The 144,179-nt window shown below is 34.9% G+C and overlaps 2 protein-coding genes across 2 annotated transcripts; one reads left to right on the forward strand and one right to left on the reverse strand.

Annotated features, from left to right (window-relative positions):
* The first annotated feature begins 2,467 nt into the window (after positions 1-2,467).
* On the forward strand, positions 2,468-97,729 carry LOC150104265 (acyl-CoA desaturase 1-like). Its single transcript, XM_090396444.1, has 5 exons — positions 2,468-2,501; positions 10,186-10,446; positions 11,582-11,712; positions 87,529-87,734; positions 97,300-97,729. The coding sequence occupies exons 1-5, from the start codon at positions 2,468-2,470 to the stop codon at positions 97,727-97,729; spliced, it is 1,062 nt and encodes a 353-aa protein (XP_090252570.1).
* On the reverse strand, positions 22,628-36,274 carry LOC150104266 (stearoyl-CoA desaturase 2-like). The gene is made up of 4 exons (XM_090397041.1): positions 36,109-36,274; positions 33,307-33,437; positions 28,377-28,582; positions 22,628-23,039 (listed from the first exon to the last, which is right to left on the reverse strand). Exons 1-4 carry the CDS (start codon positions 36,272-36,274, stop codon positions 22,628-22,630), a joined length of 915 nt encoding a protein of 304 aa, XP_090253167.1.
* Positions 97,730-144,179: the final 46,450 nt, after the last annotated feature.

Genomic DNA, 144,179 nt, shown 5'->3' on the forward strand with positions numbered 1-144,179 from the left:
CTGTCTCCAACTACAATGAACTGCAACTTCACCACCACAATCTACCACCCACCACCATCACTAGTATTTTCACAGACAATCCCAATCATCCATGCCCAGGGTGGGATTCGAACCCACAGCTTTTTGGCTGGAAAGCAGATATTCTAACCACTTGGCCAACCAAGCCTGCAAGTTCTAATGTTCGACCATCCTGCACAGCATCAGCAGCGGTATGTGATGTTTTTCTTGGTTTCTTCTCGTAACTCTGTTTGTAATGCCAAGATCATCGAACCGAGAAGTATCTAATAATTTTGGACAACAATACTTCCAACTTTGTGGGGTTTGACCATTGTATTTTTCAGCAATATAAGTCACTATGTTATATGGCTGCTGCTGCTGCTGAAATTGTGGTTTGTGAACATGAACGTTACCACAGTTGACCATCTCCACTGATGTCAACCCTAAAGAACTGAACATCTTTGTGATAGTCACACAGTACTCTAGGATGTTTAAATCTGGTACCTGGTCTGCAAAGTATTCTTTTTATTTGAGTAAGAATGGTGAAAGGAATTTCACAATGTGAAATTTCTTTCCCCAAACTTTCGATGTTAAATTAATAGCCAGAATTTTTAGTGGAGAAGGTTTAACATGAAAAGTATCAGACCTAATGTTCAGTTGAAACAATAATAACAATAATAAATAATTACTTTATTTGTGTTGGAAAAAATACTTCACATAATAAGGATAAATAATATAGAAAACGATTTGAGCAACAGATAATCTTTTTTCCGCGATGTGACAAAGTAAGATAACATTGTATTCACCAGCATGTGCAAAACATGTCCATTAGTCAAATGTGCAAATGTTGCATTTTTGAAGAAATGGTCAGATTAAAACAGTACTATAAGGAAACACAAACGAGTCCAGTGTCTTTTCCCTTACTGCAATCGTTCATCCAGTGCAGCTATCGTATTGTGTTGTGGTGTTTTGTGTCTGGTAAAGTAAATAATTGGTGAGTGACAAAAGTCTTTGAAATTTTCTTTCTTCAGGAAAATAGCATGAGACAAAACTCTTCACATAGCTCTAAAAGGATGGAAACATATTATTATTTTAGAAGATATGTATATATTAATGTGATTATCCAAGACCACTTGGGAAAAGTTACTCAGGAAGTGGTCTGATGCCCTCGCCTACTTTCAAAGAAGAGTTGACTACGAAATGGACGGTGGTGACTGTTATATTCTAAAATGCCAAGATGGGGAAGTAATGCTTGATGATACAGGAGCTGGAGGAAGTAAAGTTTTCTCTATTAGTTGTGAAGAAGCTGAGAGATTTTCACCAAAAATGTACGACATTGATAATCATTTACTAAATTTGGAAATTGAATTACCATCTATTCGTATCACGGGAAAAAGTATTGCTAACCATCTAAATTCATCACTGGTAAAATTAGACTTTCAAGATTTTATTCAATTCGATAAAGATTCTTTATTTTGTGACATTTATGAACATCATGTGAAAACTGCTTGTGTATATCTTGTGACAAAAGAATACATGACACGAAACTTTTAGGGAGACATAGCGTCATTTCCAGACTAACGCCATATGAAATGTATGGAGATGTGCTTCCTATGGTGTCCGATCTTAAGAGTCTTTTGCATGACCAGCTATTTTGATGTAATGTAACCAAGAAATAGTGAGTAATGAACATTTTCTTTATTGAACTCAATGGAAAATGTTAAGAATGTTAACTACATATTGTGAAATATTTTTAGGTAATTACATGTTTCAAATTTTTCTCTGTGAATATACTTGTAAATAATATTTTAGCAAAATAAAATATGCATTTGTAAACTTAACAAATTAAAACACTTAAAAAAACTGAAAAAAGACGTGTGTTGTTGTTATGTTTTCCACAGTAAAAAGTTTACTCATTTATTCTGTTTAGAAGTTGATATATAAATCCATAACTTTATACAGCAATCCCTCGATTAATGCACCCCAATTAGTGCATTTTCGATTAGTGGATTATTTTATTTCGATACCCAAATTCGATTAGTGGACCTATATGCATCTTAAAAATAAATGTCGCAGATTTTGAAAATTTTTAATCTATACATTTTTTATGGCTAACTATTTTAAAAAGTTGCTCACCAGGATGTTATGTTACCAGTTTGAAACATTTTACAAAGTTAATTTTTAATGGCATGCTACACTATTTCCTTTTACACTATGTTCCAAATTTACTGCCAAAATTTATACCGTCTGCTTTACATAGCATTTTGCTGATCATATCTCTTGCAATTATTTTCCTTACTTTTTTATTTTAAATTATTTTTCTAACCTTTAATCATGAGTAAAATAATTATCGAGCAAAAATAGAAGTGTGAAAATGATTCGAAAAGTAATCTGATTGGAAGAAAAACTTGAAATAATAAAGAAAATGAACAAGGTGATTCCAGAGCAAAGATAGGACAAGAACATAAAAATGGGTCAATCAACTACTGAATACAAAGAGAAAGGTAAGGCTGCTTCAAGTTTATGAGACATGCACTCGAAATCAAAGTATTATAATGATTGAATTAGAGAGACTTCTTTTTACATTGATCGAAGATTGTAATCAAAAACGGATCCAGCTAAACACTAGCCTGATTAAATCAAAAGTCTCTTTGTAACCTGGAAAGAAAAGGCTATCAATGATGGAAAAGAAGAAGAATTACACGTTAGTCATGGGCGATCTGAGCGTTTCAAAAAGAGAAATAGCCTACATAATGTTCTAATCACATGCGAAGCTGCAAGTGCAGATAACGAGATATCCAGAGATTTTGAATAAAATTGTGTAAGAAGGGGACTATTGTGATCAACAAATATTTAAAGTTGATGAAACCGGACTTTTTTTTGGAAGCGAATGCCTTCCAAGACTTTTCTAGCCAAATCAGAGAAATCTCAGACTGGTTATAAAGTTGCAAAGTTGAACGAAATTACTGCTAGCAATATGAGAGGCATTTGGAAGAACATTCTTCCACATTGTACAAATAATTTTAGTCTTTTCAAATGAAGCTAGGTTAATTAAATCTCATTCTGAAAAGTTGAATGATTCCAACCTGCTAAATTTTAGATGCACAGCAGGAAGATCCTGAAGAATATGAAGAAACTTTGATCACTGAGAAACTCAAAGCTGTTTCACAGAAACTATGTCAGTGTGTGTGCATGTGTGTGTGTGTGTGTGTGTGTGTGTGTGTGTGTGCGTCAGTGTGTGTGCATGTGTGTGTGTGTGTGTGTGTGTGTGTGTGTGTGTGTGTGTGTGTGTGTGTGTGTGTGTGTGTGTGCGTCAGTGTGTGTGCATGTGTGTGTGTGTGTGTGTGTGTGTGTGTGTGTGTGTGTGTGTGTGTGTGTGTGTGTGTGTGTGTGTGTGTGTGTGTGTGTGTGTGTGTTATGCTGTACAGTGATCATAAATATTTATGATCACTGTATCCCATAAAGTAAAAAAAACTCATTTCACTTGTCAGAATTCCATACTGTAACCATCACCCAGAATTCCAAACATAGAAACTCACATATACCCATGACAAAAACGCGTTTCCAATTCAACTCTGTGATGTCACTTTGAAAAGATACCTATAAGTAAGAATAATCGAGTGCATTTTCAGTTGTTCGTTCTTTCACCCTGCAAGTCATCTTCTGTGTGTGTTATGCAGTGAATATATGGTTATAATTCAACTATTGTGGACTATCTATTTGCATTCAGAAGTTCGTTAGTTCCAAGAAGAGCCATTCTGGAGAGACAGTAAGTTAATGTTTCTTTTGTGTAGCTTAAACATAGCAATGGTCATTTGAAAATATTAACATCAGTTGAGATTTTTTTTATCATATACACCCAAAACAGACAATATTTGTTGAGTGCAGTTATTTTATATATTATATTTGTAATTTCAAATGATCATTGCTTGTATTATTTTGGTAAGCGCAATTCTAATTCTAATGCTGAATAGTTTTTCACAAAATTAATCATAGGGTAGATGCATTAGAGAATTTCAGCATGGGCTACATTAGCGAATTTTCATGTCTAAGTTACTAATAAATGGTTATAAGGTGGTTTTGCAATGACAAAAGAAAAAAAAAGTGCATCTCCTTGAGTGAGGGGGGGGGTTAGGGGACACCAACGATAGCCTGTAAGTAATTGTTAATAATATGTGTAAATGCTGAAGCCATCTCTTGCCTCTAAACTAAAAATTCCTTTAGTCAATAATAGGAACGAAATACCACACAGATATATTGGAAAATTCGTGCTGCCACCCATAGACAAATATTTCCAAACACCTCCACAATCAAACCGAAGACCCCAACTCTTGAACAAATATCCACTAGAATTCCATACTCTAAACATCATTCAAACCAAAGACAAAACGTGATGTCACTGATACATATGTCCCCAAGCAAAATTCGAAACATTCCATACTCTATCTTTTCTCTAACCATCACTCATAATTCAATACGCAAACCATTACCCAGAATACCATACGCAAATCAAAACACACTACGTGACGTCAAGGACAGATGTGTTCCCCAGCGAAATTTCAAATATTCCATACTTTATCTTATCTTTAACCATCACCCACGATGCTATACGCAAACCATTACCCATAAGCCACCACTAAAAACAAACAAAAACAAGACACTCATACATATCTGCCACCCACGTAACACAGGAAGTCACACCTCCCCACTACTATAACTTCCTTTTCCACTTCAACTCAATGACGGCACGAATCCTTATCTCTAACGATCACCCACAATTCCATACGCAAACCAAAACACAAGACGTGACGTCAATGACACATGTTCCCTCAGGGAAATTTCAAACATTCCACACTCATGACGTCACGCACAGAATCACACACAATGACGTCAATGATCTTATCAGCCAATCACGTCACGAATCCGTATCTTATCTCTTGATCTTCATCTGGTTCAGAGTGCCCGGTATACTAATCCATTTAACTCACCTTTATTTGAAAAGCCTTTATATGGATTATTCTCGCCATGGGTGTTATATATAAGAGATGGTAGAAGAATCTCGCCCATCTCTAAAAACAGTATTCTGATAATCGTTGTATTCACTCACTTTCATCTGATTTGAAAAGTGTTCATCATGATTCACCACGTATCACAATTTCCAACTTTCGATTCTTCACAGAGAATTCTGCACCACCAAGTTTAGTATGATGCTTGGCTTATAAGAAACAGCTCCTCCAAGTAAACAAAACTACAGTGTTCAGTATTCTAAAACGATAGTTTATAGATGTGCGGAGGCACTGTGCCTTATATGTGTAAATCTACTGATGAATGACAGTAACAAAATGAAACCGTTTTAATACTCTACTGTTCTTTGCGTACATTTTATATGATGATCTATTACATTACTATACATTTATCGATCTCGGTTACGAGCAGTGCTGTAGCCATACGAACTGATTAATGACTATATAGCAGATCTTGATAAGACATCGCTGGGAGTCAGCTAATATAATCACAATCCTCATTTCCGGTGTTCCTATAACTTCAATCATTTCCTTTGAATTTTGTTGTCGCTATATCTTTTTTTGCGATACAGTTGGCAATTAGTGAAAAAAAATGGGATGTTCAGATTACACGAACTTGTGTATATTTTAACTTATCGGGTAAAGGGAATCAGCATTTTGATTCAACAATTGCCGGCTTGCCTTTTTTTCATTGACTCGTGTAATCTTTTGTTAATACCGCATCAATCATATGCTTAGAGATGGATGCAACCAGTCGAGTTAGCAGAAAACCATTCCAGAGACCGGAAGTAGCGATAGCGAATAGGAGAGTCTTGGTAAGTCATAACCCATCTTCAATTTTTTAAATCATAGTGATCTTATGATAAAAGCACAATCAATAATGATACTGTTCGTGTTAATTTAATTGCAGAAGCATTGTCGCGCAAGATTCAAATATATCGTTTGATGAAGGTGAGCGTAAATAAAGTTGATAATTAAAATTTAAATGCATTCATTTTATAAATAATGTGAGCAATTTTAACTTATATTGAATACTGAGCTTTAGGTTTAAATATAAACGTTTAGGTTTAGGTTTAAATATAAACGTTTAGGTTTAGGTTTAAATATAAACGTTTAGGTTTAGGTTTAAATATAAACGTTTAGGTTGAAATATAAACGCCCATTTCATTTTTTCCTGAAAACCTTAGTTCCCGAAAATCCTTGAATATATGGAGGGAGGAGTGTTATTGATGATAGCTGATGAATTGCAGTCAAAGAGAATAGACGTTCAACTTCAGGATAGTGAAAATAGCATATTTGAGGCTATCTGGTGTGAGATTGAGGTCAGCAGAACAAAAGCAAAGTTGGGTAGAGCAACAGTGAATGCACATGATGTCAAAATTTTGCAGAATGATTTGGATAGATTGACAGTCTGGGCTAATGAGAATGGATATCAGTTTAATGTAGCAAAGTGTAAGGTTATGCATTTTGGAGGGAAAAAATTAGCAGCGATATATCAAACTGGTCGAACTGTACTCCAGGAGTTTGATGAAGCCAGAGATTTTGGTGTGTTGGTGGATAGGGAGTTGAAGTTTAGGGGGCACCTAGAAAAAAGTGGCTAGATCAGCTTATCAGATCACTTGGTTACTGAAGAATACTTTGACAAGCAGAGATAAGCAAGTTATTGTTCCTCTTTATCGAGCCTTAATAAGACCCCATCTAGACTACTGGGCCCCACGGTTTCTTTTTGATGGGGAAGAGGTAGAGAGGATCCGGAGGCGGTTGACCACGATGATAGCTGGTCTATGGAATGAACCTTACGAGAACAGGTTGAAGATTTGTAGGTTACAGAAATTGATTGAGAGACGGAGGGATGATATGATTGAGACATTCAAATTAGTGAAGGGTTTTTACAAGATTAATTGAGAGGAAAATTTTCAGAACAGGTCTGGTGATGTGAGAACTAGGGCCCATCAATTGAAACTGAGCAAGAATGTAGTTAGCAAGGGTATTAGAACTAGGTTTTTACTTGGAGTGTGGTGAATGAGTGGAATAAGCTGCCAGAGTTTTTTGTGGGTGCCATGACTGTGAATGATTCAAAGCAAAGTATGATATATACTATGCGAATGCCCAATAGTTGTTCTTGATTTGATGTTTATGGCCTCCCTCGATGAGTCTAACAACTCCTTGGAGTTGCCCGTAATAATAATGATAATAATAATTTTACACCACGATTTTTTAACTTTAATTTTGTGGAAAAAAGTGCGAAATATATTCGAGTAAATACGATTTCGAATAAAATTGTACACTATTCACATCAGCGTAAAAAGTAACTGTCGTAGTATGTGTTGATAATTTACTATTATCGGATATGTTTATTTAGCTCAGGGACAAATTATTCTGGTCTTTTAATTCAAACGCAGTTGTTGTTTATTTTAATTTTTACGCAATGTGTCCGCTCGATTTAGTAAGGGCCAGCTATTTTTGTTCGATATTTGTTATAATAATAATTTATTATTAGTATAATGTAGGCTACTAAGGTTTTTATCTGTGCTTTGTTATCTATTATTTGATTATTTAATGATGATTGCAGCGCTAATTTGAGGCTATAATTATTTTGTTAGAAACCTGTTTCATATTTATCTGAGTTGCTTCATTTAGTCAATGTCGAACCAAAGAATGCTACACTATACGTTGGTATAAACTCACGAAGAGACTTTGGGGATATTTGTTCTACTAATGGTTCACAGGTAATATGTGTTGCAGGTAATGAATCTTTAAAAGTAACGAGAGAAATCCTTTTGGTTATTAATGTAATTTTTCTTTTTCGTGTGTTCACTTTATAGAAGAATTGGAATTTTAATTTCTGGATTTGTGCATAAGTATTTCACTGTTATATTGCTTCCGATAATATATAGAATTACATTTGTTTTCTTTTAATCGATGCTTTATCTTTAAAGCGAATTTGTGGGTCATACTTTCGTGTAATTTTGAATATTCTGGCACACACAAATTTAGTGATTTGATCGCTCTCTAAAACTGCAGTTGTTTGATATCTATTAGTGAAGACTTAAATTTGGTGCGAATTCTTTTGTTTGTTGGAGTGTGATGAAGAGTCGCCTTAAACACCGTGAAACAAGCATTCGTCTTGATAATGAAACTGCATGAGTTATATTTTGGATGAAAATGGACGTTCGGGACTCTCCGCACTGCTTTCTCCACATAACACTATATAGGTGTGTGTACATTTTTAAGATAATGGTTAAGAAGTATCCATTCGTCAATTCTATTTACTGTTTTTAAAATATGAAGAAGTAACCTATAGATTACGGTAGTAATTGCATGATATCCACGTTCTCTCTTTAACAGATTTTAACAGAATATTTTCTCTAAGGTATAAGATAATAATGTTGGTGGTTCTGTTTAGGATTTACGAAAGACAGATATTCCAAAAAAGTAAATAAAAATAAAAAAATAAATAAAATAAGTGCTACGAACTTAAAAGAAGGAATTATAAAAGCTTCACTAGCTTGTACACCTGGAAAAGAAGTTCTCATGTACAGATCTTAAATGATACTAAAGAAACAGCACGAAAGGTTTTTAAATGTGTAAATTTTTAGAATGTCTCGAAACAGGCTACTACGGGGTTCTTGTCGAACACATTATTCAGTTCTGTAAGCAATCGGATGCACCATGTAATTAAAAAGTCATTTTCTGCATCCAGAATTAAAATTATTTCATCTCAATTAGGATGGTTTCTGTGTTAAAAATGGGGAAACATTGCAGCAGGGAGTTTCTTGTAACGAACATCAAATGCGTTTATTTTAGCTCCAAGGCAACACACAAAACCTGATTTTTTTTTTTGTTAAGAGTGTCATTTTTATGAGCAGCAGCAGCAGCATGTTCGTTTTTGCTTTTTATATAGGATATTTAACCAAACGAATAGTTTGTTGAGAAATCTCAAGCCACTGAAGTTTTTATTTGATATTCCTAAACTTAATGACGCGGATAACCAATAGGCTTCTGTGTCTTCTAATGTAAGAAATAAGTTACAATAGCTGTAATTTGTGTTAGATTGCAACATTTTAATGTAATTTGAATATAATATAGACCTGAAAGGTGAATAAAATATAATTATTACAGCGTAAATCTAATTCTTGGAACGTAAGAATACTGGCTTGGCCAATAATAGTGCCTAGTTTCTTCAGAGAGATAGAACATGAGCCTGGACGTCATCATTATTCAAAAAAAAAAAATAGTAATTAGAGAAAAATGTGGCGAGAAAGAATTATAGTGCACTAGTAGCATTGAGAAACTAGCAATAAGGCACTTGAACTTGAAAGTGGCTAGTTATCATCGTTCAAAGGAAAGTAAGTAATGATTGTAATAGTATCAAGGCACTACAATGATTTCATGTTTTCTTTTACAAAAGCTGACATTTATACATTTGTCTCCTGATGTATTATAAAATTTTATATGGCGAGTCCCCTATCTGATTACGTCATTTGCCATAGAATTAGAATTTTAGAACATCATCTATAATTTATCACATCTGATTTCTATGTGTGTATGTGTGTGTGTGCGCGCGAATACGACTTTGATAAATAAATATGAGTACGAATATGACTTCTCTGAGAATTTTGCAGTTCTCACAAAAGTCAAAATGAGAGATAGAAATATGTCATTTTCATGTTTTTTCACTGCTAAGCATTTTTTTAGAATGTATGGGTAATAGCAAGTTGAAACTGGTTATTAGTTTATTCAAATAGTTTTCAAAAAATAAACTTTGAAGGTAATAAAAAAGGGATAATGGGCACTTTTAATGAAATTGTACATCATGTAAGTTTGGAAATGCGTAAGCCAGTTGTTAGCAAGCCTACTCAAAATATGAAACATCTGCTTTGAAAATTAATCGATTGAAATCCACATTCATTAGAAATGTACTAAATATTCAATCCAATTCTCAATATCCATTGAGAAGTCGATCATTGTGTGAAACATATCTCTGCTCGAATATCGGTTTATTGATTTAATTTTAATCGTCAATATGTTGCATTGGTTAAACAGAACTTATTTTTAATTAACAGTCATTTTCCTCTTTTTTCAGTTTGAAAAGAAACTTAAACTAATGCTAAGTTAAATTACTTTTTAAATGATCTGTATAATGCATATTTCATTTTCATAGGCATGTCAATACGTACATCCCCAACGACCACCGAGATTACACAAAGAAATGCACAAAGGGAAATATTACAAAAGGCGTCTGAGAACGGACACCCTCCAAAAGATCAGATGTCGTCTGAAACTGGGAATATACAGAAAGTGCGGAATTATTCTGAAACAGTATGGTTTCCAAATGTCGCAATCTTCGTTTTACTTCATCTGTCAGCTGTCTATGGGGTTTATTTAGCAGTGACTACAGCAATGTGGAAAACAGTAATTTTTGGTAAGTTTATAAAACAAAAGTTAATTTGTGTTTATCATTTAAACAACGAAAGACTTCAAATATCACATTCAGATAATTTTCTTCCGATAACAACAGAAATAGTAGCTAAGAAATAAAACTGATATTTTTTTCTGATAGCGAGATACAAGTTTTATCCAATTCTTCCATAGGCATTTCTAATGCATAAACGAACTCTATGTGAAAAAAAAAAATCCTAGCATATTTTGTATCTTTTATTCTTCCGTTGACACACCATTCCATGGTACTTGGTTTAACCGATTACAACTATATTTATGGTTTAGTCGTCTCTTACATTCCTTAGTTTATCCCGAGACATATCTGACCAGAACGGAGAGATACTAAATCAGAGGACAGAAAACGATACTGCAACAGTTACTTCTTACCTTCTTAATTTATAAGTCGTCTAGCAGTCATTTAGGTAGTGTTACGATTATAATTGCTAATAAGGCAAATTTTCCTGAATTTTCGGGAAAACGATAACAGAATCAACAATATTGCTACAAATTAAATACTAATGAAAAATATACAATATATATAACTAAACTCTATTTTCTGAGTGTCTCTTGTTAATTTAAAAATAAGTCTTCTAAGCTAATAGCACTCCGCAATATGCATAGTATAACATTCATATCATTTTAATTTAATTGATTGTACTTAGAAATATCATGAGGTTTTTATAGACAGGAAGACTGTTTGTAGAATATAATACAATACATCGAACGTACATCGAGTACATAATACATTGCATGTTATCGGTACTTGAGAGTATTATCACAATTTACGTAAATTTCAATGTAAACTGTATTAAAATTCAAACTACATTCTAATGTAACCTGTATTAAAATTTAAAGTAAATTCAAATTTAATTACAATTATTATATATTTCTGCAAACATTTTAAGTGTGCAGAAAGGTTTTAAGTCTGTACTGAATGCTAACCAATTATAAGATATAAACTGTCATAATTTCGACATATCCACTATTACTTACAATACATGTATATTCTTTTTTCTAGATGCACTTTATTAATTAAATCCTTTATCAGATGTTATGCTTGAATGAAGATTTTGTTAATGCAAAAGTAATAACGTACGATTTTTTTTTTTTTACTTCAGAATTCCTTTACGGTTATACTGGAGCAATTGGAATAACAAGAGGTGCTCATCGTCTTTGGACACATCGATCATATAAAGGAACACTGCCTCTTAGAGTTCTGTTAATGATTTTCAATTGTGTTGCTGGCCAGGTAAGAGTTTATTGATACATTTTAATACTATATAATCTATTACACTCTCTCTAGTTATAGAGTTTTGATTGATATGACTATTTGAAATTAAGGAGAAGCATCTGAAGCCATGAAGCACATTCATTATGCCAAATAACTGTGTGTGTGTGTGTGTGTGTGTTTCCTCGGGTGTGTCTGGTTTGAAATATCCATGTATGAATTGATAACATATATTCACTTGGAAAACCGTCATAAATAATTCTGACGTTCTAGACTGGTGCAAATCTGGGCCTTTCCAATTATAGGATTCTTGTCTGTCTCAATTTGTAAGATATATTAGAGCTTATTATTACTCAGCCTTTAACTCTATTTATCATAAGTGTGTTTCTGGTAAATTTTATTATCTGCTTTTTTAAAAAAAAAATCTCTAAATTTTATTTTATGTTTGGATCACATGTGTCAAGGGAAAGGTAAACATCAGAACCGAAACACTGCTCGAGTGTTTATGATAAGATAAATTAGATATTTTTTAAAATTTTATAAAATACCTTTAGTTTCATTAATAATCTGTAGAAAAGTGGAGGTGTTTATGAAATTCACGTGTAATGAATAGGTACATACCTCATTATCGAAATAAGTTTAAATATTATTCTTTCTCCTGTTCCATATGTTTAACATTTAACTAGAACCAACATCAGTTAAGGCGATAAAAATCCCTTATTGTTTTTCAGCCAGTAAGCGAAACTAAGATCGAAAACTACGATCTGAACGTTTCATGCCGACGAACTGTCAGCGTATCCAAGCGTAAGTGACCACTTGGTAGTGCCACACCACGGCAACTCGTTGCAAAGGTGGAGCAAGATCCCTCACTGTTCTTGATATTTTCTCATTATGTAAAACACACAGCTCTTAGGAGATGTAGTGCTGTTTTACATTATGAGGAGAGGTTACTACCCAGACCGGTTTCAACCTTTTTTTAGGTCTCATCAGTGAGTTTCGCTTACTACCTGAAAAACAATAAGGGATTTTTATCCCCTTAACTGATCAACCTCGCCAGAAAAAAATAGCCGTTCGGCTTTTCATCTTAGAACCAACATGTCAAAAAGAATGCCATGGATAATAATGATAAGAGAAGATATCAGATTTCTCATTGAATACATGCTAAAATTGGGTGAAAGATTCTTCCAAAGTCATTGAAATATCATATTCGTTTTCTTGAAATTTTGAGGGAAGAGTTAAACAGAATAGTGAAATGTTACCGTTAGAATTTTTTGCAATAAAATAAAACCCTATTGCAAATTAGAAGAAGCATCTCTAAATCAAAATGTATCTAAATAGCACTGTCATCCATTCTAAACCCGTGGAAAAATTCACTTTTTTAAATATCGCTCTTGAAATGACTGCTAAACGCGTTCCTCTAATCTAAAACAATGTATTGCGATTTCGCACTCCGCACCTAGTTTTTCCAACGGTCCATTCTCCAATCACTCAAATCACTTAATGTATACTTTGTGGTAAAATTTTTATGGAGACCTTTGGAACATTGTATCATTTGGAACATTTAGAATATTGAATTTAGGTCCTTCTTCGGGTGGCTTAGCGGTAGGGATGAAACGGCATTTTCACAGTACTGTTGGCTTCTGTGATAGTTCTGCTTTTATTAGGGTCGGCATCTGGAGTATAGGGAAACAAATGTCGGGAGGTGAGATATGCTTATTTGTTTCTTTGGATTAGGTTTGTGCGTTAAGATTATCATAATTTTTGTTTTTACTGAGTTTATCTATATACCGCTATCGGCATGCAGATAAACCAGATAAACTGGATACAGGTGATCCAGTTGTTAAAATTGTTAAAAGACTCCTATTAATGCACGATGGGTAGGAATCTTCTTGGATTTTGTTTTGTTTTCTGTTGTTGATAGGCCTAAAGAGCAAATTTTCATGTTTACTGATCCCCAAAGAGGGATCAGTAAACAGTGAGAGCTATTGTGTTTTGCTGGGAATAGAATTACCTACACAGCATAACCCTATGCTGTGTCGGAAATCCAAGGAAAGTCCTGTGTAGGACATTCATTATTGAATATCATGACTTGATATTAAATAATGAAAGTCTACGTTTTACGATTCTTGTAAAATAATCACAAAACGTCGGGGAAGAAAAGAGAAAGACTAGAGATTTTTTTTTCTACCAGTTCTCAAACTAGTCACAGAATAGCTATTCTGTGACTAACTTGAGAACTGGTAGAAAACAATAATATATGGCGTTGGTGTTAGCGACCACAAAATAAGAGCAATTATCTGCCATAGCTTTTTCCCCAGTTATCAATTAAAATCACTGCAATAGTGCTGGAATAGCTATTCTGTGGTAGTTTTTGCAAACTATTGGGCAGGTAGCCTCCACACTAAGGTGGAGGCTAGCTACCCACTAGGTGGATATAATAACATTAATTTTATCATATCCACTTAAATAAGCCTATTTTAAAAATGAACAAATACTCTGTAGTTATATATACGTACACCATTCAACAAGAGTTGCGGGCTAAATTGCAAATAAAAAAAAACAAACGTATTTTTTGAAAGAAATTAATAACCTGTTGTACCACTTTTGAGTGCAATAACTGTTTCATACCTTTGTGAATGACTTCTTACTAATTTAGTTTGGAAAGCTGGCAGTATTTTACCTTCTTTCCTTCTTCAAAACTTTATTTAATGGAACTGTCCGTGACCTAATTTTGCACTCCAATTCAACCTATAGGCCTTTTGATGGTTTTAAACTAGGGTTACGTGTAGTAGACTGCAACGTTTCGATGTTATCTTTTTCTTTTTTTTTTTTTTTCACATTCTGTGATTTTAGTCATTGTATTATGAGAGAAGTGCGTTATAACTTGAGGATTTTTCTAAAGGGCAGTATCATGATCATGAAGTGATGACAACAGAAGATAATCTAATATCGACCAAGCTAGCAGTCATGATTTTATATGGTTCGATGAATACCAGGAGAAGTAGCCCTGCATCGTTATTTTGCTGCTTTCAGACGCCATCACTGAGACAACATTCAAGTAAATTAAAAAAAAAAAAAGCATTCTCAAGGCATCCTTCAAAGAGCATGCGTAGATGCGTTGGTTTAGACGATTTCTTAGAGAAAACTCGAGTCGATCCATTCTTACTTAAGGAACCGTTATCAAGTCAATGTAATCAAAGAAATGCGAGAATGTCGCATCACTTTTATAAAAGCACCTATCATTATTGTCTCCTTTTCTACTGAAATAATTCTTTGAAATTAAAATATTCTTATTCAATTAATTTATCTAATGAAATTAGATAGAAATTAGAAATTAGTAATGTCGCTATTACCAAAGATTCTGAACGAAAATGTGTACTTCCACAATACACAACCTTGAGATATTGTTTCCAAATGTTTTATTCTTCATCACACATCATCTAACAATTCTCTGTTTTGTCTACTTAATGGCGATTTCTTTTAACACAGCAAACATTTGCATTTAAAATGCTGACATTTGAATTGAAATGTTTAAATGTCGACATTTGAATTGAAATGTTTAAAATGTTAAATGCAAATTTAAAATTACACAATATTTAGGTAAAAAGCATTGTCTAGGCATCTTTTATATCTAAAACATGCATTAGATCGAAGAAAACATCGTAAAATTAATGACATTCCAGCTCCATTCCCTTCCTATAAAAATGCCTCGATGCTTCCGCTTAAACCCACAAAAACCGTCAGTTTGCATGACAAGTTCAATGTTGGACTAGCGACAGCAAAAAAAAAAAAAAAAAAAAAACAAGCGCTGCATTATCCTACCGGATGAACAGCACCATGCTATTAAAAGGAAAGAAAAACAAATGTGAGCTGCTAGAAGTGGTCATCACTTTAAATATCCAGTATGAACATTAAAATGTCATAAACATTCAAGACAAGTTTTAACACTGCGCATCCACGTGGAATTAAGCTTGTAAGCAGCTTCATAAAAGGTCGGAAAAGATTTTAATCCATCCAGTGAAATTCACTAATCATCCTAATAAAGTATTTAACTTCAACTCCATTCTACTAAACAAAAATAGCAAACGTTAAAAAAGAAAACGTCTGCTAGTTTCTGTGAATCAGGGATGAATATATTGTAAATGACATCGAGTGTAAGCCGAATAAAAATAATCGTTTGATATTAAATAAAAAAAAAACGAACGAAGATAAACCTCAGACAAAATGAAAATGAAATCAGGAAGATCCGATTTATTTTTAACGACCACTAAAGAAAAGTCGAAACGTAATAGCATATATTACTTCATGGTATTAATGGGCATTAATAAATGCTGTAGTTTTTAAATAATGCAGATTCATTAAAGTCCCTTAATAATTCAGGTTGATTACTTCCTCATCTAAACGTTACTGTATTCTCGAGTCGCTAACCGCAAGACACCAATCCAGAAGTGAATGATAGGAATGACCAATCTACTGTGCAAACATCAGAAGCATTGAAACACAACGGCTGACTTTACAAACTTATCTCGGTGATGATAGTAATAATATAAGTATACTATACTGATGAATTTATATATATCATTTAGCACTAACTTCAGTTTCTCCTTCTTTAGCCTCTTTCCCTTCACTTCTGGATATAGGCATCCTGCTGAACCTTCAAGTCCTTTCTCTCAAAAGCAAATATCCAGGATTTCATGTCAAAACGTTGTATATCATCCCTATACCGCCTGTGGGCTTTGATTTTCACGAGTGAAAAAATAAAACGACAATCGATAATCGATAATCGATTATCGATTAATCGATTGTCGACTAATCGATAATCTCGATGTTGGTAACTTTATTTGGTGCTTTTACATTGCTATATACCTACGTGTTTTTCAAATATTAGATGTCTCAAAGAAGCGTTCTTACACTGTTTTGTTCAAACGCGCATTCTCCTGGAGCTCACGGGTAACGTGAGCACGTGATTAGTGCTCAATTATTGTTGTTCGTTTGTTCAGCTTTCGAGGTTGAGTCGTGCTGCTCACCAAATTACTAGATACGCGTTGTGATGCGGCCCTCGGATAATTTTTTCTAATGTGGCCCTCGGATTACCTAAGGTTGGACAACCCTGATTTAAGATGTAAATGATAAAAGAATGAAAACAAACTAAAGCAAACCAGGAATCTGACCGATGAGGTGCTGGATTTCCCTCACAAAGCTACCCCCGACACCATAAAACACAAAATACATTTTCATGAATGTGTCTTCATCTCTAAAATAATTAGTACATGGTATGGTTTCAACCAGTTCCTTGGATGCTTCAGGGGACTGGAGTGCAAATCAGATACCGAGATTCCAAAAAATAATTATAAAGAGGAGGTCTTTTTTCATAATGCATTAAATCAAAATCAACATAATCTAACTTATAGACATTAAATTGCATTCAGTTATCATGAATTCGTGTCTTGTTAAATTAATACATAAATATACATAAATTATTTGAAAGCATATAGACATCATACATATAAAAAAACTCAAAATAATCATGCCTGCTTAAAAATAAGGAATAATACCACAATACTTGTACCACAATAGTTATTTATGTTATGCGTGTGTGACATAAATTCTGAATAATATTGAACTTAATACATCGTTAATTAAGCAGATAAATTTCACATTGTCACAAAAAGCACTGTGTGCCCTTTCACTCCCCCAAAGAACAGCATTGCACCTTACTAAAGATCTTACTGAAATAAAGTTTGCTTTTTTATCTAAGGCACTATTGATTAAAACACAACGTTATACAAAAAAAAAGGTATTAGTTACTTTTTGACTCCAAAATCATTCAATAATCTCATCCGTAAAACAGTAATATTGGATTAATATATATTGGATAGATAGACGTCTGCTTTCAAAATATTCAAGCAACCTCCCTACTTAACAGAGCGCTTGGGACGTTACGACCAATTTGAATAGGCACATTACTTTAAGCTACTTGTAAGCTACTTGTAGAGCCATTACTTGTACAGCTATGTATAATTTTTCTGCCCAACTTTAACGGGCAGAAATTTTGTGCTAATTAGTTTCGGTTAACTTTATATATATATAGTCTAATAATAAAATTTTAAATAAAATGAAATTCAGAAACCCACTAAAATATGTTTAATAATCGGTCTTCGTTCTTCTGCACGTATGTTACAAAACTACAAAGTTCACGTACAGTTACACGAATCATCGGCAAAACATACTGCTGATACTAATGAGAGTATTATATGGATTAAAACACGAAGGTATTCATGAAGAGTAAATTCATTCTGCGGTGACTATAAGCTCAAGAGATGAATATCACAAGATTGCAAGAACAAAATGGATCTTCCTGGATTAAACAGATTCAATATCTTTCGTATACGGCAACAACGATAGAACACAATATAAGATGAAACCAAGTTTTAAACAATTTGCGGGCGAAAATTAATTCTATGCAGTCATCTAGCATGATAACTATTTCTGATCAATATGTGTTTAATGTAATGAAATGCTTGTTGTTTATTCTTTTGGTCACATAAAGGTATATGCTCTCTCTTTCTCTCTCTCTCTCTCTCTGATATTGTACAAGATGATGCTCTGCTTTTGCATGTGAAGGGATCAGTTTTCTTGTATACTGCAGACCATCCATCATCCATTCATAAATAGTAACCTATTTATTATTATTATTATTATTATTATTATTATTGTTGTTCCGGGCAACTCCAAGGAGTCGACAGACTCATCGAGGGAGGCCCTAACATCATGTCAAGAACAATTATTCGACATTGACACAGTATCTATCATACCTTGCCTCTGGAAGCTTATTCCACTCATTCACTACTCTCCAAGTAAAAAAACCTAGCTCTAACACCCTTGTCAACCACGCTCTTGCCCAGCACCCATTCATGGCCCCTAGTCCTCCCACCACCAGTCATATTTTCAAAAATATCTTCTGGATCAATCTTATAGAAACCCTTCAGTAATTTGAATGTCTCAATCATATCACCCCTCCTTCGCCTATCGTCCAATTTCTGCAACCCACAAATCTTCAACCTATTCTCATAAGGTTCATTCCACAGACTTGCTATCATCTTGGTCACTCGTCTCTAGATCCTCTCCACTTCCTCCCCATCACGAAGAAACCCTGGTGCCCATAACTGGGCATAGTAGTCCAGATGGGATCTTATCAAGGATCGATACAGAGGAACAACAACCTGTTTATCTCTGCATGTTAAAGTATTTTTCAGAAGCCAAGTGATTTGGTGAGCTGTTCTAGTCACTTTTGCATGTGCCCACTAAACTTCAATTCCCTATCCACCAACACTCCAAAATCCCTGGCCTCATCAATCTCCTGCAGTACGGTTCTACCAATGCGATATACTGCTGCTATTCGTTCACCCCAAAGTGCATTTCACCCTTATACTTTGGCACCTTAAATTGATATGCATTTTTCCTAGCCCAGTCCTCCAAACTATCCAATTCATTCTGTAATATTTTGACATCCTGTGCACTCATAATTGCTCTACCCAACTTTGCATCATCAGCAAACAAGTGAACACTTCTCAAATCCTTTCCTATATCATTGATGAACAAATTGAAAAGCAGTGGTCCAAGAACAGAGCCCTGTGGCACTCCACTAGTTACAAGCCGTCTTTTAGACTCCACTCCTGAATAAATCACTCTCTGGTATCTCTCCTTCAACCACCCTCCTATTCATCTCACCAACCCTATATCTATCCCCATCTGCTCCAGTTTACTGATTAGGGTTCTATGTGGTATCCTATCATAAGCCTTGGCAAGGTCCAGTACTATTACTGTAAACCCATTACCCCTATCCAGTTCAGCTGTCACTGTGTTATAAAACGTGAGCAAGTTACTGAGGCATGATCTACCCTTCAGAAAACCGTGTTGTTCCCCATACAATATCCCATTTTCATCTATCCAATCCTGTATTCTTTTCTTGAGTAATTTTAAGACCTTGACAATGATTCCTGATATGCTAATCGGTCGGTAATTTACAACTGCAGTCTTGGAACCACCTTTATGCAGTGGAACTATTTTCCCCTCTTTCCACCCCCCTCGGGACTAACTCAGACCCAAGACTCAAATTAAACAAAATGGTCAAGGGTACTGACAATTCTTTAGCTGCTTCTCGTACAACACGAGCTGGTATACCATCCAATCCCACAGATGTATTGACATTGAGGTTATGCAATAGACTACTCACCTCCACTTCATTCACCACAATTCCCGTATAATCTACTGGTACATTCGTTTCTGCAATGTCACCACCTGGATGATATATTCTTGCTAAGTGCTCACTCAGTAACTCAACTATATCATCTGATTCATTTACCTCCCAACCATCGGCATTCTTTAAAATCATTCTGCCATGTACATTTTCCCTTTTACTTGCTACATATCTAAAAAACTGTTTAGGATTCTCTTTAGCCTGCATGGCAAATGTTCTTTCGTAATCCTTATTTGCTTTTCTTACCACACTCGTTACCCTTCTGGCCTGCGCTTTATACCGTTCTTGTGCCTACCGGTCAACTTTCTCCTTAAATTCCCTCCATAGTTGTTTCTTTTTTTGCAGCTCAAGCTTAATGGTGTTATTCATCCATTTAACCCCTAGTTGATTTATTATTTGGACTCTAGGTACACAGTCAACCATTGCTTCATGCAAACAGTTCTTAACTACCTCCAATGCACTATCGACTTCTAGTCCTTGCAATTGTACATGCCATGGCACTGAACCAATCAAACTCCTAAGCTTGTCATACTTTCCAGCCCGATAATTCCACATGTACCCTCTCTTAATTGAAAATTCTATACCTTTAGCCACCTCCCAAGTCAAGACCCTATGATCACTCTCACCGATTGGTGGTAATGTGGTCATATTTGTTACAGCCAAATCCTCAGATGTAATTACTAGGTCAAGCACTCTCTGACCTAGTATTTTCCATTACATGCTATCGCAGATAGTTATCCCTTAATAACCGCATAAAATCCAATTCCTTCCTCCCGTGTGTCCTCTCCTCACTCCAATCAATGCGACCATAGTTGAAATCTCCCATAATAATCACTCTCCTTCCACTCATTTCTTCTATTTGCTTGTGCATACTGTCACCACCATCTTTTCCATCACCTGGTCTATAGCAGCACCCAATTGTATATTTTAGTTCTGCTAGCCACGATCTCACACCAAATGGCCTCAAATGTGCTCTTTTCTCTATCCTGCAATTCAACTTCTATTCTCCTTGGCTGCAGCTCATCAGCTATCATCAACAATACTCCTCCCCCCATTTTATTCTCCCTGTCATTCCTGAACACACTATACCCATCACATTCAATCCCACTAGCTATAAACCTATTGGCTTAAGGCTCCCTTTTAACTTAATCCTGGATTAAATACTCTAAAATATGCAGTTCGTAGTATGCTCCTCATCAAACTATATAAATATTCTCTACATACCTGAGTTATTTTTGGTTAATGTAATATTCACTGTTGTTCAAAGGACCACATAGAAATTGGCAATCTATCGGAAAGATGGCTTAATCCACAGCTACATCTTACTTCTATTTATCATTGATCACTAGTCTGGGTTGGTCGTTCTCTTTATAAACGTACTAAGAGAAGTACTTTAGAAACGTACTAGCCACTCCACTGGCTAGCCAGAAGGCTCTAGTTTGAATCCCACTGTATATTGTGACCGTGTTTATAGCAGATGGCCAGGGTGAGACCATCTCCGTGATTGCTTGAAGGCTGAAGTGGCATGAGATTCTTGAAACCACTCGTCTATCACCAGGAGCATTTTCCGGATTGTCTAACTTGAGCCAATTCACACCAATATACGTGTATGTCAGATAAAGTTATCATGTTTTATAGTCGGATTGCTATAAAATATGACGGGGAGAGTAAGGATTAATAATGAGTTCCACGACCTTATTTTCGCCTACCAGTCTCTACGTGACGTGAACTTATGGAGAGAAAAAAAGCACTAACTACCAGTTAGGATTGAAATAAAATCTAATTTGTTTAAGTAATCCAGGGATCAAACAAAATTTTGACTTCATATGCAGTGCACATTATTTAAACGAATATTATTTAAAAATCGCATATGTTAACACTATCTTCACATTTGTCTATTCAAATGTACCGCTTTAATAACTGAGGCAAATACGGATTACTAATATGATGTGGACATTTTTTAATAATAATGGAAATCGATTAACGTTTGATACCGAAAATAAATTATGAAATGAAATCGTCGATAAATGATATCATGCTAATAATGATTAAAGTGATAACGTAGGATATGGATAAGTTTTGATATTGATAAGTTATTGATAGGATTCCATTGGTTGTTATAAATGGTTTTTGCTAATATTGTAACATTGTTATCACAAGGTATTGATAGATAAAACATTAATTAAATAGATTTCGTACATATAATCTATTGATGAAGTTTTTACATTGATAAGCACTGATAAATGATCACAATTAAATCCGAACTTATCTAAATTTATCATTATTCTTAACAATACTGTTTTTTCTATTAACACAGTTTTCTTTCTAACTTTTATTTCCTGAGTATTCATAAATAACCCAGTGCAACGTAATCTTTTAAAATCAAATTTTATTTCCAGAAAAAGAACAAGAGTAATTCTCAGTCTTAAAAGAAACACTAGATTTCAGATTAGAAATATAAATTTTCAAATTAAAAATGGATATTTCGTTCCACCCGTTTTAAAATAAAAATTGAAACACCAGATCTATCAAAAATTCATTGAATTCGATCTTACGTTTATATACTAAGGAAAAAAAACCAAACTCAATCATCCAAAAAGCAATGACACACTTTCTAGAGAAAGTGTGTCATTGCTTCTCTTATTCAAATCATGTAATTTAATAGAATTAGAGTAATCACACTTTTTTCCATTTAGTTTTCTCTACAATAGTACGTGAAGCTATTTTTCGGTCGTATGCAATCCCGAAAATAGACATAACGTCAATAAACATTGTTGTTAAATTGAATATCCATCCTAGTTCGCTAGTAGAATAGTCCCAGGGAAAGGTATGATGATAGTTGTGAAATCCCTCTCCCAATCCTAACAAAGAGACGATCAGGTTTTCTCTCGCTTCAATATTCCTGTCATAGGGCCGATAGCCATAATAATGAGCTGCGCTGTTTACAAGCCAAGTGCTGTTCAGAGTTACACAATAGCGTACCAAGCCTGCTATTATGAAGCTGTTCCAATAAGTCTCCTCCCACATCCAAGTAGGCAGCGTAGATGGTAAGCAAATACACAATAGCAGAAAGAGTTCATAATAATATCTGAAAACAAATATCATAAACATTAGAATACGAATGGCTGTAAATAATAAAAATTAATATTAATAAAATCTCTATTTTATCAATTTGTATACTTTGAATTTAGAATTACCAAATTAATTAGTATATTTCCTGTGCTTCGAATCCCACTTCTATTCTAGACTTCATTAGAAAAAAATTCAGCAATATGTTTTTTTAAGTGTTTAATTGATCGTTTTCAAGGTGGCCAACAGATTTTGGCAACAGAAAAATTTCCTTCCTACAGAAACTACGTTTCATGGAAAGAGCATTTGTATCAAGTTGTAATTAAACGTGCATGTAAAGAAGCAAAATAAATTTATGGTATAAGTGACGAGGTTTATTAGCTGGGTTTATTAGTGGACAGGATTATTGGAATGATGGAGCTTCATTTTATAAATGGGAAAAAATCTTGCTACTGATGTCTCTTTATTCTTTCATAGGAGAGATTAGTAAAACAATTAAGCACGCTGTAATCATTAGTAAAACAGTTTTAACATGTGCATAGAGCAGTGTTAAGCATGTACCTGTGATAGAAGAAATTAAGATTTCTGCGATGGGTTTCAAGATGCCTTCAAGAAGAGATTATATAAAGATATTCACCTCCAGGTTTATGATTAAGATTTAAATTTGTACATTTTTGAAAAGAAGAGGTGTATTTACGAATATTTGTAAGCATTACGTTTTGTATGTTGTCAGAACATACCGTCCGTTACAAATTAAAAGTACACCTATCGTTCACAAATGCATGCAAAGGGGAAAATCTTATGGAAAAAATAGATTAATTCATAGTAGAACTATAAAGAATTTATTATTTAATTTCGAATAAGAAAATAAGTTTGATGATCTTTGTGATAGTAAACGAATAAGCAACAGTAACCGGAATCAAATTTGTCTGGCGCTTCATAAAGCAATTGTAGCCACTTCAGAATGATATTTTTGTGGATTTGTTTCGAGGATTAACGTTTTATAGGAGTTAAAACTAACTTTAATCCTCACAAGCATAATTTGTTTATTGACGTCGATAGAGTATTGGAGTTGTCAATAAATAAATGCGTTCAAATGCAGTTATGAATACGGTGATTATAGCAAAAATATGTAATACCATCTTCATATTAAATAAATCGTATTAAATGTTAAAAAATTACGGATGAAGCCGAAAATGTTTTGTTATGTCATCTCTTATAGAAAAACACACACAGTAGCTTTCGACTGTACCTCATATCTTGCATAAGAGTAACTACGGATTAAGGAAAATGAGCATAAAAATGTAATAGCTGTATTCATGTTGAAGTTATTTTATGAGAGTTTAATCGTTTGAGTTGTTAGGCCCTACAAATACCATATTGTTTGCAAGAAATGCATGACTTCCTTTGAAACAAAAGAATGGGAACTGGTACCAGATAATGTGAGTTAAATTAAGATTAAGTAAATGTGTTTGTATATCTGAGATAATTCAATTTTATGAATTGTTTCAAAATAGGAAGCGTATTTAGAGAGATACTATTGACTGATAGCAGATGTTACAGTCGAGCTCGCCCGTGTGTGTGTGTGTGTGTGTGTGCATTCTACTCAAAATAATTATTAGCACACATAGCAATACGGATTGTTTACTCTTTTGTTGGGGTTTCCCTGATATTATTCTCTCTCTCTCTCTCTCTCTCTCTCTCTCTCAACCTACGTTTAGTAACTAAATCGTAAACAGATGAATCTCACAAAATAAAGATTTATCCAGTACAGAGACAAGTACTAGCTTACAGATGCTCATTGATGAGAAAAATAAAATGTAAATTTGAAAATGAACCGGAAGCAAATTGGTTTGAAGCAAATAGGTTTGAAGTTAAAAATTAACAAAGATCTGCAGGAAGACGGAATAGGGTGTGTGGGGGGGTACTTTTCAAATTGCCTCAACAAGGAAATAGGTATTTCGATCATTCAGTCATACAGGTGTGTGCAGCGTTGAGATGAAGTATTCAATGGGTGTGGTGAACACATATTAGTAAGAGAAAGCGACGGATTTCAAAACGTCCTCAATTGATCATATATAAGAAAGTGGAAATTCCTTGAGCACGTTTACTACCTACGCTTCGATCCAGGTTAAGATTGTTTCTATATTAGGTTATATATGTTGAGATGTATGCAGGTTATTAGACACGTCAGTTTTGGAGATAAAAACATGGCAAATGACGCAGAATAACATGCGATTGCTAATACTGACTTGATTTTCATGTTTATATTTCTTCATACTTTTTTTAGATATAATTTGGAATAGGTAAAATTTGAGCCTTTTGAAGCATCTTGAATCGCAAATAATTCTTGTATTTTATGCAAGAAACTTTGAATAACTTTATCGACACTTTGAAGAACAAATACCTTCAAGCGCCTTCAAGAAGTAATATATCACTTCTTGAAGGCGCTTGAAAATTACTCATCCACCAACCGCTAAAGTCAAGTTTTGTTTGTTAATCGAGGGTGCATTTTCTGGATTTGCTTCTATACAGAATGAAAAACCTGAATATCTTGATGAAAAAAAATTAAAACGTAAGAATTACTAAATCAACTCCCATTGAAAAAAGCCTATATTAAGATTTCTTTCGTTCCGATGGTCTTTTTCTGTTGAATGGCTCATTATCCCATCGTTTTTCCAACCGTGATGGGGAGGTCCATGAATTTTGTGATATGTGTACTATTTATTATGATTGTATTTTTAATAGCCCAATGATATTTTACTGGCAATAAAATATTTTTATCTAACTTTGAACGAGATTAGAAAACTGGATTTATTTTGGTTTTATTTACATATTTCTACAAAGTTCTACCAATAATATCAAGCTGCATAATATACTGTTCAGGCTAACTCAAAAATATCTCTTCACAAAGAAATCAAATCCAGCTTCATACAACCTATTAGCATGGTATAAGGTATTCAACAGGCATTTGATATAAATAAAGCATTAACTTATTCATATAATAATAATAATAATAATAATAATAATAATAATAATAATAATAATAATAATAATTTTTCATTATTGCGTTCCACTCCTTTGTTCTCTGAGGGACCATCAATCTTTCTAAATGGATAACATGTTATGGATGCTAACAGAATATTGAGGATTAGTAAGTGAATAGGAGTTTCATTCGATGTAAACATTTAGTTTGTTAAAAGAAACACTCGTATCAATAAAAATGGAGATTGAGAAGCAATGAGCGAAATGAAACATGTTGGGTGTTCGTGTCGCTTTCGAAATAGGCAATTTTCGGGAAAAAGCTCGGAGTCATTTTCTAGACACAGTTATTTGTTTTTCGAAGACTCGTTGATTTACCACTCATGTGAGGTGAACAAACCCAAATTTGTAAGTTGAATATTTCTGGAATTGAAACTTCCTTCTCTTTCTAAAGCGGTTGGAGTTGAAAATATTTCTAATTAAATACATCTGGAAACTTTGATTTTGCTGTTAGTTTGACATCCAGATATTCAAAATGCTCAGTTTGAAAATAGTGCAATATTTGTTTTCTTCTTCTTCTTCTGAACCTTCCATGGAGTCATCAAGGGAGGCTATACATTACTCAGACCAGTTGTCATATCTTTCCGCAAACTCATTCTCATGAGATGCACTCATTATTTCAAGTAGCAATCAGTTCCGCGCAACTCACTCTGTGGGTGAAAAATCTAGCTTTTGCCACTTTCTTAACCACAAACAAACTTAGCTTTCACGGATTTCCCCTGGTCCTATTCCAACCCTCCACATCACGAAAGGTTTCATCATGCGATATCGTATATAAACTATTCAAATATTTAAGATCTCTGTGATATATCAACTCCTTTTTCCTATTAACCGGAGTCAGTCTGTAGTCGTCCACATACAGTCAATCTGTACTCATAATCTGCACATTATAATCCGGATATAATCTTTCTTACTTTTCTTTGTAGCCTTTCCACAGCTTATCTTCCTTATCCTTACTTGCAAAGATTGGCTTCAACAGTGCAATTATTCTCTATATTGTATTTTAAAGTTTTTCATTGTGATCCTTGATTTTCAACTTCTTATTAACCATATTCTTATTAATCATAACGCCAAGATAGTTAGCCTGATCAGTTTCTTCTGGTATAATTCCGCTAATATAATATGCCGTTGGAAATCTCATAAAGCCAAGTGCATAACTTTACATTTATGAGAAAGTCTTCATTACAATTTATCCTCATCAAAATAATTTGAATCAAGTTTGATCCATGAAGACGAGTTTATCTGAATTTTATAACGAAAGCGTTTGAAATCAATTGTCTTGAAAGGATTTCTGTCTCTCTCTAGTGTCAATATCTTTAAGTCAAATTAAGCTTACTTATTACGGTGACATTGGTTGGCTGCATAAATTACCCAAAGCAACTCAGCTCATGAGGTGCGTATACGACAGCTATAAGTTACGAGTATACAATGCCTGTAAGTTACGATAAGTCCAATATGTCTATAAGATGCGATAAGTTTATATGTCTGTAATAGGCAATAAGCCTATAAGTTGCAAAAAAGCCTGACGGTTCTGTGAGATGTGGGGGAAGAAAGTTTCTCTTTACAGACGAAGGTCATTTTTAGTAGAAAAGCATTTATTACTGTTCATCGTGTCCTATACAAACCCATATCTTTATTTCCAAGGGTAGATGGTACTGGTTTCTCTTATTTTGGCTATTTAAAATTACATGAAGTTTCATAACAGAAGAGGTAAACATGAAAATGAAAATGTCATGGTGCTGGAAAAATTTGATGTTAGGTAGAAGGTAAGCTAATATAGTAAATTCTGTCCCTTCTTAGAAATCGTATAACATTTAGACTTGTACTTCAACAATGGAGAGAAGAACTGCAGAATTGAACAATATAGTTCAAATATATTGTTCGACAATGGAAAGTAGGACTAGAGAGTTGACTATATACTTCAAATACATTGTCAATAATGGTGGGTAGAACTAGAGAGTGAACTATATAGTTCAAATTTATAGTTCAACAATGTGAACTTTCAACTCAAAATTAAGTAGATATTTATGTAAATCATAAATGATACACCAGTTAGTGTAATCATAAAACGTACGCTATTTATTTAGTTTGAGTAAAAACCCAAAATCATAAAGAATACGCTATTTGTTTAGTTTGTTTAAGTGTAAAAATCATCAAGTACTACTTTGTAAATAAAAGGGTAAAAACTGATAAATGGAATGACAATACTATATGTAAGCTAAGGATAATTTTTCAATATTTATTAGTTTATTAATTTTTATTTTTATTTAGAGACAAACATTTTTACTACTTTTCATTAATTATTCCTTATTACCTTTTTTGAAATCTTATAACCGGATCAGACCAAATATCGCTCATATTCACAGTTTTTCCCTTCTCTTTGACATCTGGATGTTTCTTTATCATCAGCCATCCTACATGAGCGAAAAAGAAACCTCTCTTCACATTATGGGGATCAGCATTTGTCTCTGTGAACTTATGATGAACCCGATGATCTCTACACCATTCATATATATCATTCTGCATAAAATAAAACACAATATTGCACATTATTGATACTTCTTCCTTTTGAAAACTTATATTATAATTTAATCCATCAAAAATCTATTCTTAAAACACTAAGATTTGAATCCTAAGAAAAGGGATTTAAAATTCCTGTTTCTTAACGTTTCTTAGAATTCAAACTCTTTTTTGATTATCAAAGGCAAACATTATATTTGAAAATTCTCTGTAACATATAACATGCTAATATCTTTATTTTAATTTTGATGCTAAAACAAGCCTTTTAGATTTTTAGGAAAGGAGTTCGATCAGACCATATTATCTTTCATGTTTGATACCCAGGAAACAAACCTCAAGAAATTAAGGAAAACTAAAATTTATTACACAGGTCATACTATTCTATCCTGTAATCAGTCATTAATGAGTTAAAGCGCAAATAATATTTGATGTACTTGATGATGACCAGCTTGTGAAGTGAAAGGCAAATTACTGCAACTGTTTATTACATTTGTTTCATTAGAAGCCGAGTTATAGTGCCAAGAGTGACAGTGGATTTTGACGAACAGTCGGAAAATGAGTTTCAAACAGAGCTGCGATTGACTTGTGTTAAACTTGGTAAACGTTTTACCGAAACGAATCAAATGCTTCCAAAAGCATACGGTGATGAATGCGTATCCCGGACTCAAGTTTACGAGTGGTTTCAGCGATTTCAAAGTGGTCGTGAGACGCTTGAGGACGATGAAAAGCCGGGCAGTCCAAAAACTGGGCGATGTTAACATCCAAACAGTGCCCTGATTTCATCAAAGAAAACCCGAAATCGTCCGTGAGATTGATTGAAGATGCAATGAGGATTCCAAAATCAACTGTGCACAACATTTTGACTGAGAGTTTGGCCATTCGTAAATTGAATTCGCGATTTTATTCCCCACAAGTTGACCGACGACCAAAAAATGTATCGAAATGAACACTGCAAGGACCTCATTAAAACCGCTATTAATGACTCACACTTCCTTGAAACGATCGTTACTGATGATCAAACTGGTGTTTTGAGTATAAGCCCGAAACAACGCGCCAGAGTGCTGAGTGGAGACAACCAGAAGAGAGGCATCCGAAAAAAACTCACTTGTAGAAGTCAAAAGTAAAGGCAACGCTGATTTATTTTTACGATTCCAAGGGCATTATCAACAAAGAATTCGTTCCGAGTGGCCAAACGGTCATTGGTAAGTTTTATTCTCGAAGTTTGAAGCGATTGATAGCGAGAATTCGTCGCGTAATGCATGAATATCGTGACGACCGACCGTTCGTCAAAACACACTATCATTCTTGGCACTATGAAACTCTTCTAATGAAACAAATATCATACACATAACACTAATGAAGGTTGCCGCTTTCTACAACAAAAAGATACAACAGGTGGCCCCATTAGTTTCTTCTGTTTTCGAAAAGTTCGGTTTCTCTTTGGGACAAAGGGTGTATGACACATCGTCAATTACAGAAAATACTCATTGAGAAAACGGATTTCTGTTGGAAATATACGTGCAGAACTAATAGAAACTGAGTAATGGAGAAAATGTTATTTCTCGGATTCTGAGGAAGCGGTGATAAACCGTTGACGCAAAGAAAAACTAGAAGTTAGAATCAGAAAATAATTCTTATTTTCATATCCAGATTTTCGTAGACGTTCTAGAAATTATGAAATTATTAATTTCTCGAACAAAAATTAGGTGGAGCTGGAAGCTGGAATGAAAATGAATAACTAACCAAATTAGTTACTTACACGCTGAATACAGATTCTGAAGGGGAAGAAGTTTGCTGAAAATTATTTTTTCCCTACACATACCAATGCTGTAAGGGATACTTTTGATTACAAACCTGGAGCCAAGCTGGGGCTCATTGTGGTTGTCATTAATTACCCTTCAATAAGCGTGCTGAATATTTAGCATCGAAACTGGTGAGGCATTCTTTAAGAAAACTCCATACACTTTAATTTAAACCCCTTAAAGCATTTACTTAGAGGAGAACGATCACTTCGTGTGCTTCGATGTGTCTTTTAAGTGACGTTGATAATGCTAGTTAGTAAATGATTTATTTTCATTCCATTTCGCATCATTGTTGTTCAGAAACGTCAACATGAACCAATGATTGATTCTTGTCACTTCTTGGATATAGAAAGATTATCTAAGGACATGAGTAAAATTGTAATTGAAAATGAATGTTTCCATACCAGTAAAGCATTCAGTACAAATGTTAGATCAGAAGACTGAAACCAATAACACAAATAATATGAAAAGTATATTCGGTATGGGCAGCCCATCCTAAATACGGACTAGCACAATATACCTTGGGACAAGACCATTTCTTCAAATGGAAGAAAGCTAAGCTTACACTTAAATCTCAATTTAATATACAGAAGTTGTTTCTGGAAACAGCTAGAGTTCTACATAGAACTTTACGTTACGATTGATACAACAGAAAACGAATGAGTCCCTCACATTTTCAGTCTATTGTAAACCCCAAAACAAGGGGATCCCTACATGCTACTTTACATTACCATCTTATCCAGAAACTTGGGATTTTCAATCCTTTAACAGATGCCAATATTTAATTTATTTCACCTTTATATTATTATATAGTATGATAGATTGTTATTTGACAGAGATATAAGTGAAGCAAAGGAAGAATAAGTAAAGAAAATATAGTAGTATAAAAGATAAATTCCTTTTATAAGTAATAAAGAAATCAGGATGTGGTCTTAAAAATTCTATCATGTACTTTCTATAAAATTCCTGATTAAGTTGTGATCATATACATTATATCGGCCTGAGTATCTCGCCTTAATTACTAAACTAATCAAATATTTGCTAAATATTTCAAAGTTTCATTATTAAAATTAAAATAATTACAAACTTCAGATTTCTCTATTTTAATATTTTTAATATCCATCATTTTAATAATATTTTGAATAGCAATCAGTTGAATAATTTTATCTTCATTGCATTTCTTTTGATTATCTTATTCTTCAAACTCACAGGATAATGTTTAAATAGAAATTGAAAAACATTAAATTGAATACTTCGACATACGAAGTCTAGCAGAAACGTAATGAGACAAAATCCATTAAAAAATCGTGTATTCAGTTATTCATCGTGGTTGCTTTGAAAGTAATTGGTTGCTCTTCTAACCCTGTTAAACCCTTCTCATACGGTATAACAGGATTAGAAGTGATCTTCTGTTAGATCTTTTATGGCTTTTCATAGCACTTTACATATTTTTGATAGTCGCAAAATGGGTGCCTTTTATCTTGTTCTTGGTGGGAAAAGAAAAAAGCTAAAGGAGACAAATCGGGTTATCAGTACAGTGGCTGTTCCAATACTGGATTACATTTTTTTTGGGGGGGGGGGGCTAAATACTCGTGAATTTTGCCCGTGAATCGCACAAAATGAGAAGGCACGTTGTCATGATGCAAGACGCAATCATTCGCAATCTCTGTACTAATCCCTAAGACGTGTTTTCGCAACCCATCAATGATATTATTATGATATGAGTATGTCCAGAACGAAAAAAGGTAACAATCAAGGTTTTCGTTTTGGACATACTCATGGTCACATTCTTTGTCCTTGGAGAATTTTTCGTGTGCCACCTCGAACTTTGGCATTTCGTTTCGGGATCGTACTAAAAAAACAGTTCTCATACTAATACTCGATATAAAAAATTGGATTCTATTTGAAGTCGGTTCAGCATTTCCACGGAAACATTGTGGCAACATCGTTTTGATCATCACGGAGATTTTGAAACACCACCTTCTTAGAGATCTTTCGTATTTCCAAGTCTGGAGTCAAAATCTTTTGAAAGGTGAAACCATTATGCAGTTCTTCTGAAATTGTTTAAGTGTTAAATGTCATTCTTCGTATATGCAGCGCTGTACTGTCTCATTGTTGTTGTTCGTTCTTGTTGAGAAAAGCCGTCGTTGTTCAAGATTTCCGTTCTCCATTTTGGTGAAGAACACACTAGAAATACACTTACTAAAAACATAAGTAGATACAAGTAGACACAAGTAGACAAATATTTGCTCAACCAACTGCCAGAATATGCAGGAATTGTTATAATATAATACATCATCGTCGGTTCGAAGGTGCAGTCATTTATTGAATTAAAAAATCGCATTAATTTTCTGCTAGACCTTGTATACGTGCAATGGTTAGCAATATCTGCCTACGATATCAACAGTGGAATCATTTCATCAAAAAGTATCCTTTTTATTTAGAATGCAGGTTCACTGTTTCATACAGTACAAGTGAACAAAATGATAAATAATTCAGTTATTATTACATGACACCTTCAAGGTGTTCAAGGAGGGCACTGCACTGGAGAGCACTCCACCATTTCTTTTCCAGTCGAAGTGACCTATGTCTGATCGTTGCTTTAATTCTGCTACAGAAGTGCTTAAAGGAATGTAGCAGGAACATCAAACCACCTTCCTCACCAATAAAAAAACCAGGACCATCGTTTTTATGTTTAAATGTGATGGGAGTTTGGTTCGATAAAAAAAGGAGAGGAAGGGATTCTCAAGTGCTCCTTGCATAAAATAAATTTAAGTTGTGAACGTTTACGACTTAAAATAAATTTAAGCTGCAAAGTTGAATAACATTATTCCTGTGGTACTGACGCAGGAATAATTGTATTGCATTTTATAATTATTAAATAATTGTATCAATATAATGAGTAACTTGAATTTAGCTTACCTGACCCGCTATGCAATTTAACAGCATAAGGAAAATTCTAAGTGGTAGTTTTGCTTTATATGACCGATGCGACCATAGGCGATGTGCTCCAGCTGTAATTCCAAGGCCCCCTAGTGCTCCATACAGTATAGCTGCGAGAAAGGCATTAGTGTACACACTTAGAATCTGAAACCCATATTCTTAACGATTATATTGGAAAATGCTAAAAGAAATCAATTAAAGTGAACCAGTTCGGATTTTTGTTACGAATTAATTATTAGGTCTTTAAATTATTTTCTTCAGTTTTGAAGAATTGCGATCTATACTTTTAAGGAATTTATGCCTATTAAGACATTTTAGGACTTGAGAAAGTATAGTTAAAAAACATTAGAAATATTTGTACTAAATGCCAGGAACACAACCCTAAATTTTTAAATTGGATAAAATAATACATTACAATACGGCAAAAAAAAACAATAATAACCCGATAGGCGCAAAACTATAGAGTTTTTCCCTATCGGGTAGTGTTTTGTGGAAAAAAGCTAAAATAAATAAATTTAATTGTTTATAAGTTCAATTTAATTTAATGAAATATCTGAATGATAATATCAAAAATAAAAATAAATTAAAAATAATTTTCTTTGCTTATTTCTATTTCACGTGTTTTGGTTAATGTCATCAAACACTGGTTATCGCCCGGATTTGCCCACCAGAAATAAAGAATGACCTCTTTGTGGTTCTGTGGTTCCGGTGTAATATTAATATTCTTTTTCAATTTTCCATGAATGTTTCCTAATTTTATGAACGAAAAAAAAAGTAAATGCAGCAGTTGCAGTAGGTCATTTTATGACATGGTTCATCATGAATAAAGCATGCGACATGAAAAATCTTGTGAGATGCTTGACAAAATAAAACTACATTGGAGAATAAACACGAGTTAGGTTTCATAAATTAAACTATCATCCACTGTTATCACACATTGAATGTTAGTTACTTCTTGGCTTATTCTAAATTTTTCAATTAGGCAAGTAAGTTCAAATATTCCAAAGCAACTAAGGCTATGAAAAGATATGTAAATTTAAAAATAATTGACTGTGCGAACATAAATGCTGCTCCCCCAATACAAAGATTTAATGAAAGATATCGACGTTACTATAGTAACACAAAATTTCACATTTTCTTACTAATTCTGATTTAAACTTTCCTATTAAAACTCTATGTGAGCAAGTTATTACTGATGATTAATAGTTTCAATCGTTAATTATCAATAATCCTCTTTCTAGTAAAAACTTATTAATGACCAAGGTAATTAATTGTTAGCAAATTTTTAAAGGAGTGTGATCATCAGTAATTCGCCTTTAGATGACTAAATGTGTTATTCGCGTATGTTTCTGTTTGAAATTGCTGAGAAAAGCAGTTCTTCATCCACTATTTTATGGCTGATTATGAGTGGTTAGAAATTTTTTAGATCTACTTTCTTGTATAAGAAAGTAGATCTAGTTTGATATATGAGCGCAGAGAGAGAGAGAGAGAGAGAGAGAGAGAGAGAGAAAGAGAGAGAGAAAAATGAAAAAGAAAACTCAAACTCAAACTCGTGTACGTCATTATGATTGTAAACTTTTTTAACAGCAACGACCATATCATTTCGATGCTTTCGGTGAAAATAAAATGAGAATTCAATGTACCAAAAACAAAAGTGAAAAAGATGCTTGCACCTAAATATTCCATGATATCAATTTGAGCCTGAGAATATGCAGCAAAATGAATTGCTTTTTAATAAAAAGTGTGTGGTTCAGTATTTTACAATTAAAATCGATCTAGTCCGTATAACTGAATACTTTTTACACGGAGAACGAAGTGATGCGCAGCTAATATATCCATCATACCCAATGGTATACGTAGTTATACCTAATATATTCTTAGGATCCTTCGACACGGATAACAGCTTCATCTCCGTGATATTGATTCTACTTGATGTGTAGTGACGTTGATGTGGATCTGTGGAAATGATGTCTGCCTCTGCAAGTCATCCAACATTCTCTAATTATTGGGGAGTGCAATGTCTATATATTTTGCATCACATTCCGAACATCCCAGATGTACTCCATTAGAATACGTTTGTCGTCCCATTCGAGATGGGTGATGTCCATGCATTCCTCGGACCAATTCCTTACTGCATGTGACAAAAAGAATTTGTCACATGCAAGAAGGAATTGGAATTATGGAAAAGGAATGATGGTAATAGTGAAAGCAGAGAAAAGTACGCTCTCTGTATATGTCCATAGAACGCACACGAATCATACGTTAGTTAGTCCGTATATTTTCTGTCCATTTCAGCAGTGTATTTGAAACGCGATTTTTGTCCTTCTATTTGAAAGAGAAGTATAAAAATTTTTTGCCCTTCTTATTTGAAATAGAAGGACACTGAGCTCGAGTGCTCACTGTCATGATGTTTCCAAATCGATAATATCGTTTCCATGATCGCAGTTTTATCACAATTCGTGAAACCATAAATTCTACTACAGTATTCTAGCAAATGGTGCTATACATACATAGACTTCTCTCGACTAAATTGTGGGATATATAATTTGCATGAAGGTCGTCATAATTCAATACTGTTCAGCAGCAAAGTTCTACCTAATGTCTGAACCACGTTAAATTTTTTATATAAATTTCAGTTAGTTAATTTTTCAGAAATAAAATATTCAAATTTTGTTTTTTATTTTGAAAAAAAAATGTTTCCGGTTTGTTAAATAAATCTAATTAGTAGCATTTTAATTTACTTTCACATATGCTTTAAATGTTTTTCATAAAGATACTTACCAAAAACTAATGTTTGCCACTTTGCTTTTGTTGCTGATAGATATAAACCATAAAGTAGTGTTACATGCAGTAAAAAGAAAACTAGGACATTCGGGAACCATACTATTTCCATTGGCACTTGCCAATTTTGAAGACTATCATCTTTCTTTATAGTCTGCTTATTCATGGTATTCTTTCAATGAAATAGTTTTTCTGCAAAATATGAAAGTGATACGTATGAAATAGTCCGTTATTCTTAGCTTTCTGTAATACTGATATATGATATTTCTATAATACTGATATATGAGTGATATTTTCTAATGTTAACATAAGAGGAGAGTTCACTACAGAGGTTGGGATTTACAATAGTTAGAATTACAATAGATGCAAAAGAGAGAATACAATCAAGAGAATCAATTGTATTCTATCTCTTGCAGAATGAAGCATTTAGGATTCTGCAAAGAATACTGACCCATAAGATAGGTTAACTCTCGTTTGGTTGAAAATTCTTTACAATTATTCTTCGAGTTCTGGAGGGACAAACCCATGTCTTTTATAACGTAAAGGAAAGTCTAATTGGGGAGTACGACACATAAGCTATCTTCATTAAAAAAAAAGAAGTCTGTCAGTAGTTTTAAAATTAACGCTATTACCACTTTTGGAAGAGTCCTGAATCTAGTTTATCACAACATCAAGATATCTAACACTATATCTTGATGTGTGATAACTTAGATTAAGCTAGTTAAGGTAATATTGTCGAAGTTTAACTTAATATAAGAAATTTTCAGTTTCAATTGATGTTTAAATCAACATATTATTATTTCATGTCCTCACAGAGGAATAAGGCTCATTGCAGATGGGTCATTCTAACTATTACAGAATCAGATGTAAACCCACCTCATTCAAGGGTGATGCATTTCACGAGTTTTATGGCGATTATATTTCTACATGTTATTAGGTATTACTTACTTTATATTAGACATGTTGTCATAAGAGGCATTCTGTCGTCATACGGAATTTCACAAGAATAAGGAATTAATTTTTTGCCAATAGTTTTCTATGACTGCTAATGCATATTCACTCATATCGATTTATATATTTAGACAGAAATGCCTATTCTTTCCATCAGTCAGTTTTTCCTCCTTTCAATTTTTTCTTGTGAAAAATTGAAAGGAGGAAAAACTGACTGATGGAAAGAGTAGGCATTTCTGTCTAAATATATAGCTGTCACTTATAAATTCTTTATGCGTGACAACTTGATGTGTGCACTTATAAGCTCGCACAACAACAACTAGAAACTCTTACAGTTTACTATAAGGAAAACCAACTGAAACCAAATCCCAGTAAAACCCAAATGTGTCTTTTCCATTTCGATAATAGGGAGGCGAGGAGAGAATTGAATATGGAATGGTGTGAAATTGGTCAATTATCCAAATCCAACTTACCTAGGTGTTACACTAGATAGGACCTTAAATTATAAGCGACACATAGAGAAGACAGCAGCTAAAACTCTAAAAACATAATAATATTCTGCGCCGATTAACATCATCTCGGTGGGGTCAAAGTCCACAAGTACTGCGCACCCATGCACTGGCGCTTTACTTTTCGATAGACGAGTATGCTAGCCCTGTTGTTGGGAAAGATCATCACATGTCAAAATTATTGACAAGGTTCTTAATGAAACATGTTACCACATTACCGGCTGCCTTAAGATAATAAAAATTGACCATCTATACTCACTGTCTAGTATTGAACCTCCTCACATCAGAAGGACTACACAGAGTAGATATGAGCGGAAACAACAACTAAATGATGAACGGCATCCTTCGTATGGACATGTTGCAGTACATAAGAGGCTAAGATCAATGAAACGTTTATTCACTCAGTGGAACCTTTGGTTGATTTCATAAAAGCTTGAAAGTCAGCAATGTGGCAAGAACAGTCTCCAGAGGCTCTGAACTTAAACGAATCTCTTCCTTCCGGCTGACATCTAGACTCACAAAGATGGAAGACATTGAATAGACTTCGTTCCGGAATGGGAAGATCAAAGCAAAATATGGCCAAATGGGGTTACATAGACAATGACAGCGGCTCATGTGGTGAAACACAAACTATGGGTCATGTTCTGCAATGCTGCGTAATAGACATTAATGCTAATATGTATCTGAGAAGATTTAATACAGTGTAATGAAACAGCTTTAAAGTATATTAATCACTGGATGAGTGAAATCTTATGTGAAATTTTATGTTTTTGCGTAATATTTTATGCAAGTGGCATTTTTGTCTTTTAACGTATGCTTTTAATGGCTTTTATAGCGTAAATGAAAGTTTCGTGTCAAATTTGGGACTACGACACATAAGTTATCTTCATTAAAGGAAATGAAGTCTGTCAGTAGGCAAAGATTTCTATTTTAATGTCTATTTCTTTAAATGTATGCTTTTAATCATTTATATGTATGCTCTTACACTTTCTGTAATTCGCACACGAAATAAATAAATAAGTGATTGACTTTTTCTATTGTTTCAATGAGGGAGTTTTCTAGATTCCAGAGGTAAGAATGTGCTTGAGTTTTCCTCATGAAAACTCAGGAGAAATTCAAGCACCTCATGAAACAATAGAAAACTCAAGCATTCATAAGTGACAACTCACGCAGTCCATGAGGCTGATGAGAAAATTCAAGTAACTCAGGTAATATTTTTACAAATTCCAAATGCTTAATAAATAAAATAATGCTGCTTACCTCTCGAATCGTTCTTTCTTTTCACATACATATCATTTAAGGTTTCAGACATATCCTGTTTATATAAAGACCTTCAAACTATTTCAAAAACAGAGAATTTGCTCTTTTGTTTTTGCTGTGGTTAACCAATAGGAGGATAATACAATTATAATAATAATTCTGCCCTTTGTTGAACTCAAGCAGGCTTCCCAAAATCATGTAGCCATGAAACTCGAACAACAATAAACGCTACTAATGAGCTCCTCTTCATGCATTAGTAAAAAATAGTCGTTCAGCTACATTGAAAACTATCGTATTCCAGCTGTGTATAGCGAAGGACGTTCACAGAAAACTCCCTTTAATAGCAAGATATTCTTCAGAAAAACAATAGGCCTCTAGAGAATTCATATATGCTGCATAATGCATTTAATCAAATAATTGAATATAATCGATCATTCTTTTAAATTATGCTATGACAAAACAAATATATTTGTCCCAATGAAGTGCAATTTTAATTCTATTTTCGAATGAAATGAATTTGCGCGAAATTGTTTCTGGTAGTATTGTTTTGTAATTACTCTACACAGGAGGTCATTAAAAAATAGAAGCACCTACAGTATTTGGAGAATTTTTTATTAATAAGCTGTAGACCAACCTCGGGTTATTATAACCCATGAATTCAACGTGGAATAGACTGATACAAGTTATGTACATAAGATAATGGAATTTTGGGGCCATTCGTCCGGCATATGTCCCAATATGTCATAATTGTGCTAGTGATGTTGCAGTCGGAAAATGTGATCGAATCCTAACCGACTGGAGACAACGCTTTGTCAATTTCCATATCTTGTCATTATCTTCGATAATGTGGCTCCTGATACCCCTACGATTTCTGCCGTTTTGGTTACGGCAGCTCCTGCAAGCCGCACTCCAATGATCATGCCTTTTTTGGAAGTCACTGAGGTCTGACATTTTGCACACTAACAGGTCATTTAACATCGGCTATGGCACTTCTACGTACCATATCACAATCATACTACGCCGTATTGGCCAGCCTTGTTGGCCGAGTGATTATCGTATTCGCTCTCCAGACAAAAGGTTGCGGGTTCGAATCCTGCCGTGGGCTTCGATAATAGACAACCATAAGAATGTTTGCGGTTGTGTATGAAAATACTAGTGGCGGTAGTGTGAGGTAGATGGCGTTGGTGTAGTTGGAAATGTTAGTTGTAGTTAGTTGTAGTTCGGTGATTAATTGGTGGAGACAGAGAGTTGTAGAGTAGGTACCCTCCCTCGATGAGTCTTTGGACTCCCTGGAGGTGTCATGTAATAATAAAAACACTACTACTACTACTAATAATAATAATATACCTCACATCGCGGATGGCGTTGCCTCTGTGATTTGCATACGGCTCATGGCATGCATCCTTTTTCTATCGGTGTTTCCATTATTTGTTATATATATATATATATATATATCATCGTAAATAATCTAAGTTAAGGGGATAATAAATCCCTCATTATTTTAAAGCCGGATACTTTCACTTAGTCTCTTGGCTCTTTATCACCGTAAATAATCTATTATGTGCAGAGTTAAAAAAAGCAGTTTAATCTCTGCCGGTAGGCAATCAGAGATAGTTGACTCAAGGCTTTCACTATTTATACATGCCATCTGGTGAAGAGAGGAGGAAGATATCATGAGCCGCCATTTATTGGTCCCTAATTTCAGACAGTAAATAAGTATATTTATTATCTGAAAATAGCGTGAATTCGCAATCGATTTTCTTGAGTTTACGGAACGAAAAACCAGAGTTTCTGGGATAAACAATCCGCTTGCCTGTGCCAGAGATCGACTAACTGGGGAACTAGTCGAAACAAGGCTTAGTAAAAGTTCCTCTAGTCGGCGACTGGAATTGAACTTACCGATGCTTTATCTTCCACTAACTAGAGGGTGTACGCACACGTCTCTTCCATTGAGCTACACAGGCGCTATACACAGAATAATTATTTAAAATACATAATATTCAAAATACGTATAAAATGTGTACATTGCAAAATCAAGGAAATTTAAATAGAACAGTATAATGCATATCGCTTGTGGCTATCACTGATATTTGTTCATCATTTAAATCCGACAATTATTCCGTTTATTTGAATAAAGTTATTCGTATGCTGGAAAATATCTGATGCATATTCTGGCTACCATATATTCTGTCAAGTCGTATACGTGTAGTGGCATGTGAAGGAGACCCATCGATGCAGCTTTATTCCAAAGAGACCTGCAACTATCTGTATGGGTGTCGCATCCAAGAGTCTGTCGTCACACCCCGCATATCTATACTCTTTTCCCTCACCTAACTTTATTCCAAATGACCCACAAGGGAGACATCTCTGCCTTTGTGAGATCGGACATTGTCTGCCAGAAAATGCTTAATTTGGAATTACTGCTTTAGATCTTGGTTTCATTGCCCATTCAGTAGCATTCATGTACTGATTCTCTCTCTCTCTCCAAATTCTGAAAACCACTCTAACCCCTTCACTTTTCTATTCACTATCCACCTTCTGCAATCCAGCTATTCAAACACTGAACTCATCAGTATACTAGGTGACCTCAATAACACAAATTCAACAGGTTCCCCATTTTCAACAACGCAAACTAAGTTGGACATGATGTGGAAGCTTTTGCCACGAACAGTGACCTAATACAAATTGTATATATCTGCCTACTCGGATTCCTGAAACACTCTTTCCACTCTCCAATACCCTTGATTTTAACTACTTCTCTGCAGATAACTGTCACAAAAATCTGGAAGGAGATACACCTACGATGTATCTCCTTCAAGGTCATCGTATAGGTTTATCTCGAAGGAGAACTAGTCATAAATAACCTAGTGTTATTTGGCACTATAAGGATGCCATTTGGAATGATTTCTAAAACTTCTGTTCTTCCTTTCTATGGTCATACTGATAACTTTGGGCAATATAAACCATCAAAGAACAAGCTCAAACCCAGTACACTGCCCATATCTCAATTAGTCACATGTCCGTTATTTCTTTCCTTTGCCTCTACTCTACTCTACTCTGCTAAAATGCTGTGCAACCTCGTCTCACATATAATTTCCGTTTCTTCATAAACATGCCCACTTTAAATGCCTCTTACCCTAGCGACTGTAATTTTCATGACTTAACACAATGTTTTGTCCACAAAGTTGCAACTTTTCCAAATGGTTACATTATTCTGTGTTTAAATGCAACCCATCAGATGAATATAATCACGTGAATACAATATTTGTCTGCAGCCAGGCAAACCGGCTAGAGAAACACACAACTGACTGTCATAAAAATCTGTACAAAGGATAGAGACATAGTCTTCATACTAGCCGTCATATTTCAATTCTATCTTTTTATGCATTCTACAATACTTCTTTTCTCTTCAGTTGTTCATCATCATAACGCAACATCACAGTGAAATCCCTCCTCCCTCCCTCACGCTCTTCTGACCGACAGTCACCGAAGGTCTCATGCAAATTGCCCCCGCTTTCCGTTTCCCACTTTTCTTAACGTTCTTTTTACTGACTGTTATCATCATCATCTCGTCCACATTTAGGGCATTTCCAACTCCTTTCGCACGTTCTTTTTTCCTCCAGGTAGTCACAATTCCTTAAATATTCGATGACACTTCCATTCATTCAACTGGTTTTATAAATTCAACTGTATACTTTTATAAATTTCAAGCAATATTGATGATCCAAAGATAAAAAAGAGGAATGAAATAAATAGTAGTTTTATTTAATTTTTTAAAAATTTATTAAGAAATTAAATTAAAATTTTATTTATTTATTTTGAATTAATTTTTTTATTTTAATTAATTTATTATTTTAATTAATTAATTTATTTTTAATTATTAGCATGTGCCATCCATTCTAATATGCCCTTACGATGGAAATTTGCACACTTCCACTTCAATTTAATACCTTCCAATTATTTATTTACCAAAATACACAGAAAACCTGTATTATAATAAATCGGTTGAGTTAGAATGGCAGATACCGGGAAGAATTTTGTATTAATGAAGTGCTGGAAGCAAAACACATGCATGTGGGGACTGAGGAAAAGTTATTTAATTTCGTAGCGATGGGGCAAATTTTTCTAATCAAAAAGTCAGTTCCCTTTAGTAAAAACAGAAAAACTCCTCTTAAAAGAAAACTTGTTGAACAGACAATAGATTTGGGTCATATCCTTAGTTATTATTCAAAGTGTAATAATAACACTTGCCAATTATTTTAGTTACTCTGTACAATAATCTTTAGAGTATTCCTATTTTCAAGCAATATACTTAAATTTAATAAATGTTGATGAAATTAATTTGAATATAATTATATTCTTTTTTTTTTTGTATTTTCGTATTTTTGTATATTCTGTTTTATCCATTATTTAACAGTTGTGAAGTTATAAAAAAACATCTAATATATATAATTAATCGTTAATATTATAAATACAATAGGCTTTTGTTGTGTAAACCTTTTATGTACCAATACCCCTGATGATGTAAGTCTTACGGCGCACGAAACTTGTCGGGTGTTCATTGTTCATTTTTAATAAACTCCTTGTATTACAATGTGGTCTCGATACCGAAAACTTTGTTTATTTGGAGATTCCAAAAAGTTTAATATGAAACTGTCCTGCATTTTAATCCAGAAGCAATTAAATCTTTAAGAAAATAATGGGATATCTTTGCATAAAATCATCAATATTTCTATTAACAATTTAGCGAAGAGGTGTGCTTTTCTGAAAAAAAATATGGTGATGATACATCAAAAATATCGCATTGTATATAAACAACATACAAAAAATATTATTGGAAGTATTAATTAAAGTTATTTAGTTAATATAATAATATACGTTGTTCTTTCCTTAAAATTAACAATTATGTATCACCAACATGTAAGCTTACCTACAAGAACATACAAAAAAGTAAAACAACATATAAACAACGTAATAACATGCAAACAAGGTACAACGTGAAAACAACGCACAAAATTCAAAAGACAACTTACGCATCTTCTAACCAGAAGAAAAGTAGCGGTGGCATCTTTAAGATTTGAATACTCCATACCTCATTAAGTTTACTTTATCATAATAAGTACAATGGTTTCTCTATCTAAGTAATAAGTTTTACTTTAAGATGTGATCTTTACCTGTTTTTTTTCATAAAACAAAGGCGATTACCAAATAGTATTGTATGAGAATATAAATAATTGCTCCTAAACGTGAGTCTATCTACCCGCAACCAGTTTTAAAGTAGTTAGAGGAAAGGCATGCTAACAATATGAGATTGAGAAATGCGGCAGTTGCAGAACTTTTGTTAACGGCATCGAAATTACAGCAGGCGGATCTTATATTATCATCGTTTTGTTATTTATCGTAATAAGCACTTATTTCTTAAGGAAAAAAAACTATCAAATTAATTAATTGTTGAATTGTTATTCAGTTCAATAATTCTTAGAAATTAGACAAATATATAAACAGCTATACTTCCTTGAAATAAGAGCTGTGAACTCTATACCTATACGATTAATACAATACTCAGAGATACATCCATATTGCACAGAACAGTGAGATTGTGAAAAAGGTTACACTAACCAGGAGTTTAGAATGATAAAACAATCTGTCCATAATATGCATCACTGAACAAAACATAAATAGTAATGATTACTCACATTCTCTTCATAAAAGCTTTTACTTCATAGAGAATGCGAATCCGTTTGTTTCTGCTCTTCTTTCCTTCATCTTCATATATGTGACGGAAGCTTGACAATATTTAACTACAACTGTTTAATGCTGTATCTGAACGCAACATTAAACACCCAGTTCGAAATAACACACTTAAAGCAATTAAAAAAACTGAAACCAACCCACGTCTCAAATCCGGTTGTAGAGTTTCTACGACGGACTTGAAACAAGTACTCAGCGTTTATCTGATTGCGATTGTGATAAAAACGATTATTTCGAGTGAACGGAACAAAAAGAGCGTTTACATCCGTGTTAAAATGCATAAATTATGATCTAAGAGCGAGCGAACATTTATCACTGGGTGCTCGCAGATCGCGACGTGTGCCGCGAAGTTAATTCCAGATGGAGTGAGTGATACTGGTAATTAGGGATAATGAAACTCCTATAAAACATGAAACAAAATTTTAACGTCCGTTTTCTGTAAACGTAGGGTCTTCGCTTGAAGGAGAATTAATCTGTTCAAGCGTTTTCAAAGATGGTGTGAATAGGAAAGCAGAATTAAAATTAATGAATATGACTCAATAATGGAGTAAAAGAAGGCTGGAAGACTGGAGAGATATTAAGAAACGTGTCTCTATACTAACCGACAGACAGCTATTTAAAGAATTCCATGTTTAAAACTAAACAACAAATATTGAATAAACAACGATGTCCTTTGGTTGGAAAGAAGAGTGTTCGAATCGTGTATAGGACGTGAAGAAACTGAAGATGAGTTTGCCAGTCTCATACGAAGGTCGCATGGTTTTTTTTCTTCCTTCAAAACAGGCAAACCGACCAGAAGAACACATGCCAATGACAGTCACAACCAGTATGCAGGTAGGATTAAACGCCATATCAAATCATTAATTAGATTTCAAATAAGTCAAATTACTTGTCTGAGGTAGGCCATTGTGCCTAAGAATGGATTAGAAAAAAGGGAAAACGAAAAAGGGGAAACGAAAATAATATGGATTAGAGATGCAAAATTAAGTGACAAAACTCACTTTTGTAGAAATAACATCTTCGGATACTATAACAGCCAGGTTAGTCGAATGGTTAATATTCACTCTCCGACCACTAGTCTGTGGTCTCAAGTCCCACCGTGGGCATGGATGTATGTGATTGTCTTTAGATGAACATCATCACCTGGTGTCAGACCACCATCCCGCTTACTGGAGACCTGAAGTGGCTTGAAAAAAAGGTCTGTTTGGAAAGGTGCCTGAAAACAGTAGCAAATGGGTAAAATAGTCCCACTACATAAAGAGGGTTCCAAGACAGACGTTGCAAATTATAAGCCAATTAGTATCTCAGGAGGAGTGGATAATGTATTGAAGAAGTTGCTAAAAGACAGAATTCAGTATTGGATTGACCGAATGTGGTTTATAAATGAAGGGCAAGTCTTGTAATAGTAATTGGCTTACTTTTTATAATTAAGTGACAATTCGATTCGATAAAGGAAATTGCTACTTCTGTGATACTGCTGGAGTTGCAAAGGCATTTGACAGGACTTCACGCGGAACTCTATAGCATAAATTGGAGCAAATTGGGATGGACATGCAGCTGTCGATTTGGATTAGCAGATGATTTATGGGAAATATCAGGTGATGAAGAGATCCTGCAATGTGACTTAAATAGACTAACACTATGGGCAAAGGTAAATGACTGCCCGTTTAACGCGGCCAAGTGTTAGGTGATGCACTATGGGAAGATGATGAGATCACAAGCTGTGTACTATTAATGGAACTAAACTGCAGGAATTGACGAGATAAGGGACATGGGGGGTGATTGTGGATAGGTAGAGTTAAAACTCAGAGGACATATTACAAGGTGGTCCAAGCAGCACACCAGATTACGTAGTTATTTGATAAGCGATTGAGGGAATTGTGTTCACAATCAAAGTGTTTTATCGTTTTAGAGGTGGTGGCATTATATGTATTATGTAGCATTTGGTTGGTCAGATGCCAGTTTTTGTTCACGTCTCATTGAACTGTTGTCAGTTTGTTTCTATAACAGTTTCAATTTGCAATTTTAATCTGTGCCACACGTTATTCCATTATTTATTTATTCATTTATTATTCAGCTGGTAATACTATTGTTAGGAGACTTCTTAAATCTCAGGTAATTCACTACATAAGACATAATATCGATTATGTTCGGGATGATGTGGAATTTTTCGATGCCATGTGGAGTTAGTGATATAAAATGAGATACATAATTTGATTGATTACCGAAAATGTGGACTTGGGTCTGTAGTTACTTATAATGCATTTGTTATCCATTGATTCTCTCTGGTTTCAGGACGTTTTTATTTTAGTTATTATCTTTTTTATATTTCATTAAAGGCAACTTTTAGATCAGTGTATATCAGTGTATAACAGAGATCATAAAACACATTGAGACTACAAAACAGGCAAAACAACAGGAAAAAAAAATAATATATATATATATATATATGGGGGGAGGGGGAGAGTTGATCGGTGTGGAGTAGAGGTGTTGTTTGGCCTGTTTTGTAGTCTCAATGTGTTTTATGATCTCTGTTTAATGTGAAGCTGTAGTGCAGTGACATAATGGTCTGGTAGTTTTACACGTTATGGCATCCGCAGTATAGCTGATTGGGAGAGCTGGTATGGGTATGTTGTCAGTACAGAAAGAAGTGATTATGTTTTCGATTATCGGTTCTCTTTTATACGACCCTATAGATGGGGTTAAATTATGTAATAATAATAAGTCTAGATAATGTGCTGTGTTGCTGTTATTTGTATTCATAATACTCATATTTATGTTACCAGGTATTATCTTTCATCTTTGATAGAAATTCATTTATTAATTCGTCAAGAGATTTCATGGTGTTTCAATTGGATCGTATCTTGATGATATTTAATATCGAATAGTTCTCTTGTTTGGTATTGTTTATTTCAATGCATATCTTTCCCGAACTGTAATTTATAATTTATTTCTTTTATCTCTAATTTTTCTTTGACGAATATTATTATTCAACCGCCTCGTTCAAGTTTGTCTACAGTGATTATGATGTTGATGTTGATATCTAGTATTTTATAACTGGTTGCTTCTTCGTTGTTGTTATGGATACTTATGTTAATACTAATATTCCTGTTCTCTATATCTTCCTTCAGATAAGCTTAGAGGGTAAGGCCACAATTTCTGAATGTTCCTGACTTGATATGGAGATGGTGGCATTTCTTTTCTTTAACCAGTCTGCTGTTTCCGCTCAGTTGTCAAGTTTAGAATGTGCAGCTGTTGTATTCAGGGGTTTGATTAGGTTTGCTTAGCGGTCTGTGTTCACGTAGATTGATACGTTAATCCCTTCTTTAAGATGCATTAGTGTTCCTTTTAATGTGGCGGCATATTCAGATGGTCGAAGGATTTTATTTCAATTGGCTTTCTTATTGTGTCTTTTTTTAGGAATATTTTGTTGTCTCTTACCCATATAAACGGTTATTTTTTATGATTATTTTATTTTATTTTTTATTAAAACATCAACTCACTCCTTTTTATTCCCGTTTTAGGGAGTAGCCGAGGCCGTTTTAGCCCTATCTAACTTTTGGAGACTGAGTGGGCAGTTCAATCTTCATTGGTAGCCAATCAGAGATAGCTGGCCCAAGGCTATCACTGATTAAGTAGCCTGCAGTGAAGATACGGCTCATGAAGTGCCGCCATCTCGTGGTCCCTGACCTTAACACAATATTTTTAATGTCTGAAATAGTGTGCGTTCGATGGTCGATTTTCTTTAGTTTACTGGACGAAAATTCTAGTTTCGGGGGGGGGGACCCGCTTGCCTGTGCCAGAGATCGACTAACTCGGGAGGGAACCGATCGAAAAAAGGCTTAGTAAAAGTTCCTCTAGTCGGCGACTAGACCTCAGCTCGAAGTCTATCTTCGGGCAGTTTAGCGCTGAGGAGTGCAAACCCCACCACTGAACTATACAAGCTCTAAAAAGTTCCTATAGCCGTCGATTAGAATCGAACTGGCGACGTTCTTGCTTCGGGCGGAAGAGGGCAAACACCACTTCCAATGAGCTATACACCTTATTTTTTCTATGCAATCTATGTAAAGGTCAAGATAATTTGCATGAGCTACGGGTGTATTTCGGGATACTGTGAGATATTTTTGTTGTTAATGCAGCAGTATATGTGACAGTTCGGAAATTTATAAGATCACCGAAAGATCCTCACCCATTCTACAAGTACTCTGGAGTATATAATATTCCTTGCTCATGTGGTATTAGTTACGTAGGTCAGACCTCTAGAAGCTTTGAAACGAGAAAGAAAGAACACATAGGATATGTCAGAAATAACAGACAAGAAATTTCAGGCCTTTCATGCCACTTTGCCTCTACTAACCATCATATTGAGTGGGATAAGAGCCTTATGTCATACATAGAAGATAACTACAATTCAAGAACCTTTAAAGAAGCAGCTAAAATCGCCCGTAAAACTGAAAACCTAAACAAGAATCAAGGTCTAATTTTACCAGAAATTTGGAAAACTTTTATCAGATCATTACACATCAAAAAATTAACTTTCATAACAATTACGTAATGAACCATAACGAATAAATCACGTTAACGAGACACGCACATTGTCAGGCACAATACCAATTTTTTGTATGAATTAGAATTATCAGTTATAACCTAGTCTGTAACCTTCATTTTAGCTTACTAGTTTGTATTCCCTGATGATGCCAATAGAAAAGGATTGGCGAAACATGTAGGAGGATAAAATAAAGCTACTTGACAAAGATTATAAAAAAAGTGTAATAGTCTTATTGTAATTTCTTATTGATTCATAAAGTATACAGTATAGGGTTATGCATGGAATAGCATATCGAGTAAATGGCCTCCACGGCTTTGCTGGCACATACGCACTCTTTTGTCGAAATTTTCCATGACCGTTTTGCATAAATGTGTCTGAATTTCGTTGATACAGCGCTCAATTTCCTCCTTCAATGCATGGGTGGTCGTGGGGTTGTTGGCATAAACCTTAGACTTCAAAAACCCTAAAGAAAAAAGTCCAATGGCGTTAAGTCACATGATCTGGGCGGCCAATTCTGATCACCAAAACGGGAAATTACACGACCAGGAAATGACTCATGCAGTAATTGAATTGTTTCTCGGGCTCTATGGCATGTGGCACCATCTTGTTGAAACCACATGTCGTCCACATCCGTATCTTGCAATTTAGACACAAAAAACTGGATTATCATATCGCGATAGCGAGCACCATTAACTGTTATTGCCTTACCAGCCGCATTTTCGAAGAAGAATGGACCGATGATGTCTCCGGCCCCAAATCCGCACCAAACAGTGACACGTTGTGGATGCATTTGTTTCTCAACAATCACTCGTGGATTTTCTGAACCCCAAATGCGACAATTTTGTCGATTAACGAAGCCATCAAGATGAAAATGAGCCTCATCGCTGAAGATGATTTTGTTCGAAAAATAAGCATCCACTTGTTGTTGTTCCATAATCCATTCAACGAACTCTCTTCGCTGTGTGCGGTCATTTTTAATAACCCTGAACTGTCAGCTGTCACGCTGTCTTTTTTTTTTCTCGTTGGCAACACTTTACCACACAAATGGCGCTAAATTTAAATCTTGCGTGAATTTTGGGATAAGGAAGATGTTAGACGTTTGTTCATGATTGATATTTTTAATAGTAACTGTTTCGCAAGTATTTCGAGATTATTCTTGTGCAATTTCTTGATGATCGTCTTGTGAATAAATATAGATTGAGAATCTGAGGGGCGTTTCGAAACATTAGCTGGAGTTCATGCGTCTGTGAATGGATTTCTGATTAACGTTTGTTAATCATGTGGGAACGTTGTTTTTCATTGTTTGTAAAACAGGCTTCTGATGTTTGTTTGCAATTTTAATTATTGTTAATGCTTTCGTGAGAAATATATTTTTTGATCCTGAGCACGACATCTTCGTGCTGATGTCGAAACATCAGCACGAAGACCAAACATGAATACATAAAATAGTATGAGTATCATTAATTTATTAAACAATACTAGAGGACTCACTTAAGATTACACTGAAGATGTAAAAGGTAGTTAACTAATAACAAGAAAAAAAAAGAAACTCAGGGATGGCAACATATTTGAACAAACACATGAATCGTCTATCATACTTGCTGGGTTTAGTCCTATGTTTCGTATTGAATCGTGGGTGATTTGCCAGTGTAAAATATGATGTAATACATGACAGTATAAAATGACTGCCAAGGTTTATGCATAAGGAGGCATTTTTCTTTCAGACAGTGGCATTAGATTATAACGGTAGTAAATTCTTTTAAAAGTTGGGATAAGAGGTTATTATCAAAATAAGTCACGGAGGTTGATACATTTTCTCACGATGACGCAATCGACTTTCGACAAAAAAAAAAATAGTGCCAATTATGTAAAACAAAACTCTGTCAAAAAAGTTATTTAACTTAGATCGATTTTGTGGAATTACACCGTAACAGAAACATAATTATCCTAGAGGCAAATAAGTGAAGGGATGCGTCGAGCATCTTGGGCCACCATGAAAAAAAGAAATGTTCTCCTAATTTATTCAGAAATTTACAGTGATTACTCGGTAATCTCGTAAGATGACAGATAATCTATAATCGAAACAGTTTTGAGTATATGAATATTTAAAGACACAACTGTCAGCACCCTTTACATCTAGATTAAGTAGTTTACCAAAATTTCATAAATCTGGCACATTCCTTTGGCAGATGGCAGATAATGGCAGATAATGGATGGCAGTAGTAGGGGTGGCACTCTGAACAACATCAAGATAAGATAAGGAATCGTGACGTCATGAGTACGGAATGTTTGGAATTTCCCTGGGGGAACATCTGTCAGTGACGTTATGTGTTTTGGTTCACGTATAGCATTCTGGGTATTGTGAGTGATGGTTAGAGATAAGATTCAGTATGGAATCCTTGGAATTTTCCCAGGATATATGTGTGTTTGGTTTGAGTGTAGACTTATGGGTAATAGTCTGTGGTGGAATTCTAGGATGTAGCTGTGTTTGTCATTGACATGAGATGAGCTTTCTGTTTGTGTGCAGCATTATGGGTAATGATAAGAGATTGGAATTATGGAGGATATTTGGACAAGTGTTGGGGTCTTTGGCTCGATTGTGAAACTATTGGAAATATTTGTCAATATACCAGTAGATATTTTCTAAAATAATTTGTTACTGGATATCACTGGTGTCCTCCTCACCCCCCTCAAACACACAAACACATTTTGTTCCTTTCATGTTTATATTTTCTAAAATAATTAACTACTGGATATCAGTAGTGTTCCCCCTCAAACATACACACAAAAACACATATTTTTTTCGTTCAAGTTTACATTTTCTAAATTACTTACTGGATATCACTGGTGTTCCCCCCCACACACAATTTTTTTTCTTTCATATTCACATTTCTAAAACTAATTAAATGTTACCTTTATAAAAGTTCTAAGCAGAATAAATTTTCTTAAATATGGAAAACACATCGACGATACCTCAATGGTTCATTTAAGTTTACAAGTAGACATTTATTTGACTGAAATATTATTTACAAGTATATTCACAATGAAAAATTAAAACATATAAATTACCTAGAAATATTTCACAAGATTTGTTTCTCTTGATATTTACCTGAAAAAAGAAAAATTCCAAAGGGTTTTGTTTGCTCATTTTTTTATTTTACAGGATACACAAAACAGTACAGTACAACACAACACAACACACACGAGACAATCTGCAGCCTGAAAGAATGAATTGCAGTAAATAAACTGAAAATGTACTCGATTATTGTTCCTGTATGTTTTTGTCCAATGTGACGTCAATGAGTTGAAGTGGAAATGGATGTTATTGTCATGGGTGTGACTTACTGTGTGTAGAATTCTGGGTGATGGTTACAGTATGGAATCCTAGGTAATGGTTAGAGTGTGGAATTCTGACAGTGAGATGAGTTTTTCTTTTTGTTTGTTTGTTTTTTGTTCGCGTGTAGCATTATGGTTTTTTTTCCCGTTCCTGTCATTAATTTCAAAGCAGTGATTTTTTTAAACTCATTATTATGTTACGTATTTTTTCCAACACAAATACATAACTATTTATTCTTATTTCGGCTGAATATTAGGTCTGTACTATAATTTTCAAATTAATTCCTCTGTTACAACTTCCAAAGATTATATTTTAGACTTCCGTATTTTTCTTTTGCTTTAGTAAGTGTTGACTGAAACGAAACGAGACAAACAGGGATTGGAAGTGAAGTAAAGTCACCGTTATCCTCTTCTGTTAATTTTTACACAGTAGTGTGACAGATTGCACTAAGACTTGGTAATTTACAATAGTAATTTTTTTTCGCATTCATAACTAAATAGAAATTAAGACTTTAAACTTAACAAGTGTCTGAATGTATCATATTTCTTGAAAACAATATGCAACATAAATGCCGACCATAAAAAAAATTAAATAACATTCGGAAGGGAAAAAATAGCATTAGATGGTGGAGGGTGACAGCAATCCTCCCGACAATGACCTCATTCCTCATCCTCCCTCCAGAAGATGTCCGCTCATTACGCTGCAAACGGTGACCTCCCCATTTGCAGATATCTGATAGTGATGTCACTTACCCCAAACCTTTTCATCAGTTTTATCAGTTTTTTATCAGTTTGGAGTAAGTAATCCCCTCCCAACAATTTTGGACATATGAATGACAGAACTAGTCACTTGCTCTTACATCAAACACGCTGTTTGATAAAGTAATATTAGTAACTCTCGATAGAGTTTTCAAAAATAAAGAGAAGGTACATTTTCTTTTCTTTTCACACAGTTGTACATGATAAAAGTTTAAATCATGTGACTGACAGTCGAAACTTATTTCAAAACTTTACGACCCTACTATTCTACACGTAGAACAAAAGAGGTAGAGCTAGCAAATAACGTAATTGTGGATTTTTAATGGATAAAGTACAAAATAAATAAAATAGTGACAATTTTGTTACTATATTAGATGTATTGTTACATCCTGAATGAAGAACTCTTAAAAGGAAACAATTCATTCAGGATTTAACAAGTCAGAAAAATCAGCTGAGAGAATAAACTTGTACTCGAGCAGAAGAAATAAAATACTATCTGTAAATAGAAATAGAATTACCTCCTTTTAGTAGAATTGTAATACCATGTAAAGAACTTTGTGTATGAATTAGTATTATATGAATGCAACATGTATACAATGAATGGGTAAATTAGATGTAAACAATAGTCCAAAGGTCACGGGAGGGCTTGAGGCATTGGCAATCGCTAAAAAAAGTAACGGGCAGGAAAAGATCGCAGAAAGTAAGAGGGCACTATTGCAGCTAGTAACAGGGTGCTAAAAAAAGGGGGGGGGGGAAGTGAAGGGAGAATAAAAAGGGTTTGCACTCCTTTCTCATGGTTTTTTTCGCCTACTTTGCTGGATGATGATTCGACTTCTCCCATGGACCGGTAGTTGCTGATGGTGTTTCTTGGCGATAGTACGATATCGGACAGTGCGCCTTTCCATTCGATGTCTGAATTTCTGCCGGTACTAAAGCGTGAGATGTCGGCATATGCTGTCTTCGCTCCTTCGCTGAAAGTTCCGAAGGAATAATATCGCGGATGTTTCCTATGAACCGGTAGTAGAAACGAGGATGGCCCGAAACAGATCGAGAATAGACGAAGGAAAAACGCCAGGTGCAGAGCATAGTTTAATCTGATGACCATAGTGACCCACGTGGACGCAGGCTTATTGAAGTATCGAGAGATAATTCAAACAAAGAAGGACATTTCAGACGGACCTGGAGATTCTGCCCAAGAAATGGTAAGGTACAGATTTTGTTGTATAATTACCCAGTCAGTAAAAGAGAAACATCATTGTAGTGTAATAATCGAGAATGGACAGTATTTAAGAACTTTAAGTGATTATTTAGTTAGTGGCTAATGTCCATAAGACAAATTGTCTGGAATGATTATAGATGATTATGACTAGTTGAATGTGCAAGTCTAACATAGAAAGAATATTGATTAGAAGTGTATAACGTGTATATTATGTGTATTTAATGTCTAACTTAAAAGAAGGATTTATTGTTCATGCACTAGAGTATTAATCAGTTTGATACAGTTTGATTTAGCATGTCATTGAACTAATTGAAAGTGAGATTGGTCTAAGTGTATATGTCTTTAGATTCCAATAAATGTGTTTTTTCTTCTATACCTGAGTTTTGCCTGTGATGCGATTCAAAACTACCACTCATTAATTTGAACCATAGCAGGGGGAATTGAAAGAAGGGTATAACATGTTATTATAGAGGTTATGACTGCAAACCAGAATTTACTTAGACACAGCAAAAACAAAAACAGAACAAAGCGTTTAATTTATGAGTTTAAGCACTACATTTATTCACCTATGTGCACCAAAAGTCTGGAAGAGTCTCCCTGAATAAGAGTCCCCTATATTCTAAGATATTCGCTGGTGCAGTTTTAAAAAATAAATTTGGCAATACCTTAAGAGGAGATGGCCCCAGAAAGAAATTAGAGGATTCGTTTCTTTTAGCAAGGAATAACTTTTAACAGTTACGGTAGGCACGTGAGTAAAATTAGGAATCGGCTAGAGATATAGAATTTGCGTTCCCTATAGAATGAACACGTAAGACGTGATACAGATATTAGAGTCAGGGAACTTTTGTGAGTCTTGTAGTCATTGTAGAGAGGTAAATTCATAAAGAAAGTAAATTATTACAGGAAAAGTGACGACACAACAGTACCCAACAGATTAGAATAGAAAAAACGAAAGAAATTTGTGAGTTTGCAGACAAATCTTGTTAAATGTCTTGCCACAAAGTAATCACAGACTTTTATGAAAATCCACTCAGTGAATTATTAGTCTTATTTGTTCATGCCAACTTTCAAATATTTCAAGAAACTATGTCAAATTTTTTGAAAAACAAAATTCAGCTACAGAAGTAGCTTGGAAGCACAAGGAATCGGATGTTAATTTAACAGCCAGAATTTTTAGTGGAGATGATTTAACATGAAAAGTATAGTATCAGACCTAATGTTCAGTTGAAGCAATAATAACAATAATAAATAATTACTTAATTTGTGTTGGAAAAAAATACTTAATATAATATGGATAAATAATATAGAAAACCATTCGAGCCACTGATATGTTTTACCCTATGATGCCACGAAGTAAGATTAAATCACATCAACATCATATCCATCAGCATGTGAAAATATGTCCATGAGTCACCTGCACAAATGTTTCATTTTGAAGAAACAGTCAGGTTAAACAGTATTATAAGGGGAACAATCAAGTGGAGTGTCTTTTCAGTTACTGCAATCGTTCATCCAGTGCAGCTATCATATTGTGTTGTGGTGCTTTGTGTCCGGTAAAGTAAAATAATGGGTGAGCCACAAAAGTCTTTGAAATTTTCTTTCTTCAGGAAAATAGGAGCCTCCGTAGCTCAGTCAGTACAGACTGATTGAGAAATCAGTCTATACTGATTTCCTTTGGTGGGAAAGAGCTGGGTTCGATTCCCGTCAGTGACGTGAGGAACCTTTATCTAGTCTCTTTCGATGAAAAGTGAGTTAGCCGGTCTCATACGGAGGTAGGGGATTTTTCTATCTGGAAACTCGGGATTTTCATCCCCAGAACAGGCAAACTGGCCCTGTGAACACACATGGATTACAGTCATGAATACATCTCAGCCATATGCCAGTCCTGAGCCTGAATAAAATTGGGGGTTTTGGGGAAAGCAATGATGCACTACTCTGTAAAAATCGCACCAGGAGTACTTTGTGGGCAATGCTTAAAAAGTATCCTACGGTCGGAAACGACTGAAAAGGGAAAATCAGATCAGAGCAGGAAAATAGCATGAAACAAAACCCTTCACATAGCTCTAAAAGGGTGGAAACCGATTATTATTTTAGAAGATATGTACATTGTGATGTGGTTATCCAGGACCATTTGGGAAAAGTAATGCAGGAAGTGGACTGCTTTCCTTGCCTACTTGCAAAGAAGAATACACTATGAATTGGACCTTGGAGCTTGCTATATTCTCAAATGCCAAGATGGGGAACTAATGGTCGATGATGCAGGAGCTGGTGGTAATAAAGTTTTCTCTATTAGTTGTGAAGAAGCTGAGAAATTTTCAGCAAAAATGTACGACATTGATCATTTACTATTTTTGGAAACTGAATTACCATGTATTCATATCATGGCAAAAATTATCGCTAATCACTTAATTCATCGATGGCAAAATTAGACTTTCAAGACTTTATTCAATTCGATAATGATTCTTTATTTTGAGATATTTACAAACATTATACGAAGACTGCTTGTGTATATCTGGTGCAAAAGAATACATAGAAAGTTTAGGAAGGCACGGTGTCATATCCAGGCTAACACCTTATCAGATGTATGGAGCTATCCTTCCTATGGCGTCCGTTCCAAATACCCTTTTGCATGACCACTATTCTGAGGTAATGAGATCAAGAAACAGTGAGTAATGAACATTTTCTTTATTGAACTCATTGGAAATGTTAAGAGTTAAGAGTGTAAACTAAATCTTGTGAAATATTTCTAGGTAATTAGATGTTCGAATTTGTATCTGTGAATATAATATTTCAGCAAAATAAAATATGCATTTGTAAACTTAAATTAACAAAAGTTTTGTTTTGTTGATATGTTTTCTACAGTGAAATTTTTACTCAGTTATAAAATCTAGAAAATGACAACGATATGAAGACCATATGTGTAAAAATCGGTGACAAAGAAATCTTTAAGCAGAGTCATTAACACAAATCATAATACATCATAATACAAGAAAATATAAATGTAAAAAAAAATATCACTACTATGAAATTAATGTCGGGAATGGAAAAAAAGTCGGGAAAACTGTAAAGTCGGGATATCCTGTAATTAATTATTTTAGAAAATTGTCTAATGTTACCTATTGCCATTGTTTGAGTTATCCGTAAACATTTAGTCCGTATACTCGAAAACCAGAACTGATAATCTTAATTAGAATGTTGATGTCGTTATCATCACACAAGGACTGCACACAAACAAGAAAAGGGAGGATATGAGTCATGATTAGACACCGTTGACTTTACACTTGCTTAAATATAACACTATAGGCTAAGGTTTTAATTGGTTGGAACTTTGTAACATTGAAATTTACAAAGTATACTACAGAGCTAATATTCATTTGAAATAACAATAAATAACTATTTATTTGTGCTGGTAAAATAAGTTTCTAATACGAAATTTCTAATAAGAAGTTTCTAATAAGAAGAAGTTTCTAATAAGACTTCAAACCTTTGTTTGTCTCATTTCCTTTAAACGTTCTAATGCTAATGAATAATATATAATTTTGAAAAGAAAAAAATTAAAATTTCAGGTGCAGAAGTAGCTTTGGAGGACAAGGAATCAAAGATAAAATTAATAGCCAGAAGGGGCAACAAGTTCATCCCACAGTTTTGCAAGCAAAAGCAGTTTCCGTATGCCAACAAAGGAGACATAAAAAGTAGATTTTGAAAAGCATATTTTGAATTTTTAAAGTAAAATAGGGAAAAACAACCAATCAGATTGACAAAAAAATAGAAGCTTATCAAACGCCCGCATCGAGTGATGAGAAATTTCGGTGTGCAGTATTCCAAATGAAGAAAACAATATGGGTGTGAATGTCAAAACTTTAAAAGCTGATGAATTTCTTTTTTGCTGTGATCATAAATATCTATTTGAAGGTAAACATTTTATTTTCTTTACAATTTTTTTTGATGGTTGACAATGATGTCCCATATTGTTCTCATAAAATATGGTACCCCTACTTTCAGACACTAGTTTAAAGCTAAGTTTAAAGTCTTAATTTCTATTTAGTTACGAATGTGAAAAAAAAAAACGAGTGTAAACATCAGTTTCTGTATGTCAACAAAATAGACATAAAAAATAGATTTTGAAAAGCATAATTTGAATTTTTATGTGAAATCTCTCTTATTAAGAAATGTGGGAAAGCAGGCTCAAATCTACAGATTAGTTTTCATAAATACAATGAAGTTGGGATTTTGAGCATCAGTGGCCAGATGTGATGCATCCTCAGAATTTGTTAATTCCATATCTCGACTTCCAAAAAATCAGTTGTTGAAATACACAATATTTTCACACTACAGTGTGAAAATTAACAGAAGAGGATAGCAGTGACTTTACTTTATTGCCAATCCTTGTTTGTCTCATTTCCTTTCAGTCAACTCTTACTAAAGAAAAAGAAAAATACGGGAGTCTAAAGTATAATCTTTGGAAGTTGTAACAGAGGAATTAAGTTGAAAATTATAGAACCAGACCTAATATTCCGCTGAAAAAGAATAAATAATTATTTATTTGTGTTGGAAAAAATACTTAACATAATAAATGAGTTAAAAAATATCACTACTTTGAAATTAATTTCGGGAATGGAAAAAAAAAACATAATGCCTCACGTGAAAAAAAAAACTCATCTCACTGTCAGAATTCCATACTCTAACCATTACACAGGATTCAATACTGTAACCATCACCCAGATATCTACACATATATACCACGACAATAACGTTCATTTTCATTTTAACTCAATGACCTCACATTGGACAAAAACCTATAGGAAGAATAATCGAGTGCATTTTCAGTTTATTTAGTGCAATCCGTTCTTTCAGGCTGCAGATCGTCTTGTGTGTGTTTGTGTGTTTGTATGTTGTGTTGTGTTGTGTTGTACTGTACTGTTTTGTGTATCCAATAAATTAAAAAAATACGCAAACCTAAAACCGTTTGAAATTTTTCTGTCTTCAGGAAAATATCAAGAGAGACAAATCTTGTGAAATATTAATTACAATTAATTTCTAATATTAATATTAATTATTAATTAATAATAATATTATTAATATTAATCTAATATTAATTTCAAATATTAATTTCTTGGTAATTTATATATTTTAATGTTTCATTGTGAATATACTTGTAAATAATATTTCAGTCAAATAAATGCCTATTTGTAAACTTAAATAAACCATTAAGGTATCGTTCATGTGATCTCCATGTTTAAGATTATTTATTCTGCTTAGAACTTGTAATAAAGGTAACATTTAATTAATTTTAGAAATGTGAACATGAAAGGAAAAACAATATGTGTGTGTGTGTGTGTGTGTTTGAGGGAGGGTGCACGGAACACCACTGATAGCCTGTAATTAATTATTTTAGAAAATGTCTAAACGTGAAAGAAAAAAAAGCAGTAAAACTGCTTTTTTTTTCTTTTTTGGGGAGTTGGGGTACGCCACTGAAATCCAATAATTAATTATTTTAGAAAATGTAAAAATGAAAGAGGAAAATGTATTTGTGTGTGTGTGTTTGAGGGTGGGGGACACTACTGATATTAGCTGAAACAAACAAAAATGTGTGTGTGTGTGTGTGTGGTGTGTGTGTGTGTGTGTGTGTGGTGTGTGTGTGTGTGTTTGAGGAGGGTGGAGGGAACACCACTAATAACCTGTAATTAATTATTTCAGAAAATGTTTAACTACAAGCTATTGACAAGAAAATCGTGAAAGAAAAAAAAAACAGTAAAACTGAGATTCCAGTAATTAACTATTTTAGAAAATGTGAACATGAAAGAAATGATTTTGTGTGTGTGTGTTTGATGGGGTGTGTGAGGAACACCAGTGATATCCATTAATTAATTAATTTAGAAAATGTAAACTTGAAAAAAATATGTGTTTGTGTGTATGTGTTTGAGGGGGGGACACTACTGGTATCCAGTAATTTCTTATTTTGGAAAATTTTAACATGAAAGAAAAAAATAGGTGTTTGTGTGTGTGTGTGTTTGAGGGGAGGACACTACTTATATCCAGTAGTTAATCATTTTAGAAAATATAAACATGAAAGGAAAGAAATGTGTTTGTGTGTTTGAGATGGGTGAGGAGGACACCAGCAGTGATATCCAGTAACTAATTATTTTAGAAAATGTCTACTGGTATATTGACAAATATTTCTAATAGTTTCACAATCAAGCCAGACCCCCCCAACACTTGAACAAATATCCTCCCATAATTCCAATCTCTTATCATTACCCATAATGCTGCACACAAACAAAAAGCTCATCTCATGTCAATGACAAACACAGCCACATCCTAGAATTCCACCCACTGACTATTACCCATAAGTCCACACTCAAACCAAACACACAACATGCCGTCACATCTCTACATCTCAATCTTTTCAGAATTCCACACTCTAGCCACTACCCTGGATTCCATACTCTAACCTAACCATAACTCTAACTATCACCCAGATTTCCATTCGCGAACCAAAACACACAACGTGAATGCACCGATACACGTGTGTCCCAGGGAAATTCCAAGGATTCCATACTTGATCTGATCTCTAACCATCACCCACAAATCCATACTCGAACAATTACCCAGAATTTTATACGCAAACCAAAACACACAACGTGATGTCACAGACAGATATGCCCCCCAGGAAAATTCCAAGGATTCCATACTCCATCTTATCTCTAACCCTCACCCACAATCACACACGTGAACCGTTACCCAGAATGCTATACGTGGATAATTACCCACAATGCCATATGCGAATCAAAACACATAGCATAACTGACAGATGTACCCCCAAGGGAAATTCCAAACATTCCATACTTATGACATCACGAATCCTTATATCTAACCATCGCCCAGAATTCCATATGTGAACCATTACCCACAATTCCATATGCGAATTACCCACAATTCCATATGCGACTTACCCACAATTCCATGCGTGATCCAAAACACATTATGTGACATCACACAGATGTTCCCCCAAGGAAATTCAAACAGTCCATATTCATGACGTCACTATTCCTTATCTTGTCTTGATCTTGATCTTATTCAGAGTGCCACTGTTACTACTGATGGCATTCATTTTTGCCAACCTACGAAATATTTAGCTAAATTTTTAAAAATCTCATATCAAACCTATGGATTCTTTATAATTTTTTCTAAAGATGTGAAAAAATCTCCAAAATTCAAATAAATCATTCTGATCTTTTAGAGTTTAGAAAGTCACTGTCATTTAGAAATGTACAAGTATATGGGGCTATTCCTTAACTTATAAAAACTGTTTCCACTGGGTACAACATTTTTGCTTGAAATGAAAGTACAAGATCTGTATATTCAACAAATAGTCCGGATATTTATTTACGACGGTAGCAACAGCTTATATACGGAAGCCTTGCAAAGATAGATTTATTACAAATGGAGTAAAGTGGTTTTTCTTTCTATTTTCTAACACAATTGCTTGAAGATAGCAGAATTTTGTCAGCAAATCTGTTTAGCGTGTATCGTAGGGACATCCTGACGTATACTTTCTGTATTAAAAAGTATAAACCACAAAGGCCAGTGTTGATACTTCAAAATCGGTAATTTCCAGAAGAAGGTGCCCGTTTCTTCTCTACAAGATTGCTTGTTCCTGCAATGAGGATACCATGGGTCAGGAGAGAAGTTTGAAATGCAAGAGCATCAATCCAATAAAGAAGTAGTGATGAGGTTTCACAGTCATCTACCACGTAGTTATTCTTATAGACCTTAGGAAGGAGGATATGCATTTAGGACAGCAATAGTTCACAGAATCTTACTTCCCATTAGCCTATCAGTGCCATAATGCATTTTGCACTTCGTCTTATATGAATGCTAGAAGCCATTGAAGAAAAAATATGTGATAAAACCCTACTCTTCTGAAATAGTCTCGGTCTCAACCCAAAAGAATATACGGCAGAAAATAATCATATATGAACGTACTTGATACATCATGTAGTATTCAACAATGCAACAAGTTGTATCAAGTACGTTTAAGAAGGAATTGTGCAATATATTTGACTTAGATTAGTGGAGAACACATACGCTGCTTGGAAAGAAGTCAAGACACTCACATGAGCAAGGTGCATCGTGTCATGTAACTAGTCATGTGTTTATAACTGGTAATAATTGGAGGAAGATGATATTCCCAAGTCAGAGCAACTGTGTCCGGGTGAAATCGCTGCGAGAAGGGAACTGCCAGAGACTCAAAGAGAAGTTCTGATAAGAGACCATGTTGCAGATCTCTTTGCTCTCCAGCTTGTCGACAAATTGAAATTAACATACGAATTTGAAGTGCAGGGAGTCAACTACAAGTGCCACCCCGGGACGAATCACCACAATCACCGAACTGACTGTAGGGTGCGACGAAGGTTAATACGTAGAAACTGCCATTCGTAGGCCGACAGTTGAATGCGGAGTTCCGTGCTTCGCCACGAACACGAATCTTCACAAAAACATTCAGAACCGAATCTCACAGCATGGATTTCCATGTAGGACCGCAATATGCAAGCCCCAACATGTGGTTTTGGTAATGTCGGGTAAAGTGGTGCAAAGAGCGTGTACAGTGGGATGTGCATGCTTGGAAAGCTGAGCTATGGCGCGACAAATCATGCTAATAATTATTGTGCTCTATACAAATAATATATATTTTTGTAAATGAGAATAGCATAATGTTTCAGAGCAATTTATGGCTCCAATAAATAGTGTTAAATCTCTCTTAAAGGTTGCTTTCGCTTTCTCATTTCTGTGCACTCCATTAAGAGAGTTAGATTCTTGGTGCCAGGAATGTGAAATGGTGCTGTACGATATTTTTTGAGGGGGTTGAGGTACCTTGAAAAGCACACCATCCTTCCTGAGAGTACGGTGGTAGTCATTCAGGCTAATTCATTTTTTTCGATGTAAGAATTAAAGTATGCGATGTAGGTACATTTGCTTGACGTTCAGGAGGATGAAGTTAATTCTGTTAACTGCCGTAAAATTAGGACTGAAGATTTTGTTTAATATTCTGCTGTGTGGACTTTGTAATTTATAAAGAAATGTTTTTGTTTGCCACGCCCCCAGTGCTTAATACAGAGTCTGTAAAAATTTAGGTGATGCCATGCGTTTAATGAGTGCGGTATAGACGAAGCCTTTTGGTCGGGAAGACCTGGGTTCGGTTCAAGAGGTGAAGAACCTTTATCTGATCTCTTTCGACTAAAGGGTGAATTAGCCGATATCACACGAAGATAAGGTATTTTTTACCCGCTCTCTCCCTGGCCGTCCTTTTCTATTTATACTGTCCATTTTACCAAGTATCAAGGTTTTGATCTTTCTGTTATTATCTATTCTGCAAATATGTCCAGAAAAACTTTAATTTCATTTGAATTATTTTCTGCATTAGATTTTCTTTGCAGTTTGTGTTACAGTTCTTCATTTGTTGCATTTTGTACCTATTCAAATTCAAAGATTCTTTCTATAACATAACATATTCTTTCGAAATCCAGTATTCATCTCAGAGAGTTTTTGACCATTATTCATGAATCACAAACAGAGAGCACTAATAAATATGCATGTGTCCAGCAGTCTCAGCTTTATGGGAAAGCTCGCGGATTTAATTTTTCCATATCCTGTACATTGCCTGTAGGCTTACTTTATCTTTTGTTGTCCGGGATCTTATCTCTTTCTTACAGTCTAAATCTTGCGCCATGTTACTCCTAAGGTATGCGATATTCCTAACCTCTTCCAGCTCTTGTCTGGTGATCTTTAATTGATTTTTTCATCCTCCTCTCTCCGAATATCATTGTTTTGTTTTATCAGCCCATATCTCTTTCGTACTTCACTTAACCTCAGCACCGTTCTTTCCTCTTCATCTTCTTCAATGATGACAATGTTATCTGCAAATCGCAAGTTGTTATCTTAGTAACTTCAATTGAAATTCTCTTTATAATATCTTTCATGATATCCGCTGTTTTTTCTAAAAGCAGGGAAAAGATGCTTGGAGATATAGGATCTCCTTGTTACGTGCCTCCTGTTGTCCAGAACCATCTTCCTATTTCTTAATAGTTTCCCACAGCAGCCTCTGCATTAATCATTAATCTTCTGCAACAGAAATATCACTTTCTTGTCCACGCCACTTTCTGATCTATACGGTAAAATACTTTTTGAAAGTCAACAAAACAGGAATGAACATTTCGGAACATTTTTATTTTTATGAAGAGCTTTCTCCACAATTAATCTTTTTCTTCTTCTTCTGCAGATTATCCCACTTAAGTAGGATTGCTGATTTTAGTGAGACTCCTTCACATCCTCTGTCTTGGGCTGTAACCACATCCAAGTTCTTCTTCCTCAAGTTCTCCTCCACCAGCTCCCTCCATCTATTTTGTTTTGTCTCCCGTGCTTCCTCCTCCCCTGCACATCCATCTGTATGACCTTTCGACCCACATACTCGTCTTCCGTCCTCATAACTTGAACAAACCATCTGAACCGTGCCTCCTGTATCTTCGCTCCTAAGTTCGTAACTTTCACCTTTTCCTTCTCAGACAATCCTTTCTGGTCACGCCGCACGTCCACCTTAACATTCTCATCTCCGATACATCCATCTTGCTGATGTTATTTTTCCTCAGGGCCAGAGTTTCCATAGCATACATCACATACTGTCCTGTAGATTTTGCCTTTTACATTGATCAGCACAGTTTTATGTCATAGCACTTCAGCCATCTCTCTCTCTCTCTCTCTCTCTCTAGTTCATCTATCCAGCTTGTATCCTGAGTCTCACTTCCTTCTTAGCCTCCCCATCCTCTTTTACCGCTGAACCTAAGTATCTAAATTCCCTAATCTTCCTGATTTCCTTCTAGCTCCAGATCTTTCACTTAGCTGTCATCCACTTTGCATCACATATACTCTGTCTTACTTCTGTTCAGTTTCATACCTCTCTTCCAGTACGTATATTCAGTATTTAAGTATATTCGGTACTTTCCTCCATTTTTCCAGTTTATCTGCCACTTCTTCTCTTGATTCTGCACACAGCGCGATGTCACAATGTCATCTGCATACAACATGTCCGAGGCGCGTCTTCTCTCACCTCCTTCGTCACCACCTACATCACAATATTAAACAGGAATGGACTTAATGCTGATTTAATATGTGTTTCTCCATTTGTGCATGGTGGCGACATATCTTTCAATTCATCAAATATGTCACTTCTTTTGGAACTCAACATCTTCCTGTGTGTGTGTGTGTGTGATATAACTCTGAGCAGTATCCTGTCCATCTGTCTCCTTGTATCTTTTATGTTCATCAAGATCTGACAAATGTCATTATTTATCGCTCTCTGCTTTGGACTCTACTTCTTGTTGATGTTTCTGATCATCTAGTATACTTCTGTTGTTCTGTATTTACCAAAGTATTTATTGATATCCTGGCGATGTTTCTCTAGGCATTTCGATTTGTCTCTCCTAACTGCCTTTTTGAAGGATTGAAAAAAATAATGGGCATATATGGATATGGAGTAAATAATGAAAGAGGAGAAAGAATGCTTGAATTTGCATTGAAGCATAACATGGTATTGCATTTTGCTCTATACTGTTCTTCCATTTACACAAAGATATCTCTCTCTCTCTCTCTCTCTCTCTCTCTCTCCTAATTTTTAAAGCTCTTTTTTTTTCTTGAATTATCTTTAATGTCTCCTGTGAGATCAACCTATTTTTTGGCTTTTTTTAAAATCTCTGGGACTGTTTATTCTACTGTTTTCTTGAATGAAACCACTTGTTGTTTCTATCCTCCAGTTCCTTTTCCTTAATTGATTTCAGTTCTTCCTCGATCGCTTTCCTATATACTTTCCCTGTAATTTCCTCACTCAGTGTCCTCATATCCCTTTGATTCTGTAGTTGTGCTTTTATTTGTCGCTTGAGTTTCAACTTCATAGGCAATCACTAAGCTATTATCTGATTTCATGTCTGGTCCTTGAAACGTTTAGCGATTGCCTATGAAGTTGAAAAGAATGCTTCAATGAAAATTCAAGTATTCTTTCTCTTCTTTCATTATTTTCTCCATATCCACATTTTCCCATTATTTTTTTCAGTCCTTCGTTGTCCTTTCCAATCTTCGCATTCCAATCTACTCCAATAATTAGTATCTCTTTGGTACTGATTTAAAGATGATTGCTGTAGACTAACTGTATTTCTTCTTACTTCTTACCTGAAAACTTAACAGCTACACACTCTTATCTTAGGCTGGATACAATGTTTATTCTTATATTATCTACCGTTGGAAAATGTCATGAAAAAGTTTGGAAAACTTGATTGATATCTGTATAGCATTTGGTTAAGCCATTGTATAAAAGTTTTGAGCTGCATAGTAATACTGTGATATGAACATAATAATTCTGATTTAAAACGATACCTGAGATGCAGAAGTACATGCATATAACAGGATACTTTTTTCTCTAATGAGAATATCTGCAAGAAAGAAAACGTTCTAATAGTGCACTAGTACGCACTTTGTTTAATGACATCAAAATAGCCGGTGAATTTTTAAATAAGTCGTTTTTGTAAAGTGACTGTCATCACCCTTTCCACCTTGTTACTGTAAATCTTAAATTGGCTTTAAAAAGCATCATATTCTCTAGAGCAGGATTTATTGAATATATATTTACATCAGCAGGCTAACACAATTAGCGTACTTAATGTAACATGACCGCACTACAGGCCAGACATTACAGGTTTTACAACTTTTCGTATAGGGCGTCCTTCAAATAAAAGAAAGAAATCTAGTAGCATCAAAGATTTCTTTGATGCTACTAAAAATCTACCGAAACGTTTTCTCATAACTTTTAACCTTGAATATTTTCCTGGTTGTAAAATTATTGGCGCGTTTAGTGACCACGTGCTTTCGCAGTTAAAAAAGACTCATGTGAAACAAAAGGGTAAAAGAGAGTTCATGATATAAAAGTGTCGCCGAAGTATGAAGTTTATATTTTGAATGTCTGACGATCATAACATTCTAAAGCTTCAATATATGAAGGTAGGTTTTACGAATAATGCAGTAAATTTTTTCATGATAGTTTGTATATATAAATGTGCATTATGATTAGTGGCTTGTGATTCTGGAATATTATATGATTATTCAGCTAAATCAGTTCTTTTCGTTTAGGTTAATGACAATGTGAAAGGAAACTTTATATACCATTACTATTAATATTAATTTCTATTATAAACAGTACGTTTATAAATGATACTCTAGTACTGTTCACAATTTTTTTAATATAAACCTGTTTTTCGAAATGTGTTCATTGAATTGTGGTTTACTTTAGATAATTGATTCTCAATTTATTTCAACTTTAGATTCCAAACCAAAGCAAAAACGACTTGTTTCATTAATAAACGCGCTTGTTTTTTTTTATTTATTTGAAAGTTATCTTTCTATCTGGCATGTTTTCTATTTAGCGTGTTATTTATTTGACATGTTTTCTTCTCAGTTGACTTTCTAATTCAGCCAATCGTAATTTCGAATTTTTACTTTATGATGAAAGAGGATGAAATGCTCCTGTTATAAAAAAAAATAGAAATTATGTAAGTTGGAAATATTTTATTTATATCTACTCGTACATATTCCATTTCTTTTAAATTACGACATCATTTTTATAGCAAAACGATCTGCAGTATTCACATATGCTCATGGCTTAAGAAAACGTTTAGCATTATAATTTATATAATTTATACATATTTTTAAAAGATAAGACCAGACCTTGTCTCTTTTGCATGCAGATCAGGCAATATTTCCTCGCTTGAGATATACATTGATTCATTGGTTGGATCACATACCATCAGAATATTATTTCTACTATATTTGAAAATTATCGTTCACTAGGAACTTTTTTTACTAACCTCTATTATCACCAATTACAAACTGAGAAAAAAATGGACAGTCCACAAATTACCCGTGTCATAAATTTAAACGCTACATTTAAACTAAAGAATTCATCTTATAAACATTTATTCTTATTATATAAAATATATTTTCTCCTGTAAAAAGAATGCAACGCTAAAGAATGGATTCATATTTTTAATAAATATTTATAATAAATATTTATTCCCAAGACTACAGGAACGATGTATTGCAATAAGCACAGAACTGTAAGCTTGATTAGCATGTTGTAAAAGTCCTAATCAACATAATATATAGAAGAATGGAACAGATGAGAGAGAGAGAGAGAGGGAGAGAGAGAGAGAATTAAATGAAGCATAATTTGGTTTCAGGAGAAACAGGGGAACCAGCGAAGCGATTACAACACTACGGATATTGAGGGAAAGAACGATCGAATGCAATAATAATTTATATCTATGCTTTGTGGATTACGAAAAAACTTCAATAATGTTAATCACTCTGTTTTATTTGATATTATGCAAAAAATAGGAATAAATGAAAAAATTATCAGACTGCTGTTAAGAATATATAAAACTCAAGACACCAGTGTTAGATTTGAAGGAGAGGATACTGAATGGATCCCCATAATAAGGAGTGTGAGGCAAGATTGTGGGATGTTCCCACTCATTTTTAATGTCTATAGTGAATGGATGATGAGAGAGGCTTTAGAAGATCTGAAGGATGGAATGAAGTTAATGGACATCTGAATAATAATATATGTTGATGATATTGTACTTAGAGCGAAACAGACTTTTGCAAAGAATTTTGAATAGACTGAACAGGTTTCGAAATGGGAGATATAAAAAACAAACAAACGTGCAAAAGACAAAAGTGATGAAGATTTCAAGGAAAGGAAATTATGGAATGAAAATAATTCTGAACGGACAAAGAATAGAGAACGTAAAATGGTTTGAATACCTTGTGAGTTGGATATCAGATGACAATATATTTAACTCTGAAATTAAGAACAGAACTAAAAAAGCAAAAACAGCATTGCTCCATTATACTGGTTAATATACAAATATACAGTATATTAAACTGCTGCATATATTAGAAATAAGAAATCTGAAGAAAAAAAAGTTAAAGTAAGAATCCTCACAAGACAATGATCTGGAGCATGGGGATGTGAGTGTGAGTCCTTGACAATCAATAATGAGATGACTGACGGATTGAATGCGTTTGAAATGTAGTGCTCGAGAAAAATGAATCGTATCAGCTGGACTGAAAGAATGAGCAATGAAGAGGTTCTCAAAAGATTCAAGGCGAAAATCGCTAGAATTCAAAGACGAAAACTAGCGTTTGCAGGACATTTGATGAGTGGTTCTTCTGGAGAGCTCCTCAGAATATTGCTGGGGACGGTGGGGGGAAGGAGAGAAAGATCCCGACTGCAATGGAAAGAAAACATCACAGACAGGACGGGCAAGAGTCTTACAAAAGCAAGAGATATACAGGCACGAAAGAGAAGTCTTCATCAGCTGCAACCCCCTTAAAAGAGGAGGCCACAGGATTAGATTAGATGTATTCAGTGAAGTACTCGTTCAAGAATGTAACTGGGAGCCTTCTCTGTCCTCTATAGTACACTTATCAAATTATTGTAATCATTGTTATTGCAGTGGTTCAGCGTCTACGTAAGGCATTCGGAATTGAGATACGGTATGCGGCATTCATGATACAGAACGTTCTTTGTTCGCATTTCACTTGAAAAATTAAGGATATTTGTATTAACTTTAGAATTTAAAGCGAATTATCTCATTCTTCATGCTTTGTCGAAAGCAGCAGATTAAGTGAGCAAATAATCACCTCTGTAATGCCATCAATGGTATCTAATGAAACGATTACAGTAATATTAGTTTTAGAAAATAATTTTTGAAAACATGACATGAAGGAAAATAAATTACTTGCTCGTATATGGAGAAAATGCGTATTTATATTCGCCAGAGGTGAGTGTTTATGATCTTTAAGCAACATTAGATGGCCCTGACGTTCACACTGGCATGGAAAAAGTTTATAAATGTGAAGATATATATATATATATATATATATATATTATATCAATCAAAGCTTGATTTTCTTCCTCAATATTAAGAAAAGGCTGGTTATATTCCACTAATTCGAGCCCTACCCAAGGGCCTATGAGTTGTAGAAATACTTTCTGAAAAAGAAAGCTGTGCCGAACAAAGCCGCCTTTTGCAGCTGCCCAATTGTTAATCCATCTAACTCGAGTGTTTCTGGATGTTTTTTCAATGTTTTAGGGATGGTGCCTAAAACACCTATTATAATGGGAACACCTTTCGTTTTATTTTTCCAGATTCGTTCAATTTCGATTTGCAAATCGCGATACTTTATGATTTTTTCATTTTCTTTGTCGTCATTCCGACTATCTCCTGGTACTGATATTTCGATAAACTTAACACCCTTGTTTTCACTTTTTTCAACCACTGTGATATCGGATGTATTACATTCCAAGCTTTTGTCGGTCTGAATTTTAAAATCCCAGAGTACTTTAGCTTTTTCATCCTCAACCACTTTCTGGTGAACTTTATGCTTCCAATAGTCTTTAGATACATCAAACCCATACTTTTTACATAAATGCCAGTGGATTATCTTAGCTACGTTATCATGCTTTTTACGGTACTTAATTTGTGCGATTTTGTTGCATCCACATATAATGTGGCCTACCGTTTCTTCCTTTTCTTTGCACAATCTACATTTACTTTGTCGTCTTCTTGAATGTTTTGTATTTTTGCCTTCATGACGTTGGTTTTAATGGCCTATTCTTGTGCTACAAAAATTACCGATTCTGTTCTTTAGTGCTCCAGTTCTCAACCATTGCCAGGTCAAGTTGCTGTCAGCGCTGTCCTCTATGCTGTGAAGGTATTTTCCATACAATGCATTATTTTTCTCTTTCAGTTCTCACTTTTACTTCGTTGGTTTTGTATTCCAATTTTCTCTCCATGGGTTTAAATAAACCCTCTTTCCTTACCTCAATTAGAAATTTTTCCGTTGGTTGCTTCAGATAATCATTTCAATTTCGTTTTTCTTTTTAAATAACTTGCTTTATTTGTAATAATCCTCTACCTCATTTTTTGCGTGATAGATATAGCCTATCAATGTCACTGCGAGGATTGAGGGCATGGTGCATTGTCATTAATTTTCGAATTTGGCGGTCTAAATATTCCATCTCCCGCTGGGTCCATTCAACAATGTCTGCTGAATATCTCAGAACAGGTATGGTCCAGGTATTAATTGCTTTTATCAAATTTCCAGAATTAGGCATTGACTTAAGGAGTTTTCTTAATCGTCTTATGTATTCTACTCTAGTTCTTTCTTTGATCTTAGTGTGCAGAATTTGTGATGCTTCTAAAATTCTCAAATATTTGTAGCTGTCTTCGAATTTTATTGCCTTGATTACTTCACCATTGAGCTGCTCGATTTCGTTCAGATCTTCAAACCTTCCTCTTTTATTCCAGCAATTGCACATTAGTCTAAGCCAAAATCCATTGATATATCTTGACTGAATATGTGCACAGTTTTTAACAATGATTCGAGTTCATTCTATGATTTTGAATATAACTTCAGATCGTCCATGTATAAAAGGTGAGATATCTTTCCAGTCTTTTACGCAGTATGATAACTATGAGCAGTTTTATTTAAAATTCTAGTTAAGGGGATCAATGACAATATATACAATAGAGGAGATAATGAGTCTCATTGAAAGATGCCCCTTTTTATGTTTACCTCTCCAATTTCTTCTCTATTTAGAACCAACGTTGTTTTCCAGTTTTTCATGCTGGATTGCAAAACTATTTGCACGTTTTCGCTAATACCGAATAGTTCTGTGCATTTTAAAATCCAACTATGAGGCACCGAATCAAACGCTTTTTTATAATCTATCCGAAACATATGAAGGTTGGTTTTTCTACGTTTGCAATTTTTAAGAATCATTTTATCAATCAGCAATTGGTCTTTTGTGCCTCTTAAATTTTTGCTGTTACCTTTTTTTAGTTCAATTGGGAAAAGAGAATTTGCTTTAAGATAGATGTATATTTTATCAGCTAGTATGCCTGTGAGTAGCGTAAAAGTTGTTGGCAGGCAGATTATTGGTCGGAAGGGTTTGGACCTTTTTCTTTATCATTTATGATCAAAATCAAAAACGTTTTCCCTGCTGTGAGCCACTCTTCTTTGCTTTTTCCTTCTAAAACATCATAAAATTGGTTAGCAATTCTTTCGTGTAAGCCTGTTAGATATTTCAGCCAGTAGCCATGTAATTCATCCTTCCCGGGTGTTGACCATTTTTTTATTTTTTTAGCTTGCTTTTGAACCATTTCAGTCGTTATTTTCAGTTGGTCCATTTTTCGTTCTTGAGATTCGTTCATAATTTGTTCGACCACTTTACCTTGTTATTGTGCCTCGTAGGGTTGTCCCATTGGTTTTTCCAAAACTTAAATGTATTTTCTTTCTCTCTGGTATTTATATTTATATTTTCTTTTAGGTTATCATTCCTGCAGCAATCAATTTTCTTGTAACACTGGTGCCGATTTGCTCGAAACATCGAATTTTTCTTGTAAGTTCAATGCGTGCACTGTATCTTCTTATTTTAGCTGCAATTGCAACTATTTTTTGCTTCACTTCCTCCAATACTTCATCAATAGGTCGTGTTCCACTATTATATCTCTTTATGAGGTTATTTCGGATTTTTGTGTTTTTCAGCTTCTTTTTCTTAAGGTTTTTCAAATTGCTCACTTCTGCTCTGAGTTTAAGAATTTTATTCTCCAGTCAATGCTTTCATTTTGGTTCCTGAGCCTTACTGCTTTGAGGGTAACTAATCTTATATCCTGATTCAGATGTTACGACGTAGGATATTGAGTACATATCTTGATTCGTTTGCCAAATAGTTCCAGTCGAAATATCCCTTGCAGCTTTATTGCCCTCTTGTAGGAGTTCCTTGAGTTTTTGTTCAGGTACTTGTCTCAATACTGGAAGCCGAACTCGGTTCTGGTTGCTGTTCATTTGCTCGATAATTTTTCTTGCGAGTTCTTGTTCCTTATCTGATAGCTTCCTTTCAACTATTTGTATATTTTCAAAATTTTCAGCATTCTGCACGTTGGAATCAGGTTCTGCTCCATTTATATTCTTGGTCACTTCAGGGTCAGTACGGTCTCCTTTTACAGTTTGAGGTTTCAGTGCTTCCAGCTCAAGTTCACTAAATACCTAGCATTTGATGATGAAGCTGCGTTGCTACATCAGCCATTCGAATGAAATTTCTCTCTCTCTCTCTCTCTCTCTCTCTCTCTCTCTCTCTCTCTCTCTATATATATATATATATATATATATATATATATATATATATATATATATATATATATATATATATATATATATTAATGTGATTTAGAAACCCTGCGACTTATTTGTGGGCATTCCCCTGAGTAGTTTTAACGAAGCAAATCTTCTCCTACTCTCTCATTCTCTCACATCCTGTATTTCCTTTTTTAATATTTATATTTTAAATCCAAATGCGAACACGTTCAGCGTTGATAAATGAGAACAGCGTATCCTCTTTACCTCACGCAACTTTCTAATTCTTTCTCAAAGTTAAATGCACCGCTTCTACTTGTAGTCTTCTTTCAGCAAGTTATAGAAACGGTGAAGGAATGCTCAATATATTATCAGGCCTAACACTAAAATTATTTTCCTATATATTGTCTTCTTTACTATCACTTTTTTCATTATTCGCTCAGTAAAGCACAGTTCAGGCAAGTTAAACAAACTTCTATCACCCATCTTATAAATAGATGGTCTAATCTTATAAAATTATCTGAAATCCTCTTTTCCTATCCACGATGATAAATTCTATAAATTTACAACTAACCAACTGATTCTCATAACTATTATCATGCAGATCCTTTAGTGCTTAGAGATTCTTCATTTCTCCTTCCTAGTTGCTTACTTATAAGATTTCCTCTCAACAAAAATTAGATCTTTTTATTCATTAACTCTTTCTTAAAGCTTATTTACTCAACAGACATTCAACAACTATCGTGTTCTTACATCCTTTCGAATTAAATTCAATCAAATCAAACCCAACTTGATCGTCAAGTTGGGTTTGATTTAATAATATTTGGTCTAATATTTTAAGACCATTCTATAAAAAAACCTAGGTTAACCAAGCAGCTGGTCACTTAACCCAGATTTGATTTAAGTATTTAAGCGATCGGTAAAGAGAGAAATTATACTCATTATTTGAACAGAAAATATTTTATTTATATATTAAACACAGTTCAAATAACTGAATCCGGGGATACTCCTTACCTAACTATCTGTTTCTTTGACCTCCCCCCTCTCTATAGAATATAAACTAGTGAACACTACTTTCTATTTCGTTTTTGTCAAACTAAATTCAGTATATATACATACGACATTTATGAAAGAAAATATTACAGAAATAGGCTAAGTGGGAATATAGCTCAAACTATAATATTCTAAAGACGTATTTTTTAAATTTTTTTAATCTCTGTTTCGTACAAATATGGAGTTATTTTAACGCAAAGTGTAAGTGCTGTCGTCATCGGAAGATTGTATTTATAGTAGTCTTCTGATGTTTATAGTAGTGTTCGTTTGATTTGACCTTGGCGAATTGCATGAGCTGTCGGAAATATTGTGCTATTTAAAAAAGTATTTGAATACTGACAGGAACTCGAAGAACTTTTTATACACTGTGTTTTAAGAGAAACGCAGTTAGCCGGATCTACTCAGGCAAAACGAGAATTTTCTTTTAACATAATAGACTGGTTGACACATACTACATAAGGTGTAATTTTCAAGAGCATCAAGGCCTTAGTCATCTTGAAGTGCCCTTTGAATAACCGGAACCGGAATTTGCTTAACCTTCCTTCTTTATTTGTTGGAATCCATTTCCGTGCTGTACTCACATTCTGCAGGCATTTTGAAATAATGAACAGCAGAAAATTTCATAACATGTCAAGAATGGATGTTACGTAATGAAGCATTACGAAACATTCATTCTGTTGGGGTATGTTACGTAATGAAGCATTATTCTTTTGTGGCACACTTGCATTATTTTTTTAGACAATCACCATAAAAGTGTGTTTGTGCCTGATCAAACACAATATCAAGCACAAATGCTGCAGAATGATAATCCTCAGCATTTACAATACAGTCTAATAGTATCAAAACAATGAATTCACAGGGAAACATCAGTCGCATCAAAACGCTGACGATTCTTGTTTGTTTCTGTTCTATGACAACGAGGTGATTCCTATACCCAGATTTTCATGTAACCTTACTTCATAGTGAGAAATGAAGTTTATCCGAAAAGACAACTTTTTCCACTCCTCAATGGTCCTTTAAATTAAAGACCTTAATAGGTGTCTACTTCTGAGACCCATAGGGAGGAGAGTATTTGGATTGCAATGTGGGAAACTGCCACTCTTGCCCTGGTTAAATTCTATAGATAGTTGTTCCTTTTTTATCTGTGGCCGGACAATCTGCGTTCACCACGGCAATCAATGAGGTTTGGCCTCTACTATTGCCTGGCGACTGCTGTTCTGCCGAGTATCATTCAGGTTTTGACTAGAGCTTAATTCCTTAAAAACTGAATGATAGTTCTGCCAATATCATTCAGGTTTTGATTAGAGCCAATGTTTCGGAAGTTCGCGGAGCGAACTTCCGAAACATTGGCAGTTTCATGGATATTACCATCCTTTAAACGGTACCGTACAATCACACCTTTTTTGAAGTCCTTGAAATGCATCCCTTATCATTTAAATCAGAAGTTTCATATGAACGGTACATCATGACACTCCAATGTCATGTAATACAGGCTTTAAATGTGAGATGAATATCAGCCGGTGTTGGAATGTTTACTGTGGAATGATTATCGTACTCTAATTATAGATAAAGCTTACGACATTTTATTGAAAGTTTTTCCTCTTGGTTATACAATAAATTAAAGATACCAAGAAATTATTTAAATTTGTTTGCTTACACTTGGATAAAGGATTAAACCAAGTATGTATTTTCTTGGTATCTTTAATTTAAAGCTTACGACATCTTCTATAGATGCAGTTATGGAACATGTCCCATAAATGTATTCTATTTATTGCTCTTTACAACATATATTTCTGTTCACCCCGCAATACATTTAAAAAATTATAAAACACATTTTCTTCGAAATTCAACCAGAACTTATTTTCATATGCATGCGGAGGGACAAAACGAATGTCATTGGTTCTTATGTAGTTTGCAAAACGCGTCTTATATAAGTATCTCATTCGTTTCGATATTTGCATACAAATATCATCTTTGCCGTGCATTTGCTTTTTTTATGTTTCAGCTTCATGGGATATTAATGTACAGTATTAATTATGGTAATCACTGGAGCACAAAAGAAAATTTTCACATTTCAGCAAACAGGACTAGGTTTAATTGTGTGCTTTTGTATTCCTCTCTCCCACGTAGTTTTCAACTATATGCGACAAATACACAGCCCAAAGATATGCTTGCGGATTATAGGACTGATTAATAATATATCGCATACTAGTTTAATGGTATTAGAAACTTCGAATACATATATGATTAGAAAGTATGATTAGAACGTTTAAAGCGAACACTGTAAATGAAGAAATTATTTATGACATAAACAACAACAACAACAACAAAAAAGAATCGTCATTGGTGTTCTATTAAGCACAATAAATTAGTTTTCCGTTTAGTTACTTTATAATTTTCATTACGAAGGAAGGAAGCAAGTAAGTCTATGGACACCCGAGTATTGTATCTCGTAATTGCCTGTGCTCTCTGGAGGATGATTCTGCTTTTTCGGAATGAAACATCTGTTTTCCAAAGGAAAATATTGGCAAGGTGTTATTGATCCTATTAACAGGCCTTCATTTGGAAAACGCCTTTTTAAAAGTTGCTAACCTCATACGGGATTTGAATCCATATGTTTTCGACTAAATCATTGCGCAGTCTTCGCCAATAAACTACGGAGGTTCAAGTGCTATGAAGAACTGTAAATAACTAAATATCATATCTCCATAGATCTGTATGGCGCGTTATGCGTTTCATGCATATCACTCTGAAAGCTTTCTGATCCGTAGAACGTAAATGAGTATTTGCCAGAAACGCTTAAAAGCAGATATAAATATTATTGTCTCTTTATTTATCAATCACGATCATTTAATGAATAAACGAAAGTAATAAAATATACGAAAAGAAAACCAAAATAATGAAGATTAATCCAAAACAAAATTATGGAACACTACTAGAAGGGGAAGACACATTTGTCCATCTACGATCATTGGTGAGCATTGAAGGAGAAAGAAATGGAGGTATAAAAATAGAATACAAAAAAGCCCAATTGCATTCAATACATGAAAAACATATGAAATATGAATGAGTAAAGAAATGAAGCTCAAGTCAAAAAAAGAAGATTCTTCAACACAAATGTAAAGACTATTCTGCTATATGGATCTGAAACCTGAAGATTAACCAAATGAATTTAAATGAACTGCAAAATTATATAAATAGATGTCTTAGAAAAATAATGGAGATATAATAGAGGCATGAAATAAAATTTCAATTACGACTTTGAAGAAGCAATGAACAGAGTCCGATGGGGAGCAATTACTGACTCCCTATGATCGGCAGAAAGTGAAAGGATACGTTTGAAAGTAGTAAGTATTCATAAAAAGTCCTCCTCATAAATTATTATTTTTTTTTTTTAAAATAATACTGCTTATTAATATGTAGCATTTTCTTTCCGAATTATTTTATCACCTATTTTACTCTTTAAGTTAAATTATTAGATTCATTATTGCATGCGTGCTTTGAAATTTAATTGTTTCGATTCTCTATGCATTTAACAAATAGCATTTAATTCTAAAAAAGGCATTTAAAAAGTTAATTCTAAAGCTTACATTAGCTTTGTCTTCTTTAATAAGTAAGTATTACGCGTTGACATTACAGCATTCCCTCCATTAGTGCGCCTAATGCATTCTTTAAAACAGGCGCATTAATCGAAAGCGCACTAATCGAATATAATAACCTATGGGAAAAAGTATAATTCACCTCAATTTTCTTTTTTGAATCTTAATTTTTTTATAAAAGAATTAGGGTATGTCTCAGGGCCTAGTTAAAGGAAAAAACCATGAAGCTGAAAGACAATAAAACATATTCAGAATATAAATTTTATTATTGTACTTCTTAACAAAGAATTGAGCTAACGTAGTTTGGCGGGCATATTCTTTTTTTTCTTTTTTTTTCATACAACCGACGGTATGGCCCTATTGCCTCTTCTACTCTTCTGCAAATTTTAATGCTTCTCTCTTCATCAGGGTCAGCCTCAAAGCATTGCTGCTTAAAAACTTCGATTGTACGAAGCATATTTTCAAATTCTTTCTGTGAAATCAGAAACAGCTCTTTGGGCTGACTATCAGTGGTTAAATTTTCTTCATATTCTTCGGGATCTTCCCGATGTGCATCTAAATTTAGCAAGTCGAAATCACTCAGTTCTTCAGAATGAGATGTAATTAATTCTTAGACGTTATCATTGAAGGGGAGAAAGAAATGAAGGCTGTACGAATTGGTCGCCAACACGCGAAATCACGTGCTTTATAGATAAAATTTCCCAACTGTTATACAAGCAAAATAGTTACCACTTTAAAAACTACAATGATCATAAAGGAGAAGTTAATTTTCCGACGAGTAATAATAAACAACTAATTCCAAAAGACAGATTGATTGCCCTATTATCGGAATGGATTTCCCTTTTTGTGACATGCGCAGAAGTGTCGAAGGATCTCGAATCTGTGGGCGTACTATAGCAGACGACATAAATTTTAGTGCTAAAAATTTGGAACATAGTATACATAGTGTACATGGAAATAGTGTAGTATGCCATTAAAAATAACTTTGTAAAATGTTTTAAATCGGTAACTAAATTATTTCATTCTGGTGAGTGATTTTTTAAAATAGTTATCCATACAAATATATAGATAGAAAATATTTAAACTCTGTAACATTTATTTTTAAGATGTATACAGGCCCACTAATTGAAGTTGGGTATAGAAAAAAATGACGCACTAATATTGAAATCGCACTAATCGGGGGCGCATTAATCGAAGGATTACTGTATTCGCTTATTCTTCAAGATAAAAGTTCGACTTCTGAATGTCAAACTCTGCTAGAGCCAGCATTCGCAGATTCGAGGAAAACCATTGCTATTTCTGGTAACCATCCTATGCTGCAGATTCAACTGAAATTTAATAATCCTCTGATCTGCTTTGTCGAAGTTAGTACTGAAGATCTTTACTAGATCTTTCATTGTAATCTTTTTTTATCTCCTCGTCGGATTTTTCGATCTTTTATTTAGTGTTAAATTTTAAAGCGACATTTATCAGTGTGCTTTTATTCTCTGTTCATCCATCTAACAGAGTACACAATCAAGCAATGTAGGACGGATAATGTCTCTAAATTCCTTTAACTATTTACCTTTAGTGCTCAGTAATGTATCTTACTTTCCTATAAACTAACTGCGTAGTTTTCAGTACAGTATAAATAGCAGAGTAGCTCTAAGTGAACTTTGATAGTCGAAGTGTAGAGTTTTCTTCTCTTTTTTTATCGACTCGCAGTGCCAACGTGTTTACTCCTTCAATAATATAAAATATTCATTCATATTTGCTATTTATCAATGGTTATTCTATTAAAGTTTATTGCTCAGTTCCACTCTCAGGCATGTGCATTTTCTTTTGTTCAAAACATCAAATCCATCATATACATATCAAAACTTCATATATATTTATATCAAAATATAAATATATGGCTTTCAAATTTCAGTCTGCCTTCATATAATAAAACTGATAAATATTAATGTTAAGTGAGAATAAAAAGTGATTCACTTATTTTAACGATTATCATAAGTATTAGTTTTGCTCATATTTTTATTTTTATTTTTTTCTCTACAGTAACTGCAGTCATAATGTCTCTTCGTATGTCGTTTAGTGATCAGGAAGTGAAAAATGATTTCAAAGTTAAACAAAACTCCAAGGAAACTCCTCAGAGGATTCTGTGGATTCATGTCATGAAGTTTCTATTTCTCCATCTCGCGGCACTTTATACTGGTTATGGGTTTTTATTCTGTAACTTGTCCATGTGGAAGACAGTAATATTCAGTGAATATCTCTTTTTATTTCCCAAAAGAAATGAAAATTCATTTTGTTTATATTGCTCATGTAAATAAATTATTTGAATAATAATTCTTATATATTAATGCCATTTTTGTATCCTAAACATAGTATTTAAGGTTCACTGCTTTATTTGCAAAAATAGGTGACACTACTCATTCTTTGCTGTCAGAAAACAAATGAAAATTAAACAGATATGAGACGAAAACTAAGAAATATCTTTATTTAATGATATTATTGCCTCGTAGTGTGATAATGTGTTTGGAATAAAAACAACAAATTAAGTCATAGTTTATCTCCCGCGATGTGTCTAACCAGTATTTTTTCTCCTTTTTTCCCTTTATTTGGTTAGAATTAAATTCTATGATTAATGACATGCGACCTAATAAACCATTCATACGTTAATATTTTATTATTAATAAACATATCACTATAGATTAAACAGATTCCCTTTGAAGATTTAAATAAAACTGTGTATTATAGAAGAATAATATAGTCAATTTATATTTCTTTTAGATGTAATCTATGCTATCTTTACGGGCTTGTCAATAACGGGTGGAAGTCATCGACTGTGGAGCCACCGTTCTTACAAAGCTAGATGGCCACTTCGTCTGTTCTTCATATGCATGCAAAGTGGGTCATTGCAGGTAAGCTTTGGCTATAGTTGTATAATATTTAAACCATTTTTTGTTATATTTTATAATTATTTAATGTCTATTTTTTTCAAAATAAATTGCTAAATATCTGAATAATTAATGACATTTATAAAAGTTCCGGTAAGAAAGACTGAATTAATTTCTTGATGCTGCAGTTCCATCATCGACATAATAAAAGCTAAATGTTGGAACAAAAATGATGGAGTGGTTCCAAAGGGTATCCCAACTCTAAATATTAGATATCAAAACAAATAGGGCATGCGAATTAGCCGCTTAGAAGATATAAATATCATCTGAGAGAGAGAGAGACAGAGAGAGAGAGAGAGAGAGAGAGAGAGAGAGAGAGAGAGTTGATATAGCGAAGGACAATACTTGGAAGAAGAACAATAGGCTCTTCCTTCTGAATGTATAAGAGCTATCTCTACTCTAAAGTGTATATGCTTTCGCAAAGAAAAATCGATTTTTTTTAAGAATAATTAGTCAGGTGAATGAGCTACCAAAGTGAATAGTGAGTGTTCTAGCATAGAAAACGCTGAGAGCAGAGTATATAAAAAAAGTGTATTGGAGTATAGCATATTAATCCCCCATAGAACGAGTACCTCTATGAAGGTCTAAATGTGCTAGATGCGTTTGTAATACAAGTACTGACCACTGCATTAGATACTTTTAATACCGTGTTGGACATTATTTAGCCGGAATTGCAGCTTAGATTCCACAACGTGTTGGATTGCATCTATGTCTAAACATACCAGGCGTTCACCAGATAGTCCTTTAACTGGCTCACATTTGATGGACGAGGACTGTGCTCCAGGATCTGTTTTCTTAACATGTTCTATACAATTTCACTAGGGTTCAGATTTAGGCTTTGTGGTGGCCAAAGAAGATAGTGGAAGTCGCTGTCATGCATTTTGAACCACTGCTGAACAGTTCTTGTGCGATAGACAGTAGCTTGCCCATGAACCAATTTTCATCTGCTGGATAAAAAGTCAGCATTGCAGGATCGACTTGATCGGTAACAATGTTCAGATATTCCTTCGAGGACACCTGACCTTCCATGGTGGGGGAATGTTCGGTACCAACAGAACATGTCCCACCATGACATCACCTCCAGAATCAAGAGTTGCGCTTACAAGGCAAGCTGGGTTCATGGCATGTCTAGAAGAATGCACTCGCTGCTCTTGTGATTAAAATATTGATTATAAGGGTACAATTGTTTGCATGAGAAGAATTCTAAATATATCGATTGTAGTGGATTGCACTAAGAAGAAAACATGGATTAATAACTTTAAGTTCAATGGCTTAATAAATAGCATGTTGTTATTTCGGATTACGTCAAGCAGCTAATGCATGAGGACGGAGTACTGTCTCTTCACTAAATATTGTTCATTTATTTATTTTGCAAAAGATGGTTTTGCGAGAAGTTTATTTTGCCTCTGTTCCCTAAGCCTTTAAAACTTACCCTAAGTTGACAAGTCCTTATAAATTCCTGGCTTCATAGTTGCGACTAGAATCCCAATCTTTCCAACTAAAGTAGTTAGAACTACTCCTTTAGTTAATTCCTCTTAATTAAAAAACGGACACTTGCTCATCAATAATGCACGTGTATATTTTCTTATATCAAAAACCATGTGAACATACAAATAAATTCATATGTGTAGGTATTTTAATAAAATATGGATTTAAATCTGCCATAGCTGAAATATACTGCGCTGTAGTTGTCCCAAAATCTAGAATTTTTCGATTCCTTTAATGACAAGTATTGTGATATTATTTCCCACTTACAGCATTCAGCAATTTCTACTTGATTTCTGGAATTTATATTTTAAGGAAAATCAACCAGAGAATTTGAGTCACTGCTCAATACAATCGAAATCTTCTGTCAAGTCAAAATTTTATATGGAATTTGGATTTGTAAATGACCAGTACTGTGAATACCTCGAGGAAATATAACGTACATTAAAGGAATCAAATATGCAGCAGCGAGAAAATTAAAAAATTAAAAACTTGTCAAGAAGTAAAAAAGAAAACAGTGTTTGAATATAAGGAAAGAATCGTAAAAAGTTCTGAAGTCAGAGTTTCTCGTAAGTCGAGGTAGCAATGCAATAGTAATCAACATATGCGCAGTTCCTCTAATCACAGCAAGGATAATTTACTCAAGGATAATTTATATGGAATTTGGATTTGTAAATGACCAGTACTGTGAATACCTCGAGGAAATATAACGAACATTAAAGGAATCAAATATGCAGCGGCGAGAAAATTAAAAAATTAAAAACTTGTCAAGAAGTAAAAAAGAAAACAGTGTTTGAATATAAGGAAAGAGTCGTAAAAAGTTCTGAAGTCAGAGTTTCTCGTAAGTCGAGGTAGCAATGCAATAGTAATCAACATATGCGCAGTTCCTCTAATCACAGCAAGGATAATTTACTCAACGGAAATCAATTAAATACACGTGATGATCGCGAAATACTAAAATTAATGACAATAATAATTGGTAGGCCAGGTAAAGTACAGATCTGTACCTTTACAAGTCATGCAAACAATAGAAGAAAATTAATTCTTAATGCTTACCATTCACTTCTGAATAACTGGAGAACGACACGATGCTTCAATTAGCATTTTTGCTGAACCATGATGTAATCAAGGTAACAAAAAATGACAGTTAAAGCTTACAAAGAACAATTCATGAACGTTATTTATTAAAAAAAACAGTATATGGAGAAAAATGGAAAAAATTAAAAGCTAAAAGGTATAAAAAATAAATCAATCGATGGTCAATATTTGAATGAAGGGAGAGTTTAGAGTTGCTTATCTTGGAAACGGATTCAGCAGGACCTCAAGAAAGAGAGAGAGAAAGTCTGGTACTTGCTGCTCAGAAACAAGCTCTACAAAAGAATGCAGTGGAAGAGAAGATTGAACATATCGGTCATGAGAGTTAATGCCTACTGTGCACAGATAAAATAGAGAGAAAGAACCATGAGATCAGTTTTGCAACAAGATACGCACGCTAGAAACAAATGTATGATCTGGTTGAAAAAGTTGTAGACTGCAGTTTTTGCAGGAAATATGGTTTTCAAATTGCAAAACTCTTTGAAAACACGCAGTTTTTGAAAACGTTATTGAAAGTGAAATGCAAAGATATTATGGGGATTAAAATTTAGACTGATATACATCTGAAATATACATCAGATATCACTGTAGTTGATCAACAACATGTCTGATTTATTGTTGGAAATACCAGGGTTATTGTGGAGTAGAAGAAAACGTGAATGAAAAATTAACAAAATATGCAGATCTGAAGAGTGAAATTTAAATAAATTGCTTCAAAAGAACAACAATAGTTCCAATTGCCATAGGAGCTCTGGGAGCAATACTAAGAGTATTTATGAAACATCGGAAAAAGCTGGTCCTCTCAGATATAACGTCATCGCAACTCCAGAACACAGCACTAGTAGAGAAATCTCACATTTCACGATTATATCTAGGGGATTCCAAGCCTTTGGATAAAGCCCGAATTAGCCACTTCTGTTTGTCAAAGATTTCATTATGCTATTTCATATTTCTTGTTACTGTTTGACTGTGAACACTGTTAACTGAATATAGAAATAATAACGAAGTCTTTTAAAGAGGAAAATCCTTTCATATATAGTGAGGTACAATACAAAGAGAAATTTAGACCACTTGGTAATGTTATTCATGTTAAATAAGACAGTAAGCGAATACGAAAACATCCTTCCCCTGGGTCCAAAGCTAAATTTTATCTGACTTAGAGAAATTAATGAAATCATTACAAATCTAATACCTTTGATATACAATTCCATGGAAATATACCTTTTAGTATCGACGTTGTCCGGTAGCATCCACTAGCAAGAGGATTGCAGCAGATGAGCAACTCTTCTCCATTTCTCTCTGTCTGTCGCCTCCGTCATTCTTAAACCAATCCATTCCACGATATCATTGAACCACTCTCTAGTTGGTCTTCCACGTCTTCTCTTCCCCTCAACTTTCCCTTGTAATATAGTTCTTGTCAGGTGTCCCGAAGAACCTCTCAGAAGATGTCACGCAAATCTGGTCTTTCTTTGTATAATATTCTTGAGCAGTGTTCTTTCCATCTCAACTCTTCTTAAAACTTCTTGATTTGATATTCTCTCTGTATAGCTAATCTTTTCCATCTTTCTTATATCACCAAATTTCCAATACATTAATTCTTTCGATATCTCTCTTGATGAGTGTCAATGACTCACTTCCATAACTTGCAATATTCTAAACTGTTGCTTTAACTATTCCAACTCGAACACCTATTTTAATATTCTTGTTTATTAAAATTCTCTTCATTTCCATAAATGCCGATTTAGCTTTGCCTATTCTATTTCTAATGTCCAAATCTGAAGTTCCTTTCTCTGAGATCCAGCTACCTAAATATTGAAATCTATCCACGTCTTCTAAAACTTTTCCTCTACATCTTATCTTTACATCATCTCCTATTTTTCTGCCCATTATCATTATCTTGGTCTTCTTTGTGTTAATCCTTAGTCCGTACTCTTTACAAGAGTTTTCAATTCTTTGAATAATTTGTTATAATCCATTTTCACTTTCTGCCATCATCACTACATCATCCGCATATCTTAAGTTATTAATGATTCTTCCATTTATTTTTATTCCTTCTTCTACATCTTCAAGTGCCTCTCTAAACATCTGTTCACTATAAAGGTTAAACAATAATGATGATAACTTGCATCCTTGTCTAACTCCTCTCGCCACCGGGAATTCTCATGTTTCCTCTCCATTTACACATACTGACGCTGTTTGTGACCAATATAATCTCAATACAATTTTCAAATCATAAGAGTCAATATCAATATTTTCTAGAATGTCAAAAAGCCTTTTATGTTTCACTGTATCAAATGCCTTTTCAAAATCTAGAAATCTCCAAAACAACTTTCCACCATAGTTTAGTGTTTTCTCCCCAATAATTCTTAGGCAGGTTATAGCCTCTCTAGTTCCTCTGTTGGTTCGGAATCCAAACTGTTCCTCATTCGTTTCTTTTTCTATTTCATTCTTAATTCTCTCTAAAATTATTTGTGCCAGAAGTGTTGCTGTGTGACTAAAATTGTTACAGTCTAAAACTCCCGTCTTTTTTGGAATGGGGATAAAAATTGATCTTCTAAACTCCTATGGTAATTCTTGTCCCTCATAAATTCCATTAATAATTTGCCATAACACTTCCATACCTTTTTCATCTATATTCCTTATAAATTCTATCTATACCATCTATTCCAGGGGATTTTCCTTCTTTCATCTTTTGAATTGCTAGATTCACTTCCTCTCTCATGATGCACAGTCTCTGCCCACTATGCGTTTTCATTTGATTTTCTCCTCTTTCTCAGTCTTCATAAAGTTTACTTACATATTCTTCCCATCTCTGTAATATCTTCTCTTTTTCTATCAGAATTTCACCTCTTTCATTCTTGACTGCTATAGTCCTTTGCATCTTTGCATTACAAATCTCATAACTTGGATATACAATTGCATGGAAATATGCCTTTTAGTATCATGGAAAGCTATTCTTGATTTCCTCTTCAAACAAGAAATTCAAAACTGTATAATGCACAGACATAAGTGTGCGAGGGTGCAGAGATCTTTATTTTTGTATGCACGAAGCTCACTACTTTATTATTTTCCATGTGCAAAGCAGTATTTCCAACAGTGCATTTATGGTGAGATGGAAGCTGTTATTGAAGGTCAGACATGAAGCAGAATTCAAAACGGGGTATTTCCTATCAAAAGGCAGTTTTGTCACTTTCAATGAAACAAGAGTGTCATTGAAAATGCAGCACCATAAAAATGAACTGATTTTACTTTTTTCATTTAACTGGGAATTACGAGATATACAATCAGCTGACAAAATTTTTTCTTTCTAATCTTATTTTCTTAGAATATATACTGACCCTACAGTTATACAAATTTGTAGTGAAAAAATTAACAAGTTGCACACTGAAGCATCACTGAATACGAATGATTTGAAAAAGCATTATTAATTTTTATAGTTCTTGTTTTCTCTCTTTACAGATTAGAGCTGTGCATCTCTAAAGAACACACGTTTATACAGTAATCATTGGAAACAATAATGGAACACACAATGAGTGTTCAGATCTCCCTTAACAATATTTTTCTCTTTTTTGTGGAAGGGAAATCGCCAAAAAGTGGAATAAACTGTTTTGTGTTCTATTACTTTTAACTTAGATACGTTAAATCTACTAATTTTGTTTCCATTTTGTAGCGAGATATTTATGACTGGTGTAGAGATCATCGTGTTCATCACAAGTACACGGAGACCGATGCGGATCCACACAACATTCATCGCGGTTTCTTTTTTGCTCACATTGGCTGGTTAATGATGAATAAACATCCGGAAGTGAAAAGCAAGGGCTATAAAATTGATCTCAGTGATCTTCTAAATGACCCGCTTATAAGATTTCAGAAAAGGTAAGTAAATAGAAGCCTGGGATCATAATTCATCTTGCTTTCGGTTTTTAATTTTTTTATTTAATTGAAAACTATACGCGTGAGGGTTTACCAGTTTTATTATTATCATGGCTGAATTTGCGAGTGTGATGTACGAGGGTGGTCTGAAAAAGTTCTCTCAATGAAAAAAAAAAAGCGAATTTATAATTTCAAAATCATTTTTATTTTTCAACATAATTTCTCTTAAGACTAATACATTTATTCCAGCGATGCGCCAGCACCATTATCCGTCCATGTAGTGGTTCTCAGTTAGATCTGCAAAATACCCCTCTACAGCTGTAATCACCTCTTGATTCGAAGAAAAACGCTGACCAGCAAGGAAGATTTTTAGTTTTAGGAAGAGATAGAAGTCGGAGGGAGTCAAATCTGGGGAATAGGATGGATATTCCAACAATTCATAGTGCAGATCCCTTCATGTTTCCATTACCAAACACCTTTGTGGGCAGGTGCATTGTCCTGTTGAAAGATTATTTTTTTCTTCTGCAAACCGGGTATTTTCTCACGAATTTTTTCGTCTACTCTGGTCAAAAGATCGGAATAATATTCCCCGGTTATTGTTTTACCCTTTTCAAGATAATTAATAAACAAAATGCCTTTAGCATCCCAAAAAAACCATTCCGTGACATTTCCTGCGGATGGAACCGACTTTGTGTTCTTTGGCGCTGAACAACCGCCTTCTGTCCACTGTTTTGACTGCTGTTTGGATTCTGGTGTGTAATGGTGAATCCAAGTCTCATCCATAGTAATAAATCGAAGCACAAAATCAGTTTTATTATTGTTAAAACGCTCCAAGCACTGTTCAGAGATTTTCATGCGAGTGTATTTTGATTTGCTGTGAGCAACCGGAGCAGCCATCTTGCGCAAAGCTTTTTCATTTGCAATTTCCTAATGCAAAATATATTCTACACGTTATTTTGAAATGCCGATAGTCTCAGTAATTTCACGCACTTTGACTCGCCGGTCATCCAGTAATATATGTGCACTTAATCAATGATATCTGGTGTTGTTACACTTTTTGGACGTCCTTCACCTGGATCATCTTCAAGGCTGGTACGTCCACGTTTAAACTCGGCAGTCCATTTCTTAATTGTCGAAAATGAAGGAGAAGAGTGCCCATAAACTTTTATGAACTTGGAATGAATTTCGTTTGGCGTTACACCTTCTTTTACAAAGAATTTTGTAACCGCATGATAATCAATTTTATCCATTTCAAGAGATACAGACAAGACGTTTGCTTCAGACAGCTGTATAAAACAAACTACTAGATAGTATGGCTTGCTTAGGACAGCTTAGATGCTTAGGACAGATGTCCCAACTTAGCAAAAAAAAAAAAAAAAAAATCTTCATAGTGTTGCCATCTATGGTTGAGGCCGAGAACTTTTCAGACCTCCCCGGTAAGTTACTTATCATTATGGCTATTTATTTCTATTTGTTATCAAAGCCACATGTTCATAATCTGTTATGTATAATATATAGTCATAAACCTCGGTAAACAATTTTGGATATTTACGCTGTACCTTTTTAGAGTGATAAAATTATTTTAAGTCTTGAAAAAAATCCTGTTTTAGTAAATAGAAGATGTCGTTCTGTGTGTTCAGTTATGCAAATATACGAAAGAGGTAGGTGTAAAGTAATTGATAGCATAGGGAACAGAGCTGATTTTCCTGACGAGATATTTTCATTAGTAGCTATATAATTGTCAATTAACTCTCCTTTGGATGTTTCCATCGTATGCATCAGGTTAATTTATAGGATGTGGAATATAATTTTAACAATATCGTTTCTATAATCTACTGATTCTTTCATGGTGTATAATTAGAGCTGAGGTTTAAAATGCTTCAACCGCCTGCTGTTGTGAAAACCGTAATGTTTATAACATTCTGATTCAGAGAATAAGAAGATTATGAAAATTACATAAGAAAGAAATTCTCACTAGTTCTATAGATTTTGATAATTAATATGCTTACACGTTGTTGATGTAAATTTGAGAGGAATTTTGAACAAGAGGTTCATGAAACGTCATGAAATTTACAACCCGATATTTCATTTCAAAAGAGCAAATGAGCAAGCGAAGGGCAAATATCTTGTATATCCTGTTTCTTTCACTTTTCTTTTCACCATTTGTAACAAACAAGGAAAGAAACACTTCGTTAAAATCTGCAGCCAGTCGGTGCGTTATTTAACGAATACTCGCTAACAGGTTTGGCTAAAGATACACGAGTTCACGTTAGTTCGCTCGTAAACTTTATGATTGCAAAATGTCTAACCAGGAGGCATGAAGACTTTTGTATGTAGTAGTCTTCTTTAGATCGTTCTCTCATTTTTGTATAAAAGATAAACATTTTATCCAAACGTTAATAATTGAAATGCTATTGACAAGTAGAAATTTTCTTCCTTCCAGCGTAGTATCTAACTAGAATAAAAATGAATGCAAATCAACATTTCTTTTAGGCGATGGAATGACGTTTCCCTAGTTGTAAAACGGAACTGAATCACAAACCTAAAGGGCTGATATTACATGCACATTATGACCGTTAAGTAATGAGATTGATTTGTACAGGACAGCCTTTGGAATAAAAGTAAGAAACGTGTTCATAAAGGTGACCACTAAGGTGTGTTGCAATCGCAGGTGCAACTTTCGAGTCGGGTGACACAGCAGTTTTCTTGTGGTAACCGTTGAAGTAAGAGTGTGTGAGTCGGGAATGTCAGAAGTTGTGTCATATAGCAAAGAGTAGTAATAACATTTTACAGTAAATTAAGAAAAACTGCTACAGACATGTGCCAACAAGTATTCGGCGTTGACTGTCAGAGCTGTGCACAGGTGTTCCTCTGGTTTTCAACGTTTAATGAGGGGAGGGAGGGTCCCTGGAGGATGATTTTTGGATGACCAGTTTCTGCACGAACAAATGTAAATGTGGTTTAATTTAGGGAAATTGTTGCCCATGACAGGCGAATAACCACTAGGTTACTAGCTGTACAGCTTAGTAGTGGAAAGGAAACGGGCAGATTAATATCAGAAAGAGATTTGCACAAGAGGAAGATTTGTTCGACGTTTGTGCCGCACAAGTTGACATACGAACAGAGAGAGAGAGAGAGAGAGAGCACCGTGTTGCAATTTGTCAAAATTTTATCGATTCAGTTGATCAAGATCGTGATGTGTTGCAAAGAATTGTCACCGGTGATGAAAGTCGATGTGTTCACTTTGATCCGAAAATGAAACGCCAAAGCATGGAATGGCGTACGACATCTTCTTCCCAAAAAAGAGTCAGGTTGCAAAAATCACGTGTGCAGAAAACGGTAATTTTTTTTTTACTTTGTTTGAATTATTCACCGCGAATTTGTTCCTGACGGCACCACAGTGAAATGTATTATTTAGGAGTAATGCAACGTCTGTACTTCCGCATACGACGTTTCAAGAAAGAACTATTCCACAACAATTGATTTCTGTTGCACGACAACGCGCCCACGCACTATGTGATTCCTGTGAAGCAGATGTTTGTGGTCGAACACCCCCAGTCATTCGCTAGATTTGGCTCCCGCAGACTTTTTCCTCCTTCCCAAAGATAAAGCGTGCCGTGAAAGGGGGAGCGATTCAGCGACATTGAGGGCATCCAACGGGGTGTGACCCTGAGACTGAAGAAGGTTCCGTTCTTCCATCTCAGAGTCCTTCCAAACGAAGGACTTCCATCGTTTCTTCGAACACCTGCGTGGCACATGTAAATGTTTTGTGGAGTTGGAGGGAGATTACTTTGAGACTGTGTAATTGACAATTCCAAATGTAGTTCTTTATTTTGATATAATAATTGTCTCATTATTTTAAGGACACTAATGTAATCATGGAATTTTGTATGCTCTGCAAGCCTGGTAAGTGTTACAGTACGAAACAAAAACCTATGTACGTTAAAATTAGGATAAAAACTGAAATATTTTATGAAAAGCAATTATTAAATAGTTCTTAAACAGATGTTTATCCGCTACAGAAAACTGACTGTGTCGGCTTATTGATGTACCACTGTACCAATGTATCTTAAATATAACTTAAATGTACCAATCAAAATTATAATCATATTTAAGATCAGGTCGAATGTCTGATGGAGAACATATTCAGTGTTCCTGATGTTATCATTTAGGAAAAACATTTTATTATATGCAAAGTTTGCTTCTTTTTTTGATAATTCTAAAACTGATTAAAATCAACGTTTCGTTGATTTCTTTTCCTTTTAACAATTTTAAAGAAAATACTAAAATGTAGCATAGACTGAATTTTAAAAGTTCTTAGTGTAATTCCAAGTATGAATTCTTCAAATATTGCTTTCGTGTGAAAATGTTTCCTTATTACTCCCACAGAGCAGTGGGTGAGCGGAATAATTTGCCCTTAGGGGTAGTGAGTGCATCTAGAGTAAATGAATTTAAGAGAAGGTATGATAGCTGGGTTGGGTATTTTACAGCCTCCCTCGATGAATCCTTGACTCCCTGGAGGTATCAGATAATAATAATAATAATAATAATAATAATAATAATAATAATAATAATAATAATAATAATAATAATTTTTATTACATTGCATACATTTGTTACAGTTATTACATTCATTTGATTACGTATGATACATTATTCACATTTGTTTACATGTGATACCTACATTACATACATTTCTTTACATATAATACATACATTATATATATATTGGTTTACATGTGATACGTACATTACATGCATTTAGTTACATATGACACATCTTGGATGAGAACTAATTTCTCTGCTTTCATCCTCGAAGCTTATATGTAAGCTTATCTGAGGACGACACCAGTTGGTTATTTATTGGGTTTTTTGCTGTGTTGAGAAGCTACGAAATCTATGATTGAGAATTCGTGAACGCACGCATCCCCCCCCCACATAAACTTAGAATGTACTGATGCATCGGAAGCCTGAACGAATATATTGTGTTTCATTAAGTTTGTATGGTATTTTGGGTGCGCGTTTCTTGTTCATGGTATGTCCTTAGAGCTCTTTTCAGGCTATTGTAGTTTTTAAGGTTTCTGTATTCAAAAGGTAATTTATTTATCATGTCTGGGATGTAGAAGTTTCGTGTGGCCTTTCCGTAGTGACTATTGTATTTATATGCGAAATAATTAGTTGTCTGAGGTCTTGTTATGCGATATGTGTTTCTGACTGTCCTGTAGTTGGCACTGAAATAATGTTTTAGCAAAGCTGCATAGTGACATAAATGTTTTGCTGTCAGTATTTTGTGTTCTGGCATTGCAGTGTATATAAAGTCGTTATTGTCCCTTTGTTCCCAAAAGATCAGTTTTATGATTTTGTACTGTAACGATATTAATCTATTTAGTTTGTAGGGTGCACAGAAAGCATACGTTGTTATAGCGTATCTTAGTATATTTTGGCATAGTGCTTTGTATATTAGTGTTTTTAGGCGTTTCGGAACTATGTCTTTTAACCTGTAGAGTTTGCCACTTATTGTTCGGAGTTTGTTGTGTAGATGGTTTATGTGGCTTCGATGGCTATTTACTTCGATGCAGTTCATATCTGCATCGAAGTAAATTCCAAGGTATCGTATTGTTTCAATCTGAGTGATTGTAGTGGTTTCGCTGTTCTGCGTGTTTTTTATGTTGAAGAGTGAATGTTGGATGGTTATATATTTGTTATCAACTGGTTGAGTCAGTGGATTTCTGAATATCATTAATTTTGTCTTATCTGAGTTTAGGTGTATGTAGGATTTGGTGAGCCACTCTGTGATCAGATTTATGTCATGTTGCATATTTGTTTGCGCTATGTTTGTGTTATTATGGATGGATATTATCGCTGTATCGTCTGCGTATTGGAATATTTTACCTTTGAGAGGTAGCTGATTAATATCGTGCGTGTAAATGTTGAATAGAGTTGGGGAGAGTACACCTCCCTGTGGCACTCCACAGGTTACTGGTAGCTCTCTACTTCGGTTTGACCCAATACGTGTGATGCTTTCTATTTTGGAGGTAGTTTGTAAACTACCTTGCAGAGACCCGTCTATTCCAACATGCCTCAGCTTTTCTAACAAGGTTTGATGTGTGAGCGTATCAAATGCTTTAGTTAGGTCAATAAAGACTACCATGGCAATTGTGTTTTTGTCTAGGACGGTATTAATGACGTTTGTAAAGTCTTCCAAGAGAGATGTTGTTCCCTTATTTTTCTGAAAACCATATTGGGTTTTGGGGATAATATGAAAGGTCTCTGTATATGCTTGAGTTTCTTCAGTACGATCCGCTCCATAATTTGAATGATAATTGGTAATGTTGCTATGGGTGTGTAATTGCTGATTAAATTTCTTTTTCAATGTTTGTATATGGGTGGGATTATGGCGGTCTTCAGCATACTTGGTATCTGTGCTGTTTTGAATATTTTGTTTATTAATTTTAGTAGGATAGGACCTAAGCTAGTTGCATGTCGCTTGATATCCTTTGGTCTTATACCATCAATTCCTGCGCCTTTGTTTGGTTTCATTTGATGTACTGCAGAGAGAAGTTCTGCTTCTTTTATCGTTGGGAACCATAATGTCTGTTTTGATTGTGGTCCAAGTGGATGATCACGTTTTGTTATTGGGGGAATATTTCTGTGCAGTTCTTGGATGGAGTCTGCAAAGTACTGGTTAAAGTCATTTGCTAGTTGTTGGATTGGTTTTGCGTCTTTCATGAAGCTGTTTGTATGGTTTCGGAGGCGGTGATGTTGGGAGCACAATCTAGCATCTCGTTGATCAGGTGCCAGGTTTGTTTCATGTTGTTTTGTGCAGAAGGTTAATTTGTCTCTGTAGTAGTTTCTTTTTGCATTTCGTATTTGTGTTGTAAGGCGATTCCTTGTTATCCTATATTCAGTTTTTAAAGTTGTGTTATTTGGATATCGCTTTAATTCCTTCCATAGAGCGTCCTTTCTGTGTATTTCTAGAATTACGTTTTGTGTTATCCAAGAATTTTGGGTTGTTTTTGAGCGAATTCTGACTTTTTTTGCAGCTTTCTTATATATTTCCTCCAGTGTGAGTCTAATGTTGTTATATAAGATATCTGCTGAATCTGATGCCATGTGTTCCCAGATGGGTTTTCTTATTTCGTGGTTGACTACTTCGTCTATTATTGTTTTGTGTTGCTTTTCTTCTGTGGGGCGTTGCATGGATATTGTCTTTAGTGTGCAGGTTTAGAGCAGTGAAGTAATGATCTTCTACTTTGCACTTTATGACTGATGCAGTGTAACTGATTTGTGGTGCTCGGACGTTTATATGATCTAGGCAGGAAGCAGTGATAGTATTTCCGAATATTTCTTCTATAGTACATGATGTTATTGTTGGTATTAGATTATACATGGACAGCGTGTCTAGGTATTGTACAGTGTTGTTCTCGTTTTCGTTTGCAATATTTATGTTTATGTCACCGATTATTATTAGGTATTCGGTTGAGCATATTTCTTGGCGTGAAAGCCAGCAATTGAGTTCGTGCAAGAATTTTATCATGTTTAAGTTTGGTGGCCTGTAAATAGCATTTAATATTACTGGATGCTGTCTATTTGTTGTATTAGTGATTTCTAGCAAAGGGTTTCAGCATGCTCAAATTGATAGGCAGTTTCTTTTGCTATTAATTTATGTTCAATAAATATTAAAATTCCACCCCCTCTTTTTGTTTGGCGGCATGATCTATGTTGTTGGAAGCCTGGAATTTGTAAAGCAGTCGCTTCGTTATTAGTTATTGATACCTCTGTTAGGACCAATATATCAATAATACCGGTGTTAATCCTCAGATAAACCTGTAACAATAACCAATGCTTTCGAATGCTTCTGATGTTAATATGCAAGATTGGGAGTTCTCTCGCTTGTACTATGTGCTGTGTCCATGCATCAAGCGAGTCGAAAGTACAATTGCTGTTGTATTCTGGTGTGATTATATCTATCTGATGATTCACATTCATTTTTGTTGAGCTGAGGTCTTCTTTTTGTACTAAATTGGAGTATTTTATTTCACTCTGGCAGCCTATCTATGTCTTCCGAGCTTTTTATTTATATAGACTTTGAAGTTTGTGACTTTCTCAAGAGTATCTTGCTGTCTTTGATCCACAAAAATTGATAATTTTTTTCTGTTTTTGCTTTTCTTGCTTGGTACATCAGATTCTGATTGAAAGGTGTTAAATACTCGGATAGAAAGAGTGGTGTATTGCCTTGCGTTGCGTTTTAGTCCTTGACAACTGGTTTTATCAGTCTGCTGGCTTTTATGAGATTGTCTCTTGTAGCCTTGCTTGTCAGACGAACTATGACTCGTGCGGGTCGTGGCGAGCATTGTTTTTGTTCTTCCTGGGAATCCAATTTATGGTCTGAATATCATTATGCTCTAGGGGGATGTCAATTGCATGACCTAACTTTATAACTACGTCTCTGAGATTTTCTGTGGATTCACTTTCTGGAAACCGTTTATGACAAGGTCTTCGTTATGTTGTTGTTGATTTAAAAGTTCGTATTTTAGTTTTTTAGGGAATTAAATTCTTGACGGAGTTCGGATGTGTCTTTTATCAATTTATGTTGCCTGATAATTAGTATGTTAATGCTGGTTTTAATGTCTTTTACCGTTAGTAAGACTTCTTCGACTGTTGTATTATTAAATTTAACAAACTCTTCATATTAGCTAATTTTTTTGTTATTTGTTTATTCTGTTTATCAAATAGTTCTTGGACAAGATCTACTAAGCTGGCTTTTATATTTTCTAAACCTTTTTCTAGTAATAAATTTACGGAATTTAAATTATAAGACTCACCGTTATTTTTTTGTCTGTTCAGTTCACCGTTCGATTCCGCCTCCAGCATAATCAGTTGCGCCGTGGGTTGCGGCATTTCTTTGTTCTCTCTGCAGTTTAAGCGTTTCCATTCCTCTCGTTTGGCATTGGATTTGCGTTGCCATGTTGTTTCTGAAACTCTGGAACATGTAAAGTGAAGATTCCTATGGCATTTCCTGCAGGTTATGACTTCCGTCGGATGGTAATTCCTTCAGGCACTTTTTGCACTTCATGACTCACCTTTCTTCCCTTGGACAACTATAAAGATGGCGACGTCCTTTGTTCTATGCTCGTTAGTGACCACGGTGAACTGTGTTCAATTTTCAGCACACTCAGATTTTGGATTCCACTTGCCAGATTTCGATGAATTATATATCACTGTCTTCAGCGTGACAAGTAGAGTTACTTTATGACACTTTTAAATTAAAAACAGGAGTTAGAACCACTTTAAAACTATTAAAAAACGGGACCAGCAATACAACCATGCAACCGTTCGTATACCTACACAGCGCCCTCCAATCCAATCCAATAATAATAATAATAATAATAATAATAATAATAATAATAATAATAATAATAATAATAATAATAATAATAATTACTTATACTCTTGATTCAATGATTTATTTCAAAGTGATATGGTTGATGTTCTATCATTATTATTGTTGTTGTTGTGGTGGTGGTGGTGGTGGTTGCAAATTGAATCGATATTGCTCTCATTGCAGGTTTTACATCCCTATGGCATCACTATTTGGTTTCATCGTGCCTGTTGTTGTTCCCTATTGGTGCTGGGAAGAAAATATCATGCATTCTTTTCTAATTCATATATCCCGACTGGTCATTTCTTTACATGTTACCTGGCTTATAAATAGTGCTGCTCATGTTTATGGTTCTCAACCATACGACAACAGCAACAACACCAAAGATAAAGCTTTAGTGGCTTTTTTTTCCATTGGCGAAGGATTTCACAATTATCATCATACTTTTCCATATGACTATGCAACCAGTGAATTTGGAATGAAATTTAACTTGACAACGGCATTCATCAATCTCATGGCCCTTATAGGACTTGCGTATGACAGGAAGACAGCATCTTCAGAAATAGTGGAAAGTGCGAAATTGAAAATGAAAAAATTAAATGGACTGCAAAATTAAATCTTTAATTCCTGACCATAAAATTGAAATTTAATTACAAATAACTTATTATAAGTGCTATTGAAAAAAGCTGGTCTAGAATATTCGTAGAGAAGACAATTTAAATGCAGTTATCTAATAACTAGTAGCAGTCCTCAGTAGTTATTACTCTATTCTGGTCATCAACTTGAACAGCATCATGAAGACTCGTTAATACAATATTTGCATCAGAATCCACTACATCACATCCTTTCTTCCCAATATGAGTACCCAATATTAAGTTAAGTCAATCAATGGTCTTTGTCTTGTGATATGCAGCATTCTCTTATTGGATCTGTGCATTGCGACCTACAGAGTTATCATACTTGATTTATATCATTATTATAATAGTAATCATCCGATTACCTAACTCTTACCTATGAATAATGCAGCTGATCAGAATTCTACGACACCACCGTTTGCAAATTTCATCGTGCCATGTAACGAGTCACGTGTTTATGGCCGGTGTAAATTATAGGAATAAGCTACTTCCAAGTCAGTGCAACTGTGTCCGGGTGAAATAGTTGCCAGAAGGGAACTGACGGAGTTTAAAAGAGGTGTTGTGAACGGATGCCATGTTGCAGGCCTATCTGTTCGGCAAATTGTTGAAAAATTGTGCCATCCTAGGACAACAATCCGTGATACCATACTGCGATGAAAGCGCAGAGAGAGTAAACTGCAAGTTCTACCAGCAGTGGACGACCAGCTACTACACTCCCAGACGTGACCTTAAGTTACTATGAAGGATAATATGTAGAAATCTGCTATTCGCCCGATACGTTGAATGCCGAAATCCAGGCATCGACTAGAACACGAATCTACAAAAACATTTTAAAACCGATGCTCAAAAATTGTGTAGTCTCCATGGTAGGACCGCAATATGCATTCCCCACATTATCAGAATCAACATGTAGCTTTCTCTTCTGTGGTGCAAAGAGCATTTACAGTGGGACCTATAAGCTTAATGAGCTGTGTTATGGAGCGACGAATGACGCTGAACCCTCTAATGTAAATACGCACAGGTGTGGGTCTGAAGAATGCCCAGCAAACGTCTCTTACCAGATTGCGTAATCCTTACTATGTAATTCGTAGGTGGCGGTAATGCATGGTCCTGTTTTTCCTAGTTTAGTCTCGGAACTCTGTTTGTGGTGCCACGAACATTGAACTCCGAGAAGTATTTGAACATTCTGGACAATGCAAAGCATCATACTTTGTAGCGTTTCTACGGAACTGAAAATTCTCTTTAAGCAAGACAGTGCACCGTGTTATGAAGCTGTTCCTAGAACTGCCAAGTTTGTGGACATGAACATCGCTACACTTGAATAGCCTATACAGAGTCCTGATCTTAACCTTACTGAACAACTGTGAGATGAGCTGGTGCGTTTGGGTAAGGTCAAGGGACGTCCGCACTCTATCAGTCCAGGACCTCATTACATGCCTACAAGAAGAATGAGCCAAAATTCCTATTGAATACGCTTTCCATTAGCTTGTTTAAAGTGTGTCCGCAGGATTGCTGCAAACATCTCGGGAAAAGCGGCCCCACATTTTATTAAGGAGGATTCAGTGCTGTTTGTTCTTCATACTATGGCATCCGTTGAGTTATTTTCAAGCAGTGTATGTTTGATCATGAAGCGCCCGCAGAACTTCGGTGATAATATAAGTTGTGAAAATTAGACGGTAAGTCGTAGAAATTGAATTGGAAGTGAAATTGAAATTAATTCAGAACTGAAAAATTAGCCAGTGGTATACTGAGTATTTATATTCGTATTTATTCTGCCTAAATGAAGAATCTTAATGTATATCAGGTCTAAGCTTCTAAGCGACCAGTTAAAGAAAAATAAAAGAAAAATATTCTGAATGTAGCAATAAAAAGTCAAGTTACATGTATTTATTTCTGATTCCGACTTTTCCATAAGAAAAAAAAATGGAATTTCTTTCCATTTACGTAGGACAGACTTTAGGAAATCTGGAAACCTTCTTGGAAAACTTGCTGTGATTTAGATGATCAGCGATGCAGTAAAAACATAACACTTCGTTTTAACAGATATTCTCTGAATATGCAATGAATATTTGCCAAACACTAGTGAAATTAAATATTATGTACGTTTTTCCGTCAATGTTCATCCAAATATGAAAATTTGTTTACAGAAGGAGTGCAGTTTTTCGAAAACTTTAAAAACAAATTAATCAGTTTCCATTGTGTAAGATGTCACCATCAGAAACCAAGAGATATAAAAGAATTTTTGTGCGCGTGTATGTTGTAACGAACTATTTTTATTACTTGATTAAAATATTATTGCAATACAATCTGGTATTCATAAGAATATTTCATTTCGAAAGAAAAACATGTTCCTTTTTTCCCCAAAATTCTCTTAGCATAGATAGTCTTCATATTTAAAAAATAAAATATAAATAAAATGTTTTACATTAATGCTTCATCTTTCTAGTAAAAGAACATTAATGTTACATATACCCACCTTTTGCCACTGTAGACTACAACTTACATCCAAAATCAGAAAGGATCTCCTTGCAAATGTGTGTGTGTGTGTGTGTGTGTGTGTGTGTGTGTGTGTGTGTGTGTGTGTGTGTGTGTGTGTGTGTGTGTGTGTGTGTGTGTGTGTGTGTGCTCGCGCGTGTGAATTTCTCAATCAATGGCTGCAGTGGACATTTGTTTTGTTTCATATCTTTGGTATTAAGAATTTTGATGTTAAGATGTTTACTGTAACAGTAAAATTCATATAATGCAATGTAAGAATTATTAAATATCTTTAATATTCTTTGTGTATGTCCTTCTTTATGTGGTTTAGTTTCATAGTTACAGAGATTGTAACTGGAAAACAAAATCTAGAAAACAATTTTCCAGATTGTTTTTCAGAACAATCTGGAAATTATTCCAGATTGTTCTGAAAATTTCACACTCCAATGTATTCGGAGTGTCTGTCATTAGACAGACACTTCGAATCTGTCTAACGCCTTTATAGTCTGCAGAAATGAAAAGCAATAGAATCTCCGTTTATAACAGAAACCGCATCACTTGGTAGATACAAAGTTTTGAAGTATATGCGAAGCTTTGCATCTTCTACAGCCAGAGTCCTAAACATAAGTGTTCTTAACATTCTTCGACTGGGGTGAAGATAACGTACTCACCTTTAATGCTACCAAAAGCAGTCATGCCTTCTTTCTCAAGAAAATTATATAAATTTGCTATTCCTTGCCTTTGACAATAACCAATTCGCTAGACAGCAGGATTGTATCTATGTACGTACTTGAACTGACATTTACTAACTTACAGGCAAGAACAGAGTAAATCCAGGTTTTCTTCAGATACTACTACTACTACTGCTACTACTACTAATAATAATAAATATGCCTCCTTCTTCGCAAAAGGCGCTACGTTTTACTCATCCGTATACTAACTCTACCCAAAGACTTTCCTGCAACAAAGGAAAGCAGCAACAAAATCACCAAAACGTCCTTATTATTCTTAATGCTGTCAAAAGAGGAAGCCTTGGTATAGTTCGCCCACCGATTAGAGATCCTTCGACACTTCTGCGCATCTTAGAAAAAGGAGAATCCATTCCGATAATAGGGTAATCAGTCCGTATAGTGGGATGAGTTGTTTATTATTACCGGTGGGAAAATTAACTTCTCTTTTATGATTATTGTAGTTAACTATGTTGCTTGTATAACAGTTGGAAAATTTTACCTATAAAGCACGTGATTTTGCGTGTTGGCGACCAATTCGGACGTCTTTCATTTCTTTCTCCCTTTCAGCATGAATCGACTATTCTTGGAAAGACGCGAAGCAGGAACCTACAAACGGTGGGCGAACTATAATCGATAATCGTTTTTCACTAACTCACAGATATATCTGTTTTAGGTCTTTTACCCACACGAGTGCTGTTCAGCTGAAATGATATTCATCATTTCTCCACTTCTGCTAAGCTATTCAGCTTTTTATTAATTATTTTTTATTACTGAAACTGTTTCGGCGGATTTTTGCAGTTGCAAGCCATTCGGACATTTCTTTTCTTCCAAGTTTATTTTCTGAAACAATAGTCTTCCTTATGAATTGTGTTCCTAATAAATCACAAAGTAATATTTAATATAATATTATTTTAATTAATTAAAATGTTTAGTTGATTAAAATATAAATTTTTTAATGTAATAATATTACATTAAAGAAGTGCCTTATTACTGTTCCTTTAAATTAAAAACAAAATATCCTAATAAACAGGGAAGATGTTTTTTATGATTATAATATGTACATTGTATTGCATAACTAATTAAAAACATGTATTTGATATACTCGTACGAATTGAAGCTTCTTGTCAATAACTTCGGAATTAATTTTATGAAACTTTCAATGAACAATTGATGCATCGTATTTTTGTGAAACTTGAAATAATTCCGCAATTCTCACATTCGCTGTAGACTGCTTTTACTCGACCTTATAAAGAAATTAATGGTGCAATGCAATATTTTGTTTTGTTGAAGGAACTGCTGAAAACAGCAGCTCCTTAAGTTATCTTATCTAGTGCCAAGGTCATTTCTTCCCCAAGGTGACAGTGTCATAGTTAGGTATTCTTATATTACTGGTATTTGAATATTGCATTATTTTTCTACTAAACTTATAAAAAAAATCAGCTAAAGCCTTTTTAATTCCCCTTTAGGGAGTTGGCGAGGCCGTTTAGCCCTATCTAACGTTTGGAGACTGAGACTTCGTGCGGCTCAACAAGTGCCGCCATCTTGTGGTCCCTAACCCTAACACAATATATTTAATGTCTGAAATAATGTGGGTTCTACGTTAGTAGATTTTCTTGAGTTTACGGGACGACAAACCCGAGTTTTTAGGAGAAAAACTCGCTTGCCCTTGTCAGAGATCGACTAACTCGAGAACCGGTCGAAAAACGGTTAGAAAAATTTCCTCTAGTCGACGACTAGATTCGAAACAAAGTCTTCCTTCATGCGGTCAAGCGCCGTGGTGGAAGTATATCGTTATTTTCAATTAAATTCAAATGAAGTATTGTTATCAACTGTTAAAATATTGAGCATGTGTTTTCGTGACAATTAACCTTGGTTTAAATACAAATCCGTATTTTAATAGTTGATAATGATGCTTCATTTTGATACACTGCACATATCGTATAAAGGTGACTTTACTTTTAAAAAATGTTATTATATACTAGAAAAACAATAATTTCATATTAAAGTATGGAGTCAAAGGCCTCAATTGGGCATGAGTAAGATGAAATAGAGGATAATATGGATCCTTCATATTTTATGCAAAATATAGAAAGAAAATTTAAAAGTTTCGAATTTTTCCACAGGTTATGAGAATATAAGTTTTGCCATCAGATGGATCCAAAACATTCCTCCATTTCAATACTTCACTTCCTTACTGAAAGAGACGGAAATTGATAACTTTTTCCGCCATTGGCCACAACAGCTGCTACAGTGCTTTATAGAAGACTTTCTGTTAATTGTTGGTAGAAAATTAGTGGTACACCTCTAAATCGTTAATACTCTCCATTGATGATAACGAGTCATTTTTTAAATCAACAGTGAACCAATGTCTCATTCAATGTGGAGAAGAAAGTGCCCATAAACAAAGGCAACACCTATGTGAATTTCATATCAAAGTACTGTGATTTATTAACGCGCAAAGATACGGAAGCAACTGTCGAGGCATCATAAGAAAGATCACCGTAGAAACAAGTAGAACGAAGATGAGTTGAGGAAAACAATATTAAGATCTACGAACATGTTTTCTGCTGCCTTCTGCTGTACGAAAATGAATAAATCGCAAGAGCAAAAATGATAAAGAGAAACATAAGATAACAACCAGCAGCTTAAAAAAAACCGATTACATCTTAAACGTATTTCCATTTCATTACAAACTGCTATTCTCCAATCCTCTGCAAAGCAATAATTTCAAGAAGCAGCCTACTGACGTTCTTGCAGTATCGCAATACACTATTTACTTTGCGAGACACGCCCGTAACCAAGAAAGAAGTAAGAAGTTCGTAAAAGCTGAAAAAAAAAAGAAAAAAAAAGATGCCTGAACTTGATGGACTATAAACTGTGAATAGAGGACGACCGAGTTTATATGGAATTTCCTACTTCCATTCCTTACACTTTTAATAATATTCTGATAGATGGAGACATTCCAGAGAAGTTTGTGGAAAAAAGTAAGCTGCACTTATTTCAAAAAAGGGCAGAGCCTTAACAAGTATTGCAACCTGGAGATCCATAACTTTAGCCACTATAGATTACAAAATCCTTATGAAGATCGTCAATACCATAATTAAAAACCATTTAAAGGAACTTATTAAAAGTAAACAAATGTAGGGATTTCCGGGGAACAATTAAATTTAACTTATTCCTTATGAGGGATATAATACATGTAATAAATCAGCGACAGCTCCTCTGCACGAATACTTTCAATCATCTCTTAGAGTTGCGTAATTTAATACCTTTACTTACTGTAGTCATAATCAGAATCTATAGAAGAGCGGCAACACTCTTCTATAGATTCAGATTATTAGTCAAAGAATTCCAGTTTGATCTCGTCCCAATGCACAGAGAATCAGATAGGGATATCTTGTAATTCCCCTCCTCTTAGCATTGGAGTGAATAGAACTCTTAACTGAAGATTCAAGAATGCCAGCTATTGGAGGCATCAGTATTCCTCTGGTGGCCCAATAAATTAAAGCCACCACACATGATCATGATATCTTAATCACACATTATCATGATATCTTAATTGTAAAAAATACAGATCGTATTTTTTTTTTAACCTGGCAAGAGAATTTAGAAGTGTCTGCAGCCTGTGAGCAACAAAAGACTAATCTTATAACTTTCTGAATATTTGAGCTCACGTACCTACCTTTCGACTTACATAAAAATTCTAGGAATATCTGTCCAAGAAAATATCGTGGTAAGAGCACATCCCGTCGTTTTTGAATTTGAGAGCTCAGGCAGTGGAGAACGGGACTTACATACGTGAATAGCACAGTCACAGTCTTACAAACCATAATACGTTTCTCAAGAGTGTATATTGGTCAACATTATGGATATCGATGAAGAACAGAACAGTAATATAACGAAGAAACTGAAGCTTGATAAGGATTTCTGATTTCTGCTCAGAGCTCAGGGAGATTTCGCCTTTTGAAGATGAAAGATCAATATACTGCAAATCATCCGTAAAGCACTAACATATCTTCGGTATTCTCAGATAATCTCTGAGCTTCTCTTATCCTTGCTCAAAGTCTTCTTTCAATAATTATACCATTACACTAACCAATGCAGTTTTACTGGAATTTTCTCAACCATTTTTTCCAAGCATTTCCAAATATAAGATAGATACAGCTTTCCAGAATCTCAATATTAGCAAATGATACCAAATGAGACATTACTTGGTACGCACAGGTATGTATAATGGTGAAGGCTTCTCCCGCAAAGGGAGAGGCCTTCACCTTGAAATAAACTTGGTTAAATGACAAAATTACTGCTTCAAGAATCCGATTTTTAATGTTTGTGACATTACAGAACAATTAAATACCTCCTTTACTTATAGCAAAGAATGTAACAGTGCAAATTCCAGTCTTCACATACCATGAAGTCATCTTTTTTCCTATTTGACCCGATCTGAGAAAAACATAGGAGTATATATTCATGATCAAAGAAATTCAATTCCACCTTTGGAAAGTGTAGAAAAGGAATAAATAACTAACATGTGCGGCGTCTATAGAAGAATATAAAATCAAATGTTCCCTGTTGTCATAGGTTTACGTCTAGGAAGACGTATTTTAGAGAATAATCCCTTTCAATGATTCTGGTTCGATCGTCAATTCTTTGTGCGCCAAAAAATAACTCAGAGGAAGCTGCAGTTTTTTTTTTTCTCTAGCTTCTTCATGCGTATAGCTTCAGGTTCTTACGTTCATTTTTCTCCATTAATCTGTAAGGAATTTTAAGGAAGTAATTAATCTGCCGGCCTGGTTGACCGAATGGTTAGCGTAGCCGCTCTCCAGCCAAGAAGCTCAGGGTTCGAATCCCGTCCAGGCATGGATATTTGTGATTGTCTTTCAACTTCATACATTCATTCATACAAGTGGATAAACACTCTCCCAAGATGGACTAGCTCACCATGGGAGAAGTAGATCCAACCCTCCGGCAATGAGAGAGGCCTTCGCCCTGTGGTAGGTAGAAAAACAGGCTGAACATCATCAATCTGTAAAGAAACGCGCAAAACTCCTACAAATGAGGTTTGAAGTAATATGTAATATGGAAAATGACAAAAAGGATGATTTACAGAAGGTGTACGATATGTTTGCCTTCAACTATGAAAGCTTCAATCACGGTGAAAGCTGGTCTGGGTAGTGACTCTTTCCATAATATACAATACACATGTTCCAAAGAATGTGTACTATCGGTTAGAGACACTTCGAGCAATTGATGTGAATCAGGTAAGTGATGTGAACATCTATATACAAATTGTCCTGTAGTGAAGATACACTATCCCAAACAAAATATCCGGATACCCATTTGTAGTAGTGGATATGGCTATGTACATAAAATCCATGGCTCATTCCAGTATAATAAAAAAAAGCTCATGCCTTGCAACCTTCACTGACAAACATTATCAGTAAAGTTGAAAGTCAGTGACTTTCAACTTGGCGCTATCATTGGATGCGACCATTTGAACACTCACTTCGGGAAATATCAATCATGGTGCAGCTGTTAAACTGCACAAAGGTAAGTGATATTGCAGTGAAGTTCAGATGTAGTACAATATTTTAGTGATGGTCTAGAAGCAACACTTAGGAGCTTAATTGCGACTTGGTAGACCACCTAAAATCACAAAGCAGGACTACCAAGTGCTAAAGCGCTTGGTGCTAAAAAGCCGCAAGTCCTCGGTCAAAACACTCGTCACTGAGTTCCGAAATGCCTCTGCAAGTAAGCCAGCAACACAAATGTCCATCTGCAGTTGTAGGACATGGATGCTCAATTGCACCCGAGATTAAAATCTGCAAGGGCAATGCTAAGTGTTGGATGGAGTAATGTAAAACTCGTTCCGTTAGAATGTGGAGAGTACAAACGCATTCTCTGTAGTGATGGATCACGCTTCGCCACATCGATTAGGTGGATGTAAGGTGAACGTCACCATCCTGATTGTGTTGTGCGAACTGTGAAGTTTAGTGGAGGACGTATCGTGATCTACGGTTGTTTTTCATGGTTTACGCTGGGTCCCTAGTTCTAGTGACGCGGAAATAACAAAACTGTGACTTGTTATGACATTCTAGCAAAGCCTTCAAAGAAATATAAACGAATTTGAATGCCTTTTATATTAGAGAGACGGCTAGAATGAGCAGGGATCCGGATATTTTTGTTCAGAGAGTCGGAAAGGCAGAGATATTATCAACTCAAACTGTCAAATTATGACTGTGCTATAATAACATCTAAATTACGGAAACACGATGATTTTATATGCATATAATACGCAGAAAATTAGATTATATTCATCCATTATTTTAGCATATGCTCTTTGACAACCACACAACATTATGTATATCTCATAATTTTCAAATTCAAATTAACTTCTGTAACTTTAATAGGAACCTCCGTAGCTCCGTATATATAACTTTATAGACGAAGCCCTTTGGTCGGTAAGACCTGGGTTCGATTCTCGTCATTGATCTGAGGAACCTTTACCTAGTCTCTTTCTACTAAAGGTGAGCTAACCGGTCTCATACGGAGGTAGAGGGTTTTTTCACCTGGAAATTCTGGTTTTTCATTCACAAGAACAGGCAAACCGCCCCCTTGAACACACGCATCTACAGACATAGCACACTCCGGGAATAACGATAGACCAACCTATTCCGTGGGATTTTCGGTTTCGAAATCCTGCACGGTGAAGTTGGGTCTACGCGTGAACGAAAATAAGGAGATCAGGGAACTTTAATAGGTCGACTGAGGGGCTGAAACACACTTCCAAAGGTTATTAAATAATTATTTAATTAGTTTTCAAAGACAAAATTTATTACGTTATCACGATGTTTAAAAATAATTAACAAGGAATGAACAACGTATCGCTAGAATATATTTCCATTCAATTTCAACAATGTTATTTATTTATCCTCAGACCAACCTCCAAAACCAATAGATATTAATCACATCTAGTCATTTCAAAGTCATATACCTCTGGAGATCCTCTTGCGACAAATATCGCTCATAAATCATAACGATTATAATGCGACCTTGAATTTTATAATATACTAAAATATATCTTAATAATATAGTTATTATCGTCTCTCATATATATTTATGACAACATACACATACGGTTTACATAAACGATATTTGAAATAATCTTCATCCATTAACTGCCGATTTGAATATTTTATTTATTTAAGATAAGAACTTTCCATATCAGTTACATTCATGTTACTCTCTCTTTTCATGAAAAGCAGGTCACCACGACAGTGTAATTTAGTAATCCTTATAAATTAGTGCGATATTTTAGTACGATAAATTAGTACTTAATACCTGCCTGCAGAATGATATCTGTGGAAAAAATGAAATAACTAGACTCGAAACAGACTTTCATTATAAATTAAAGTTAAGCGTTTTTGATTTGGAAGAGATGTAGTGAAAAGTGACCAGTCATTAACACTTTTAATAAAATAAAAACACTCGTAAGACCAAAAAAAAAAAAAATATATATATATATATATATAAGCGAAGAGTGTATTTTTCTCCGGGAAACTCGAGTTTTACATCACTCAAAACATACAAACCAGCCAGAAGGACACACGCAGTGTATAGACATAAAAGAATACCCAGATAAGGATTAACTATCCTATTTCATCAAATCTGTTTTCTAAAGCATACATAGTATACGGTATGAAAATAAATATCTGTTTTACGCTTAAGCTTAAAAGATATTTATTTTCATTCTTATTTAACCTTGGTCAAAATATATATGTAATTAGTTCGTAATAGTTAACCAAAGTTTAAAAATGCACATAAAATAAATATCACTTATAAAATAATTAAGTTGCAAGGAAGGAAAGGGTGAGCTCTTTCATATTATCACTGAAAAGACAGTACAGTGGTTTGTCAGTAACATAAAGAGAAGCATGTTATTTTCTCCAGTCAACTAAAGGATACAATTTTCGTGCCCTTTAGTTGGAATCTTTAATTGTCTGCGTTGAATTGATTTAGAGCAGTGAATTTCAACCTTTTTCATAACACGGCACACCTAGACTAATTATTGAAATTTTGCGGCACACTAAAAATATATTTTTTAAATTTTTTTGATGATCTGGCAAAACATAAGCATAATTATGATTGATTTACACACACAAGAAGATGGAAGACCAGACACTCATAAATAAATGCGCAAATTACGACATTATTTCTTTCAATTAATTTGTTTTCATAAATCTAGCGGCACACCGGTTGAAAATCGCTGATCTAGACTAAAGAAGATCGACAAATGGAAAACAACTGAAAATAGGAAATTGAAGAGGTTTACATGTAATTTGGCGTGTGCCCTTTCTTATGAAAACATGATCCTCTGAGTTGTTGAAATCTGTTTCTTCATGTAAAGCAAAGTAGAATGCCTGCATACATAACATGCATATGTTAGGTGGATAATCTTAATAACAGTGATTTTGAACTATAAATTGGCTTTACTTGAAATGAACCCTTTTAATCGAGTTAGTGATATAAGAAAACAAACGCAGTCATCAGGCTATCTGTCAGAGAATTTTTTTAATTAGGAATATAAACCTAGAACCTTAACACATTTATCTGATTAAGTAGAAAAACCTGACATCCGGGTGCCAGTTAGTGGTGCCATCTCTTAGTGATTTATAAAACTAGGATGCATTATGTCATCGACTGAAACACGTCCTGCATAGTGTCATATCATGTCATTCATTGTATATATCTTTATATTATCATGAATAATTAAAAATAGCTCCAACGCTTACAGTTATATAATAAGAATAATTAAAATAGAACAAATATTTTAAAACGACGTCTTTTAAATTCTCCTGTTTGATGATTACGTTTTAAAAATTTATCTTGAGATTATATATCTTTTTGATCAATCATTTAGCAATCGGTTTAATATTACATTAGAAAAACATATAATATTATATATCCAAAAATAAAGGACCTGTGTCCTTTCTAAGAAAAATAATTAAAACGACACTCAAATAAAGCCCTTCAAAAACGGAAGACAAGAAAATAAGAATCGTCATTCTATAATGCAAAAGGAAATTACAGTAAGGGAATATGCGCAAGACAAATCCGGCATTTGATTAACGTGATGAATTCTTATGCTCTTAAAGCCACAGCTTCTATGAAAAAGAAAAAATATATCATTCGAAAACAAAGTGCGGTTTCAGGGGAATGAGGGAAAACCACCACCCCTAGAAAATTTGAATTTTCTGCAGGATAATTTTTGTTCTTGTTTCTTTATTCTGATATATATTCATACATAAAACGATTATAAAATGTAAGATAAGTTGGATTTTGACTCTGCCAACTATTTTCATTAGCGGCCTACCTATATCCTCCTATTGACTCCTTCTTTTGATTTTTTGAAAAAAAAAAAAAACATATTTTCATGAAAGGACACCTGGCTATCTCTGTGTTTGGGACCTTAACTGATATTTTTAAAGCAAGGTATTTATGTATGTTCGTGTGTAGAAAGTATTCACACTAACTTAGGCGCTTCCACCCGAAGAAAATGTATGATGTGTGATCAGAGCCCCCACATCCTGAAGCGGGCCCCTAGGCCAGGATTTTTGGCAGGCCTCCTACCTGTCTCTCAGGTTAAGGACAACACATTGCTCTATAGGGTTTAGGATCAATTAGTTTAAATGATAACACAAAAGCTTAGTCAAATCATTTTTTTGATGCACAAAATTGCTAGGGGATTAAGTCGTTCTTGGCTATATCTAATATACCTAAGAAATTCTCATTACGAAATGCTAAACCTCTGGATGATAAAAATAACGTTACATCTACAATCCATTGCAGAAGTGCTCTCCACTTATTTGTTTCATATTGAAGTTGTAGTTGTAAGTCTTTATCGATTCCATGTCTTTTCAATGACTGCAAAAGGGATTTCCAAGCCAGATATTGTTTTCTGTGTTTGGCACTATTTTCGTGAAGAGGCAACATACCATACAACTTTTTCCAACGCTTATTTCTAGGCGAAAATCCTTCTTAGGCTAAACTGCTTAAATTTTTCTTGTTAGAGTTCCAAAAAATACGACATGGTAGGCAATAAAGATTTTCTTCCAATACATGCAATGTTAACCATTCTCTTGGAAAATATTCTCTTGTTCTTTCATCTTCGTATAGAGCAAAAAATCTTGAAATTTCATACCATTAAGATGTCTTGGCAATTCCTTATAAATCTTTTGGAATTCTTGAAAGCTGATAGAAAGCTTAGAGTAATCACAAACAAGCCTGTTATTTGTGATTACTCTAAGCCAAATACTAGGGTTATCATATTTTATATCAGATTTTTGAACAGGGCCTGAAATTGAAGCATCAACTGTATCCTGTTCTTCCATAGTCACTCCTCCTGCAGGTTTTTCACTTGCGGCCTTTTCTTCCGTTGCAAGAGGCTCACATGTAACAGTCGCTTGACTTTCGACTGCTATACAAGTTTGAATTTGACACTGATATTCTGTTTGGATTTCAATGTCACAAACATTATCACCACCTTCACTATGATCAGTACTGGGAACTATGTCCTTTTCATTTTCAAATTTTAAAAATTTGGTTATGAATTGACGACCTCGTGATGCTTTCGATTCTCTCTCTCGGATTTAAGTTTCCTCTTCTGAGCTCCGGACTTATGTTTGTACTTTGAATCAGACATTGGGATTTTATTTATTTTAACTAGAACGTCTTTGCTTGCTTGAGAGCAATTTATTTAAATATTTTAATATCTCAAATTTGTATGATCTGGAAAAAAAATTAAGTTTGTTTCATACAAAAAATCATAACTAAAAAAGCTTTATATTTTCTTTTACTTACTAACTAGCAAAATTTTAATTCAAATAAGACAAATTCTTCTCAAATAAAGAATTTTGTAGAAAATTTTCAGTTTCTTGAGATCAACTTAGCCACTAAAACTATCAAATAAAGCTTTCTCTTTTATGAATAAAATAATATTCTCTCAGCATCCGGCATACGCACCGGTAGGGTAGTGTGCTGGTAACATCAGGGCAGCGTCGGCATTGAAAACTATGTGCATAGAAAGGGAGACAGGGGAACCAAAATCGAAAACAAAAGTAAATCCTTTCAAATGGGAAGTTCAGAAGCGTAACCATAAGTCTGAAAAGGTGGATAATGGGTTGGAAACGATTGCAAAAGCTAGTAGTCCCTCTCGGCACACATTCATTCTTATTTTATAACGTTTCTTTTTTTCTTTTGTTAGTCTCACTTAACTGGCCGACCCAACAAGACGGACCTCCCTAATTCCGGGCCCCCAGGCTAGAGCCCTGTCAGGCCCTACAAGAAAGATGCACATTGTAGGCGGTAGATGACTTCCACAACCGGTGTGAGACCATCACAACCCTGCTTATTGGAAACTGGAAATGACTTGAAAATGTTTTGCCTGATATCTTGGAGCTGGGTTCGGAATGGCCAAACTCTTAGTCCATCCACGAGAGATTTATGTGTTTAATAGAAAGACTTTTCGACTGATAGAACATGAAACAACTACGAAACTTTTGTTGAACTAGAAAGTTTTAAAAGGTTCGTGAGTCGAGTTCACATTAAAATTTGGTATGTTTTTTTAAAACATTACCTCGAATGATTAGTTTTATACTTTCCATGATCAGTAGCAAAATGTAAGTGCATTTATTGTGATTGTGATTGTACAACACGTAATGTACTGTTTTACTTTATTTCATAAGTTTGAGATGACTAATCTCGATAACTTACTAACAACTTTCTTGGCAGAAAAATCAGGTAGTGATTTTTTAGTTAATTCTCTCTACCTGGACTGCAATCATCCAGATTAGATAATCCGGAATAGCTGCTCAAGAGACTGAACACAGCCCAGCTTCAATTCTGTAGCATTTTAGCTCCATGGGTAGTCTAAGGATGAGGTAATCCAGATGCCCTGTACTAGCGACTGAAGTCACGTTTTCAAACTAATTCCATCCTCTAAGCATTATGATGTCTCCCACTGAACAATAAAAAATCCTTTACTATCTAACGGAAGTCTTCGTAGCTCAGTCAGTATAGACGTAGCCCTTGCGTCGGAAAGACCTGGGTACGATTCGCGTCAGTGACGTGTGGAACTTTTAACTGGTCTCTTTGGACTAAAGATGAGTTAGCCGATCTCATAAAGAGGTGGGTTTATTTTCTCACCTGGAAACTCGGATTTTTCGTCCCCCAGAACACACAAACCGGCCCCGTGAACACACATAGATTAGAGTCATGAATACGTTAGTAGTAATGTAGGCACTAAGAACCAGATCAAGACCAAGATAAGATAAGGAATTGTGACGTCATTGGGTTTTGAGATCATTGACGTCATTGTGTGTGATGCCGTGTGAGACGTCATGAGTTGGAAATGTTGGAAATTTCCCTGCGGGAACATATGAAATTAACGATACGCCGTATGTTTTGGTTTCCATATGGAATTGTGGGTGATGGTTAGAGATAAGGAATCGTCACATCATGAGTTGGAATGTTCGAATTTTCTGGGGAACATATGTGTTAATAACGTCATTTTGTTCGCGTATGGAATTGTATGTAATGCTTACAGATAAGATCGAGTATGTAATCTTTGAAATTTCCCAGGGTGACACCCATCCGTTAATGGCGTCACGTTTTGTGTTTGGTTGGAGTGATGATTAGAGTAAATAATTCTGGTAATAATTGGCCAGTGTTGTGGTCTTTGGTTCCATTGTGGAAGTGTTGGGAAATATTTGTCTATAGGTGGCAGCACGAATTTTCCAATATAGGTTTGTGGTATTTCGTTCCTGTAATTGAGTATGGGAATTTTTAGTTAAGAGTTAAGAGATGGCTCCAGCATTTACACATTTTCTGAATAATTAATTAAAAACTATCAATGCTCCCTCCCCCTCAAACACACACACACACACACACACACACACACACACACACACACACACACACACACACACACACACACACACACACACACACACACACACACACACACACACACACACACACACACACACACACACACACACACACACACACACACACACACACACACACACGTTTTTCTTGTGAATAGATGAGTATGGGAATTTTTAGTTTATAGTCAACAGATGGCGGCAGCATTTAGACATTTTCTGAATAATTAATTACAGACTATTATTGCTGTCCCCTCAAACACACACACATTTTTCTTGTCAATAGATGAGTATGGGAATTTTTAGTTTAGAGTCAAGAGATGCCACCAGCCTTTAGATATAAAAAAAGGGTTCTTTTGAATTAAAAATCAAATCGCATTTTAAAAAAATAACATAAACGGAGACTTAAATGGATAACAACAACTTTTGTATATAGTCTAGAAAACTTCTAATGATATAATTTAGATTAACTTACATTCTCTCCAGAATGCCTCTTCTGAATGCAAATATATATTCCAAAATAGTTGAATTATTACCATATATTCACAGCACAACACACACACACAAACACACAAGGCGTGAAAGAATGAAATTGCTGAAAATAACCTGCAGTTGACTCTTGTTCCTTATAGGTTTCTATCTGTGTTCTTAATATCATTCGCACTGTGGTTCGTGGTTATGTTTTTTCCCATGGATGCGAACGTGTCATTCACGTGATTTTCTCCAATATGACACTCACTTGCAAAACTTTATTTATCCTGATCGTGGGAAATTGTTACTGTAGTAAAGTTAATGCTGATATTCTTATTTTTTTAAACCAACACATATAATTCTAATCAAAATTCTAATAATTTCGGCGTAACGTCAAAAAAATAAATAAATAAATAAATTGCGTATGAATTCACCGTGACTTCATAAAAAAATTATATATATATATATATATATATATATATCGTCTTACTTAAATTTGCATAACAGATCAATTACACCATAAATTGCTCATTTAAGTTGATACATTTTATTTGACTGAAATATTATTTACAATATTGCATTTATGAATCTAACATAAGCTCCTCCATAGCGCAATTGGAAGAAGTACGGCACGTTGCGCCCTTCGATTCGAAAAGGCCTAAGTTCGATTCTCGTCATGACGAGAGGAATCTTTATATGGACTTTTTCAATCGAAGGTGAGTTAGCCGATCTCATACGGAGGTAGCAGGATTTTCTCACCCTGAAACTCGGGTTTTTCATCCCGTATACAGACAAATCGGCCCTTCAGAACGCACGAAATTTACAGAATAAGAATACTAGCCGTGGTGGTGGTTGTGGGCAGTAGATGGAATTGATGTAGGTGATTGGTAGTAGAAGTTCTGTGTAGTAGTTAATTAGTAGTTACCGCCCGCGATGTGTCTTTGGACACCTTGGAGGTGTACGAATAATAATGTGCTAATAATAACATACAGAAATTAAATAAAGTGAAAAAACATTCCGTTTTTTTTACTTTATTTCACAAAAAAAAAACATTTCCTTTTTTGTGGATGTTTCCCGAAGCTTGCGGATGTCACACTCATCTGCGAAAGTTCATTCATTTCTGAGCATGGGTATTATGACTGTAGTAAAATTAACACTTATATTTTTATTTTTTTAATTTCGTTTTTAACCCTTTCAGGTAATTTTTCCAAATACATGGTGGTTTTGTCATTGCATATCTTACAATAATTCCATCATAAATACAAATTTCTTTAGGAAATAAATTTGATCCATTATCCAAGAGAATTGAACATCAATAGCACCAGTGTTATCTGAAAATTTGTTGGAATCTCAGTTAGAAATTCTAAACAGAATAAATATTCTTAAATATGGAGAATACATCAACGATACCTTAATTGTTCATTTAATTTTGCAAATACACATTTATTTGACTGAAATATTATTTACAAATATATTCACAATGAAAATAAGAACTTATAATTAACCAGAAATATTTCACAAGGTTTGTCTCTATCTTGCTATTTTCTTGTAGAAAGAAAAATTCCAAAGGGTTTTGGGTTCGGACTTTTTTTTTAACTTTATGGGATATACAAAACAGCACAAGACATTTGAAAATCTATTTAACCAAATGGTGAAATTAACACAATCTCGCAAACAAGTTTAACTAGGATTTTACATTAGAGCCAGCAGTTTACCATCAAGTATGCACAAAAAATGCAAATAATGAAAGATGTCCCATGTTTGACTCATTTCAGTTAGAAACAATTGACTGTTGTCCTGTCAGATAAGTATGATTGTATCTTGTTTGGAAGTTGTAGCAGAGGATTTAACATGAAAAGTATAGTATCAGAAGTAATGTTCAGTTCAAATTAGAAAATGACTTGCCATTATCAATTTCTTTATAATGAAGACTCAACTTTATTTCCTAAAGAAATTTGTATTTCGGATAGAACAATATTTCTCAAATTTTAGTTTTGTAATTTGAAATTCGCATCACTCGATACGGGCTTTTGATAGGCTTCTATATATATATATATATATATATATATTTTTTTTTTTTCAATCTGATTGATTGTTTTTCTTTATTTTACTTTAAAGTTTCAGAGTTTTTTTGTTTCCGGCATTAATTTCACGGTTTATAATATACATTAAACCAAGGTATTTTATATACATATAAATATAAATAGATATAAATATAAACTTGGTTTTAATCCATTTCCCAAGTAAGCAAACAAACAAGTAAGTCAAGTTTGCTCCTGCAAGTAGTGCAAGTCTGGGTGACTCCGTACGTAGTGCAAATATTTATATATTTATATACATAAAAATAGCTTGGTATCTTTACCGTATATTTTACTCAAGGCAAAAAAACTTTCTACATCTATCTCTCATCCTGAGATTTTTATTTAATAAGGTCAAAGCACCTTATCGTTACTTGTTTTGGAAAAATATTTATAAGCTCTGTATTACTTAAACCTTGGTATTTCTAAGCCTGGCTCCCCCACTGCTGAGACTTCAATAAAGGTCGAAACCGGTATGGGAGTTCCCCCTTGCCTTTAATGCATAGCATCATACATCTCCGCAAGGATATGTGCTTTGCATTAAGGGTAAATAGTAAGAATAGTGATCAGAGCTTATTCCACTTTTACTACGAGTTGCCTAAGATTTGCATTACGTATGGAGTCACCCAGACTTGCACTACTTGCAGGCCAAAACTTGACTTACTTATCTGTTTTCTTACTTGGGAGATGGATTAAAACCAAGTTTATATTTATATATATTTATATATTTATATACATATAAAATAGCTTGGTATCTTTAACGTATATTATACCAAGTTAAAAAACTTTCTTTTTATATTTTATATTTAACTCATTTATTATATTAGGTATTTTTCCAACACAAGTAAATAATTTTTTATTCTTATTTCAACTTAATATGTTATCTTTATTACAATTCTAAGCAGAATAACTGAACAAAAAAATAAATAAATAAATTGTCTGTGAATTCACTGTGACTTCAAACATAGACGTGATTTTCTTATTGGCATAACACATCAACGACACCATAAGTTGTTCATTTAAGTTTACACATTTTTATTTGACTGAAATATTATTTACAATATTGTATTTCTGAATATAATATACAGAAATGAAATACACTACATAGTGACACTCATCTGGAAAAGTTTATTCATTGTGTGTTGTGGGAAATTGTTACTCTAATAAAATTATCACTTACATTAATTTTTTTAAACCAATACATATATTTTTGACCATTGATATAAGCACAAAATCTTTGGTAATGTTTCCAATAATATGTATCAGAAACAAACGCTATGTTTTCACATTTTGGACAACTTGTATCATTTAAATCAAGAACAGGTCTGCCTATTAAACAGGTTAATGTTTATGATTTTTCTCTTCCTTTGGCAAACAATATTTAATAAATGCATGTTGATTCAAGTATCCAATCTCTTAGTTTGTCCAGAGAAAGAGAACCAATTTCCCATTTCAGTTGATGATTATATTTACTTAATCAAGAATTCTGTTTTTTAACTCTTTCAGGTAATTTCTCCCACTTAGATGGTGATTTTCCCATGACATGTCTTATAATAATTTTATCAGAAATACAAATTTCTTTAGGAAATAAATTTGATTCAAAATCATAAAGACATTGAGCATCAATAACACTACTAATATCTGAATGTTTGTATGTTCCCTCTCTATAGACCTATCATTCTCTTTTTTTTCTTCATACTTCTTACTTTACTCCTTTTGCCAGCACAAATAAATAGGAATTGAACTGAACTGAAATAGAAGGAACTGAACATACTTCTGATATTATACTTTTCATGTTAAATCCTCTGCTACAACTTCCAAACAAGATATAATCATACTTATCTGATAGGACAACAGTCAGTTGTTTCTAACTTAAATGAGTCAAACACGAGACTTGACACCTTTCGTTTTTGCATTTGTTTTGCATACTTAATGGTAAACTGCTAGCTCTCATGTAAATCATAGTTAAACTTGTTTGCGAGATTGTGTTAATTTCACCCTGTGGTTAAATATATTTTCAAATTTTCTTGTGCTGTTTTGTGTATCCCATAAAGTTAAAAAAAGTGCGAACCCAAAACACTTTGGAATTTTTCTTTCTTCAAGAAAATAGCAAGAGAGAGACAAATCTTGTGAAATTTTTGTAGGTAATTATGGGTTCTTATTTGCATTGTGAATATATTTGTAAATAATATTTCAGTCAAATAAATGCGTATTTGTAAACTTAAATAAAAAATTAAGGTATCGTTGATATGTTTTCCATATTTAAGAATATTTATCTGCTTAGAATTTCTAACTGAGATTCCTACAATTTTTCAGATAACACTGGCGCTATTGATGTTCAATTTTTTTGGATAAAGGGTCAAATTTATTTCCTAAATAAATTTGTATTTCTGATGGAATTATTGTAAGATATACAATGATAAAATCTCCATTTATTTGCAAAAAGTACCAGAAAGAGTTAAAAGCATATTAAAAAAAATATATATATATAAGTGTTAATTTTACTACAGCAACAATTCCCACAATCAGAAATAAGTAAACTTTTACAGACGAGTGTGACATCCGCAAGCTTTGGGAAACATCCACAAGCATGGGAAATCATACCCTTTGAATAACAATGCGAGTAAGGAACAAAAATAGAATGTTTTTTTCACTTTATTTAATTTCTGTATGTTTGATTCTTAAATATATTATTGTAAATAATATTTCAGTCAAATAAAATTTATCAACTTAAATGAATAATTTATGGTGTCCTCGATTTGGTATGCAAATTTAAGTAAGAAAAAAAATATATACATATATTTTTTTTTCTTTTGAATTCACAGTGAATTCTGACACAATTTAGTTATTTATTTCTGCTTTGCACAGTTATTCTGACTAGAATTTTATATGTATTGGTTTTAAAAAAATAAAAATGTAAGCATTAATTTTACTACAGTAACAATTTCCCATGATCAGAATTTATAAAGTTTCACAGGTGAGTGTCAGATTGGAGAAAATCACGTGAATCACACGTTCGCATCCATGGGGAAAAAAAACCATGAACCACAGTTCGAATGATATTAAGAAAACAGACAGAAACCTATAAGGAACAATAGTCAACTGCATTTTAAGGTTAGTTACAGCAATTTCATTCTTTGAGGCCTTGTGTTTGTGTGTGTGTGTGTGTGTTGTGCTGTGAATATATGGTAATAATTCAACTATTTTGGAATATCTATTTGCATTCAGAAGAGGCATTCTCGAGAGAATGTAAGTTAATCTAAATTATCATTTGAATTTTTCTAGACTATATGCAAATATTCTTGTAATCCATTTAAATCTCCGTTTATTTAAAAAAATGCTATTTGGATTTTCTTCCAAAAAGAACCCCTTTGTTATTTCTAAAGGCCTGTCTCCATCTCTTGACTCTAAACTAAAAATTCTCATACTCATCTATTGACAAGAAAAACGTTTGTGTGTGTGTGTGTGTGTGTGTGTGTGTGTGTGTGTGAGAGAGAGAGAGAGAGAGAGAGAGAGAGAGAGAGAGAGTGTTTGTGTTTGAGGCGGGACAACAACGATAGTGTGTAATTAATTATTCATAAAATGTCTAATTGCTACAGCATTCTCTTAACTGTAAACTAAAAATTCTCATACTGAATATCAAGAACGAAATACCACAAGCCTATATTGGAAAATTCGTGCTGCCACCTATGGACAAATATTTCCCAACACTTCCACAATCGAACCAAAGACCCTAAAACGTGACCAGATACCTCCAAAATTACTTACTCTAAACATCACTCGAACCAAACACGAAACATGACGGCAATAACGGATGGGAGTCACCCTGGGAAATTCCAAAGATTACATTCTCGATCTTATCTCTAAACATCACCCACAATTCCATACGCGAACAAAATGATATCACTGACACATATGTTCCCCAGAAAATCCCAAACATTCCAACTGATGATGTCACGAATCCTTATCTGTAACGATCACCCACAATTCCATATGGAAACCAAAACACACGACGTAACGTCAATTACATATGTTCCCGCAGGGAAATTCCCAACATTAAAAACTCATGACGTTTCACACAGCATCACACAAACGACGCCAATGATCTCATCACCAAATGACGTCACGATCCCTTATCTTATCTTGATCTTGATCTGATTTTTAGTGCCTCCACTACTACTTACATCCTGACCATATGCCGGTCCCGATCCTGGATAAAATTGGAGGGTTGGGGAAAGCAATTGTGAACTACGCGTAAAAATTTAACCAAAAATACTTTGTTGGGAATGCCCACAAATTCACCTATGGTCGGAAACGACTGAAAGGGATAATCAGTATCTAGCGATTTTTTAGTTAATTCTCTCTACCTAAACCACAGTCATCTGGATTAGATAATTCGGAGGACCTGTCCTAGAGACTGAAGTCACCTTATCAAACTAATTCCAGCCTCTAAGCATGATGATATCTATCACTGAATAATGAAATTGCCTACTATATAAAGGAAGCGCCTGCCAACTAAAGCATCATTTGATGCCACAAAAGATTTCCAATTATATTTAAAATAAAAATGAAAATATATGCCCCATTCACCAAACATCTATGTGCAGAGTACGTTCGTTTTGTTAAATTTAACTGCTGGGATGTAATCTATTAATAAACTCTGGCCGAATGAAGTTTATGAAAATCGGCATTTCGAAACGTCATATCTTTCTTTTTTTTCTTTTTTTTTGGGGGGGGGTTCTTATTTTATTTAGTTATTTAATTTATCTATTGAAATCCACTGATTTTTGGCTAGAAAGCAATTCTTTAAAATAACACCTAGCAATAATATAATTTTAGCTCGATGGAATTACGGTAAAAATAGTATGAAGGTGTAATTTATGAATATTCTTCATTTGATTTAATTCGAATCATTTTGATTAACAAAATCTGGCAATTATTAGTAATATTTCCTTAATCATTGAATTGAATTTATTGAAGTTTAGAATTTAGGATCTTTAAGATTTTCGAGTAATTTAACATTTTCCTGGAATAAATGTCATTTGTTTTGTCAATAATTAGCATAAACTAAACTTAAGTATACAGGGATAAGCCAGAACTTATTGAAGTATTATGACTGCATTATTAATATTGAGGATGCAGTCGGTTTTTTTGCGAAACTAACACTATTATTTTGATTTCTTTTAATGTCAGAAATTCGTCATGGACAACTTACATCATTAAACATAGTTCCCCACTGAACTGAGAGTAATATCAAAAGTGAAAAATTCAACTCAGGAAAAAAAATATGCGCAATATTCCTTACAACATATATGTTAGGAAATCCTCATAGACAATAAATAACAAAGAAGTACGTTTCGCGATCGCATTTTTATCACAACGTTCAAAATTCTTGTTTCGCAACATTCGTTATCACAAAATGTTTTTTTCATTTCTCAATTAATTATTTAATTAATTTTGAATTAAAAATCATTCATCGAGAAGATGGATTATTATTAACATATTGAATCGTTTCGTCAATGCAAATCATGCTATTATAGAGAAAAATATTGTCTAGCCACTACTACAAGCCTTGTTCCTAAGAATGAAAAAATAGCGAAATAACCCATTTATCAACGAGTGTTGAACCAAATGTTGAAGATTACTAAGAAAATAAAAAAATTAGAGGGAGTGAATAACGGTATTTCTTCTGTAGAATAAGACAGGAATGTGTTGTAATAGCACTGAAATACACAAGGTTATGTTTTTATCACTTGAGAATGCGATGTGATCATTCCTTAGGGCAGTGGTCTCAAACTGGCGACCCGCGGGCAGCATACGGCCGCCAAAGCAATTTTACACGCCCCGAATACATTTCAATTATGTATTTGTTGTAAATACGGTGCTTATAGCTTTAGAGACATAGAGATATGGCCTGAGCTTATGTGCGCATAAGCTCAGTCCATATCTACAATTTACAATCAGTAAATTTAGTTCAGTAGCCGACAGTTGGTGGCACTTCAGTATTCTGGTGTTTCCGATGCACAGCTACGTAGTTCATATTGCAATATAGATGGAGACAAACTAACGTACGGCTTATAAAACCTGTTTATTTGTGCTTGTTGTTAGATCTACATTATATCAATACCTATAGTTTAGAATTGTGCATAACTTTTGAGTGTTGCTTTCATACGAAAATTCATCTTGTTGAATTAAAGTTGTAAATAAAATTATAATAGTGATTTTAATTAAGAGATTAAACTGCAAGCCATGTCTTTAACAATGAGTAAAAGAAAAGTGATCGAATAAGGAAGTGTTTTTCAAGATAAATGGGAAATTATGTACTTTTGTGGTGTTGTGCGCAATAAAATTGCATGTTTTATTTGTAAGAAGGGATTGTCAGTTCCAAAAGAATATAATTTACGACAAGAATTTGAAGAAAGATTTAAAGATTTTATTTAAATGATTTGGAGTCCGATTTTACATTATTTTCATTACCATTAAAAACGAACGTGAATAACGCACCAGAAAATTTATAAATGGAGCTAATTAATTTACTGTGTGATATAAATCTTATTCAAAGATTTTAAGATACAGATTTGATTAACTTTTATTCGTACTTATCAAAAGATAAATACCCTCAGTTACGAATTTTTGCAATAAGAATATATATATATATATATATATATATATATATATATATATATATATAGAGAGAGAGAGAGAGAGAGAGAGAGAGAGAGAGAGAGATTTAATTCAACTTGTTAAAATATACATTACACGATAGGTAACAAGGACTATTTACATATTATAAGTATTATAAGTATATATATTACAGAGAAAGACATTTTTTCAGGTATACACCGAAGAATGCAATAAATGAATTCATAATTTACAGTTCAGTTTCAGTCTGGGTTATCTTTCAAATGAAGCGTATTGTCGTCGTCAATCCAGGAGAGGGTACCAGTTGGATTCCACTCCTCTATGAATTTCGCGACAGTTCTTGTTTCTTTGAAGTATTCAAGTTCCAATAAAAGCTTGCTTTTTAGTTTCCGACGGAAGATATACATGAGAGTTTGTGCAGTTTTTTCAGTGATGGATGGGTGCTGGTTATTTCTTGTCTGTTTTAGGTAGAAGCAGTAAATGACGGCCTTAGCGCAGATGAAGAGGAAATTGCATGTTTTGTGTCTGTTTTCTTCTGTGTGGACTAACTTCCAGTAGTCTAGAGGGTATTCAGGGCATAGGTGATTATCACAGAATAGACACAGAATAGACACAGATCCGTTTCTCTTAGCTGAAATTTGTAGAGCTTAGAAGGAGTTGGCAAGATGTTATGCCATAGTCTCCACAGTATGTCGGAATCTGGTTTGGCACACTTTGATTTATATGGCAGATCCGACTGAAAACGTAGTGGCATATGCAGCCTTGTAGATGAGAGGGTTAAGGATGAATACAAGAAGGACGAGGATGGAGACACTGACAGGAGGAAGTGGTATATTTTCTTGTAGTTGGAGGGAAGAATTGAAAGCGTGGCTTCTAATTGTACAAGATGAAATATCGGATTTCCTGAGGTGTAGCGACATTTGAATAGGCTTTTACAATGGAGGCTTGCAGCTGTTGATATTGCTTTTCAGTTTTGGGGTTCTTTATTGGTAGGCTTGTGAATGCTTTCCACTTTAGGGTCTGGGTTAGGAGATCTCCTATGACTCTTATTCCTGCCCGGTTCCATATAAGGAAAAGAAAAGGCTGGCCAGTTGTGAGACCTGTTATGTTTCTGTTCGAAAATAGTGGTTCAGTAAGTACAGCTGACTCTGTTGATTCTGTAATGTGTGATGAAGTCCTGTGTTTTTCCACTGCTGTAGAGCATATTTGTAAAAATGAGGTTTTAAGAGGAGATGGTTCAGGACTGGCCATTCGGGGTATTGTGGAAAGTGTAAGTCCTCTGGTGGATGATTTCGTGATATAATCGAAGGTGGTTACATAAGTGTGATTGCATTGAAGTGTCTTTAGGAGGAGGATTATCCTGAAGGATCTAATCTTGTTTTCAAGGGAAATCAATTCTTGTCCTCCTTTGCTGAGTGGCTTGCAGAGATGAGGGTATGTTGTCCAGTGAGTTTTGTTCCAGAGGAAACGTTTGATCTCCTTTTGAATGTCATAGAGAAATTCTTCAGGAGGTGTGAGTACTTTGAGGATATGCCATACGACACTCGCAGCCATGTGGTTAACTATTATTACTCTTCCTCTAAGTGAAGACATGGAACGAACGCTGTTCCATTTACCTAGCACCAGTTTAAAACGGTTGTGCAGTTGTGTCCAGTTCAGTGTGTTATATATTTTGGTGTTGCCAAGGTGCACACCTAAGTATATTTGTCCTTCGCTTGACCAGGTACATTCGATTGGAGAATCATTTCAAGACTTCCATCTGCCTGACCACAAGCCCGCGGTTTTTGCAGAAATTAATTTGACCCCTGAGGCTTGTGAATATAGTCTGTGTACTTCCTCGGTTACTGTCATTTCTTCTTCATTTCGGACTATTACAGTGACGTCATCGGCATATGCTGATAGGGTAAATTTTTTGATGTGGCTCTATTATGCTGGTTCGTTTGGAGATGATGGTGTCGTGTACTCTTTTTAAGAAGGGTTCTATGGCCAGTGTGTATAATTGACCAGAGGGGGGACATCCTTGCTTGATCCCTAGAGAGTATGACAAAGTGCGGGTGAGCCTGTTGTTGATTTTTAAACAGAAGTGTGCATCTCTGTAAAGCAATTGCCCTGTTTCACTGATGAGAGGACCATAGCCAAATGCCTTTAGAACTTCATAAAGGTACTCGTACTCAACCCTGCCGAAAGCCATCTCCTGATCAAGGCTGACGAGTGCTAGGTCTTCATGTTGGCTGTTTGCGATGTGGATGAGATCTCTTATTAAATGGAGGTTATCATGTATTGATCTCCCTGGGACAGAGTACGTTTGATGTTGGCCAATAACTTCGGACAGTGTTGGCTTTATTCGGTTTGCTATAACTCTGGAAATGATTTTGCAATCGGTATTAATTAGGGAGATTGGACGCCAGTTTCGAATATCGGTGTGATCTCCTTTCTTTGGGGTCAATCGTGCTACTAAGGTCGTGACGGATTGTGGTAGACCATTGATATAGGCTTTTTGCAGTGTTTTGAGGAGAAGTGGTCCCAGTTGATTCCAGAAGACTTGGAAAAACTCTGAAGTGAGACCATCAAGGCCAGGAAATTTGTTCTTTGGCAAAGATGTGCATGCGGTTTTCAGTTCATCTAGCGTGCTTTTTTTTTCTAAGTGGTTCCGATCTGTAACAGAGATTTTTTTGTTTCTTTCAGTATTTCATGAATGGCATGATGGGATGTTCCTGTAGTGCTGTATGCATTCTTGTAGTATTGTAGGATTTGAAAGGTAATTTTACTTGGATCTTCTGTGTTGATGTCATCTTGAAGTCTGATAGCAGAGATGGAATTTGCTGCCTAGCATTTTTTTTCCAAAGAAAAAAATTATTTTGTGGGGGCGTCTGAAGGATTTATTTGTGTATGCCGAGATCTAAGTAGAGCACCTTTTACCGATAATTCTGCCTGTCTTTACATGGCATGGAAGGCAGAATGATGTTCAGGGCTTTCTTCTTGGAGATACTTGAGCTGTTATTCAAGTTGTCGTATTCTAATGTTCCTCTGTTGATTTTTCTGGTTACTGTAGATCTGCGTAAAGGACTTTATTCGTGATTTTAATTGGGCCACCATGTTTTCATTGTTCTGTATCCACTTTCGAATAAGTGAAGTTGGTTATTAAAGCCTGAGTGTTTATTAAATAAGTCGGATCTTTCAGGAGAGTATTGTTGAAGATCCAATAAGTATTTCCTGATTTGGATGCTTCCAAAGATAATGAAAATTGCAGCTTGACGAAGCAATGATCTGAAATGTGGGAAGGGATGTGTGAGATGTTTCTAGCTAGAAGCAAGCTGTGTTTGGAAATGTAGTATCTGTCCGGTCGTGCTTGGTAGAGTGGCCTATTTGTCGCTGTGATTGCTAACCTCCATGAGTAGGATTTCTTATCAGGATGTTGATGCCGAAAGACGTCGATGAGTTCATTATCGTTTACCAGTTTTTGAAGATTGTTTGTTAATTGGCTACGATGTTCAGCACACTGAAGTCTGTCTTTTTCTTGGTCCAGAGTACAATTAAAGTGTCCAGCTATTATGATATGTTCTTGGTCTATACTAGAAAGATGGTGTTGAACGAAATCCAGGATTTGTAACCAGAGCATCCTGCTGTGGTATATAGATGTTGAACACGTGCAGGGTATTATGGTTGGGTGCTATTATGTGAGCATACAAGGCTTATCCTGGTATATCAGCAATCACTTTTAGTTTGTAGGGAGATCTATGATGTACACCTCAGCTAACTCCTGCTCCATGATGTTGTTGGGTTGCAGAGTGCTGTAAGTCATAAGACCACTCTGCTCATCTTCTGGATAAATTGGATGAGGAGTTGATGTTTGTTTCTTGCAGAAGTATTAGGTCTATATGATATTTTTGTCATATAGACCTAATACTTCTTAGTAGTCCTGGTCAAGGACTAAGCTATTGCATAGAGCAGACGCACATCCTCTTTCATTGAGAGATAAAAGGCTTATAGATATTATGATTTATGAAAGTTAGATTGTAAGTTTAATCTAATATTGGTCCTGGTACTGTGTTTGTAGCCCTTTAATTAGGTAGTAGATTCGCTTACTCCTGTTAACCTCTGCTCTGCTCTTTTTACATTTCAGTTTCGAGTGTAGGATTCGAGTGAAGTTTAGATATTAGTTCCGGGATTCTTGTAGTGTATTTAAGGGCTATAGTTAATAGTGTGAGGAGAGCCTCGCACTTTCTGTATGAATGATTTCAGCTGCTTCATGGTTAGAGGACCCGCAGTCCTCTAACCATGAAGGCTCAGGTGATGAAAGGCCATTTTGAGTAGTTTCTGCTATAGGGTGAGGTTTTGAATTAGTGGGAGGCTGGGTTGGTGATTCTGGTTGCTGGGTCTGGGGATTGCTTTTAATTAGTTCGTCCTTGTCATTTCTGTTGGGTGGATCCGTGTTTTCGTGCTGTGAGACTTCGTTATCAGAGCCTTGGATCTCATTACTTGGCAGGCGTTCAAGAACGACATGAACGCTGTCTTTTCCAGTTCAGGATTTTCTTTCCTCTGAAGTACGTGATGTGGGAGAATGTTTGGTTTACTTTTTCCTATGCTTTGAATTTCTTCATGCACGATGTTATTCTATTCAACTGGTTTGCTATTCTAGGCAGGGATGTTTGTTGATGAGCTGTTGGTAATATAGGGAAATCGTTTCTTATTGCGACCATCTTCATGATAGACGAAGCACAGTGATGAGTACGATAAGTAGAAAGTGTAGGTTATTCCATTTATGTCCATGTCGATTAAATTTTGGGAGATCGTGTAGTGCGTCGTTGTTTGAAAAGTGCATTAATGCCTGTCTTCGATAGCACGAAAACACGGATCCTCCCAACAGAGATGACAAGGACGAACTAATTAAAAGCAATCTGGGGATAAATGTATATATATATATATATATATATATATTTTATTTTTTTATTTTTTTATTTTTTTATTGTGAACATAACAATCTTATATACAGTATTAACCGGTTTTTGGTTCTCTGCAGTCAGGCAGAGAGGTTACATGCTCATACTCTTGTTGAGGTATGCTATATATGTCACTTATAAGGCGAATTACATTTTTTTTTAGATTAAAGCCATTAAGAGTTATTTTAACATCTTACTCCTATGTTCTTCTACATTTATCTTCTTATACAGTATAATGTTAAAATAACTATACAACAATCCTTCTTCCCTCTTTCTTTTTTTTTGGGGGGGGGGTGATGTCACTTCTAGGCTGAAAAGTGGATTATGATGCAGTCGCCCTGCTCAGCTAGGAGTTGATTCCGTGGATTCCAGTCTTGGTGGAAAAGATCTAAGTTGTTGTTTTGCCTATGGTGGTGATGCTCGTGTTGAATCCGACTTCTCACCTTTTGTTGTAAGGCTGCAATGAGTTGGTTAGTTGCCTCTCTCTCTGAAGTTGCTGTGCTGTCTGGTCTTATATGTTTGAGGTAGAAGCTGTATATTACTGCTTCAGCAGTGATGAAGAAGTAATTGCGGAATGAATGGTTATTTGACTCGGCATGGACTAGATTGAAATACTCCTCTTCTGTATGAAGACTACCACAGGTGAGAGCTGCCATTTCACGAGACAATCTGATTAATTTAGTGTTGACTAGGCATTCCAACTAGATATACCGGACTGTTCCCAATTGGTAGCAGAACAGGCAGTTATCTGAGACGTTTGAGTTAAATTTTCGTAATATAGTTGGAGTGTATAGTACGTTGTGCCACATTCTCCACTGAATATCTGCGTCAGGTTTCATGGCTCTTGTGCGATATGGTAGGTCCCATTGAAATAGTGTTTGATCAGATGATGCAGGATTTTCCAGTAAAGTGCTTTGGTTCGACTGTTGTGTTAGAGTGCTGTAGATCTTGTTGGTGTTGCTGGGTGTAAGTTTCTCCCATGAGTTATTGGTTTTTATTAGAAAGATAGGCGCCAGATCTTCTGAGTTGGGAGGGCTAAGCCCCTCTTCTGTTATGCTATCAGGTATAGCGGCTTTGAAAACGGCCTTTACGTTGTCAATCTGCTCAGACTGATTCCCATATGCCAGGTTTTCTAGCGAATTTGGAAAGCGCCAGGTGAGGCTTGGAGAAAGAATGTCACCCAAGATCCTCACGCTTCGCCAGCTCCATGGAGGAAAGAAAAATTCTTTCTGAGTGATCGGGCTTCTTACCATCGTGTTGTGAAAGATGGGTTCCATGAGGATTTCAGGTAGGGATGCTGTCTTCACTGTGTGCTGGAGGTTTAGCTTCTTCCATCGTCGAAGGGCATCTTTGTAAAAGTTGGTTAAATTTACTGGCACTTGAGCTGTTGTCATTATTAAGGTTGTGGAGAGAGAGAGACCTCTAGTGGCAGAAGTGAAAATATATTCAGTGGTGCATTTGTGTGATATTTCCTTTGGTAGTATGGTATTCAGGAGAAATCGAGCGCAGAACGTTGTTATCCTATTGTCAATGGAGGTCAAATCTTGTCCTCCATCTTTGACAGAAGTACATAGCTTGGAGTATGACAGCCAGTTTGCTTTGTTCCATATATGGATATATGGAACAAAAAAAAACAACCAATCGATATATGGTTGACTTTATTTGTTTGATGAATTGCTCTGGTGGCATAAGAATCTTTAGTGTATGCCAAAGAACACTGGTGGCTATTTGGTTAACGATTATTGTTCTCCCTCTTGTGGAGGCAGAGGCTCGTTTTGCTGCCCACTTTCCTAGAACTTGCTTAAAACGCTTGTTCAGTGCTTCCCAGTTCTTATCCATATAAGAGGGTGTGTTTCCGAGGTAAATCCCCAGGTATTTGTTTCCCTCTGTGGACCAGGTACCAGCATTGGGGAATCCGTTCGATTTTTCCATTTGCCACACCACAGTCCTGTGGTTTTATGTGTGTTTAATTTCGCTCCTGAGGCTGCCTGATATTGTTGGTATGCCATCTGTATGTTATGGAAGTCCTCTTCTTTGCGGGTTATGATTGTAACATCATCAGCATATGTTGTGCAGGGTTATGGTTTGGTAGGGAAGTTTAGGGTGGCATGTCCTGAGCAGCATGCTGAGTCTACACAAAAAGGGTTCAATGGCAATTGTGTAAAGAGGACCGGAGAGTGGACAGCCTTGTTTAATACCTCTGCTGTATGGGGCAGTTATGGTAAGCCTCTTGTTTATTTTCATGCAAAACTGTGCCTTAGCATACAACATCTTAATAGAGTGAATGATGCCTGAACCAAAGCCAAATGCTTTCAAGCAGTTGAAGAGGTACAGGTGTTCAACGCGGTCGAACGCTTTTTCTTGGTCTAGTGTTACAAGACCCATTGTTTCACTGTTGTTGTTCGCTTGGCTTATGAGGTCCCTTATGAGATGTAAGTTTTCGGGGATAGATCTTCTAAGGATGGAATAGCTCTGATGCCTATTTATAATTTCGCTCAGAGCGAGTTTAAGTTTGTTGGCAACGGCTTTAGATATAATTTTGCAGTCGGTGTTTGTGATAGAGATGGGTCTCCAGTTTCCTAGTTTCGTTGCGTCTCCTTTCTTTGGAATGAGTTTAATAACTGATGTTGTCATATTGAGTGGGAAGCCATTGGTATTCGCGTCGACAAAAACTCTGTAGAGGATAGGTCCAAGCTGTTCCCAGAAGGACTGGTAAAATTCAGTGGTGAGCCCGTCTATGCCAGGAGATTTATCTTTTGGTAATTAGATGCAGGCAGTTTTCAGATAGTGTAACGTGATGGGGAGTTCTGTGTTACTCCTTGTTATTGGTGAGAGTCTTTTCACATCGGAGAGAATTATATTCATGGCCTCCATAGATGTTGAGTTGGCTTGGTACAAATTTTTGTAGTACTGCAAGGTATGTAAGAGGATTTCGTCAAGATTTTATATGATGTTTCCATTATCTGTTTTAATAGCAGATATAGTGGTGCTGGCGTTTTGTTGGCGTTTTTCTAGTGAAAAGAAATACTTTGTGGGGGCATCTGCGAAGTTAATATGTTTGCGTCGTGCTCTTATCAGTGCTCCTCTTGCAGAGTGCTCTAGGTGTGAGCGTATGGTTACTTCTAGGGATTGGTATTCCTCAGATTCTGGATGATGCAATTGCTGTTGTTGTTGCAAATTTTTAAGGACTGAATGCTTATTCAAATTTCTTCTGTGACTATATTTTTGGGTGAATACCCTAACTTTGGATTTAAAAAGTGACCACCACTCGGAAATTGATTGTGAAGTAGGTATATCTCTGATGAGAGTTTCGAAATAGATTTTAGAGGTTCTGAGATATTCTGTATCCTTTAGTAGGCTGTTGTTAAAAATCCAGTATGCTCCTCCTTTGTGTCTGGTGTGTTCAGGAATGCAGATGCTAAGAAGGATGGAATCATGGTCTGATGCATGAGATGGATGGTAATTGACTCTCCTAATGTAGGGTATTGTGTGCATCGAAGTGTAGTATCTGTCGAGCCGTGCCTGGTATAGCACAGTGGTAGGACCACCTTTGGCTCTCCAGGAGAACACTTTCTCATGTGGGTGCAAGTGTCTGAAGGTGTCAGTCAGCTCGAGGTCATTTATTACATCCTGGAGAAACTGAGCTAGTGCGTGTCGATGTTCTTCGCATCGCTTTAGATATTTTTTTTTATTGTGAACATAACAATCTTATATAGAGGATTAACCGGTTTTTGGTTCTCTGCAGTCAGACAGAGAGGTTACATGCTCATACTCTTGTTGAGATATGTTACATCGAAGTCACTTATAAGGCAGTCAGACAGAGAGGATACATGCTCATACTCTTGTTGAGATATGTTACATCGAAGTCACTTATAAGGCTAATTACATTTTTTTAAAATAAATTAAAGCCATTAAGAGTTATTTTAACATGATTCTGTATAAGAACATAAATGTGGAAGAACATAGAAGTTACTATTGCACAATATCTATTAACATGAGAGTGCCAGCTGATTAATTTTCGCACTGTTAAACACAACAATCTTTCTTTCTTCCCCCTTTCTTTTCTTTTTTGGGGGAAAGGTGTCACTTCTATACTGGAAAGTGGATTATAATGCAGTCGCCTTGCTCAGCCAGGAGTTGATTCCGTGGATTCCATTCTTGGTGGAAAAGATCTAAGGTGTTGTTTTGCCTATGGTGGTGATGCTCGTGTAGGATCCGACTTCTCACCTTTTGTTGGAAGGCTGCAATGAGTTGGTTAGTTGCCTCTCTCTGTGAAGTTGCTGTGCTGTCTGGTCTTGTATGTCTGAGGTAGAAGTTTTATATTACCGCTTTTGCGGTGATGAAAAGGTAATTGCAGAATGAATGGTTATTTTCCACATGGACGAGATTGAAATATTCCTCTTCTGTATGAAGATTACCACAGGTAAGAGCTGCCGTTTCCCGAGTCAAATTGATTAATTTAGTGTTGACTGGGCATTCCAAGTAGATATGCCGGACCGTTCCTAATTGGTAGCAGAAGAGGCAGTTATCTGAGACGTTTGAGTTAAATTTTCGTAATATAGTAGGAGTAGGTAATATATTATGCCACATTCTCCACTGAATATCTGCGTCAGGTTTGATGGCTCTTGTGCGATATGGTAGATCCCATTGAAATAGTGTTTGATCAGATGACGCAGGATTTTCCAACAAAGTGCTTTGGTTCGACTGTTGTGTTAGAGTGCTGTAGATCTTGTTGGTGTTGCTGGGTGTAAGTTTCTCCCATGAGTTATTGGTTTTTATCAGAAAGATAGGCGCCAAAACTTCTGAGTTTGGATGGCTGAGCCCCACTTCTGTTTTGCTAACAGGCATAGCGGCTTGAAAAGCGGCCTTTACGGTGTCTATCTGCTCAGACTCATTCCCATATTCCAGGTTTTCTAGCGAATTTGGAAAGCGCCAGGTGAGGCTTGGAGAATGAATGTCACCTAAGATCCTCACGTTTCGCCAGCTCCATGGAGGAAAGAAAAATTCTTTCTGAGTGATCGGGCTTCTTACCATCGTGTTGTGAAAGATGGGTTCCATGAGGATTTCAGGTAGGGATGCTGTCTTCACTGTGTGCTGGAGGTTTAGCTTCTTCCATCGTGAAGGGCATCTTTGTAGAAGTTTGTTAAATTTACAGGCACTTGAGCTGTTGTCATTCTTAAGGTGGTGGAGAGAGAGACCTCTAGTGGCAGAAGTGAAAATATATTCAGTGGTGCATTTGTGTGATATTTCCTGTTGTAGGGCATTTATGAGAAATCGAGCGCGGAACGTTGTTATCCTGTTGTCAATGGAGAACAACTTTTGTCCTCCATCTTTGAGAGAAGTACATAGCTGGGAGTAGGATAGCCAGTTTGTTTTATTCCATATGAATCAATATATGGTTGACTTTATTTGTTCGATGAATTGCACTGGTGGCGTAAGAATCTTTAGTTATGCCAAAGGACACTGGTGGCTATTTGGTTAACGATTATTGTTCTCCCTCTTGTGGAGGCAGAGGCTCGTTTTGCTGCCCACTTTCCTAGAACTTGCTTGTAACGCTTGTTTAGTGATTCCCAGTTCTTATCCACATAAGAGGGTGTGTTTCCTAGGTAAATCCCCAGGTATTTGTTTCCCCTCTGTGGACCAGGTACCAGACATTGGGGAATCGGTTCGGTTTTTCCATTTGCCACACCACAGTCCTATGGTTTTATGTGTGTTCAGTTTTGCTCCTGAGGCTGCCTGATATTGTTGGTATGCCATTTGTATGTTATTAAAGTCCTCCTCTTTGCGGGCTATGATTGTAACATCATCAGCATATGCTGTCAGGGTTATGGTTTGGTAGGGAAGTTTAGGGCGGCATGCTTTGAGCAGCATGCTGAGTCTACACAAAAAGGGTTCGATGGCAATTGTGTAAAGAGGTCCGGAGAGTGGACAGCTTTGTTTAATACCTCTGCTGTATGGTGCAGTTATGGTAAGCCTCTTGTTTATTTTCATGCAAAACTGTGCCTTGGCATACAAAATTTTAATAGAGTGAATGATGCCTGAGCCAAAGCCAAATGCTTTCAAGCAGTTGAAGAGGTAAAGGTGTTCAACGCGGTCGAACGCTTTTTCTTTGTCTAGTGTTACATGACCCATTGTTTCACTGTTGTTGTTCGCTATGCTTATGAGATCCCTTATGAGGTGTAAGTTTTCGTGGATAGATCTTCTAAGGATGGAATAGCTCTGATGCCTATTTATTATTTCGCTCAGAGCGGGTTTAAGTTTGTTGGCAATGGCTTTGGATATAATTTTGCAGTCGGTGTTTGTGATAGAGATGGGTCTCCAGTTTCATAGTTTCGTTGCGTCTCCTTTCTTTGGAATGAGTTTGATAACTGATGTTGTCATATTGAGTGGAAAGCCATTGGTATTCGCTTCGACAAATACTCTATAGAGGATAGGTCCAAGCTCTTCCCAGAAGGACTGATTAACATCAGTGGTGAGCCCGTCTATGCCAGGAGATTTATCTTTAGGTAAGGAGGTTCAGGCAGTTTGCAGATCGTGTAACGTGATGGGGAGTTCTGTGTTACTCCTTGTTGTTGGTGAGAGTCTTTTCACATCGGAGAGAATTATATTCGTGGCCTCCATAGATGTTGGGTTGGCTTGGTACAAATTTTTGTAGTACTGCAAGGTATGTAAGAGGATTTCGTCAAGATTTTATATGATGTTTCCATTATCTGTTTTAATAGCAGATATAGTGGTGCTGGCGTTTTGTTGGCGTTTTTCTAGTGAAAAGAAATACTTTGTGGGGGCATCTGCGAAGTTAATATGTTTGCGTCGTGCTCTTATCAGTGCTCCTCTTGCAGAGTGCTCTAGGTGTGAGCGTATGGTTACTTCTAGGGATTGGTATTCCTCAGATTCTGGATGATGCAATTGCTGTTGTTGTTGCAAATTTTTAAGGGCTGAATGCTTATTCAAATTTCTTCGGTGACTATATTTTTGGGTGAATACCTTAACTTTGGATTTAAAAAGCGACCACCACTCGGAAATTGATTGTGAAATAGGTATATCTCTGATGAGAGTTTCGATATAGATTTTAGAGGTTCTGAGATATTCTGTATCCTTTAGTAGGCTGTTGTTAAATATCCAGTATGCTCCTCCTTTGTATCTGGTGTGTCCAGGAAAGCAAATGTTAAGAAGGATGGAATCATGGTCTGATGCATGAGATGGATGGTATGTGACTCTTCTGATGTAGGGTATTGTGTGCATCGATGTGTAGTATCTGTCGAGCCGTGCTGGTATAGGACACTGGTAGGACCACCTTTGTCTCTCCAGGAGAAAATTTTCTCATGTGGATGCAAGTGTCTGAAGGTGTCAGTCAACTCGAAGTCATTTATTACATCCTGGAGAAGCCGAGCTAGTGAGTGTCGATGTTCTTGGCATTGCTGTCTGTCCATTGCAGGATCCAGAGTACAGTTGAAATCCCCTGCCAGTATGATGTGGTCATTGACCTTGCTGAGGTGGTTTCGCACAAACTCCAGTACCTGCATTGCAAGCTGGTCGCAAGGTTAGATAGATAGATAAGGTATTGGATTTCAAAATAACGTGTTGGATATATTTTGCATGAAGAATTGCAAATGAAAAAGTTTTGTGCAAGATGGGTGCCACGCTTTCTCACAGCAAATCAAAAACGGTGGCGTTCATATCTACAAATCATGCAGTTACAGCAGTGGCGTTATGACCAGTTGAACTGTCACGCTGAAAGTTCCATAGAAAAGACATTCTGAACATTCTGGACAATGCTTCCACAAAGTAGGAAGCATTGAACTGTCCAGAATGTTCAGATATGTCTCGGAATTCAATATACGTGACACCACAAACAACGGTGTCGGTCGAATTTCATAATTTGGATAATTTGAAAGTCATACTGAAGATGCCCTTGATACTAGTGCGAAAATGTTATATTAATTAAAATATATATACGTAAGGTAAATCGTTTAATGTGATTTCTTAAGTATCATGTCTTAGGGTCCTATATATCACGTTATAAAAGAGAGAAAGTCATTTATATAAAGGAGGAAGAGAGTGAATAATTGTTGTGAACCCTGAATTGATAAAGAAATTCGATAAGAGTAATTCATCGAACATGACTCGCAGAGAAAGAAAGGATAGGAAGATAGCAATCTGTGACAAATGGCAAGAAGGAGATCATAACATAGTAGCTTTTTGAGAAGTCCCCAGTATAAACCCGATCAAATAACTTGGAAATATCAAAAACGACCCCATGCATGTCTTCAATCCTGATGAGACGATTGTTTGATTTTTATCTGCCTTTCTCATCTGAGGAATTTGTACTTAGGTGATTGCATGAGATGCTTCCGTTCTGTTGGATACATGTCAGATGAAAATAAACGTTTATCTGCTTTTCTAGGTGATAATGTAAATCTGTACCAGATTGATTTATTGATTGATTGATTGATTGATTAGTATCAACACTAATCAGGGATTTTCTGCTGGCCCCGCTGTGGAATGATCAGAGGAGGTAGGCGGTGAACAGCTTGTGATATTGCAGGAATTGATTTATCTTTGTACTCTAAAAAAATGTAGGGGGAAACGAATAAAGCCAATAGTCTGCTTAAGCTCACCAAAGTGTGCCTTATTTTGGGGTGACGTTACCATGGTAAAAAAGTTCCCCTGTTATTTGAACCGTAAGCCAGCTTTTAAAACTTAAGAAACGTGCTTCAGATGTATTGATACTGTTTTGGACAGCAATGTAAGAAAGATGTTTACTGTAACAGTAAAAGTAATATAAGCAATATTAAAATATTTAATTTTCTCTGTATGTATCGTTTTGATTTTGGTATAATTTGCATCGTTTCAGTTGGCGTACTGACAAATGCATATTGTAATATTAATTAAACCTTCACTCTTGTCAGAAACGCGCTTACTTGCCTGTTACACCTTTAATGAATTAAAATACGCTCGCTATCCGTCTGAATCGGGCCTATATTGCCTATCAATCGAAACTTCATTGCAACCATGAAATGCATTCATAGGTTGGGAATATACTCAGTGTATAACAGCAAATACAAAGCTGTGTTCGAATGGGACAAATGCGAGTCAAACAATAACAGCAATAAACAAATAAAATAAAATGCCAATTGAGCTTTGTCAACTTCTCCTCCATATACTGATGGATCCCACAATACACATTGTTATTATTGTTTGTTCTCTCCAGAACATTACAGCGTACCATGCCATTCATGATCTTTGGACAAAAAGACATGAAAATAATCTTAAATAACCATGAAATTAAAAACGTTTTTTTTCTGTACTGATCGTATCAACGCAGTTATTCCTTAAAATTATTCTGTGGAATAATACTTTTTAAGTATTATTACCTTCGTATTTACATTATATACATGTGGTACATATCAGCATACAAATAATTTCGTATTATACGCATCTACATTGTAATCTTATGAACAATGAAAGTTTAAAATTTTCATTGTTCATAAGTGAAAATTTTAAACATCTGTACAATTCGCTTTACTTTCACTTCTTGTTACCTCTCAGAGAAATGACATATAAAAGTTTTTCCTTTTTTTTTAAGTTTGACAAAGTATTATCAATATCATACAGGCTATTACATTTAGACTGTTCACATATTATATTTTCCGTTTAGTACAGAATGTTAGATAATATTTTTTTAAAAATCATTATTATCATTTGTACTGATCTCTAAAATATTTACATATATACAATAATCATATTCAGGTGCATTTTAACATGTTATTTTACGGAGTATAGCAAGTAAGCACTGCATATTACGTTCGTTTTCTACATTAGATTAGATTTAAATAAAAAATTAATTATACTTTTTATGATTATATATTATGCATTTACTACACGTATTGTTCTTGTTATTTTAACAATGAAGTTCTTACAGATTGTTTTTTGCGTAATAAATTAATAATAACTTTAGTTGGTAAGTTATAGTTGCAGTTGAATAAGATTAGATTTTTACAGTATATATGCAATAACAATAAATTATATATATTTACAATTTTTGCTTTAACTACCAACGGCCAAGACGTGTATACGTAGATTACCATGGATGCGAAGTGCATATTACAATTGTAATACCCTTGATATTACATTGAAATATATGATGGATACGAAGTGTAGAGGAGTGGTGTATTTTATCCATATTGACGGCGACGTGGTTAATGTACAGTACTTGTAATAAATTGATGTTTTTTTATCTTTGTCTTGATCCCGGTTGAGGTGCAATGTTTCAACTTGCATCCTCGCAGCTTTTTATTACGTTTATCTGAGGGTGACACTGGTTAGTTATAGTTTATTGGTTTGATTGCTGTGTTACCTACAGAAATCTGTAGGCTTATGCTGTTAGATCTGATTTCACTATAGCCGTAGGATAAGAAATTCATTCACGCACGCACACACACACACACGCACAGGCACACACACACACACACACACACACACACACACACACACACACACACACACACACACACACACACACACACACACACACACACACACACACACACACACACACACACACACACACACACACACACACACACACACACACACAATAAATTGTAATAAATCATGACGCCCGTCACTGAACTGAAAGTCTCAACTAATATAATGTGCTTCAGTAAGTTTGTAAGGTGTGTAGGATGCGTATTTCAAGTAATAATATAATGATATAATTAGTATAACTAGTAATAATAATAATACGAATAGTGATAGTTAATAAATGGCAATTTAACATTGAATGTTGCCATAGGAAGTAACGTTTGCACTTAATTCAAGCATGTTCTGTAACTTGATAGCATATTTTGATAGTATCTGTAGTAGGAAAATGTCTAATCACAATAGCACAAAATGTTTCCTTGATGTTCATTTTTCCTTATTAAGAATTTTTTCTAACATGGCATTTATAATATTATTAGCTGCAGGAGGAAGATGGGTTTCAGCACTAGTTTAAAATTTTGTGTTGCAAAAGCGTTGCAACACAAAGTATCTGAATAAGTGCAAAGAAAAATTATGAAAAATATGTCTAACAAAATCTAGTCATAAAACATATTATTTTCACAATTTTGAATCACGTTCCTAATTTCAAAGGAAAACAAACACTGCAAATAGAAATCTAAAGAGATGAAAACGTTTTGCGCTTTATTGATTTCTTGGAAAATAAAAATTATTAAATTTTCCGTAGCGCGCTTATTATTTAAGAAACGATCCAAGTCGATTACTAACGTGAAAATAATATTTAAAGATATGTGACAACCAATTTCTAAAATAGTTTTCGTAAATTTCAACCATGATTATCAAGGAAAACTAATACACTGTATAGAACTGTTTCGAAACTAACGCAAAAATAGGTAAAGCTTTAGAAAAAAATAATTATCAGATATGTTCTACATTAATGTAATTATTGGGCCACCATTTGTTTTACAATGAAACTCGATAATTTATCTTTATGATCTGCACCCTTCCGCAGCATTCAGTAGGCTCAAGAGTATCAATGAGCTCAATAATCATCCAGAGTGCAGAGTATCTTTGTGTAGTTGACATCTTTGTAGTACCTAACTTAACACTGTATATTATTATCCGAAATAAATATGTTTCTGACATTTTAGTTAAAATTTGTATGTCATAATAAAACAGCATTTTAATGGTGAGTTAATCTTATTAGTTTTAAATAATTAATAATAAAGTATTAATTTTTTTATCTTGCAGGTTGTTTCGAAACTAATGCTAAGTATACAATTTTGATTGAGCAACGATAGAGAAATAAACAAAATATCAAAGGTATCTAAAGTAATAAGGACTATATTAACGGACATCGGTCAGCGTTTTAATCAGTCACTCATAGGACAGAATCACAGAGACAACGAGAAATTGTGTATTTGAAACTTATTTGATTTGTACTCCTCCACGTGCAGAATTACTTCGTCATTAATGAAAAATGCTTGTCATTGCTACGGGATTTTCATGAAACGCAATAAGGAAGATTCTCATATCATAAAGAAACATCCTTGATAAAGGATAATTCACAAAGGAAGATCTCGATGAATAATTACATGATATTTTCCTACTTCCGCTTCTCGCTCAGTAATGTTTACTGATATTTTTCCTCGTGTCCGAAGAATTCATCACGAGGTCAATTTATCGCGGGGACAATTCATCACGAGGAAAATTCATCTTGTAGAAAATTCATCGCGAGAAAAGCTTCGCAAGAAAATTTGAAATCATGTTTCATGTCATTCCCATATATGAAAAAAATATATAAATATTTTACGTATGATTTAATATTTCGATTATACTTAACGATGTGATTTTTTTTTAATTCTGTATAAAGTTATTAATATTCTTTCTTACTACAGGCTGTGCAGATGGAATATTAATTGTTACAAAACTGGGATAGCATGATTAGGGAGAAAGAGCCACCATATTTAAAAATATTTAGGATAATAGCATATCCAACTAATATTTATAGTACATTATTAATATATTCCTATTATTCCTGTTAACTATTTTATTAATAGTTAATTTAATTTAATCAATTGCCCTTTAATTTAATCAATTAAAGGACAAGATATTTAAGAATATTGATTCTTCTAACCGTTCACTATTTCTGCTCTGCGTATTTAGACACCCATCCAGGTGTGATATATTTTTTAATATGAACTAATTCAGAAGGTGGCGTATTTCAGTTATTGAATACACGTATATTTTGAAAATACTGCACTTCCTGCATAGTAAAGACATCTTGCACGCCACTATCGTTTACAGAGCTAGTTTAAGATCATAAGTGCAATTGTGAGTAAATATATTAAAGAAAATGATAATAAAATTACGTAAATGCGATCATAATGATGTAAATCAACATAAGTAAATCTGCTGCTTCAATACTAGTCTTTACCTTTTCCTCCAATACTAGTATTTTATGACACTAAGAAATTTCAAATTTCATATTTCATATTTTTTACTGAAAAAAAAATAGATAGATGCTCCGAAAGTGAAATACGCAATTAATTACTTCTCTTGTGAACCGTTCAAAAGTAAACTGTAATCAGCAATATCGTGTCGTTAACAACCGACTCAACCGGCTAACAATCTCAGCTAAGCAGACGATATATAGTATTAATAGACTCATCTTTAGCCAAGGCGCAACAACACTTTGGCAAACTATACCAAGCTGCAAAAATATTTGGAGTCACAGTTAAATGAAATAAAACTAAAATACTCACAAATATAACAAGGTTCCATTAGTACAGAACACAACCAACCTTTAGAAAAATGTAGAACAATTCCAGTACTTAGGCTCAAATAAAAATAATAGTATAAATGACATATTATTAAGAAAAAATGAAACTCTCAATCATTAACTTGGAAAAGTTAGGCTTTACAAAACAACCTCTCAGGCTATCTTCATGTATCGTGGAGAAACATGGGACTGCTCCACCCAGAAATCAATAAAAAAGCATTAATAGATTTAATACAACCTGCTTAAGACTGTTATTGGTTACTCTTGGAAGGATCATATTCGTAATTCCATCTTCTAGAAGAGGCAAATCGAATACCCTTGATTGAAACCAACGCAGAAGTCAACTTAATTGGCTTGGACATCAACCGAGACATCCTCCTACATAATTTGATATCTTATTTTTATACGCCCCCTCAAATGGACAATGAGGAAGACCAACTAAACAATTCTAGCAGTATATTAACCATATTCTTCTTCTTCTTCTTCTTCTTCTTCTTCTTCTTCTTATTATTATTATTATTATTATTATTATTATGTGACACCGCCAGGGAGTCCAAAGACTCATCGAGGGACAGTGAGCCAACAGCATCGAACGACTGAGCCCTTTCCAGCTACTGACCTCGCTCAAACTTGCTTAACTTTTTGAGTGTGCCATTAGTAGCAAAGGCTATACCAATCGACCAACATTTGCTGGCAATCATCACAGATACTCTCTATCTCTCTTTCTCTCCATGAGAAATAACTCAACTGGCTCAAAACAGTGATGACTGGAAAACTACATATAATAATTAACTTTTTCTTATTTCTATTTATTTAGTTCTTTTCCCTATTTACAAATTATAAATTGTAAATAAACCATGATGATGAACAACCGACTAGATAGCGTATCTCTCCCACCAATGAGCTGTGGATTCGAACCTCGCAATAGGCATGGATGTTTGTAATTGTTATTTCCTCCAATGCTAGTATTTTCGTCTAAATATACTAGCATTGGAAGAAAATGTAAATACTAGTATTACAGCCGCAAATGGCAATTTAGCTAATGCCGATTTACATCATTATGATAACATTTACCTAGTTTTATTAGCCGTTTCTTTAATATAATTACTCAAAAGTGCACCTATGATCTTAAAAGAGCTCTGTTAACGATAACAGCGTACATGTAGGAAAAGTGGAGTTATTTCAAAATACATGTGCATTCAGTAACTGCACAACTCATCTTTTGATTAGTTCATATAAAATGTGCATATACTATATATATCACATCTAGATGGGTGTCTAAGTGCACAGAAAAATAGTGAACGGTTCGCATAAAAAATATTCTTAAATGCCCTTTATCCCTAAACCATCCTATTACAGTTTTGTAAATATTAATATTCCATCAACAGAACATTTATATCTTCTTTTTTTAGACTAAACAGAAATAAGGAAACTCACCTATCAATGAAATATTACTTTCACTGATTAAAATATTATGAAAATCTAAATAAATCTAAATAATTAATACATAGAAAATTGAAATGATACTGCATTGATATCGATATATGAAAAGTAAATGCAGTGCAACCCAGGACACTTTTTACCCAGGCATATGGTTGCAAAGCAACCAGCCACTCGGCTAACCGTGTATACTAATAGATAGATACATAATAAAATTATATTTCGTGAAATTTATCTTGCACTGCATTTACTTTTCATATATCAGTATCAAAGCAGTATCATTTCAATTTTCCAGAGAATAACATTTTCAGCGAATTTTTTTCACGATCAACAGTTCGCAAGATGAATTTTTCTGTGCTGAATTTTCCTTGCGATGAATTGTCCGAGAACCCTTTTTCCTCGTTCGATAAAAATAACTTAATTTCTCTTATTGTTCTTGTTGATGTAATTAGTGTTTGTAATTGAAAACTCAGAAACAGCACTTACCGCACGCACGCACGCACACACACACACACACACACACACACACACACACACACACACACACACACACACACACACACACACACACACACACACACACACACACACACACACACACACACACACACACACACACACACACACACACACACTACCAATAATTTGACGAATATCCCTCTTATTCGAGGTTACGGGATATTACAGGTTTGTTAACAACATAAAATCCCGTGTACATATACAGTAGTAGGGTGCAGTATTTCATTGCAGTATTTGATATGGCAACACGACGTAAACCCTTTGACTTCGAGAGAGGTGTCTTCGTGGGCTGTCACATTGATGGCCTGTCCACACGTACTATTGCCGCTGAACTGGAGCATCAAAAATGAACGGTTGGCGATGTGATCACAAATGGAGACGTGCTGGTATCACTGGTGCAGGAAAAAACTCAGGGCGGCCCACCGAAAATAACGACAGGGACACGAGGGTGATTAAATGGGTGGCAAGGAAAAACCGACTGCAATTGGCACAGACCATCCGTGATGAGTTACAGAGCCCAGTAACACCATGGCGTACGAAAAGAATTGCATTTACTGGGTTTCCGAGGAAGAGCAGCGGCACATAAGCCAAACATCACAACAACGAACAAGGTGGCTTGTCTGGCCTGGTGCAAAGAGGGTGTGAACTTGACAATTGACCAATTGAAAATAGTACTATGGAGCGATGAATAAAGTTCACCTAATTTGTCTGATTGCGGAGTGTGGGTGGAGAGGTAGCCTGATGAACGCTTGTTATCACAGTGTGTTGTAACGATAGTAAAGTTTGGTGGTGAAGGAGTGATGGTGTGGGGTGCACTCAGCTGGTTTGCAGTGGGACCACTGGTAGTTGTCGTGGTTCCATCAGGTGCTGCCTACACTCGGAGGTTTTATGGAACTGACCCGTGTTACT

The sequence above is a fragment of the Typopeltis vanoorti genome, chromosome 8 (genome assembly GCF_054136105.1).
Source record: "Typopeltis vanoorti isolate ZY-2024b chromosome 8, IOZ_Tvanoo_1.0, whole genome shotgun sequence".
Lineage (NCBI taxonomy): Eukaryota > Metazoa > Arthropoda > Arachnida > Uropygi > Thelyphonidae > Typopeltis > Typopeltis vanoorti.

Excerpts from the sequence above, each read along its gene's own strand:
- LOC150104266 (XM_090397041.1), bottom strand. The coding sequence starts at position 36,274 with ATGAATAAGCAGACTATAAAGAAAGATGATAGTCTTCAAAATTGGCAA. Across the intron at positions 33,438-36,108 it reads GTGGCAAACATTAGTTTTTG|CTATACTGTATGGAGCACTA; the intron begins GTAAGTATCTTT and ends CCTTTCTCGCAG. Across the intron at positions 28,583-33,306 it reads TAAATTGCATAGCGGGTCAG|AATGATATATATGAATGGTG; the intron begins GTAAGCTAAATT and ends TATTTTATGCAG.
- LOC150104265 (XM_090396444.1), top strand. The coding sequence starts at position 2,468 with ATGGGTCAATCAACTACTGAATACAAAGAGAAAG. Across the intron at positions 2,502-10,185 it reads TACTGAATACAAAGAGAAAG|GCATGTCAATACGTACATCC; the intron begins GTAAGGCTGCTT and ends TCATTTTCATAG. Across the intron at positions 11,713-87,528 it reads TCAATTGTGTTGCTGGCCAG|CGAGATATTTATGACTGGTG; the intron begins GTAAGAGTTTAT and ends TCCATTTTGTAG.